The 144,179-nt window shown below is 46.0% G+C and overlaps 1 protein-coding gene across 1 annotated transcript; it reads right to left on the bottom strand.

Moving 5' to 3' along the window:
* Window positions 1-13,573: 13,573 nt before the first annotated feature.
* Window positions 13,574-78,561, bottom strand: PELI2 (pellino E3 ubiquitin protein ligase family member 2). The gene is made up of 6 exons (XM_027704038.1): window positions 78,399-78,561; window positions 53,435-53,564; window positions 22,644-22,745; window positions 17,257-17,454; window positions 16,771-16,959; window positions 13,574-14,185 (listed from the first exon to the last, which is right to left on the bottom strand). The coding sequence occupies exons 1-6, from the start codon at window positions 78,473-78,475 to the stop codon at window positions 13,619-13,621; spliced, it is 1,263 nt and encodes a 420-aa protein (XP_027559839.1). The 5' UTR covers window positions 78,476-78,561; the 3' UTR covers window positions 13,574-13,618.
* Between the last annotated feature and the right edge of the window lie 65,618 nt (window positions 78,562-144,179).

Consider the following 144,179-nt stretch of genomic DNA (forward strand, 5'->3'; position numbering starts at 1 on the left):
AGATGGCCATAAACCTGCAGGGAAAATCCTATTAAAACGCCCTTTGAGGTGACAGGGATGTCTATGGAATGAGTCAGTGCCCAGTATCCCGGGAGCTGGAAAAGGGAACGGGGCGAGTCCCCATTTCCCACAGCTGCATCCTGCACCGAGGACGAGGCAGAGGGAAAACCACTCCACTTCCTGCTCCTGCTGAAGGAATTAAAGGAAAACCCCTGACGAGCATCCCCGGGGATCACACCAGTGCCTTCCCTCCCTCCTCCCAACATCCAGCCCTGCCCACGGGCTTCTCCATCCCCAAATCCGAGCGCCGCCGCCGCCGGAGCTAATCCCAGCCGCCGTGCCAGGTGTCTGCCTCCTCCTGCCGCTGCACGGCACAAAACGCTTTGCATAATCCGATTAAATCAAATGGATGTGTTCCCTGGCACGGAGCGGGGGCCGGTGGGAGCCCCCCAGCTAATCACCAGGGAATAAAAGCCACGGGGACTTTGATCGCTGCTGCGGAATCCTCCGAGGAGCGGCTTTTACCTTGTAAATCCTGGAGTACGGTTTGATGTTATCGCTGGGGGAAACAACCAAAAAAAAAAAAAGAAAAAGAAAAAAAAAGGGAGAAGGGAAAAATAAGGAAGTGAAAAGCAAATGCCTGGGTGTGCAGAGTGAGAAACCTCCCAGAGCCAAGGGACAGCCAACACACTGCTGGTGCCTAATTAATCGTGGCTAGCAAGGAAATGCTGGAAAAATGGAAAGATTGTTTAGTGTGGATACAGGATCAAAAAAGGCAAAGGGAGGTAAGCCAGGCTGCTTCCCACCAGATGTCTGTCCCAGGTGGAAAACCCCACGTATTTGTGCAGGATTCAGCTCAAAGAATAAAGAAATGCAAAAACAACTGGTTCCACTGGGTGTTTGTGCAGGAAACAAGCATCAAACATGGGTGTTCTCGTTCCTAACGAGCTGATGCTCAGGTTTGCCAACAGCCCGGCACACTGCAGGGAATGCAGAGAGAATTCCAGGAGGATTTTGAGCAGGAAAACCCTGACTTTATAAAGCAGGACCAGAAAACTGGTTGAGCTCCATGACCTTAGAGGTCTTTTCCAGCCTTAATGATTCCATGAGGGAATGGGGCTGATGGCAGCAGGGGGGCTTTGGGATGTGGGATGAGCTTCCAGCCCCACGGCAGGGGGGCTGCAGCCAGGGGAGCCCCAATCCCACCCGGTCCAGCTCAGGAAAACCAGCAATTCCCATGACTTACCAGCTGCCCGGAGCCTTGTGGGCATGAACAGGGCAGTTGCAAGGATAGGATGTGATCTCACATCCCAGTATCCCACTGAGGAGCTCAGCGGGAAAGCCACATGCACAGGTCTAGTAAGGGGACCTGAAAAGGCACTGGAAAAGCACAAAAAATTGTCTTAAAGGCAGAAAGGACCATAAGGATCTCATCCTGCTTAAGTTCATAGGAAAGAAGATTGAGAGTGGCTCAATTACGTCCGTGCACCTGAATGGGAAGGAAAAGCTGGGAACTGAAGGGTTCGTGGCCTGTTTTGGAAGAGGATGGTTGAAACAGACTTAACCATTCACAGGGAAGGTGAGAAACAGCAGAACGGTCTCCTTGGGAGGTCAGGGACATTCTTCTCCAAATGGCTCAAAAATGAAGATGAGACACGATCTCGGCAGGGTTAGATGGGATATTGGGAAGAGATTCTTGGCTGTGAGGGTGGTGAGGCCCTGGCACAGGTTGTCCAGAGAAGCTGTGGTTGCCCCATCCCTGGAAGTTTTCCAGGCCAGGTTGGATGGGTCTTGGAGCAACCTGGGCTAGTAGAAGGTGTCCCTGCCCACACCAGGGGGTTGGAATGAGACGGGCTTTAAGGCCCCTTCCAACCCAAACCATTCCATGAATTTCCAATCCCTCATTTTCCTTCACCCTCCAGCACTAATTAATGCATTCAGTTACCCAGAGCAGCTTAATAAGACACACCAGCAAGACTCTGTCTGTGTCCTTAGCCTCACAAGCCTCTAAAAACCCCCAGCAAAAGCCTGATGACAGTGGCTTATCCCATCTGGGTTCCCATCCCTCATCCCCTCTGCCTGCAGCATCCCACTGTGCCTGGCCACCCTCACTGGGACAGTTACACCCCATTCCTTTCCATACAGCCCTTCAACACAGCCCACAGGCTGGGTTTTTTTGGGGGGAAACCAGTAGATCACCAGAAACATGTAGAGCAATTGTTTGAAGGTATTTTGGGTTTTTGCCATGGGGAGGCTCAGGACAGCTCATGAAGAAGCAGGAGGCAAATCAACATCAGTGTGTAATCCTTCAGTGATGCTTTAAGTGCCAACAGGAGCAAAAACACAGCAGAAACTGCTGATTCTAGTAAAAAATAAATAAATAAAATCGAGAGACACAAGCTGCCCCTGTTACAGCCTGATACAGCTTCACAAGCAGGTGAAGATGTGAGAGCTCAACCCTCATCACATCCCTCTTGAAAGAAGAGTTTAAACAAGCCCCGGGGCTGGAAGCTGTTAGTTAGTGCTGCTGGATGCTCTGCAGCTCAGGGTCCAAAAGGAAACCTGTGCTTCGGGCAGGGCTCCAAAGTGAACCCTGGGCTACAGCATCATCAGATGCTTTGCCTTTCCCATTGTGAATTTACTTGCTTCAAACCCAGGATGTTTGTTCTTTTCAAAGAAATCCGTCAGGGTGAGTGTGTTGTCAGGTCAGACGGGCAGGACCTGCCGCTTTGATCCTTCCTTGCAGAGCACAGGAGCTCCTTGTAGTGACAGTGATGGTGCTTTGTCCTCCCAGACTAAACACAGCCCTGCTTCACAGAACTGCCAAAACCCCAGATCTGTTCCCAGAACCTTTCCTTAAAAAAAAAAAAAAAGAGGCAGAGCCAGGGCAGCAGCTCCATCCTCCCCTGCAGCAGGGCATGGGCTCACTGGGCTGAGGTGAAGGGCCAGGGCTTTCTCTCCTCCCAGGCTCCGTGTTTATTAATTGCAGACCTCGAATACAAAATATGCCAAATCCTCCAAATCTGCAGAGTATCTGTATTCTCCTCCCAGCCAGTCTGGCACCGTAAGTCACTTGAAAAGACTTTCGAGGAAATTCCTGGTGTGTTTGCTGGCACAGCAATCAGAAGCACTGTGGAGTCATTGCCTGGAACCCCTGAATCTCTCTGGGAATGTCACCTTAAGGATGTGTTGGGTATTTTAAGTGATTTCATTGCTGGAGATAAGGTTGAAAATGCCACAGGTTGCTGCAGAAAAAAACACTCCCAACACTTGTGTTTGGAAGCTGATGGAGCAGGGATGATGCTCATTATGGGGTTTACTTACATCAAACTGGTGGAAGTTTTCTGAGTGGGGAAAACTTCATCCAGATCAGAAGTTTACAGCAATCTGCAGCAGTGGAGCTTGGCGTTTGTAAGCAAAGACCAACAAAAATCACCTTCACTGGAAGCTGGATGGGATAATTCTCAGGACGAAGACAAGCAACTTGCTCCCCTGCCTTAAATACAACACCGTGGCACTGAGGCTACAGATCCTGCCTCTTGACTGGAGGGACGTGAATTATTTAAATTTAAACAGAAACATCCTCTTCCTCTGCCTGAAAACTCCATCCAAGTGAAGGAAAAAAAAAAAAAAGAGGTTTGGAAATTTGTGTGCTTCCATATGCTGGAAATCCCACCCTTAGGTGGGACACACCAGACCGGAGCTGCTGAGCGGAGCCCCCATGGAAGGAGCAAACCTGGAGTTCCTCAGGTTCAGGTCCTTGCTGCTCCACACGTATCCAAGTGCTTTCTGCATTTGCTGGGCACAGAAATATCCCTGCCTGAGGAATGTCACCATGGGAAGGAGAGCAGGAGCCCACCTTTCCTGCTCGCTGCCCACGCAGCCCTGTGGATCACCCCAGCAATGGTGAGGATGAACATCCGCCCCACGTGTGTGCTGGGCAGGGAAGATTTCTCCTTGCACACCAGGGAACACCTGGAAAACTCGCTGTTCTCTCCACTGGAGGCTCCTGGCTGTCTAGACACACTTGGTAACATGGAATCAAATCCCTGATCCGGCTCGGAGTGACCCTCTGGCTCTGCTCCCAAGGAGGGGTCGACTCTCCCCGCCAGCACAGCTCTCCCAGCCAGGGGAAAGGCAGGAGGATCTTGATATGGAGGGCCCAGCCAGAGGACTCCAGGATTGGGGTGGTATATCCTGAGGGGAAGGGAGGGGAGGGAGAAAACAGACCTCACCAAAGCAACAACACTCTGGGGAGTCCGCGGAGGGTGAAGGAAGAATAAACACCTCAGGGAAGACACTGGTTGCTGAAGGGAATGTTCTTATTGAAAAACAGGGAAATGTTCATTATCAGCTTGCAGGGAGGGGATAAAACCCTTTAGTCAAAAGCCAGATTTCTTTCAGAAAAACCTCAAAGTGCTGTTTCAGCCCTCCAAGCAGGGCTGGGTAGCCCTGGAGTTCCTACTCTTTAAATAGGAAAGGGGAAAGGAAAAACAAGACAACCCAAGGGCAGAGCAGGGAAAAGCCACAAGTCAAACCTGGCCTCCCCACTGGCTTGTGCCTTCCCTTGGGAACTGTTTTTTTGGCTTTAGGTGCCCATCAGCCCCCATGGCATGGGGTGGCTGTGGCAGCACTTGGTGCCTTCCTGCCACTGAGAGCTGGAGAGGGACTTTGGACAAAGGCCTGGAGGGACAGGACAAGGGGGAATGGATTCCCACTGCCAGAGGGCAGGGTTAGATTGGATAATGGGAAGAAATTCTTCCCTGTGAGGGTGGTGAGGCCCTGGCACAGGTTGCCCAGAGAAGCTGTGGCTGCCCATTCCTGGAAGTGTTCAAGGCCAGGTTGGACGGGGCTTGCGGAAACCTGGGATAGTGGAAGGTGTCCCTGCCCATGGCAGGGGGTGGAATGAGGTGATCTTTAATGTCCCTTCCAACCCAAACCATTCCATGACTCCTCCTGGCCCACACACAGGTCAGGTTTGCTGAACCACATCTAATGCCAGAAGAGACTCCACCTTGTACAGACACTGCTTGGACCAAGCTCAGCCTAATCCTCATCTGCACCCTCTCATGAGGGGAATTACTCTGGCCCATTCTCCCTTCCTCCACCCCTTCCCTGGCTCCTCACCTCCTTTTAATCAGAGAGGAATAAAGAGGGGAGGCTCCACAGCCCTGAGATTTGCCAGATGTTCCTCCCTGCTCTCCCCGGAGCTGAGCTGGGTTCGTGGCCTTTGCTCAACAGGCACCTTGGCCCAAATCCTAAATCACCCTTGGGGCTGAGGCCAAGCCCTGACTCCTCTCCTTCCCAACACACCTGGCTGTGCAGCTGCTTCATGGAGCCACAGCTGGATTCCAGCAGCCTGGGAGCTGCCCCTGGCACACCTTCCTCCTGGAAGGGACACAGAGAAACCATCCCCGAGGAAACCCACAGCATCCCATTTCTGGTCCCCCTTCTGTCCTCACAGAGGACAATTCCTACCAGGATTAGCTCAGCTCAAAGGCCAGGCCCCTGCAGTCTGATTTAGCTGGAGCTTTAAGAACACAGCATTTAAGGCAACTTCTCCCCAAAATGTATTTCTTTACATATATAATTATTTACAGGCACGTCTATAATTTTAAGCACTGATGTAACTGGGGTTCTACTGAATTCCTTTCTGCTGTGAAGTGTTTTCTCATCTCCAGCCTGTCTTCAGACACGAGTTTTCAGTGAGTTGAAAAGAACAGAACTATCAGGCTCAGACTCCTCTGTCAAACTTCTGTCTGCCTTAGTTTTACATGAAAGAGATTTCTTAAGTTCCTCCTAAAAATATGCATCCATACAGCCATGCCTTGAAAGGGAAAGAAAAGCAGGAGTCACAAATGCTCTGGAAACCTCTCACAAAGATGATTTCCCAGCAGCACATGCTGCAGTAACTAAGGAGTGAAATTTTACAGCCAGGTAACAGAGAGGCAGGAGTGAAAAAAAGGGCACAGCATCTTTAATCAGGGAGCTGGAAGGATGAGGAGAAAAGCAGCAAGGGAATGGGATCATTAAGATGATGTGTGGTCCTGCTGTCTTGCATAAAATGAATGAAAAATAGGCTGAAAGCCGAAGGTTTAAATTAAAAAACAAATTTGTAACAGAATTGATACAAAAGCCACACAATTTGCATAACAGGCTCCCAGAAGGTTAATCCTGAGGGGTGCCAAGGGTTCCTTTAGGATACGAGCTGTGACACTGCTGCTGCCCTCTGCTCCAGAGTCAGGCTGGGAGAGCTGGGGCTGTTCAGCCTGGAGAAGAGAAGGCTCCAGGGAGACCTGAGAGCCCCTTCCAGTGCCTAAAGGGGCTCCAAGGGAGCTGGAAGGGACTGTGGACACAGACATGGAGTGACAGGACAAGGAGGAACTGCTTTAAGCTCCAGGGAGGGGGGATTTAAAAATCAGATATTTGAAGAAATTCTTGGCTGTGAGGGTGGTGAGGCCCTGGCACAGGTTGCCCAGAGAAGCTGTGGCTGCCCCATCCCTGGGAATGTCCAAGGCCAGGTTGGACAGGGCTTGGGGCAACCTGGTGTGGTGGAAGGTGTCCCTGCCCATGGCAGGAGGGTGGAATGAGATGGGTTTTAAAGTGCCTTCCAACCCAAACCAGTCTGTGATTCCATGACTGCTCTCCCCAGGCTGTTGGGGTACAGCACCAACCACCTCAGCTCCGGACTCCTCTTTTTCCTCCCTCTCTGTCCTTGCTCCTGCCTTAAGGCTCTCACCTCCTCTAAGGACTAGCAGAAACCTCTCCACCAACAACATTCCCAGCAGAACTACTCCTCCAAGGCTGCCTTGGAATCCTAGAATGGTTTGGGTAGGAAAGGACCTCAAAGATAATCTCATTCCAACTCCAACCCCAACCAACAGCCTCCAACTGTTTTTTTAAACCAGCCAGGTCCCTGCCTGTCTTTGCTCTGGTACAAACCTGTGCCCTGCATTTCTCCAAGCACAGAATTCCTGTTCAGGAATCCACCAGCCTGCACTGACCACATCCACACCACCCTGAGTGTCCCAAAGGAAGCTGGTCCCTAGAGAGGCAGCAATCCCAGAGAAAAGAGGGTTTACCCTTCTGTAGGGAGATGGACACAGTTACACAGAAACAACCCATTCGCCTGGGAGCATCTTCCCTGGAAAGAATTTAGCTCTCCTCAATTACATGGAAGCCTTGGAGCCAGCTGGCAGATGACCACACCTAGAAAACATTGCAGATATCCTTATTTCCCTTCCCTGCGCTCAAGCCAACATTTTTTTTTCTCCTAAGTACCAAAAAAAGGCTGATAATTCACTTCAGCTCCTTTTAAAAAATGAAGCTCGTGTGCTCACAGGGGCCGCCCACAGAAAGGGACACAGAACACAGAGGTGGAAACAAAACACTGAATTCCCACTACGGAAATTAATTTCTAAGAGTCACAAAGCATTATTATTCCTGGAAATTGCTTTTCTTTAGCAATTATGTTAACACCCCAAGAAGGCAGTTTGGCACTGAAAACAAACAGTTCAATTGAAAAAGCAGGGACATGAATTAACTGGAATTTCAGGGCACTCACACCTGAATACGCTCCACTACCTCAAATATTTAAGAATCCTCAATCAAAGGCTTCTGGTTTTGTTTGCTGAGTAGAAAGTGGATGAAAGAGTAAAGGAAACTGTTTATTTCTGAAGCTATTTATGTGGAGGTTTTTTGTTAAAACCTGACAACCAACCAGCAGGGAAAATAAACCGAAGGAGTCAGTGACAATATTGAGATAATATTTTAATTTTTTTTGTTATAATTTTTTTTTCCTGTAAAATGGCTTGTACTTCCACAGGTACAACAGCAAAGAAATTATTTCAGTCCATTTCACACGGTGTATAAAAAGACCGATTTTACAAATATACCCAGAAGTTTAATAGCTGCTAACACTGTTTGAAGGTAAACATTCCTCCTCCGTCGCACAGGGCTCACTGTGGGACGGACTTCTCCAACAAGGAGCCTTCCAGGGGCTCTCCATCACGTATCCAATCCAAGAGGAGAGTGATACCCATCCCTAACCACCCTGACACCAGCACGAGGGACTTCCAGGTGACTCAAAGGCTGGTTTGCCCACCAGGAAAGTGGAAATATGCCCCAACCAAAGGAATCTCGACAGACACCGGTTCCACCTGGAGTTTGGGTGTCCGACCAATTCCTATTTTTGTTCTGCTGCCAATAAACTCTGATCTGAGAGTGTGGAAAGCAAAGCTCCGCCTCTGCTGCCTGCCCAGGGTGACTCCACTGCCCTTCCAAGATCCAAGTGCCTGCTGCAGTCAGTGGGACGCAGTTTGCATGGGGCCCACAGAACCACTGCACCACCACATCCTAGAAACAACCCCCTCTCCACCCCCCACCCCCCAAAAACCAGCCTTACCTTCTAAGTTCGTCCTTTAAACTCACAACATCAAGTGTGCAGACTTGTGATGGGTGCTCAGAAAAACCAGAATAATGAGGGGAAAAAAAAGACACTTGCAACTCCAGTTGGTGTTTTCCTCCAAGAGCTAAGCAAGCCTGAAGGGATCTGTGTGATTCTCTTCCTTGTTTTCCTTCCAAGCTGTATTTACTTGTTTACCTGCAGCTACATGGATAAATAGGAAATGAGGAGCCAAGAACTCACAAGAGGCTGAAAACTGAGGAAAAAAGGAGGAGGAATCCTTGGCACTGGGCTCAGGCACCTGACAGGCTTCTGTTCCCACCTCCTCAATCAACAGCTCTACCTATGGATTCACTTTGCATCCAACATGGCATGTTAACAACAGTCGCAAGGAAAACAGGGAGTTCCTGTAGGAACACACAAGCCCAGCTCATTCCAGAGGTGCATTTGCAGCTCAGCTTTAAGCAGGAGGAGGAGTCCAACCAGCTCAGTTTTCCTCACCACAACCAGATCCCTACCAATGGTTCTCCAGCACCAGGGAAGTGCCAAGACTGTGAGACTGATGAACAGAATCGTGATGGTTTTGGAGAAGTTTCCTTCCACTTCCAGAAGAATGAAAGAAGGGTGAGAAGATGATCAGCTGCTGTGACAGCACTAAAGGGAGAGTTACCACAGCTGACCCCAAATCTCCTTTGAGTGCTGTGAGCACTTAAAAATCTAATTTCTGTTCAATTCTATTCCAGTTTCTCGCTATGATACACTCAGCACCTCCATTCCCTGCTCGGGCTCTGAAGCCAAACCCTTGAATTCCAGGAACTGCCATTAAAACACCAAAGAGTGTTTTGTTGGGAAGATCACAGCCTTTCCATGGCATCCCAGAGCTTCCTAACAAACTGAGGAGAGCACTTTTCAGGGCATGGATGAGGTCTGAGAGCAGGAACAGCTCCCATCACATTTCTGACTGGCTCCTGGCACGCCTTTGCCTCAAGGTGGGTCTGTCCTTACTGGAAGCAGCCCAACCATGGCTTTAATTTCTTCCCATCCCCATTCCCACCCTCACAATGGAAAGAAATAACATCCTGTCTTAATTATTCGGCCTGTACAGTACTATGACCTCTAGGAACATTCCTGTAAAACTGGACCACAATTCCCATTTAGACTTCAGTGCTTTACCAAAAAGCTGCCAGGAAAAAGGGAAAGTGTTCCAGCTCCAGTGTGCATGGATATGACAGATGTATTTCTTTAGAAAAAAGATCAGACTAGAAAAATACTTTTGAGCTCTAAGTTATGCAGCCAAAGCTGGTTTTGAAGAATTCAAATCAAATCAACAGTAACAGGTGAAAAAAAAGATCCTTATGGAATACGTTGCCAGCATTGGAAATGGGATGCAAGGAACACTGAAATCATGAAATAAACTTCTAAAACAAAGTGTGAGGGTGGTTCTCAAGTTCACTCACTCCAGTCTTATTTATCCACAACTCCTTTTTCCTGTCATTACCAGAGCAGAGGAAGGAGGTGTTTATGGAGACGAGGGAAGGTGAGGGCCAACAGTCCATCATTTCCCTGGAGCAGGACTTGTGGCAGCAGGTTTTGAGATAAATAATGCTACAAACTCTTCAGCCTCCCCAGTAAATCCAGCTCTGCAGGGCTCATCCTGGATTTGAACACTGGCTAATGGTGAAGTCCCTGGATTCTACATAAACCATGGAAAATCGCTCCCCAGACAAGAATCCTGCCCCTCTACTCAGCCCTGGTCAGGCCACATCCAGAGTGATGTGTCCAGTTCTGGACTCCTCAGAACCGGAGTGACATGGAGCTCCCAGAGCGGGTCCAGTGCAGGGAACAAAGAGGATTAAGGGACTGGAGCCTCCCTTCCAAGGAAAGGCTGAGGGAGCTGGGCTTGTTCAGCCTCGAGACACTGAGAGGGGACCTCATCCATGTGTATAAATATAAAACTGGGGGGTGCCAAGAGGATGGACCAGGCTCTGCTTGGGGATGCAGAGCAGTGGGACAAGAGGGAACAGGTAGAAACTGATGCACAGGGAGTTCCACCTGAACATGAGGAAGAACTTATTTCCCGAGCACTGGAACAGATTGCCCAGAGAGGGCTTGGAGTCTCCCCCACGGGAGATATTCCAGAACCATCTGGACACAATCCTGTGCCATGTGCTCTAGGACAGCCCTGCTTGAGCAGATAGGCAGGGCCAGATGACCCACTGTGGTTCCTTCCAACCTGAAGCACTATGGAATTCTGAAAGATTTCCTTCCTGCAGCATTCCTTGTGTTATACAGAACTGCCGACAGCAAAAGCAAAAACTCCTCTTTAAACAGTTCCAAAGAGACCCTTCCCGTGGATACAAACCATTATCCAATGCTCTGCTCCACACAAGCCAAACACACTGATGGTGTGCCAGTGCTTCCAGGGAGGATCCCTCCAACACTGTACATTCACTTCCCACAGGGCACAGCTCCATGGAGCCCTGAAGCAGCAGTTTAACTGCAACAGCAAAGGAAAGGAGGAAAGCAGCTGGATAGCAAAGGTGGGATCCTGGGAGCCAGAGTGTTTACAATCCATTCAGGCTCAGAGGGAGACAAAACACGAGCACATCCTGCTCAGCTCAGGATGCCAGGCAGACCCAGGAAGTGTTGGGAGCTCCAGACCTCTGGAGCACGCAGCTCCCAGCCTTAATCCACCCAGGAACCATTGCTGAAAGTGTGTTTCCAAAGTGTCTCTTGTGAGGAACAAGGTGAAGAATTCCCCAGTCCAGCAGGAGGAGGTGGAGATGAGGCTGCCTCTCCCAGATGAGGTATCTGCTAAACAGGGATAATGTGGGACCTGAGGAACCTGGGTTGGAGAGAACAAGGAAGAGGCACCTTCACGTCTGGGACGGAGCCACCACCAGGAATTGGAGGCCAAAGGCGTTTCTTCCCAACGCGGGTGGGCGGCTGCTCCTGGTGAAGTTCAGCCACAAGGTTGTCCTGTGGGAGCAAGGACTCGGAATATACGGAATCACAAGAGGATCTCATTGAAAAGGCACTAGGAAGAAGCAATATAGTTTTAGGTTAACAAGATTCATTCTATTTCCAATGACTGAGTGTGCTAAAAAAGCTGTACAGTTTGGGATTTCTAGGAAAAAAAATGCTGCAGAATTGTTGTGGGTTTGTTTTTTTTTTAAACAGCAAAAGCGTAAAAAGAAAAGTAAAGCTCTTTTCAAATTATTAAAATGCTGAACAGGTATACAGCAAAATTATATTAAAAACAGCAGCAGACAAAGTCCATCCCATCACCACTGGCAAGGGACATGTAAAATGTTTATAAGGTTAACTATAAAACAATTTTACAACCAAAATATGAACAGGCCAATTCAAGTATATATATACAGAATATATTAAAATCATATAAATTATATATTTATACAAAGGGCACAAATATAGCAAAAAGCTATAGCTGATTAAACAGAAGTGAGCTTGAATGATCAATTTTCATCTAGAGATGTTATAAATTTCTCCCAAATTATCTTTTTTTTTTATTTAACCTGGATAGATTGATACCTCAGATACCAAGAATACAGAAAGCATAAGAAAAAAAAAAAACAGCCAAAACTCAAAGAATTGTTATGCTGCATGAAATGAACCTAACAGTGGGCAAGGTACATCTCATATGAAATTCTGATTTAATTATTTCCATAGTAAACATTTATCAGCTCTCTTAAAAAGTCAGGAATTTCAAGTGATCCACTTCAGATGTACCACCCTCGTGCATATATTTGATTGCATTTGAATGTTTGATTTGCAAACATTTGGGGGGGAAAAAACAAAAGACACAAACACAACTCAATCTGCAAAAAAAAAAAAAAAAGGTGACAGATGGCAGCAAGTTGAAAAGTGAACAAAAATTCTCAGCTGAACTGGAAATGATGCTCCCCTTCCAGCCAAAATGCTTTACAGTGAGCTTAAAAAATAACTTATTTTAAATTGTTTTTTTTTTTTATTTTAAACGTAACAACACGTAGCCACAATGCACTAAAGCACTTGAGAAACTAAACACTCCCAGCCGTGGGTTTATATTTAAACTCAGACTAAGTGCTCTCCTGAATTCAGGTTTATGCAAATCAGTTCTGTGTAAGCTGTACCTAAACCTGGTGTTGTGCTGCGGCACCACCCCCTTCATCCCTGCAGTGAAGCCTGGCTGCATCCCTGGATACGTCAGAGAAGCTGTGGCTGCCCCATCCCTGGAACTGTTCCCAGTTGGATGAGGCTTGGAGCAACCTGGTCTAGTGGAAGGTGTCCCTGCCCACGGCAGGGGGTGGAAAGTGGGTGATTTTAAGGTTCCTTCCAACTCAAACCATTCTGTGATCCCATGACCTCCACACACCCAAGGGTCCTGGACGTGCCAAGCTAAGTTAAGCAGAAATAAAAAGGCCAGACTACGCAGACACAGAAAATACTGGCTTAAAACTTAAGTATTCAAAACAGTAAAGTGGTTTTACCAGATGCAGAAAAAAAAAAAGACAGAAAAAAATCAGCCATCTCCCACACCTAATGGCCAGTGGATATCTATTACACTGAAAGGAAATCAATACAAACAGGATTTCCTCAGTTTCAAGTAATCTTTGATGCCTTTTTGGCCAGCTGTGTTATACCATAATAGATATTTTAATAGCTTTTATCCTCTACACTTTAGGCAGCTAATTTTTCTCTTACATACCCAATTATCTCTAGTGAACATTCACCTCTGGTTGTCCACACATTCTGTATTAGCTCCTTGAGAAACTATTCAAGTTAAATTATATTGCAAATTAAAGACAAGTTACATTCCGTATGTTCCTTCTAGATTTGAAAAATAGGTTTTAAAGGCTTGTCAAAGTTTAGAAGAGAAAACCTTTCCATTAAAAAATCTTAGCTTAAAAAAATCATTTAAGACACCTTTTTCTGATCCAGGGTACTAATAAAAAGATTACAAATATACTACAATTTGACCAAGAAGACTTCATGAATATGCTGCTTTTGAGCATGCAACAACCACTGATATCTGTCGAGTTCCAGGTATCAATGTATCCCAACTCCACCCCGGCCCCTCCAGCCCCACCCCGACCGCCCCCCCCTTATTAATAACATTATAAAAAAAGGGTAAAATCTAGAAGTTAGTGGCAAAAATCTTCACAGTAAAATCATTAAAGGAAACTTTTTATTGTGGTCGCCGCCGAGCGGCGTTCAGTCGATGGGGCCCTGGAAGATGAGCTTGACGCAGTTGTGCTCCCCGGAGAGCTGCGTGGCGCAGAACGGGCAGGCGGCGTGGAACGCGTGAGTCCCGTGGGGCAGCGGGATCTGGGACCAGTACTTGGCGGACTTCTCCGAGCACACGTGTCCGCAGGGGGTGAAGGCGTGGGTGGGGGGCCCCGCGTCCACGTAAAAACCGGCCTCGCAGCCCAGCCAGAGCGGCACGTAGGGGCCCACGGTTCTGCACATGGGGCACTCGCGCTCGTTGGCCTCCGTGTCGCTGCGGTGCCCCCAGTTGTGGTAGCCGTGCACGTGGCCGCAGCTGAGGTAGGCCCAGGGCTGCTTCTCCTCCACCACATCCTTCCTGTTGATGCTGGGAAAGGCCAGAGTGTTCAAGCCCACGGGGCACTGCGGCCTGGCAGCGTTGATCTCCTGCCGCAGGGCCTCGATGTGTTTCTGCGTCGGGGTGTGCAACAGTCCGTCCGCCGTCCTCCACAGCAGGGTGGCCCCGCACAGGTCGATCAGGGAGCCGTCCTGGAGGATGTTGGTCTCATTTTCTACCTGGTGGTGGGACACAAGGGGAGGTGAAGTTCAGCCCGAGAGCTCTGAGAGACAACCAAGTTAGTTCTGCAACTGCATCGTCTTGCTCACCAAAGCATCACCATCCCTACATGTCACTTCATTTTGTCTTATTGGTGCCTTGTGGCCCCTCCTCTGCCTGAATCCACCCCAAGTCTTATTCTGTATTTAAGACTATAAGAACAGAACCACAGAATCAACCAGGTTGGAAAAGACCTCTGAGATTGTCAAGTCCAACCTTCAGCCCAACACAATCTTGTCCCCCAGACCATGGCACTGATGCCACATCCAGTCTTTTCTTAAACACCTCCAGGGACAGTGAATCCACCACTTCCCTGGGCAGCCCGTTCCAATGGCTGATCACTCCCTCTGTAAGAAATTTCTTACTGATGTCTAACCTAAATCTTCCCTGGCACAGCTTAAGACTGTGCCCTCTTGTCCTAATAAGCATTGGTTTCTTATTCTGTGCTTGTACAGGAGGTTCAGCATTTCCAACAGCAACACTAATTATTATAAAGAGTCTTCCTGCCTGCAATTCCTTGGGAAAGGATATACCCCCCCACCCCTGAGCATGCACTTTCCCTCTCTAATATTGATTTCTCTGTGTGCCTTTGTCACAGTTCAGTAACTCATGATAGACTGAAGAGGAGACTTGCCATTCCCTAAGGGCTGCATTAGCAGGTTCTCTCCTGGAATTCTTTGCCCACAGAGACTGACAGAGGCTGCTCACTCAGTAAAAAATCCTTTTTGGACTAAAAACTGCTATCCAGGACAGTTCAGGTATTCCATGCAAATACAGCCCCAGTGTGCACTGCCTAAAGGCTTCTCTTGTCTGATTAAAAGCAGTTATTTGAAACATTTTCAAGGGATTATGACAAAACCACATTGTACTTCACTGAAATATTCCTGATTTTAATGTCACAAACATATAAGCAATTTGTGCTTTTCCTATCAGTTCAGTAATGATGAATATGTATTTAAAAAGTTCTTTATGAAATAAAGAGGAAAACAGACCTACTGCCTGGCTTTATACACACAAAGTATGTAGAAAATACCACTAATGCAAAACAAACACCCAAATACAAACAAACACATTAAGTAGGTCACATGAAATCATCATGTCTGCCTCAGAATACTATGAATGACAACCAATTTGGCATTTACATTTTAATCCAGTTTAAATTCACAGCTTAACTGTGGATCATCCTTGCACAAAACACCTCAATGGCACAATGCAGACCACAGATAAGAGGTCACCAGTGCAAAATACTTCCAGCAGAACAATTCAGTGGCTCAAGTAGAGATGAGAGAAGCCTGGATTTGATGCTCTTTTCACATAATTCCTTCACAAACAGCAAAGCAAAAAGCTCCCTCATATGCAACGTGTTCAATTCATTATACAAGCCTGCATTTGGTTTTATGAACCCAATCAACGAATACTGATCACATCAATACCAGCGTGCCATGTAATTTTATTGAAATGAGAATTCGAGTCATTTTGGATGCAGGGAAGGGGAATTCATTTGTTTTGCTGTGCCTTTCTTCAGCAGCACTAAAAAGGTGTTTTGCTACCCACGTACAAAGGGTGCAATTGCCACATCATCTGTCCCAGTCCCCGGGTGACGTTCGCCTGCCACTGTTAAAAAGTGACAAAGCAATTTATGTCCTGCAGGGTGTCTGCTGAAAGCAGAACAGTCCAACTCCATTTCCATAACTCCCTGAGCAGTCAGTTTTCTGCAAAGCCAAGGGCAGAGCTGGAAAGTCAGTTCAGTGTGTGGGATCCCTCCAACACCATCGAGCTGATGGGAGCTCAGGGTAGCAACACAAAAGTAACTTTGGCATGAAGAAGAGGAGGATATTCCCCCAGTCTATATGGTGGTGTTTGACTGCTATCATTTCTTATCCCTTTTCCTTCTGCCCCCAAAGGAAAAAATAAAATGCATTCTCCTTTGTAGGCTCTACAGGTCTTGAGAAGAGGAAAGAACAAAAGCTATGGGAATTCTCTCCCATCTTGTATTGAAAAGTGCACACATGCTTTCATGGAACTGGTTATGAATGTCACAGGTCTCTGGCAGCTGAAATCTCTCACTTCTTGTAAAGGCAAAGCCCATCCTGCCTCACAGGATAAAACAGGAATATACTTTCAGGGCTTCTCTTATCCTCCTAGTGGCAAGTAAATCAAACAGAAGGTGTGTTGTCCAAACTGCTTCTGCATGCAAGTGGACCCTTCAGACAGCACAGCTCCCCGTGCAGTAACTTCCAGACAGCCCCAGATCCCAGGAGAACATTGCAGAGATGGAGATTCAAGAGCAGAGTTTATTTAGCTTTTACACTCTGTGCTGTTTCACTTGGAAAAGTGGCTTCAGCAGCAAATTTAGAGTGTTCTGTATATCAGAAACAGAAGAGCAGTGCAGAACCTGCTGTAACACACACATATTTAAATGCTTTCAGTGCCCACCACCCAGGGACAACACTGACTCTGCAGTCACCCCACAACTGCCTCCACTCAGCGCCAGGAAAACAAGCATCCCTTGTTTTGTTTTAATCCCCAGTCACTCCCAACTCACCAGTTTCCCCCTCTGCTGGGCAGACCTGGTTTCCCGGAGCGTGTACACATCCCCACAGACCGAGATCTCCCGCCACACTCCGGGCTTGGACTCCTCCGTGAACCCTCCCTTGGGATGCATCACCAGCACCCCGTTGGTTGTCAATCCATCCATGTGGCCATCGGGATTTTTCCACTTTGCTGCTTTTTCCTGCGTGGGACAGTCACAGTGACCATCAAAACACATGAAACCAACCTGAAGCAAACCCACCAGCAGTTACTAAAGTGGAGCTCCACTGCTAAAGACAATTATGACCACGAGTCTCTGCTGCTCATAACTCAGGCACATAAAACTGCAGTTCCTCCTTAACACTGCAGCTGGTACTTTGGGGTAATAAAAGCCTAATGACAGTGTAAGTTATCAAGTAGTACAAGGAGATTTTGGGGCTTGCAAATAACAGAGAATAAAACCCAGAGCTTGCTCATAACAATTATTAGTAGTACTTACACCAAGAAATATGTTTTTAGACGAGTCAAAGCCAGCTGCAAAGATCCTTGCTGTGTAAGGTGGGCTCCTGTCACAAACTATCCTGCAGGCAAAGCGGGATATGGTGCTCTGGGTGATCTGGGTTTCATCATTATTTTGACTTCCAGAAATGGTATCTGTTACTACAAAGTCTATGGGGCTTTCTGTGGACCTCCCAACCTGCAAAAAAATAAAGATAAAAATATAAATAGAAATACCCATGGAAATACGAAGCACTGAGGCCACGGTTCTGACAAGTTAATATTGATGGCATCAGTAAAGTACTGTCTCCTCAATTTTTGGATGGCAAGATGCAATCAGAGACTCACCTGTATTTGTCACAGGCAGAAACACCTCACTGACATGGAATGGCAAATTTTCACTTACCACAACTGATGTTCATGTTTGCTTGAAACAAATCAACAGAGCTGATTGCTTTGATAGAAGTATTGTCAACAAAAAAAAGTATTATCACCTTGTATTTCCTCATCCAACCACAGCAAATTACTTATATTCTGTCAGTGAAGGAAACACTGGCTTGGATTGACAAGTTTTATTCACATTTCCAGTTCCAAGGCAATTTGCCATGAAAATAAAGGACTTTTTTTAGACACATCATAACAAAAAGCTACCCACCTTCACGTTTTCAGAATTGGTAGTCCCAGAAAGAAGAGTTTTCAGGAAAAACCCACCACATGATTAACAGAATTAATAAACTTTCTCCAGCAGAAATGAAACACACTTGATCAGTAGACAAGAATATTTTTCTATTTTGCCATCTATGAGTTTTAATTCTAAAACTGGGAAAACATCCAGGCATCTGGAACACTTCATGACACATGGATAGAGGGAACCTGACTGCCAACTAAACGTACAGTGAGGCTTTATCAATATTTCTACAGGCAAATTAGTGTTACACCAATTTTGAGCATAACTGGGAAGGGGAGCTGAGGAACAAGGAGAGGAACAGAATATTAATTTTAAAGACAACTTGTGATCAAACAGAATTAGGAATATTCCTCACACGAAACCACCTTCAGTATCAGGCATCTACATTTATATAAAATAGCCTCCTTGCTGCACAGGATCTCACTGTCCCCCAGGAAGTTACATTTGCTTAGTTCCTGCTTTTCAAAGCAATATGGGGAGATGTGTGTGGTTCCACCACTAACTAATATCTCTGCAAACTAAATTTGCTGCAAAGACACATTATTCAAGAGTCAAGGAAAGTAATATTATTAATACCTAAACTCCTGCCCCAACTGAACTGACAGAAATAGCACAGGGATCTCTCCTGTACTTCTCTTCTACTTCAAGCTCTACTTTGCAGGGTTACACTCCAACACATGTCAAAATTCCCATCTGATGTGACACATCCAGTTATTTTCTCCATCTCCCAGGTCTCAGCCCAAGTAGAAAATGTGATGAGTTTGCTGCAGAGGAAACACTCAAAAAGGCCTAATCAAAAGTGTACATTTCAATTTTTCACTCCCAGAACACCCCAGAGACAGAGTTTAGAAACTGTTTAATATGGGACACTTCTGATTTATAGAACTTGACAACTTGAAGCTAAAATTCACAAAGCAATATTCTTCTTCTTTTTACAGTATTATTTCTAACAGGCTTCTATTTCCCATCCAATGCAATTCCTGTTAAGAGTCAGCACCAGGAACCTTATGAATAACTTTTGACTATTCTCTGTGTGCAGTTTCTTAAAGAACAATCAACAACAAATATGAAATTAGTTTGTTCATAACAAGTTTCTGCCTGTTGCAGGCTCTGAAATAGATCATTCCACCAAAGCTTTTAGATGCAATTAGAGAAAAACCTGCCTCATTTTTCCTTAAAGGATGACAAAACACACAAGTGCTTGCTCCCAGTCTTTCTCACATCACACTAATTGGTAACATGAAATACAAATATGTTTGGATGTAACCATTAAAATCTATAAACAAAGCTTTTATGTGGTTTTTAAAATCTCTGAAATGGCAAGTAATATTTTATATAAATACAGTAAGTACTTTACTGATCTCATTCGTGTCACAAGTATGTCTATGTGAAATCAAATAATTCAAATATTTGGTTTTCTTCCCTTTTTTTCCCTGTTGAGAAAGCCTTCTAGAGGATCAGTCATGCATTGTGCTACTTTTCAACATCAGAACTTAATTTTAAGAAGTGGCCTTCAAAACCTGGCAATTTCTTCATGCTCTGTATCAAATCAAGAATTTGGGTTTGAGATCATCTGACAAGAAACTCCGTAGGGAATAAATGAAGAACTCCATGTTATCAAAATTACCCATCAAAAACTTGAACTCATCTGCTGTTGCAGTCAGACCACAATCACTACACACCCAGTTCTATTATTCAGAGCTACCTTTTTACACACTTCATTACTCATTTTCCTTCTGCAGCACAGAAGACTTTCTTCTTCCTACCAATTTCAGGCTGTGTTTTGGGACTCTTCTTGTTAACCGTGTCATATTACATATTATTTCACAAAGCTGCTTCCAATAACAACCCATAAATCTTCCAAGTGATGCCTAAGACAGGGCCTGTTGTCTCCACTGCAGGTGATTGTTGAAGGCTGCATAGGAGCCGGGCAGTCCATCAGTTTGCTCGTGTCTACTGTCAATCACAGCAGTTCTATTAAAAACACTCCCTCCTGAGACGAGGCAGAAGCAGAAAACCTGCCAGCAGATAATTTAACAGCTGCACATCCTTGGTCTTCAACAGAATTTCACTGTGAGGAAAAGGAGAATTGGGCCGTGCATCTTCTGAAGGGCTGTTCTTCAGCAAGAAACCCACATTTCATATGGAATGTCCCTGCTCCTTGGACAAGTTACTTAGGGTAGAAGCTACATATTTTGGTTCCTGGTGTAATCAAACCATTCTCATCCCATCAAAAATATGGCCATTTTCCATTTATTACAGAAAAATGTCAAGAAAAATGGTATTTAGACAGCCTGAACACTGCTCTTCACTGTCTTCTGAATTTCCTTCCTGTCCCTTGTATAGTGTCCCATATTTTCCACATATGGTTCACTTTAGATAAGCACTTACTCATGCTTCTTCCTGGTTTTAATCTTGGAAAGCATAAAACAAGCTGTTGTGAGTTTGCAATCTTCCAAGTTTTCCTGTTTGTTTCTGGTAAAACCGCAGACTACAAGTTACCAACACAACACTTCTCACTTTTTCCTTCAAAGAAAAGAACTGACAACAGATCCCTGAAGTGGATGAAGGAAAAAAGGTGACAGTTTTTTTGTGAACTGTGAATCTCCCTCATTTTCCCAGGAAATCAGCTTTAACTCTATGGATTCAGTCCACACAGGTTAGAAATGGTGCCTGACCTTTTGGCATTCCTTTTCCCCATTTTGGATCTCCCTGACTAAAATGTTACAGCCACCATTCCAAGCTTCTCACATCCCTTCCTGGGGTTACTCTGGGGAACTCCTGCAGTGCAACCATCCCATTACACAGGGGGAAGCAGGGGAGATTTGAAAAAAGCCAAGTGATTTGCCCAAGATAATACATGTTAACAGCATCAAAGTGGGGCCTCCATGCTCAGGATAATCCTGTGGCCCAGGCATTATCCTTCCCTCTTCAACTTCTGCATCCTCAGTGTGCTACACAATCCAGGAAAACACACATTTGAAAAGAAAACAGCGAATTCCAAAGATTGACTATCCAAGTGATGCTTGATCAACATTAAAAGTTCACTCTGGATCAACAGACACGTAACTTGTCATCACATCCCACAGGGCTGCACAAAACACTCCTCGAGTAACTTCTCTCCAACTGCCCACAATCAGATTACTGGGAATAATTAAAATCTAATGGCTTGTTTTATAATGGAAACCTCTCCAAGCTGCTGTCTGGTATCACTTCAGCAGCCAGTCACTGCCACAGTCGAGCAGAGAATTCCTGTTTCCCGTCTCACCAGCCCCTCCAGGCCAATGCATGGAGTGCAATCCTCAGGGAACAGCCACAGGGAGTGGAAATATGAACCAGGGCACAGCACTTGGAAGTTACAACATGACCATCTACACATCTCAAGACTGAAGAAACAGACTGCACTGAAAAGAGGACTTATAACAATACAGAAGCCTTAACCCTTATCAATATCTGTGATTTAACCTCCTCAATAAAAGCTGCAACCACCACCAGGACAGTCTGCAATCAAGAGAAGAGCTGTCTGTATACAGTGCACCCAGAAAAGCAGCTGTTCTGCAACTCTTTATTAATTATTTTAGTGTAAAAATTCCAGCTTTCAAAAATGGCTTTTTAAAATTTACAGACAGGAAAAAATTTCATTGGAGCCACTCAAGAAATAAACAAGTATCACACAGTAACCAAAAGGATGGGGGATATTTTTCTTTTACTAGAAAACATAGAAAAAAAAAAAGCTATTTCAGTTCACCCTGAGTGTGTGATCCTTCATCCTGCAGCAAATGAACAAGACTGGGTTTTAATCAATTCCTATTTGGATCTAACAGTTCCAGTCACACTGGGAAAATTTAATATAGAGCAAAACACAGAAGCCACGAGAGGCAAAGACACCCCATCAGAGCTATTTCTTCTTCTGTCAACAGCACTCAAGGGCTGACCCTCCTAAATATGAAAGGCTGGAGGAGAAGGGATAATGATTCCTGGGGAGATGCCCTAATTAGGAGTCACAGACAAGACAGATCTGATCAGTCCAGAACAGAAAAGGCTGTGTGTGTGTGTTTGGGTTTCCCCAAGTTTGAAGTCTAAGTTTGTACAGGATTTCTGCTCCCTTATTATACATAAAAATAATTGTTGCCCAAGGAAATAACTCAGGTTACCAGATGTTAAATGCTGCAGAAAACCCTAGATGCAAAGAGGGGAGAGTGAACACGTGTTGGATAAGAGATGGTAGGTCAGAGAAACTCAGCACAGCCCCCTACATCACCTGAGACATTTGCACACTGCTCAGGAACAGTTTATCCTTCTATCACTGCTTTGTCGCCTTTAGGGCACAGCTCCCACATTCTTTTACCTTCCTACTTCCCATCCCATGCCCTTCTCCTATCCACCTCCTTTTCACTCCAGCTACTTGATTCACGGGAGGGTGGTGGGTGTATTTTTGTGCTTATTCATGAATCCAAACAAGCACACATTTCTAGGCAGTACTATTTGTCTTTGGAGGAAAAGCAGAGTACAGTGAGAGCAGTAAGTCAGTAAGGACATTAACAGATGATGGTGTGGGTTTGAGAAGAGCAGAATAAAGCAAAATTTCAAAGTGCTCCCATATTAAAGCACGTGGGTTAGACCATGGAAAACCCACAGATCACAGAGAATACCCAGAATTGTGCTTTTAAAACAACAATCCATGTATTGCAAAGTCTTACCTGGAACATGTCTGTATCCTTATCGTGAGTATATTCCACTATAACTGTCTGATTCCTGGACAATGTGAAAGAGATACTGTGCTGACCTTTGGAGCTGATTGCCTGGTGAATAAAACAACAACAACAACAAAGAGATGTCTATTACACACAAAAATACTGTAATCAAATTCATTTTGCTGCATAAACACCTTTGCTGCGATCAGGAAGAGCAGTGTATCGTGACATGTTATTACAAGGCTGGGTAAACACACACAATGGGATCTTTTGGTTTGTTTTTAATGGAAAAGCCCAAGCTCCACTTGTTTGTTTCTAGTTCAGAAGCACCCAATACTTACCATTTTTATAGTTTAAACTCCGAACACCTTCTCCCTCTGAAATTATATTCAGTTCCTAACCTTTATATCAATTTGTAACCTAGGACAGACTTGGGGTTTAGGGAGTTTTGGCTGGTTTGTTTTTAGAGCAAGTGAGCAATCCAACTGATTTCCAGTTAAAAGTGCCAGGATTTCAGGGATATCATTACCATTAAGTAAATTTCTGGTTATATGAGAAACAGCCTAACAATTTTATATAAATGGTGACAAAACCCAAGCACTTGCAAGGGGTTTTTTCCTCATTAAAGGAACATTACTACTTGTCAAAGTAAACTAGTTATAGATATGGATTTAGCATCAAAGACTAAATAGTATTTCAATATTTAAAAGAAGACTAGAACAGGACAACTCCTGTTTTCTGCTGTATCTTACCAAGATTAAGAGAAAAGAGCTGAGAAACTAAATCTATTGGCTAACAAGGGTATAGATGTAAATATAAGGTCCATATAACTGCACACAATTCTGAAAGGTAATGAGTGTTACTGCTCAGAAAACACTTTGCAGACACTTAAGCAGTGAATTAATAGGTTAATTAAGGCTTTCTCCAGCTTTCAGCTGAGGGGATAATTTCCTCCAAGAGGTTCTCACTTGCTCCATTCCTTCATACTGCTTTTCACCTAAGGAATTCACAGACAGGGATGATTAAACTAAACAACTAAATATATTCCACTCATCTGTCTGCCATCTCTCACAAAAGCCTAAATTATGCCAAAGCCACATCAATTATTGAACAAATCATTAAAAATCTTTCTGAATGTTGGAGGTATTAAAAACATCTATGTGCATACTAAAAGCCTACCAAGGGTTAGCAAGGGTAATTTGAGACAGAATTATTGAAAACACATAATGGAAGGATTGTTCTCTTGCAAACCTCCCGCATTTACAACACCAGAGATGCTTTTACAACACACCTCCTGCTGAAAGCTCTCAGCAGCTCCAACGCTTGCTAAAAGATTTGGGCTTAGGTGACAACACCTGGAGGGAAAGGATTTAACATCTTTGTGGGAGACAGGGACAGTGGGATTGATGGAGTCACAGTGAGTTTGCTGGTGAGGGAAGGGATGGCATCCAGAGGGACCTGGGACAGGCTGGAGAGGTGGAACCATGCAAACCTCATGAAGTTCAACAAGGCCAAGGGCACCTGAACCTGGATCAGGGCAATCCCAGGCACAAACACAGGCTAGGGGGAGAATGGATCGGGAGCAGCCCTGAGGAGAAGGACTGGAGGTGTTTGTTGAACAACAAGCTCAATGTGACCCAGCAATGTGCACTGGCAGCCCAGAAAGTAAAATGTGTCCTGGGCTCATCCCACAGCGTGGGCAGCAGGACAGGGAGGGGACTGTGTCCCTCTACTCCACTCTGGTCAGACCCCTCTGCAGTGCCACCTCCAGCTCTGGGTCCCCAACATCAGGAGGACATGGAGCTGCTGGAGCGAGTCCAGAGGAGGCCACAAAGATGATCAGAGGGCTGGAGCAGCTCTGCTATGGAGACAGGATGAGTGTTCAAGGCCAGCTTGGACAGGGCTTGGAGCAACCTGGTCTAGTGGAAGGTGTCCCTGCCCATGGCAGGATGTTGGAACTGCACAATATTTAAGGTTCCTTCCCACCCAAACCATTCCGTGATTAGGCAAGACAACCTTTCCCAGTCCCTTCCCAGTATTTCTTTTCTGCAATAAATCTCTTAAAACTTTCAAGACACAGCTTCCCTGATTTTGTTCCAAGATTGTAACAGCTGAAAAGTGATGCAAACACATTTGGCAACCAGTGATATGCAGATTCTGAATTTCCCAGCCTATTTATAGTGTTTTGCAGTGACCATTATGCTGGCACACACAGCGTGCTGCAAGAACAAACAGCATCAAGATGCAACTTGGATGGAGTCACAGCTGCTGTGACCTGCTGGGACACTCTGGAATGTGTATGGAAAGTTTTTATTCTCTATGCACGTCTGACAACTATCAAGGGGATCTCAAGCCCTCAGGTGTTCCTAGAATATAAAGGAAATAAAGTGATAAACAGGAGACCCTTACAACTTGTGTTTTCAGCTTAACATGGCAATAATCAATTTATATTTGTATTACCAGATATCCCCATTTCAAACGTCAGAAAGGAAGAGCTTTCACGCACAAGATTTCCTTCATTCCCACAGAAATGTGCTGCAGCTGGGATACAATGAAGGACAAAATTCCCAGGCAGGGATGTGTGCCCTAAGCTTGTCAGACAAGTTCCTGCATCAAATGGAAGCTTTGGCGAGACCCAAAACTCCAAGTTTTAAGGTCTGATGGAAATAAACACAGAGGGAAATATTAAGACATCCAGAATTCCTTAGTGAGGTCACGTCCTAAGCCTGCAGAGCTTAAAACTTAGGTATGTTAATAATACTGACCTGGGTCAGCGTGTCCTCTGAAATTCCAGGGTAGGACAATCTTTTCTGTGTGTGCTCCTTTCCCTCCTCGACTTTTTTCCCTCATCTACTTCCTCTCCTCTTTGTTTTCCACTATTTAAACCCAGTTAGTTTCAGTGAGAAATGCTACATTTAATTTCCTGGAATTGTGTAATCATTTTTAGGAAAAAAAAACCACCCCAAGAACATTATGAGAAACGTTTCAATTTGTGTGCTCTCACAGTCTGCTCAGCACCAATTCAAAGACACTTTACAGGCAGTTTAAGTGCTGGTCTCAAAGCAATTGGCCACTTATAAGTGGAAAAAAAAAATAACAGTATTTCAGGAACTACACAAAGCAGTGAAAGTTTAGTATCCTAATAAAACAATATTGAGTGGAATGCAGACACAGGCAAATCCTGAAGGATTTTTGACAGCTTGAGGTACAACAGAACCACAGTACTGTGAGTCCCAAAAGAGCCTGGAGACTGATTGCACCAAACCCCTTAAAATTGGTTTGTAGCAACCAAAATAGTGAGTTTGCCTTTTTAACTGCTTTTAGTAGTCAAATTTCCAGACTTTTTTTTTTTTTTCCTGGCAGCAGGATTTCCCTCCCCAAACTCCCTGATTTTGTCATGTAATTGCCCTGCTGTGGTCACTGAAGTCGTGAGAAGAGCCCTGACCCTTCAGGATCTGGAGCAGCATCACAAGTTTTAGGAGAAAACTTTAGAGGTCCAGGCTGGACAACACCACAACCAACTTTCTGGCAGGAATTAAGACACAAAAGAACAAACATCTGGCACTAAACTTTACCTCTGCCTTTTCACCTCCACCCCAAGGCTGCCAAAATCCACCACAGCAATAGTGAGTATTTTTAAAGCTTGTAACTCTTGGGTGTGTGGAATTGTAAAATCATTTATGTTCTAAAAGATCTTTAAAATCATCATATCCAACCATAAATCCCAGGACTGTGGTTCCACCCGAGTGGCTGTGGAGGATAACACTTCCTTCAGACACTTCCAGCATTTTGGGCTCCTTTACTCTGCCCTGTGGTTAATTTGAGATCAGTTTGCTCCTATCTTTGAGGTTCTTAAAGATTCATGAAAATTATACATTAAATTCAGGAAAAAAAAACACCAAAACTACCCTTGGTTCCTAAATTCTGGAAAAGCCTCACTAATATATATAGCCTTAGCTTGGCAAGCAAATCCAAAGCACATGTCACCTCTTGTGTTTTAGGAATGCTGGTGGGGAGATACAGGCTGGAATTATTCAGCTGCTGGATTAATTCAGCCATAAAACAACAGATTGTTTTATATGGTGAACTGTCTCAAGCTGCTGAATTCAAGCAATTCCCTTTGGAGGAAACAGATAGGAAAGTGGAGATTAACTGACAAAAACCCTGTGCAGGAACAGAGGGAAAAAAATAAAGAGATTCCTCCAGAATAATTCCACTGTTAGTGACTCCATGTCCACACTGGCACTGAGGAATTTGAAAAGTCCAAATGCCAAAGAAAAGGAACGGGGAATCCTGAGGTGCCATATTTTGAAGGGACAGATCTCCCCAGCACCATTCCAAGACAGAGCTGATGTTTGCACAGCAATCCATCCGTCTCCATGAGGTTTTCTAGCTGGGGGACAGTTAAGCCAAGCAGGAAGACTCCTCTCCTCCCCCCTGCCCAAGGCAAACCCCACACGGCTCCCCCACTGCCTCCAGATTCGTGTTCTGGTGATTTCGGGTCCAAAGACTGAAAGGAGAAGGCCCCCAGCCCACACCCCAACAACAACATGGCCTAAGCAAATATTACTCTTGATTTCTTTCACTTTTCAAGTTCACTAGTTTTCAAGTTTGCAGTTATATCCTTCCTTGCTGGCTGGAATTACACTCGGCCCTGGTTTTTCCCCTGCCTCCTTATACACACTTTTTCATTCTTGCTCCTTTCTCTGCGTTTTGAGAACAAAAACCTCGTTGTAGCCCTTTGCCCCGGCAATCAAAGCAGCAGCCAAAGGCTACGACTTACAAATCTGTCGGGTCTCGGAGGAGCCAAGATCAAACAGAGATCAAACACAACCTGCTTCCCCAGCAGCAACACTGCAAAACCCTGGAATAGCACAGCCCACCCCAAATCTGTGCTCTGCACTGGTGGGAAGGTGGGTGCCTTCATTCCAAGAAGGGAGAAAGTAGAATAACCTCACCCCAAGTATAAAAACACCTTGTAGATAAAGGAAGTAAGAATTTACAATGGTTATATCTAAAAACAGTATTTCCTAGTGGTTGGTTTGTGGGGTTTTTTAAACGTAAGTATAGAAGAAGGAGGGAACTAAAATAAAAATAATACTAAAAATAATACTAAAAATAATACTAAAAATAATACTAAAAATAATACTAAAAACAAAAAATCTTCAGCATATTGGCTGCATGACCAACTGAGTGGCACCAGTGTCCCCTCTCTCCTAACCCTGACAGCAGAGGTGGCTGTTTAATCAGAATGTCCACCTTTAGCTCCTACACAGACTTCACCTCTGCCCTCAGCCAGATGTTCCCTATCCAGGAGCATCTCCCGGTGTATCCAGCAAACTCCTGCACGCTGACAACGTGGCTCATTTCCCTGAGTCATCCCCAGCCCCAGAGTTCAAGAGCAGGTCAGGAGCTCACGGCACGATTACATCAACTTAACGCTATTAAGTCAAACCTCCCGTGGAAGGAGCGTGTCAACGAACCAGAGAAGCACATCCCAAAATTCTCACAGCCTTCGGGCTGCTGCTTACAAGACTTCCAGGGAACAAGTCTAATCCACTTCTAGAAATAGAGATTTTATTGCTTCCTTCTGGCTTGCAAACCATGTTTCCAAGGAAAGAAGAGGGGAGGGGAAAAAAAAAATCTATGCATTTGGAAATTTAAAATTAAACCATTCCCCAGTGCCAGGCAAACTCCCCAAAGATCAGGAGAGGGACTTAATGTTATTATGGCTCTCAACTCTCGTGCAGAAATAAAGGCTAAAATCCATTAAGAAAGAGGCAGATGTCTCACAGGAAGGGCTGCTCCGTCAGAATGGGAGTTTTAGTTTAGTTAATTAGGTTGGATTAGGACAATCAAGTGATTTATGGGAACACTTTAGTTCTCTTTGTTGGCAGTCGGGCTGACCCACACCACACTGACGTGTCCAAAATTAATGACAGCAGAGCCTTCATGAGTTAAATGCTCTCGGACTTGGCTGCCGGCCTTCGATTTCTTTTACAAAGAGAGAACACAAGAAACACTCAGGGATGTCAGACAAAAGATCTTGCAACTTAAAAGGGAGCTTTAGCCAGCAAGGAAGGAAGCCTTTAAAAGCAAAGAACACATCACATTCCCACTGGATTTTTGGACAGACTGGCTGCCAGAACCAGCAGACATTGAGTTACCATAAAGCAAACACAACAGAAGCTCATGATCATGAGACACTGATATTTTACCCACATCACAAAAGTGCACCCACTTGGGAAGCTTCCCAGCAAATCAAGACAAATGTCAATTCATGTAACATTAACTAAAAGACGTTTGCAGTTTTACTCTGTCTCAACTTGAACCCAACAGTAATTGTCCAGAATCACTGCATTTCACTAAATTCACATTGACCCCTGGCTGCTGCTAATACAGCTATTACATGTCATTTTCCTCTAGCCTTTTGCAACGAAAATAAGAGATTATTATGGAAACCTTACGGGTTTCGTGTTCCTCCAGGAGAGGCTGAAATATCTCTACCAACCAGAATCACTGGCCCAGCTCCTTAATTCTGCATTTGCCTCCTGTACAGCTCCATACAAGCTCATTCTTCCATGTTCTCCCTTCCTTCCCTTATAAAAACTGTCTACATTACAACTGGAAAAACATTTTGGAATATCAGTTGGAATATCAGTTAACACCTTGTCTGTCTCTAATATTTCAGATATTATTCTCATTCTCATCAATTATTGTCAATATTCTCTTGGCAACTAAATGAGTGTAAGGAAATGGTCAAAAGAGAGCAAGAGTCAGTAACTGCAGGTGAGGAAAGAAATGGGCCACCACAAAGAAATTAAATTTTGTCACTTTAAAACTGTGCACTGTCTGCAATGCCTGTCACAATAAAGGAGTTGACACATGTGACCTGCAGGGTCACCAACCTCTCTCCAACTTACTGAATGCAGAACACCCCCCAAAATTCAAGGCTCAGTGCCTACACAGAAACAAATTCAGCATAGTCTGGTTTATTTACAATCCGAGTTTTTATGGCTTTCCGAGCATTCCCAAGTTTGCTCCATGTACCCTTTGTTGCTGAGCTGGGAGTCTGGAGGGGGCAGAAGGGACAGCACATTTGTCTGGAGCACATCAGAGCCATCTGCTCTGAGTGCACACGTGGGGCTGTGCCACCACTCGAGCAATTCACCATTTATCGACTCAACAGGCAGATGTCAAACCATTGTCTGCATTTGCTGAACCTGCCTGGGTGTGCAGTTTTTGACAACCAGCCAACACCACACATGTATTCTCCAGAAGCAGCTTCAAAACAGGCCATTCTCTGGTTTGGGGACTGGAGCAAGTAAGGAGGCAAAACTCTCAGAAGTTTTTCTAGATAAGATCCTGCAAAGCCAGGTCAGGGCTGACAGACACTTTCCAGAGAAGAATGTGGAGCAGGCTACTCCTCAGACAAAAATGAGCATTCAAAACATCTTCAGAACACGTGGTGGGTGTTGGTTAAATTGCACAGACTGAAGTTTAGGGGGCCAAATCCTCATTGTTGCAGCCACAGTGCAGAGTCCTATCTCATTCATACCTAGGACTGCTGGCCAGCTCTGGTAAAACAACCCAAGTTGTTCCCCTTAATAAGTAAAAGCAGCTCACAGCAGACACCAGTTCATATAACAGGCATCACTACGTGATGCAGCAGCTCAGGAGCTGCTTTGTAAATCACAAACCTTTGGTGGTTGTGAACCAACACTTTGCCTCACCAACCTGTGAAACATTTTCCTCCCAGTATCACCTTTTTGCTTTTCTAACCCTTAAATTCTTCTCTCCTTCCATTTTCTCCTGTCCGTGTTCAGTAACATTATATTACAAGTGATCTTTTGCCCATCTTTGAAATCATCTGTATTCTTCCTCCTTCAGTCAGCTTGCTGAATGTTCTCCCCTGAGCAGACCAGAGCTACAGACAGCTCAGAGGCACAGAGTGTCAGATACACCAACTACCCAAAGCATAAATCATCTATCCCAAAATCCAGAATGCTCCTCTGGACAAAACACTTTGCTGCTACACTTTATCACAACTGCTCTGGATCTCCCCACTGTGTTACAGGTTAGATTTCCATGTACCTGTCCACACAAATTGCAACCAAATGATTAAGATACTTCTTTGGAGACCAGCGAAACCTTCCCTGACGTGTGACCTTCTGGAAAACAAAACTTCTGACCCCAGAACTCCCGGAATTATTCACTAAGGGTAAGGATTTCTCCTGGAAGACTACAAGCCTATAGATTTAAACATGAAGGCATAAACATGATTTTGTCACTGCAGCTGGATCACATCCCCCAAAACTCTCGACACACCCACAAAAATATCAGTAATTAGAGGAGGATGCAACAGTGTTTGTAACTGAACATTCTGGTGCCAACAGTCTACAATTCATTTATACACATCAGGAACAAAAGCAGCAGATGCCTGGCTACGCTTATGTATTTAGATATGCCAAGCACACAAAATACCCACAAATTAGAATCCTTAACTAAAAACCAGACAAAAAAAAAAAATACAGTGATAAAAGTCCCCTCAAGGGCTTCTATCAATCCACAGCCTGAAAGATTTGTACACTCTGCTCATCAGCAGTGAATGCTCCTGTGAATCAAAGCACCCCTGAGCACCAATCTGGGCCTGCCTGCCAAAGGAGAGCACATAAAAACACCGGGAGAGGCTGCAGATCATCCCACAGCTCCCAGGAACCATAAACTGCATCTGACACAAGTCAATTTTACATTAAGGCAGCCAGAGGCTCTCCAGACAGTTACCTTAACAGACCTGTTAAAGCAGCTGCACAAAACTCTCTCAGGAGGGAAAAAAAAGGAAACTTCCTCTTGCCAAAAAGCCATTCAGTGCTTCTAGAAAGCAGTTGCATTTTAGAAAACCCAGCAAGGGGCAGAAGCTCCTTTCTACACATCACACTATAGAATATTGTCCTGGTAGAAGGCACTCTTGGACAGAACAAACCCAGAAGCAACCAGGATCTTTTCTACTGGTCTGGGATTCCTACAGGAACTGCGCCAAGTCGCTGAAAATTGGACTTTGGAACAAATCTCCCTCATGGGGACTTCCAACAAAAATAAATAAATAAATAAAGTGCAGAATAGTTCAACTGGTACTTGAACCAAGCTGGACAAACATGACTGACAGCAGCTCTCAGGAAAAGCAAGTTAAGTCCACCTTTCAAAGAGCATCCTCACTGCAAGAGATCTGGGGGCAGAAGGCACAGCAGGGGATGTGTGTAGGATCTGTCTCCTACAAGGATGAAAGGGATAGATCTGACCTCTCAGTACCCTTAATACTCCAGTAAAAGAAATAGCATATGTTAATACCACACATCTTGCTGTGGAAAACGATCGCTTTGGGTTTCTTTACAGTCCTATGAGTATGCAATAAACAAAATATTTCTGACTTCCCAGTTCTTATTGATACAGATCACCAAGAATCTTCCCGTGTAAAGCTCAGGGCTTACTCACATTCCTTACACACAACTTAGTACATTCAAAAATACACACACACTCTGTTTGAACTGTGTTTAACTGAGGTACTTAAGTGATTTAAGTCAACATGATAATACCCTAAACAGCAGTCAAAATGCAATCCTGATTTACACTGCTGCACAGGAGCTGAAAAATCAACTTGCTAACAAGTGGGAGCTTCTCTACAAGTGCAGTTGCCAAGCTCATTTCAAAACATAAGTGACTGTAAACTCTGAATCTGTGTAGAACTGAAAACAAGGCTGGTCCCAATTCCCAACTCTTTTTTATCCCAATTATCCAAGTTACAAAATAATAAAAAAACCCTCATCTTTTCCCTCAGGAGAAGGCCTGGCTCTGGGTACACGTGGTAACCAGTACTGCAATTCCACCTTGAAAATTAAGGACAGTAAGAAAGCAACAAGTACAAATGCCACTCTCAGTCACTCACCTGAGCAAACAAAGTGTTTACAACCAAATTTAGGACTCATTTATCACAATGTTTTGTCCCTGGGTGTCACTCCAAAACTTCTGCATCCAGGTTCACAAAACACATTCGACACTAGAACAGGGAGGTTCAGCTGAAAGCTACGTATTTGACTTCTCCATCTCTGTGTATTTACCAGCTTCGGCGTGGAATAAGGGACTGGGGGAAATTTCAACATCAACAGCGCATTACAGAGCAAAGCAAGTACAAAAGAACTGTCTGAGCGCACTTGAGCCAAAATACAGGTCATGTCTGCCACTAAACTGGAATCAGAGCGGAGCCAAACAGGACTTTTAGAGCTCAGTCCAACCCAAACAGTCGCTGCTGTAAAATGTGCCACATCCTCAGCCCCCGTGCCCGGAGCGTTGCACCTCCTCATTCACACACCCGGGGAACCCTTTACTGACATTTCAAAGCCCAGGGTGTGAAAAGGGTGAGCTCGGGGCAATTACCACCCAGGAAAATCCGAGCCTGGAGACGGGCATTCGACAAGAGCAGCCACATCTGCTTCCCTCCCATCAGATAAAGCCCACCAGAGCCCATTACTATTCCGAGCTGGTAGCAAATTCCCTCCCTTTATAGCTTTGGAATGGAATAAATTTAGCTTACTCCAGATTGTACTGAGGGATATTCTGCAGCCCAATTCCCAGTGTTCAGAGAAAGTAATTAGAGGATTAGTCGCCTCTATTGGTCCCTGCTCCTGTTATTTTCATTGTGTTCTCAAATTCAAATCTTCTGTCGTTTTTCAGTCAGATTGATTCGGACAGAGGGGAGGAAGGAAAATTTATTTCCCTGAAATTTAAATCACTCGTGCCAGCTTAAAAATTCAAGCCACAAAGAACTCGTTTTAAAAAATGTATAATCCTGGAGTTTGGTCCTGGCAGGCTGTGCTGGTGCATCCACACCCAGGAGTTACCACTTATCTTTTCTGCAGTTTATTAAAATTTAAAGGCGAGCTTTACAGGCAACTTGCTTTCCATTCATATGTAATGTTAGATAAGAGAACGGGCTCACCAGAAGCTCTGCACTTCACACGTGATTTTACCACTGATAGGACGTGCTGCCCTCCCTCCCCCAAACAGGCTCTCTCAGAGCGAGAGAAAGCACAACTCCATCCCATATTAACGCATTATTTCCACATGTCCCTTTAGTAATAAGAACCAAACTGTCTGAACACACAGTCAAAGAGATTCTTTTTAAAAATAAAAATATATAGCACAAGACTAGAGTTGTAATAGCAAAAATTATGGGATATGTCACTATTTCTATGAAAAGCACAGACCAGTTCCCAGTGATGGATGGGATTTGGGGTTTTATACTGAATGAAACAAACTGAGAAACAGCATTAAACAGGGACACAATGCACTTAGCAGGCCCACAGTGTAAATAAGGCACAGTTTTAATTAGGGTTATAGAGTACCCAATGCTTCCCAGAACAAAGCAGCCCACGTTTATGGGGAGAATACAGAAGGTTTATGAAATTACACACAGCAAAAAGCGCATTAAGGTCCTTTTTTTCCCCTCAGCAGGCCTGGGTGGAAGCTCCTTACATCAAAATTACTTGTGTTTCCCAATATTAATTGATTTAAATCATGTTTTTAATTTGGTGCCTTAAACTACTTGACTTCTTAAATCAGTTGTTTAAATCGGGTTTTTAACAAGTAGGAAAATCTTTGCTGTGTTGATTCTTCTCCTGGCAGAGCTTCCAGTGTTGAACACACAGCACTGTCAGGCTGCCCATAACAGAGATGATAAATAAAGATGATAAAGATGATAAGTGTGCTCAATATTACTGCTTTTATTTAAAAAAAAATTTATTAAATATATGTTTCTGAGAGCTTTAAAAGCAACATTTGACATGTTTCAGAGACAGAGAAAAAAAGTTTCCCCTCTGCAACCCCTCTGCCAAAAAGCCCCATTTCAACTTTCAAAATATATATATATATATACACACACACATAAATATCTATCTATATGAAATTAAAAATATGGAAATCACATGGCTCTGGGTTGAATGTTAGTCAAATTCCTGCACACTTCTGGAATATCTGGATGGTATCCAAAGGAATCCCCAAGATACTGGATGTGCAAATGGCAAGTGAAGTCAACCACGGGTGAGTGAATTAAGAAGCAGCTCCAGTGACTTCTTGGAGCAAACACTGTCTACAAGTAAATTTTCAGATCATCTCATGCAGGCAGGAGAAAAATCATGAATAGGCTTTAAAAAAAAAAAATAAATAAATAAACAGCAGCGACTGTGAAGATGAAATTGCAGAAGCTCTGCCACCACTCTGCTGAGCTCAGAAAATAATTTAAGAATAGTTAATGTGGGAACCTGCACTGACACCAATTGATTCTTTCACAAGGTCTGAAAAGTAAAGCTACGAAACCCAGCAGGAAGCCTAATTAATGACAACAGATGAAAATGGCAATCCAGATCAAATGCCAGATAAAAAAAAAAATAATTAAGAGCTTACATATTTTTAGAGCAAATATAATAAATGGGAATCCAGAAAGATAATCTCCTCAAAGTCAATATAACTGAAGAGTGTATTCAAATTCACATTTAATATAATTATCACTGAAAAAACTTACCAGTCCTTGCCACAACCACCCAAGAAGCTGGTTCAGATACACTGATTAAAAACAAGAACTAAATAACAGAGCAATGCTGAAGAAATACAGAGCACAGAGTGCAGAGCCAACACAAACACTCTTTTTACTTACAGACTGTACACAAATAGTTGGCTTTACTCAGAGAATTACTTTCAGAAAACTGCAGAGGAACCTCTATTCAGTTCTATAAACATGTAAGGAACGTGTCTCAATAACTGAATGCACTCCCCACCTCCAACATCACTTCCAACCACTGTCTTTCTATGTCTTGTCCTATCAAAACATTCATTTTTGCCTTGACCCTCCAATGCTTCATTAAATCTCTGGGATAATGGCATTTACTCATTAACAAGTGAGGTAGTATGTAGAAAATACCTCACAACCGAAAGGGGTTTTTTTCAGCTACATTAACCTACCCTGCTCTATCACCCTCTACCATTATTACTAATATGGCTCTGGCACATGATATGTAATTTAGAACACCTTTTATCACAGCCACCTCATCTTGACCTTTTCACTTCTGTAGGTGGCAACTGATGTAAAATTATTCCTACTCAAGAGATTTGCCCTCTGATTGTTAAGTTGGGTCAGGGAACGTGGATAACAAAGATTTAAAATTATGGCAGAAGCTATAAACCAGAATTTGTGGCTTATTACAAACTACATTTTACACTTCACACAGTATCAATCCAAATTTACAATTCCCCAGATGAAACACAAACTTCAGTTTGAGGGGTGGTTTTTTTTGGTGTTGGATTTTGTTGCTGAGCCTCTGTAAGAACAGCAAATAATCCCTTAAATCTCTGCTCTGTTGCAGGTGGATCCGCAGCACCTGCTTTGTCTAATGAGGCACCAGGAACACAAAGCCCTGACAGCTTGAGAGGGTTTTTCCCTGGATCCAGGAAGGAAAAGGCTTCCACCTCCTTCCCTGCAACCTGAGGGCTCTGCAGGCAGAGCTGGAGCTACAAATCACACACGGGCTATAAAAGATGTTATCTTCCTTTAATCTTCCCAGACTGATGCTTCCCATGCTTTCTACCCACATACATACACAGATATTATCCTCTCACTATAAGCACTGTCATTTTCTACACCTAAAAATGAGAGACTCCATTTTGGCATTTATTCCCAAACAGCCCTAATTTGTTTTTGTAACATCCACTACCCTCCACACCCCTTTTCACTGCATTCAGTGGCTACTGCAACACAGGAAAACATTCCATCGTTCTCCAAACAGTGATTTGAAAGACAACAGTCAGCACCTGTTTCAGAATAACCACCTACTTTTGCATACTTTATTATAATATTTTCTCCAAAGGAGCACTTAGAGAAATAAAGAAGGTTTTTGAACTCTCAATTACTTCATGGGGTCAAATTTTCCCCATACCAGGGATCTCTCAAAGTCATCCCATTGTCTCCCACATGGATTTAAGTGCATCACCCTTGGCTAAGACACTTCAATCTTCTTCATGCTAATTTGATACCATCAATGTATTAAGTGTAAATATATTAAATTAAAAGCAAACTGGGCTTCTTCAAAGAGCTTCAGCTTTCATACAGCAACAAATGAGAATTTCTAGGCAGTTGCTGCAGTTCAGAAGCAAATTCCTAAGCCACTTTCTGCCACATAAATGGCAGTTTTTGACTATCTGTGGTGAGTAACTCGTGGAATAGCTCATTTAAGCTGCCAGTTTTTATTTGCTGCTCTACAAGGCAGAGTCTCTCCATTCCCTCCTTCAAATCAGTTTTGTGACTCCTGTTTGAATCCTCTCCAGCTTTTCAAAATCCTCCTGGACTCTCGACAGCAGAGCTGCAGAGTGTTGTATAATGCAGCTCATCAACACAGACTGTGCAATTCCACCATTCCCTTCTCATCCAAGCCCGGAAATCTGTAACTCTCTTACTGATTGCAGAAAACTTTGATTTCCAAGACACAGTCCCTGTTGCAATGGCTACAGACCCTACTGAATCTCTCCAACTATTTAGTTTTGCTGGTATTTTGGTTATAGTTAATTATAAATAACGTGCCTCTTTTAAAAACCCCTTATCACCAAGACAACCCCAGGCAGCTGTTGTATTTTATTTACCCTTCTGACAGTTGAACTGCTACCAAATTTCTCAAATGGAGTTTGTGGGGTTTGTTATTTGGGGTTTTCTTTGTTGTCTTTTAAAAATTTTCTTTCACTTGATGCATTTAATGCTGGAAAATTGCTTACCACTATGGAATCCCATTAGTAATCAGCTCAGGAATTCAGATTTTACAAACAATTTACTGGGATTTAAATTAATTAATAGCCAGCTGATAATGGTTAAGATAACATCACACAAAGCTCCTTTCCATTTCTCTCTTTTTGACTTCTCATACCAGGATATAATTAACTAAAAAATAAATAGTAAGGAAAATACAGTGCACAAGTTGTTATCCATCAGCTTACCATCCTCATCCACTTCCCAGCATCCCACAATACTGTGGGACACCAGCAGTTATTTGATCCCTCTCAGCTAAAACCAGGAAGATTCCTCACATTCACCATAGTAACAGCCCAGTCAGACTTATCACCGGGCAGATGAACCAGGATAAGGTGTTTAGGATTAACTGTATCCATACCCACTGCACATAATCAGACAAATTCCGTGCTGAGACCCTGGATAAATCAGCAGATTATTGACAAAAGGACATTATCCACAGAATTGTGTTCACCAGCAGCATATTCCCACCCTGCACAGGAGACACAGAAACTCAGCTCTGGTCCCTCATCATCCAGTTTGCCCCTCCAGGCTCTTGGAACTCTTCAGGAATTCCCCACTGCTCTCTCTCCAGCCATCAATTCCCAAGCCAACGTGTGCTCTCTCCCTCTCTCTTCAGCTACTCAGGATTCTTGGAAACACTCATTTAGAAAACGTTCCTCCTAGTTAGTACTCAATAAACCAGGACTCACCTTCTAACCCTGCAGTGAACAGACACACACAGTGCTCTGCTTTTCTCCCAAATCCCTGTGGAGAGGGATGAAAAGGCACTGGAGAGGTGTTGTGCAGGCTTCAGTGTGCCCACCTCCCTTTGGGAAGGGAACAGCCAGGCTCCCCTGCATTCCCAGCAAACACAAGGATGCCTCACTACTTTAACTGCAGAACAGTGGCCCAATCCAACCCAAACGGAAGAGGAACTCGTGGCTCCCAATGCCCTCCTCAGGAACGGGAGGGTGAGTAGTTCAGAATTCCACATTCCTCCTCACTGCTTCCCCCCATGTGCTTGCTCAAAGTGTCTCCTATAAACCAACATCTCATTTACACTCAGCAGGTCACAGAAGTGTCAGAGAACATTTCTTCTCAAGTGATGACTTGGAGATTCCTTACATTATTATCCAGTCAAGCAAGGAATTGCTTTGGACTAGAACCTGCTAAATGAGTTTCTCTCAACACACTCACCACAGATTGTTCCCCTCAACCCAGATGATAATCCCACATGCAAAATGTTAGGATCCTCCTTCATATATAATCCCATCTTCCACTGAAATGGAACCCAACAATGCACAACACCAGAACATTTAATTCTCATTGGTACATTTTTTTTTCCCTTCCTCCTTTCCGGGACAATATGAAAAAGTCAGGATTTACGAGGTGCCAAATCTATATATTGGCATACTCTCCTTAAAGTGAAACATTTTGAATGGACCTCTCCATATCGCCTCATTTCTAAAAATAAATATTGAACAATGGTTAAGGCTCACTTTCCAGGCACAGAGCACCAAGAATTGCAGTCAGCTACTTAAGTACATTCTTCTCAAAATATTACAGATGTTCCCTTAACAAGGAGCTCAAAATGCATTCAGCTCCCCTGACTTGAACTCAAACTCAAATGCTGGCAAAGATATCACTATATACACACAGTGGAAAAAGAACTATGCCCTACTAAAATACACAAGCAAAAGAAAGAGCATGTATTTGTTTTAAAAAAAAAAAAATCATTTAAAGGGTCTTGAAATATCAGGTGCTCAACTAAGATAACCTTATGAAGAGAAAGTATGAACCTAAGTTTTTCTGTCTGTAACCAAATGTATCTTCAGCTCAAACTTCAGATTTGAGAGCTAAAAATCGCCAAATGAAACAGGGTTTAAGTGTCAGGAAAAGACAAAGCACTACCTTGAAGAGGAAAATGTTACTACAAAGTATAACAGTCTGGAGGGTCTGAAGTACTACTTACTTGCCCTCAGGGTTGGATCAGCAAACCTAAAACTTGAGGAAAGCCCGCTTAAATCCATCATGGAATTGTTAGGGCAGAAGGCTTTAAGAGTTAAAGTATTAGGTGCCTGTCAAATGACATTAAGCAATATTAGAAACAGAGCAGTTTAAAGCCCTTTCAGAGCTGGAAGTGTCCCTGTCTTGGGCTGATAGTGGGGGAACGAGCTGATGCAGCACAAAGTCAATGCTTTTGCCACATCGCTATCAAACAAGCCGGTTTGAACACCAGAAGGTCTGTCAGAACCGCACGGATTCTCCTGTTGCTACAACAACAGCGAAAAAAAAAAAGGGGGGGGGGGCAGTTAAATGTTCCATCAGCAGGGATGAAACGGCACACACAGAGAAAATAATAATTTGTTGTGTCTGTTGAATCCTGAACTTCACCTTGCTGGGACACGGCAGCGGGGAGAGAGGAGCCGCTGTAATGAAGCCCCTGGGGAGGACAAAGCTGGAGATAATTGCAGCTTTGTCTCTCCGCACATCAACCCCGGCAACTTCTGTGAGGGAGTTCAAACGCCGCCTCACAAATTAATTCGAGATTTTTGTTTTCGGTTCAAAACAAACAAAAAACCCACACGGGCGCTTAAGGGGAGGGGAAAGGCATTGAGGGAAGAACAACCAGCTCGAGTTGTAAGAACAAAAGGCAGACATTCCTCCTGCAGGAAAAAAAAAAAGGCTGAGCTGTTACTAATGAAGCTTCTCCAGTGCAAATACTACGGGAAAAACGAGCTGAGATTCTGGAAGGATTCATTTCATCACAAATCACTGTTCAGATGCATGACTGACACCTTCAGCCCAGACAAGCTTCCAAGGAAAGTAATAATAGTTTCGAGGAAACCACAGCTCTGAAAGAACAGCTCTGAGAGAACAGCATGTATCCTACATTTTTCCTTTCAGTACCAAAAGGCCTCAGTACCAAGGAAAATAGAAAGACAGCAGAAGAGTTTGAAGAGAACTGTAACATGTAATTTTTAGTGCTTGTCTCTGTGCATCTCACTTGGCAAGGCAGATAAAGCACTGATTTTCACTAAAACGCAGGGCTAATCTACTGTAACTAATATTCTAATTACAGAATCATGTTTATTACTCCAGGATTCCCCTTTCACAGAAACGTGAACAAACACCAGTGCAACAAAACACTACAATTTCCTGCTTTACAAAGTTAAGATCTACTTATTCACGAAGATTCACAACTAGGAGACAGTGAAGACTTTAGGATTTAAGCCAGAACCATCAGGGCTCTGAACTACTTCCATGAACACAGGCATTCAAAACAAGCGATTAAGAGAACAATTTGTAGTTCTACATTTTAGATTATTAAAAACCCTTTCCAGATCTAAAGTTATATGGAATATTCTGTCAATGCAACCCCTCCCCTTCTGTTGCTGCACTGTCACAATTGGTGTTCAGAGACTAAAGAAACTTGCTATGGCAAAAACAAGTTTCTCATTTTGCCAGCTCAGGAGAGAAGAAAACAAACAAAAAAAATCAAATTACCAACATGGAGCAATGGATCAACACCAGTGCAAGTGTTATTGTTACAAGTGAAAACCGGGACACAAAACCCCTCAAAGTTCCTGTGCATCCTGGACTATTTTTACTTTATATATTCCAGCAGGAGCAAGGCTCTACACCAGCACTGAGTGCTGAGCACAGGGCATACATGGTTTATATATTAAATGCAAAATGAGAAGGAAAATTCTCTTTTAAAACCCCATGAGTACAGTTTTAACATTTTTCTTTCCAAAAGCAGAATGTTCAGCAATGTTTTCCTGAAAAGCTCAAAGGCATCTCACTGATAGGCCAACTGGAAGACAAAAAAAAAAAAAAAAATCAACTCAAGACTCCTGGTGTCCCTCACTTCCCAGTGACAAAAACAGTGGGTGGAGGAGCAGCACAAGGTGGGTCAGTGGCAGGGGATGGGAGGGGGGAGGTGTGATGGGAAGGAAAATAACAGCAAAAAGACTTTAATCCATCATTTCAAACCAATTAATTACATCAAATCCCCCCTTCTTTATGTTCTGTATTATGTCTGCATTCATAAGATCCACAGGAGATGATGCACAAGGGGAAGAAGACAAAGCACAAGCTTCTATATCAGTTTATTTCCACATTATGTATCATTTTCTCGTAAAAGGTTCATACAATACGTTCTTCCACAACTATATCACAGCCTTATCCTGTATGACAATTATTTAAGAGTTCAATGCGACCCCTTCAGCCCAAATCTTTGATGCTTTAAAGTCTTGGGGAAATTGGAACTAAGTCCCAACCCAATTTTGCAGCAATTCACCCGAACACCAAACCAAAGAGCAAATCTTCCCTCTGTCTATACACACAACTGACCAACCTGCACCTGACAAGGAGACAACCTGCCCCACACAGGTATCAATCTTAGTTTCTGCCAAAAGCACTTTGCCTTTAAAATAGGGATTGTGGTTGTATTAAAGTGTTTTCCCTCAACGTGAAGCAAAACATACAGTCAGTACAAGAAACTATGAACACAGAACTAGTACAGCAAGTCAATCATAAATTAGATTAACACAATGCCAAAACATTTAGCACATTTTTGGCCTTTCCACTTCGCACACAATTTCTTTCTGCTGACAAAGTTATCTTAGCAAATTCCATCAAAGGCAAATCTTATCCCACTCCAAGACTTCCAGTGGTCTGTATGAAAAAGCATTCCATCATCACACTAGCAATAGTCAGCAGGCACTAAATAAACAGAGTTAAAAGCAGTGAGATGCTTCTGAGGAAGGGTTGCAACTGTAACAAGAAGAATGTGGTATCTGGATCAATGCATGAAAAAAAAACCAAAATCAAAAGACAAAAAGAAAGCACAGAAGCAGCAAACCATCCTGGCAAATTAATGTGCAGACTTTGCCCAAGCTGATAAGACTGAGAACATAATATTCGAATAAGAAAGATTTCCATTTTAGAGGAAAACTACTTTTTATCTTCACTGTCCTTCAAATACACATTGATACACAACAGGAAAACAAAAATCACACGAGTGATAAAGAAGAGACATTATGTACCTGTAACAAGTGTCCTAAGTGCTCTCTCCTTCCTGTTAATCAAGCCTGAGAAACGGGAGGCTGAAACAATCCTGGAACACTGAACAGGCTGATTAGATACAGTTGAGGTATCTGTGATTTATGGACATTTACTGGTGCTAACAACAAAATTCACCAGTTGGCAAGTGAAAGCCAAGTAAGTATTGCTTTAAAGACAGCCTGTGCACAATTAACAAATGATTCTGGGCATGACATTTCCTTGAACACAACTTCCTTGACTTCAAAACAAGAAGTATCCCAATCCTGGCAGGAGTACAGAAAAAAAAATGACTCTGCAGACACTCAAGGTTTTGGCAGAAAAATTACTGAAGGACAACAAGATTCCACGAGGCTCCCAAGATGTCAAACATCCTCTGTACACAAACTTGTTAAAGGTCCTTCTGGAGCGACCTTCAGCCAGGGCTAAATCAGCAATTAAGATACCAAAATCGGAATGACCTCCTGGACACAGGCCTTGCTCTAAACCAGCATGTGCTGCTCAGCTGGAGTTGAGACTCCCCTGGCTCTGCAGAGCCCAGGCCTGCACAGCCAAGGCTTCAGCATCTTCCCACGTGGAGCAAATGTGCCAACACAGGTACCACTCTCACCTCAAACCCAGCCTTTCATGGCCCTGACGCTCCTTTCTCCACAAGGAGCTGCTGGAAGAGCCGGGCTGCCCAAGGGATGGGCTGTCTCTACCTTATCTAATTCTGAGCACTGCTGGGGGGGTTTATCCTGTACAAAGTGCCTTATTGAGAGCAATTCTAGGCAGGACTGCTACACTTAGAGCTGGGAGCAGGACTGTTTGGGTATCAGAGATCATCCAATTCCCCTTATTGCTCCACCATCAAGGTGACAAACACTCGAACAGAAATGACAACAAACAACTTCCATGGAGCAGCAGAGGCAGAACCACCCCCTCCCAGCACTTGCAGAGCCTGCAATCCTACCTGGGGCAGAAATATCCCTTGTTACATTCCAAAATCATCTTTCTAGAGATCCCTCTGAAGCCATCCAAGCCTTTGACCTAGGAGGGTGCCTCCACACTCCTGTTTCAAAGTGGTTTAGTGTTTTTTAAGACTAAATGTGGTAACTTTCACTGCCACCAAGTGAAAAATCAATTATTAGTTCAGCCTGGAAAAGCCTCAGTGCATTCACACAGTCACACGGTATGGTGGTGTTCCCTCTTGCCACCTATCTTTGCTATGCATACATAGATTTTTATTTATCATTCTGGCTAAATTTTAAATCAGAGGGTTTTCTGCACAGAATTCCTGAGCAGTTAAGAGAAAAAAAAAAAATCAGGGCCCTCCCTTTACATCTGAGCAAGAACATTTTCATCTGGAGAGAGAAAGAGATTGCAGGAAAGGGAATCCCTCCTGAAGGTGATGGAATCAAGCAGTACAATGCCACAGCTTCCCCACCACACAAACAGTGACTCTCCAAAGCACTAGGCTGTGTTCCATATAAAGAATTTATAAAATGAGGAAAACTGGAACTAAATCAACAGCAGAGAGGACAGGAGGAAATCTGCAGGTACTGGTGGAAGTGGATTAATCCTACAGCACTGAGGACTCTGCCAAAGAGTTTAAAAAATGGACTGTAGAGAACTAGTGGTTGTCCAACACCCAATATTGGAACAAAGGTATAGAACATATAACCCTGTTTAAACTCACTGAATGAACTCTGTACCTAAAGTTTATTGTGACAAGTTTCACATCTAAAGCTATAAATTCTCTCAAAAAATTTCAATATTCTTAAATAACGACTGGAATGCTTGCTTTCATTCTCCACCCACCCCCCCCCAGTTCCTAAAGTATTTCCATGGCAAAACCCATAAAACCAGTTAAGAAAAATATCTGAAAAACCTACACTGCATCATCTAAATTTGTACATTACATAAGCATCTGACAAAAACACTTCTGGCAAAGTTTTGAATTAAAGCAATGAATGGGGCTGCCTGAACTCAATGTCCTGATTGTTTCAGTCTGTGTGAGACCCTGAGTAAATTCACACACAACCCAAAGGAATTTAATAGATATGCAACTTCTTTCCTTTATAAAATCCTTTTCTATTATTTCCAGGGAAAAAAAAAGTTCCTCAGAAAGAGCCCTGTTTTTATACACATCACAGTGACACAGCAACACTCTCAACCCCAGCAGTGTCTGGGTACAGGACAAAGATACTAAGAGGCAACATTAAATAACCAAGATATTTTTAACCAAGCAAAAGAGAGTTAAACCCTCCCAGTAACACTCAAGAGCATAACAGAGTTATATTTTAAGATATTTAGCAAGGGCTGTCTCCTGCACAGAATTGCAAACACTTTGTTTTGACTTGCACAGTTTATTTATTACACTCAGGCAGCAACAGAGTCAATCTCTGTGACAAAACACCAAACAGGAAGATTTGAGAAAGCTTGGAGGGGGAGGGCTGAGCTGGGAAGAGCACTTTCTGTGCTATTACAAGTTTCACAATCCAGCTTTCCAAGGCCAGCTTCTCCTTTGCAACAGAGGAGGAGCAGCTGAGGCGAGGTCAGCTTTGTTCCTGCCTCCCACCTGGACCACCAAGGCACTGCCTCATCCCTGACCTTCAGCAGTGGCAGATCCTTTGGTGGGCTGAAGGAGAAGCACAGCACTGTGGAAAACCAAATGCTAACAGAGGGGAAGGAAAACTTGTTTCTGTAAGAAAACAGGGAGGAGGAAAAATTTCTGCTTTACACAGCAGCCCATTGTCTGAAGTTTATGATGGTAAATGTCATTACACGAAGGTCAGAAGTCAAAATGAATCCAAAGCCTCCCCGAAGTTCCTTTCAGGCCTCCTTCCAGCTTTTGTGGGTTTGCTGTCACTGTCCCATTCAGTATTTCCTCCAAACCTTTGTAGGAAATTCAAAGCTTGTAAGGTTTGTCTGTATAAAGTATAGTGTCTCAAATGTGCAAAACCAGAGAAATCAGCCCACTACTGAAGCTTCATTTGATCAATCCCACAATTTTTTTGCATTCATGAAGCACATAATAAGTTTTGCTTTAATAACACTCACCAAACACTCTAAAACCTTAAGCATAAAAAAGCATCTCTCCCTCACCTTCTCTCAACCACATGATCTCTTTAATTACCTCTTCTGGAATTTTGGATTATGTTAAACAGATGGAGAGCCAAAATACTGTGAAGGCAAGAGCTCCAAAGAGAGAGGTTGGCTGTTATCTGTGTGATCAGCTCAGGTCCACCCAAACAGAGGCACATCTTCAGGTGGCTGAACCACAGCTGAGAGAAGTTCACCAAACCTTTGGCCACTTTTTGGTAGAAATGGAGAGTTACTGGTCCTACAAATTTAGTTGTGTCAATAGGAGAAGACAACAACTCATTCAAGAATGAGCACACCTTATAAAGACAGGGAGAGAAAAGGTGGAATAACCTCATTCAGCTGAAATGAAGCTTCACAACAGCAGCTGCTGAGGAAAGCACTGCCTGGGGAAAGGAACACGCTCTAATCCTTGGAGGCTGTAACCTCCTACCCAAAGAAAACCTTCCACAGATAATTTCCCAAAGAGATGGAGAACAAACAAGCTGCTACAGGTTCAGAAATTCCTTGATCATCCAGGGTGTAAATGTGGATGCTCTGATCCCAGAAAGTCCTGGTTCTCAAAAGTCTGATCTTACAAAAGAAAGCATCTCTGCAGTTAAACTTAACTGAGATTTGAGATTAGCAATAAACCCCAGAAATCTGCCTTGCTGCAGGGCAACTGTAAAATGTCCTTTATCTCACCAGGAAAGTTCCAGGTTCTTTTCAGGTTTCCCTGCTCAAGAACAACATCCCTCAGCAAGGTGAGCAGTGCTGTTTTAGACACAAGAGCTGTCCAAGCTGCAAACAGGGGGGGCTTTGTCATCTAAGCCTTTAATCACTGCAAAATCTGGGAGGAGAAAACCTTGTGCAGCTACAGGGAGTGGAACCAAAGTTTCTTTGGTCGCATGAGATCCATGAGCGAAAACCAAACACACAGAAATCAAACCTGTACTTGCTTTCCCCCCTTTTCTTACCCTGGGTTAGGGCAAAAGAAAGAAAAGTATCCCTCAGTGTCTTAAACTTAGAAAAACAGGAGAGGTTCTCAGGAAAATCTCTGGAACCACAGAAGTGGTAGCTGTCAACATCCACAACACTTCTGGATGACCCCAGTGTGAGACAGATCACTGTAAGACACTGGTCTTTTCTCAGTGCAAATGCCAGGCCAGCATCCCCCAGAGGGAGAGTTCCAGGGAATGTGCAAACCTGACCTCAGTGCACAAAGTCCCACAGTTATTCAGCTTGACTGGGAGTGCTCCCCCTTGGTATCAAAAAGCAGAGGAGATCAATCATTCCCTGGCTGTGGTGAACTTAATGTAGGAAGATCTCAGAGCTCACAGTGAGATGGAGCTGGAAGAGGACAGAGAACCGAACAACGGAGCAAGTTGGCAGTGCTGGGCCTGTAATGAGCTTCCTGAAGTCCCAGTGATTTCATCTGCTGCTGCTGAAATTAGAAGGCCAAAGCATATATTACCACACACATTACCTCACTCCAGGTATCTGCAGAGTCTAGAACTTCCTGAAGGACTGGCAGAATCACTGTGGACAAGAGACAGGCAGAATTTAAAGGCAAGTCTGTACACAACACACACAGCCTCACGTGGGAGGTCACCTAAGTACAAGCTCTGATGAAAGCCCAGTGGCCAGATTCCTTTGTTTTCATGGAAGGACAAGTCAGGAGATGATAAAAAAAAAAATCATCTTGTAGGAGCAAACCCATAGTGCTAAAGAACTCTGAACTGCTTTATGACTGCCAGAGAATTTCTGCATGGGCAGAAGAGGTTGGAGCATTCAGCAAATGAAGCCTCACCATAAGCACTTTGCTGGGGATACATCCCTTCAAAAGGGATTATCAGGATAAAGTGCTCCCTGCTTTCTCCCAAAATATTTGTGGGGTGTTTGGTGTTGAGTAGAAGCAAACCAGCAGGATCCCAAAACAAAGTAATCCTGCCTCTAAAAGAAAGCATAAACATGTCTCAGACAAGAGACCCACAGACAGTGGGAAAAGGAATCTCCTGGTGTCACAAGAGTCCGTCACTTGGAGAACAGATAACATTACTCATTTTACAGATGCAGTCATAAAAGACTCCCAAAAAGAGAAATATTTAGATTTTCTTCTTTCCATCAACAAAATCTCAAGGCACTCTGGAAAACAAGCATTTTCCAATTTGTAAAACAGGAGCAGCAGCTGTTTGTTTCTTCGAAAAGTTACTGTTGGCCCGTGAAACTCGAATTGCTTTCTGTGTTTTCAAAATAATTGCCCTTCTCAACAAAGCCTTGGAGCAGAGGAGTCTCATCTCTTTGATTCAGTTCCAGCTCCTCTGTTCCAGCAGAGCTGCTATGACTGAGCATATGCTGCTTGACTTTTCCAAAACACAACATTCCATCCGTTTAAGACCATTTCATTTGGACATGAGTTTGAGAGAACAGGAAAAGTATATCCATCATCAGCTGCATGTTCCTCTTGCTACATTTTCTTCTGAGCATGGAACAAGCCATACACAGAAGAGGAATTCCTGTATTATAGATGTTGACAGCCCCAATAGTTGCATACAAGCCCCTATAGTCATCAGGCTGTTCCTAACTTTGCTCCAGCACAAACCCCTGGAACACCACAGCAGATCACTTTTTAATGTTCTAGGGAGAATCTCCCTTGGTAAAATCCCAACTTGCAGGGATGAGTTATCCCCAACAGCAAGTTCAAGAGGCAGTACCACCACACAGGCAGAAACAGTGTGTTCAGCTCATGTGGCTTCATTTGATCCAAAACCAGTTTTGGGTGTCTTCACCACTTTTAGGAAGCCAAGAGCAGCCCAGCTCTCAGGAGAAATGCACTTCTAAGACCAGATCCATTCCAGCCAATTATAAACCCAATTAGAATAAATATGAGACAGGACAGAGCTTCACCACTACAGTGGTGGTCGAAAATTTCCACCCCAAATTGCTGGGAACGGTGAGGAAGATGCAGGAACCAGTCAAACTGGAACAAGAGAGCTTTAAACAAGTCATGCTACCTTAAACTCAAGCTGTGAAAATTTTATGTTCCAGTGAAACCATCTCCAGTGCAAATCCTACTTGTTGCTTTTCCAGTGGCACGAACAACTGAAGACATTCCATGATGGGCAGCGAGGTTTGCAGCGTCTGACCTCACCCTACAGCACTTAAAGCTCAGCTGAGATCCAGCCCCTCCTTTCCAAGCTCTCCATTATCACGAGCCCAAACCCCCCAGGTTATTCCTGACACAGTCAAGGAAGCTGCAAACTGAGACACTGCACAGCCTGGATCCCTGGGGGAAGCCAAGTGGAAGCGCACAGGGAAATGCAACATTCCCAAGTTTAACACCAGTCCTGGTGATCCCTGCACCTTCCTCTGCTTTCAGAGGGCACCCACGTTCAAGCAGAACCAGCTCTGAAATACTGATTTAGAGCAGATGTAGTTTAAAGAGAGCTTACAAAGAAAGCATTTTTTGATCCTTTTTACCCTCTGAAGGGAGAGTGTGAAAACAAAGAGCAACATTAAGTCATAAAAAAATAATTGTTGTAGTCCTCAGCAATTTTTTAATTCCCCTTCCTTCACTAAACATCTGGGTTTTGTTAGAAAACACTATAAAATGATTTTCCAAAACCTTTGACATGCATTCTGCTCAATAGGTCCCAAAAGCTCAGGAAGGAGAGCTTCAAACCAAGTAAGGGTTGTTATTTATGAAGCCTTTCTGGTGAAATTGGTCTAATCCTTCTGTCTGACCATTCCCTGATACTGAAGGGCACAGGGACAGGGAGTCAGCACGTTAAGGTGATGCTCATTTAATAGAGAAAAGGACAGTACATCCAGGAAACTATTATTCAAGTAGACTTAGTGTGATGAGCCAAGAAAAAGCTGTTCCTGCACAGCCCAGGACTCTGGAGATACCTGTGCCATTAAGTTACTTCAGAACAAATTAGTGCTCCACAAACTGATTAGACCATAAATAAGCCCAGTAGGAAAGAGAGAAGCCACTGACAGGCACAGCAGCTGAGCTCTACAGCTCTCACTCACAATGAACACCACAAAGCTGTCAGTGCCAAAAGGATCTCTGGTCCTTTTACTCCCCATTCAAAGGATGTCAAAGCAGATGCAGCATCTGATCACAAGAACCCTATACTTTCATTTTCTCTCGTCACTCAAAGCACAAATTGCAGCTCTGTCCCCGACCTAATAATTATTGGTATGGCTGCATTTTGTTCTCTTCCAGCAGCAGCAGGAAACTTGATTGGAGCTGCAGGAACCCAGGCAGTGACTGCACAAGCTGCTGTTGTGATAGCACAAAGCAGAAGCCAACTCGGCAGGTAATTGGACTTGAAGTCGGAAAGATCTTCCCCAGGCAGCTTGAAATAGTAATTTCATAGGGGAGAAAATAGGTTGGCTTTATCCACCACAGGTTACCAAAGGAAAACTTTGATCCTAAGACAGACAGACATAATAAATACCAAGACACACCACCATAAAAAGGTAATAAAGGTGGGGTTTTTTGTAGTCTACAGCAATTCAAAAGGCATTTGCAACCTTCTGTGGGGTCAGTATTAAGAACAGAATCGCTCAGGCACCAAAGCAAAACATTCCTTGTTAGAAAGGAGTACTTCCAGTGCTTGATTCCCTTGCCCACTGACTTAATACTTTGGAAGGTCTCAAATCCCATATGCACTGTTGCAGTCATGCTTCCAGAGTAATCCTAGGGAATTCTGGAGGGCTACTGTCAACAGTTCATGCTTCCTAATGCCATACTTCCAGTAATTCAGATGCACATAAAGCTCCTTCTTCATTTCTCTAAACTCTACAACTATGGAAGTAATTCCAAAGCATTAGAAACCAATAAGGAAATCTAAATGCACACAGACCTGAAGTCATGGGGGATTATATGATTAGAGTTGTCCAATAAAACCAGTAACCTCAGTGTTAGTGCCAGCTGCCTCATATGGGACTGGGGGGTGTGTGTCTTTCTCCCACTCCAGCTAACATCATCCAACAAGGAGTTAGTGATGGCTGAGAAGAAAGAAAGAGGAGTGAAGATCCACCTGTGTAAACCTAATGGTCCACTGAATCAAAAAGATTGGATGTGTACTGGAAGATAAACACCTCTGCTTAGCAGAAATTGGAATCATGCAGTTTTCTTTAGATGGCATATTATTCACCTACTTAAGACCTGTAAGAAAGATATACTGCCCTTAAATATTATCCCACAGTGATATTAAGCTGGTTTAGCTTTCACTCACAGACACCTGTTTCCCTGTCAGACGTGTGTACCCCCAACCAAAAAAAAAACCCACTACAAACCCCCAAAATATGAAAATCCCTTAAGAAAACCTCACATATCCCTCCCAAAACCAAGTGAACTCTGGTTCAGCATCTCAGCACTCCCAGGTGACCCTGTGACGTGATGATTTTGAAACAAACTCTCTAATTCAGCGAAGGAGATCATTAAAATCTTAGATTCATACACAGTTAACAAAGACTCACAGTCCCTCACTCTCCACCCCTGACATGTACACAAAGAAACTCAGGACAGCATAAGAGTTTTAAGCTTCCTTTCTTACAGCAAATTCAATTTTGACAGTGCTGGAAAAAGTCTGTCTTAAACAGTGTGACTTCTGTGATAAAGGGGATACCAGAAAATTTCCTGACTGCTGTCTAAGCACAGAGTTAAATAAAATAGGTTTTAAAGTGAAGTGAATAATGTTGAAGAGGTGCATCCATATTTTAACAATACTCTGAAAAAACTTGAGACTCATTACCCCATGCAGTGCTTTCCCCCCAGACACACTCATATACCCAAACAATCCTAAGTTTTCTCCAGCACCTCAGAAGGCAGAATAGCAAAAAATCGAGCTTTCAGTGGAAAAAACAAAAGGCCCTGATTCATATGCAATTAGCTCAGCTAAATTTACTACTGAAGCCATTGCTACCCCAGCTGTCCTTGACACCTGCACAGCAGGGACAATGGGACATGACAAGCAGCCTCCTGTCATTTACTGCAGTTTTCAGGCTTAGAATTGGTGACAAATACAGTTCCTGAGCTGGTGCATTAACACAATTAGCACAAAACCAGCCCTGCACCTTATTCCAGTATCCACATCAGAGACAAAACCAATGGAGACAGTCAGTGCCTCACCCACCTCTGCTAAATCCCCCACCCAAGAAGCACCAGTGCTCTAAACATAACATGTGTCTTCCCACTCCAGATTCAGTTTGCAGTGACAGACAAGCAGAGCAAAACAGAAAACTGATATCTGAAAAGTGAGAAGGAAGGATATAAAGGGAGAAAACTTGTTAATATCCTGTGCAGCACAAGGTCCCACTGTTTTACCTTCCTTAAATACGAGTTAGACTGAAAGACTGAGAGCAGAACTAAACTTTTGAGATCAAGTTGTTATTTTCTAAGAACCAAGCAGCTCACTCTTTATCAGCCTGTGTTTCTGCAATCATTGACACAAGTTGTGTGAGAAACCATTCCCAGTAAAATGATTTAGGCTCTGGTGCCTAAGATGTGAGAAAAGCCTATGACAGCATCTTAAAAAACAGAAGAGTCCTCTCTGTGCATGGAAAGAGCTCTCACTGAGGTTCTCTGCACCCCTGTTCTGGCACACACCCACCAGCCTTGCCCCAGACAGCAGTATAAACATATAAAAGCTCTTTTATAAGGGTTCAGAGAAAGTGCAGAAGAATCCATTCAACTTGACATATCTACCTGAATCCAAATCCTGGGAGGACAGGCATTCATGTCCCAGCCCCTGTGCTATCTTTATAAGGGCACTAATTTGTACAGCACACATATTTTATCTGCACTGCAATAACACCACAGATGAACATTAACCAGATTCCTTGTGCTGTCTGCCAGGTGTTTAAATATTTGGCAACTCAAATACTGCAGTCCAAATGCTTCAGATTATCCAGTGAGAACATGGGTACGTTTCCAGCCACTATGTAAAACGCATTTTTTCCCCATTTGTTACATTTTAAGCAGCAGACTGGAATTACCAACACAAACATCACACTATAGGTCTATTTTGAAGGTTGAGTTTATTAACTCACAAAAGCTTTCACTGAAAAATATTCACAGAAACTTTTAATCCAAAAGACTCCCCATTTATCTGCACTAGGCAGACCCTACACAAAGGATTCTGCAAAGAAAAGAAGCTCTGATATTGTATATTTTGATAAGTTTAGGTGTATACTGAGCATTAGAAAACATAATCCCACACTATGTATTAAACAACATTCTTCTCTTGGACCAAGTTAGACAACACATTTCTGAGCAGTGTGAAGATCCATGACTTTCTGAAGCTTGAAATATATTCCACCACCAGAACTTGGACCTGGACAGCTCTATACATTAATATATTACTATGTTAAATATTTACTGCTTTTCCTCCTTCACCCACACTAAACTTCAGGTAAAAACTTCCACAGCATCATTATTAGCAACAAAAATGAAAGGTCCAGAGGGATCATGACATTTTTTATAGCGTGTCAGTTATCTTACTGAGGAGGAAAGAGATATCACTCCAGTGAGAAAGAAATTAAAATACTTTTTCTGTTTTTATCACAAAAGCAGTGACAGCTTTCTGAACAGGGGCAGAAAGGTCAGATTATCTCACACCTGAGCTTACAGACTATTTTAAACCAGTAACTGGATTAAAATTAAAGCCATATACCCTCAGAAAGAAAATCCACTGCAGTCTCTTCACTAAAACAAATGTATCCCACTACAACAGAACAAACTGGCAGCAAGGCAAATCAGCAGTAACACATGAGGAATTCTCCACTCAGGATCATCAGAAAACCAGGATTTGTCCCCCCTGTGCCATACCTTTGATGCTTGAGGAGTAGAGATGACATGAACAGTGCTGGGTTTAACTCCATTGGCCTTGGGTCGCTTATAAAGGGCAAATCTGCTTTTCCTGCGTCCTCTGTCCCCGTTCGGGAGGGATCCATTGTACCTGGAAATAAACCACAACAGCTGAGCATAAACCACCACCAGTTTGGAACACAGAAAAGGAGAGACTGGACGTGTGGCCACAGAAAAGGAGAGAGTGGTAATTCTGGTATCATCAAATGCACGGGCAAAACAAAACAAGTCCCAGCCCTGCTCAGTTTTGTTTCCTGAATTATGAGCGTTCGAACGTTCTTTACCTACCAACGGTTGAAATTTTGTTCTCATTAAAAAGGTAATTAACTACAAATGAACTACTGAGCTGTTCAGCCACAGAAATACTTCTTTGCCTCTAGAATCAAAGGAATTTGGAATAACACCCTACATCTTCACTAATTCAGAACAAGGGGAGTTTTACAATGTTGTTACCCTATCAGCCCTCTTCAGACATCTCATACAGGAATGGGGCCAATCCAGAAAAATAAAGTAATTTAGGGGCCAAGTAAAACTGTGTGAAAAGGAATTTTACACAAAAAAGCTTCTCATTGTTTCCCCCTCCTCCCTTTTTTTTTTTTAAACTCTAATCCTAAAGGCTTCATCTATTATTAAGGAAAGGGGATGCAAGTGTTTTTAATTTATGTGACTATCCGAAGCCTCACTAATGACTTCCTTTATCAGGTGTAACACAGTAGCCTTCCACAGTTCTTTCATCTCTCCCTGAGGACACAGACCCAGAGGATTAATTATTCAGAGAAGTCTTAAGCCTCAAGGGGACACAGCTCCTTCCCCAGGGAAGGGATCAACTGGAAACTTCTTTGCAATGCATAAGCGCGGAATTCACCTCCACCTCACCCCAAGATTTAGGTCAGGTTGATGCTTCCCCCCACACCACCGTCACCTGTGACATTCCTGCCAACTCCCAGCTGGTCTGGGAACAGCTCTCAGGGCAGAATATGGAGAAGAGAAGCAAAAGGCAGCAAGGCAGAAACACAGAATCTTTTCTTATCGTGACATCCTGAATATGTAACTAAGCAGTTTGTGTAACAGGAGAATGCACTTGGAGAGCTTCTATCCTTCTGCAAACAAACGGGGAACAGGGAGTGGATGAAAGCAAGGGGTGTCATTGCTGAGGCTCTGCAGAAGGCTCAGTGCTCACTCCAGGCAAGGATCACCTGCTGGCACACAGGGAAACAGCTCCCAACTTCACGTGCAGGATCCCAAACGCAGGACAGCTGAATGTTTGAGCACAAGCAAGAGTAGATGTAAGATCAAAAAAATAATCTCAAATCTAAGCAGTCCAGAACATAAAACCCGGACCTTTTAAAAATATGCATTTATTACATGATGCTAAAGGCACACAGAAAGCTGAGAGACTTTCAGCTGGGCTGAAATTGGACTTGTCCTCTCATTCCCACTTTCATAGGGAGACTACGGAATCTTTCTGGAATATTAAAGGGGATTCCCTGACACAGCAGGAAACAACAGGAGTAAATCACTATTATTTCACGCCAGACCTACGTGTACCTTGGAAACTTGTTATCAACCCTACACCAGATGAGAGTGGCACAGCAGATCCTCATCACAAGAGCCCAACCCCTACAAAGATACATCAATATGATCCACAGGCAGCTTAAATACCAGCACTTAAAATAGGAGTTATTTGATTCTCCAACTTCAATCTCCCCAGATATACACACATGTTTTCTTTCAAAGACACTGAATTACCAGGAATATGCCAGCAAGTTTTAACTTGCCTGAAGACAACATTCCTTCTACAAGTATTTTTATCTGAAAACCTGAGAAAGCAATAATTCCCTCAGAAATAATATGTAGTGACTACATATTACCACTGCTAGCTTTACATTCCGTAATTATTATTTTTTTTTAATATTTGTGTAACTGTTAAGCGATACTGAATTAAAGTAGTTCCAGTTAAAAGCAGGCAAGTGGGGGTTTTTTCCTCATGTTCACAAAACAATTTGAACTGAGAAAGGCTACTCCATTTCATTTCAGTCTCTGTGGGATTTAGTTACTTTTAGGAGAGAGAAAGAAGCTGCTCAAGGTTAAAAGACCTTTTGGAAACTTTAAATAGGAAAGAAATCCAAGCGAAGCGAAAGTTGAATTCATTCATCCTGATTAGCACCGACAAATTTTCAGGAGGGTTCTCTCCTCCTGCCAATTTCTAAATTTCCTTTCCACAAAAGGGCAAGAGGAACTGAGTGGTGGTTTTATGATTTGTTATGCTTTAATTATAGACCTGCAGGTTTTATTTTGATCTGACAGTGGCAGAAAGAGCTGGGACAATTAGTAGGCACATGTTTTAGAGGAGGGGGAAAAAAAAAGGGTGTCAGAGAACTTGCCTCTTTCCACAGCTGGCACATTCCTGCACTTTTCCTAGGCCAGGACTCTCAGCTTGTTCTCCACAAACCAACCCTCCCTGTGGCACTGGGGCCACACCTTTGCTTCCCACTTCTTCAACAACCTACATGCCCAGTGACCCGGCAGTGATGCCACGGGATCTTCCCGGCCAGGGCAGGACCTGCCCCGCTCCTGAGGCACAGCCCCATTGTCTTGGCCCATCCCTGCTTTTCCAAAAGGAGCTGTCCCACTGGATTCTGCAGGAATACAAGCATGGCTGCCCACACCTTTGCTGAGTCAGCTTTCCCAAGCACAGGCACAAGGAACTACAGCCAAAGCAGCCTCCAGTCCTCTCCTCTCCTTCACTTCCCTCAGCTCTTCTACTGAGCAGCAACAACTTCCTCCTTCAGAACACCAACAGGATGGAATGGCACAGGAAGAGAAGGGACAAGGACCGAGGCCACAAATTCCCCAGACACTGGGAGAGTCCAAGCTTCCCCACAGCCAACAGGAGCTTCCTCTCACAACTCCTCTCAACAAGCACGAGCCCATTTCCCTTCCCCCTGCACCCTTCCAATAATTCCAGAAGCAGCTTAGGGACCAGCAGACGAGCACACCGACTTTTTGCTTCACAAGAAGGCCAGTGCTGCCCCTCTTGTTCCAGAAAACCTGCAGGTGGAACTCTCCTCTGGCCCACCAAAAAGCCCAGAACAAATGTTGTTTCCAACTAATAAACCAGGAAAAAAAAAATCAAATTTCACAGAGACAGAACAACTGTTTCTGAGACCATCCCGCTCCCACGTGGGCACTGCTGAAGTTCTCCACAAGTTCATCTGACCAACACATGTGGAAGGAACAGTTCTTCTTCCAAATACCTCTCAGTGACAGCAATTCCAGGACAGCCTGCGTTATGAAACCTCCTGGGATAATCATCTCAGTTGATAGCAGCACCATTCCTTGCAAATAAGGGAGTGGTGCTGGCAGAGGCCATGGGCACCCTCATTACCAAAGCCAGTTTCCTACAGATTTACATCAAACACTTGAGGACTTTGGTACATAATGAACTGCAAACTCCAATTAAGCTTTTCCCATGGTTGGGATATGTAAGGAAAGCCTCTCCTCCGCATGGATTCATGGCTGTCTGGAAAGCAAGACCACACATGTTCTCTCCCACGGTCCACTGTGGCAAGTTCCTATTTTCCACAAGTCTTGTACTACTTGTACTACTGCTGGAAGTACTTGACTACTTCAGAGATCAAGCTTTGAACTGTTTGTCAGATGGCTTGTTACACAAGCTTTTTTGGTTTATGTTTATTTTGGGGTTCTTTTTAAAAAAAGAATCTGGCCTAGACAGTGATAAAGAGTAAACAAGACCTCTGTTATTTGGGACAAGAGCTCTAAATCTTGACCTGCAGCTTGAAAAGTTCAACTTCATCTTAGGGAAGTTACCCTAAAAATTAAGGTGAATATCTACTACCTGACATAGCATTGTTTGAAAGATAGGCTCCATGCAGCACTTTCTATCAAAATACAAACTATCTTAAAACTTAAATACTTTCCATCTATCTCCTGAAAGACTACGAGTTGAACAATTCCTAATTTTCACAGGTAATACAGCCCCTGGACAAAAAGGAGTAATTTTACTTTGCTTTCCTTGTCCACCACTAGCAGATCTACTGCACACCTTGACATTTTTAGATGAAAACCATCCCGTTTCAGACTTCACTGTAAAGAGGTGACATGCCACAGTTCAGTTCTTACCACAGCTCTGATGAGTCAAACAGCACATCTTTGCTTACTAAACAACAAAACTGCAGAAGTGAATTCAGACTTGAGGGAATTTTCCCTTTTAAGTACATTTTGATCCCATATTTGGTATAATGCTGTAGTACACACTCCACACACACCAGAATTCAGTTCATGCTTACACTGTGTTTTTACCATCCCTGACCCAGCCTGGTCCAACCCCACTGCCCAGAGCAGCAGTCTCACCTTTCATCTGTTAGTTTGTTCCTGCTACTTCTCTCCCTGCTTCACATGAAGGGGAAGCAAAACTAGATTTGTGCTTTAAATTTAGTTTTAAGCCATATAAAGCCACAGAACCACTTATATCAGCGACATGGGAAAACAGCACAGAGGGCAGGGGAGATTCCCTTGGAAGAACTGAGAGTCTCCAGCTCTCGTGGCATCTACAACATTAGAAGGTTAAAGACACATTAATCACCTTTGCAATCCCCAGCTCCAGAGCTTTTCAAGGCTGTACTCTCAAGCTCTGACTAACTGGGAAACTCTTTTCTGCTGAAGCATCCAGCCCTTCCTTCTTTGGACACACATTAAAAGGGAAAAAGCCACATGTTTATAGTTTACAGCAAAACACAGAAAGCTTAAACATATGCAACACTGACAACAAAGTGAGTGACCCTGTGTTTCCTTCTGTGCAATATCACTGCCAGTACTTCAGGCTCTTCACACACACCCTCTCCCCTTGGATCACACTGAACAATTCATTTTGTGTCCAGAACTGATGGACTATTTCAGCACAATAACTTGAATGGTTATGGATTTTCTTACTTTTTCAGAAAAAAACAAGAATTATTTCAAATACATTTTTCTGCACCAGAGCTTCAGAAAACAAGCAGGTGCTGCCTGCCAGTTATCTGAGAATTCCAGTGAGACAGAACAGTGAAGTTATTCTCAAACTTAATCTCATGGGGAAGAGCTGCCAAATAGGAAAAGCAAAGCTAAATAGTAGTTTTGTACCACCAGGATACTACTGGTTCATTGCTTCCTTTGAACTCTATTCCCTGTTCCTGTGGATCAGTGTCAGAGGCATTAACTCAGTATGAATTTCAGTCTAAGCTTGTCTCCAGCTGATTACAGGCATCAGTGTCTCTCTCAGAGGCACTTCCACCACCACCAGAGGTATTGCTAGTCCTGCTCCTGTCAGGAATTTTTGGCAGTGAACATAAGGCTGCTCCTTGAAAAATGGAGTGCTACAGATGACTACAACAGGTTATGACAAACACTCTCAACGCTGAATTTTTTTGGAGGTTGGAAGGAGGATTCTGTTATCCTTGTTGTCATTCCCTGGTACTCAACAAGCCTGGATTGCCCAAAGATTCCTTTCTCTTTTCTCAAGGTGCCCCTTCCCCACTGAACCACCTGGACCTCTGGCAAAACAGAGTTGCTTCCTGACCACAGTGTGACACAAAGCAGAGCTGGGCAGAACTTGGAGTTACCTTGTCCATCCCCAACTCAAAGGCTTGATCCAGTCCACCCATGACACTTGTGTCTCAGTCAGTCTGGAAGATCCAGGCCTCCCCATCACCTTTAGAGTCAAAACTTTCCCCCTGCACACAGCAAGGAAGACTCAGGTCAAAGCAAGTCTCCTCCACTTCCTGCCAAATCCACCTAAGAGCTTAAACAACCTGTTCCCTCCTCTTTTTCACAGCAGGCTCATGTGCTACAAGATTTAATTCCCACCTGATTTTTCTTTCCTTCTGAAGGAAAACATTTTAAGTAGCTAGAGCAGCAAACTAAAGTAGTATTAGGTAGAGTTTTTGTTACTACAATTACTACAGCAATGAGCAACTCATGGGTAAGCAAAGGGCTTCCATCCTTTGATCAGCAAAAGCCACTGATCCAAGACCTTTGGTTTCTGCAACCTTGGAGGAAGTCCTGGATGAAAGACAGTCTCACCTCAGACTCTGCTGGCTCAGACATCTCCAGAGGTACAAACACTTCCTAATCACTACCAGTTGTACAGCTTAACAAAGCCAGTCTTCCTGCAGAGCAAGAAAATCCAAACCAGCAAGTTCCAAAGTCCCAAATAATCTCATCTCTTTCCCCAATTAAGAGCAATGTTTTTGCATCTGTGAACTTGATTATCCCTGAGAAAGGTATGTTGGAGTCATTAATTGTGGCTATAATCAGTTTGGTGGTTTTTTTTTTTTTTTGCTTTTGAGGTGTTTGTTCTTAGAACTTGCATCTCTTAAGTCATTTTACTATCATAAAGCACTTCAGGAAGCATTCCCTCCTCCAGTACTTTTGGAATACTCAGGGGCATAGTGATCAGTGCTGTGTGTTCACCACAAGCCTTCTCTTCCCAAATTTTAGCACTCCCTGCCTAGTTTACTGCTACCTGTGCAGTCCAAGAACCTTCAGAGAGGCTGCAGGGGTTCAGTAAAATGCAGTCTGACCCCATAACCCCAGATTTCTCAGAGAAGGCTGAATTGCATCACTGGGTCATGATTATGGGTTATTTTTAATTAATTTTTTTTTTAGCTACCCTTCAAAAGTTGCTCTGCTCCCATCAGGAAACCAGCAGTCAGTTTGCCCAGAACCTGTTTTCTGTTCACATGCAGGTGGTGCTTTCCTGATCGGAATCACAAGTGGGATTCTAAAAGGTTATGCACACCCCGACAAAAACCAACATACAAATCTTTCAGAGGCACCTACAGAGGATCAGATAAGCTGGAACCTACTTTAGACAGGGTGTATAAATTAAGGAGAACCTTATCTACTGACAACACCACAAGCAGTCACATGTGCAGGAGAGCTGGGCTTCTCCAAGGTGACCTTAATTTCTCCCTGGTGTTCTGGGACAGAAGTGGTTGCCCTTCTGGTTTGTGGGGGAAAAAGCCTGTTTCTGGCTGCTGTGCCCTCCTCCTGTTCCCTCCACCTCCACCTGCCAAGTGATGAAAGGATCTGGTACAGATCAGGGTAATTCCCTGTGAACTGTTCCACCTCCCACATTCTCCCCACCACCAGCAGCACTACACTGCTATTGAAACAACTGTAACATAAGAGTAATTAAAAAAAAAAAATCAAGTTTGTTTCAGGGAGAATATTTCTAGAAGATACAGCTGACTGATCCTCATGCGTGTTTAGCTTATGCAGTACAGGCACTTCAAGAAAAATATGCACCTGATGTATGTTAACTTCACCCTACACAAAAAGCTAAAGGATGCTATTTGGCTTGTAAATACCAAAAGGATTGTGCAAGAACTGCTTTTAATCAGCTTTATTTTACACTACACATCCAGTTTCCTTCAAAATTCCCAAATCTCTCTGCTGTCTTGATATTCTCCCCCTCGCTGACGTGAGGGAAAAGAAATTACAGAGTAAGAAAACAGAGAAGTAGAAGGGAACAGTCTCCAAGTGAGGGGCACAGGAGTCAGGACTTTATTACTCCAACTACCTGTAACATAAGACAGAGATCCAGCCAGGAGTATAAAGTAGCTGCTATTCCTTCTGGGATGGGAGGAACTTTCTGTAGAAGCTTCATATAAATCCCTTTGATTTTTCTTAGCAAGTGGTTTGTTACTTGCCCCAGATTAATTTGTTTAAATAGTTTGTTACTTCTGCTTTTGTGAGACCAAAGGCAGCTGCATGAGCAGCACAAGAGTTTGATTAAAAGCTGGTGTTCCAGAAGAACCTAAGGAAGAGCCGGTGTTCCAGAAGAACCTACAGGACCATGCTGATGCAGACTCCCAGAGCACAGGATAAAGCTTCCATTAAAGCAGTCAAATAACATGACAGTTCCAAACAACTTAATAGCTGCAAACTATCTGTAGGCAGCCCAGTTAAGCACTACAGCCAGAGGAAGAGGTGGCTACAGTTTCACAACATAGATTTCTTAGAAGTCACCCATAACCATGGTATTAGCAAGGGAAAAGAAAGGTAGAAACTTGAACAAGAAAAAAAAAAGACATTTAAGATACTATTATACCAATTCCAATATAAGTAATATGCCAGCAGAGCACTAGAATGGAAAGAGGTTTTCCTTTTAGAAAGCAAAGGGTAAGGGAACCTGCTCTTTCACATAATGACTTCCTTAACAATCCTTATTTCCAACATTTTACTGCTCCCCCCAGCATTCATTTAACAAGGAGGCAATTTTATTCAGTGCTTTAAGCCCATCTCTAAAGCTGTCAGCTAAAACCATTCACCACTGCATAAAACCAGCAATGTTAGTGCACAGCAAAATACAGGGTATAAACTAATCAAGTTCATTTCAAAAACCTGGTTTTTATTCCAGCTGAAAGAGCACAAGAGGTGGGCAAAGCACCATGTTTAGAGAATCCTCTTTCCAGCCCTAAACCTCTCATACTAGGGAGGAAATGCTACTCATCTGAGAAGGATCTATAATCCAGCCAAATGCCACTGGAATTGTTTGATACAGCATTTGGTTAAATTAAATACAGACAGTAGAAAGTGAGATCCTGCTTTTACTGCATTCAAAACAAGTCAGATAAACACAAAATCCCTTTCAGAGGGAAGTACTGTGCACAGCTGGGTTTCCACGCACAGGAGAAAGAAGTGGAGGAGGAAGAGTGTTGATCCCAAACACCAGAGGCTCAGGAACCACACAGCTTTGTTTGGAAACAATTTACAATCTGCTCCTTAATGCCAGATCAAAAAAAGGCTGCAAGTTTCAAAATTAAGATAAATTACACTTCATAACACGCCAGGGGACAGGAGACCTCAAAACCACCTTTCCTGAAATACTAAATGTGCTCCCAACCTATTTGTGCTCCATACGTGCTGGAAGGTGCAAAAGGAAGCTGTTCCAAGTTTTAGCCTGAGGAATGAATAGCAATAACACCATGTTACATCTGAAACTTCACTACATTAAACATTATGGGAGAAACTACATTTCACTCACAGGGCCATTGAAAATAAAAGCACAATCCCAACAAGTCATTTCCTAAGCCATCAAATGCTTTCCCGAAAACCCTATCAAGGACTATTTGACAGTTCACATTTTCATAAGAAAAGGTGATGGCTTTCTTATAACTTCAGTTCTCCTTCAAATACAAGCAGTTGCAATGTCATTTTTGTGATTCCACAGACAAGAAGTTCCAGGATGTCTGTTACTTACAGCTTCTTCAAACACTCAAGCATGACAAGAATCTTCTTAGCTTGGTTTCTGTATCATTTAGCACAGAGGAAGACCTAAAATTTGCATTCATTTTGTGAATATGGGTGATCTCACCAGCAGTGTTACTGCATAGAGAGTGAGGCACAACTACTGCATCCTGACCCTCACTCAAGCCCCATCAATTTAAACATTCCTTTGAGTTTCCCAGGGAAAAGACACCCTTAGAAATTGCACAGCTCCCACTTCAACTCCAAGGGTTCATTCAACAGCATCTCAAATGTTTGCCTCAGAAAGAGAAAATAAAGAATTAGGTTTCCTTCTTTGTAGCACTTGCAAGAATTGTCGCCTCTCAAACACAGCAGCTTCCTCAATACCACAGGTGCTGCATTATTATCCGCTGCTCCGTGGCACCAGCACTCCAAGGGAAGAGAATTTCCTGCATTCCCTACTCCAAGCACAGTCAGAGTAGGTAAGCAAGGAGAAAACACAAAGAATTACCTTCCTGCCTTCTGCACTCAGCAAGATCCAGAGGTTAAAGCTTCCATGTGCAGGTTATTTTAGAGGGCTCCTGCACTACCACCCTGCTGGATCAGATGTCCCAGCCCCGCTGAGAATCCTTCTGTGGTTACATTCAGCAGGAATCACTGAGGGTGAGTTACTGTCAGAGGTTCCTGCTTTTAGCTCTTATTCTCCAAACAATATAAAGAAAAAAAGAAAAGAATGGGCATTGTCTGAGGTAGCTGCAGAAATCAAAGCAGTGAGACAAAGAGCACACACCAGCCTGGAAGAACTGCACAGCACCACGAGGTAATGCAGAATTACACCTACAAAAGCCTGCAAAGGAGACAAGCAACACCTGCTCTTGGGAACAAGAGTGTTCTGTGTCCTAAAACCCACAAAGGATAAATTATTCTTCATACCCAGTTTTAAAGAACTACCTGAAACCTCCTGGATCACTGCATGTACCATAAGCACAGAGTCATCACAGCACTGCTGAAGCTGTGAGGGTTTTTTAAAAAGTCTTAATAACCCAGAAATTAACAGTGCAGCAGTGCAGAGAACTAGACTTCAATGTATCTTCTTCAGACTAAAAACACTCTGACAGCTCCCTAATTCACAGCAACCTTGGGTGTTTGCTTTTATCATAATCCATAACAAAGTTAATCAGACATCTCTAGCCAGGAAAAGATTTTTTGCAAGGCTGTGAAGTGTTTACTGCTGATCAGCAAAATGAATTCTGATCTATACAGCTTTGTGACAGAAAGTCTTTCAGCTTCACCCTTTCACACACAGAATTCTGAGGTTTTTCTTCCCTTAAGAAGGCTTCCCAAAATGTTACATCAAGCATTGATCCTTCAGAGGCCTCAGAACACCACCACAGATATTTAAGAATTATGAGGTATCTGCATGCACATACTAAGAATGAATCAAAGTCACAGAGGTGCTGAATTCCTAATGTTTGGGGTTTTTTAATTTCTGAAAGCTCAGAGACGCTGATCTCCAGCAGAATCTCCCTACACAACTTCTTGCAGTGGTTGCTGGGACAAGAGACCTTGCACTGCTGTTGTCTGCACATCCTCAGTGATGCAGCAAAACCTGGGTTTGTGCAAGACAACGACACAGGGCTCGTGTTTACACACAGATGCCACCACTGAAGCCACACTGAAGGCTCTCCAGCAGCCGAATTTCTTGGAAAACCAAAATTTTCACTTATTTGCAGGGCTACTCCAGCCTGCCCACTCCTGGTTACGCTCTGCAAACCGGAGCTTCATTCCAACAGATGTTAAGTAACGTGCCCAAGTGGGACAACGCTTTGCAGAACAGAAAACAAGTTTAAAACCACGGTTAGTTCTCCCTCGATTTTTTTTTTCCTTTGGAAATACAGCTCTTTTTCTTTGCCAACACCCACAAAGACTGTCAGCATACTATTACTATTTTTGTTCACCAACTTTCAAAAAAAACAAACCACTCCATATGTTTCCCTCTATTTGACTGTATTCCTTTGATTTTAAAGGCAAGGATGCCCTATGGGGCAAAGCAGACCAAGAAAACAGAGGATCTGTTTAAAGCAATGTTTCCCAAAGTACAGGCTGTAATTTCAAACAGCATTGCAGGACTTAGAAGTAGCATTTGCAAGCCAAATGGAAATTCAGCTGTAGAAATAAAGCTCATGAGCCTGAGACTGAAATTGGAAGTGCACTGCCCAGCAACCCATAACTGGAGGAGCCAGTTCAGAGGCACAGAAATCAAGTAATTTATTGCAGCTGCCTGGCTCCAGAGATTCCCTTCTGCCCTCAAGTTTTTATATCTGACATCACTCTCCATAAGGGCACCTTGGCCATGCTGCACTGTTTCCAGCAGTAGTAGGATGCTAAGGAATTTTGCATCTCACTGCAGTGCAGGAGGTTGTGCAAGTACAGACATAACGTCTCCTTTTTCTGTGGGTTTTGCAGATACCCAAATTCTTACCTATCTTCCCTCTCCCAGCTAAAGGTTCTGGACATGCATTTCAGAATATGAACAGCACATTCCCTTGCTACTCTGTCAATACTTTGGCATTATATCCATAAGAATATCTCTAAGGGTCTCCCACAAGTGTTTTACCTTCCTCCTACAGCTCTATCAAAAGCAGAGGAAAGAGCTGCAGCATTTGTTTCTGGTATGTAGAAATCTCTCAGGCTCTACCACCTTGAGGGGGAGCAGAAGATAAGAATGAAGTCCAGAAACACTCACACCTCATCAGTTTGTTTCAGTACCTTTGTCTGTAAAACTCACACTAAATCTTCTGGAACTGTCCTTTGTAAAGGAACAAGCCTGAAGTCCATGGGAGAGAGGCATTCATGTCTGGAGAAATCCCAAACTTCTCCTTTTGGCCAAGGACAAAAAATCCTCCACCAGGCTATTTTACAACCACTTGGAAAGGCAGACTTTCCACATCCAGAAAGTTTAATTTTGAGTAGCACAGAACACTAGCCCTAGTTCTGCAGCGAGCTCATTCATGAGGCAAAAGTATGAGGCTGCTGAACTACACAGGACATTGTTTGCAACTCCCAATAAAAAGTTTCAGGTTGTGTTCAGAATGACTCCAAAAAGCCGGTTTTCCAAGAAAAACAGACACTTGGAGCTATTCTCCAGGGATATCTTTTTCCACTGAAAAGGCAGAGAGGAACTGATCCAAAGCAAAAGTACAGATCACCACCAGACCCTTGCTTTGCCTAGTTCATGAAGGCCACTTAGGGCTTCTCCAGGACCCCAGTCCCAAGCACAGCAGTTCTCATCCCGAGGCACTGCACTGACTTGTACACACAACACAATATTGAAGTTTTCAGCTTCACAAACACCTGTGACAGACCTTATGGTGTGGCCCAGGCTGCTGCTGGGCATTACAACACTCTTCTACATCCACCCCTGAGCTATTTGGGGTGGCAGAATGGTTGTGTCTGTTCCCACTCACTCAAAGCTGACATCCCACCGTTGTTATTACTCCTGCAGGCAGTGGAGGGGAAGCAACAGCAGTGACAAGGAGAACAATCAAAAAAACAAGGAGTTTCATAAGCCAGAGAACCAGCAAAGCATGATTTCCTCTGGGTACGTGTCTTACAGTTGGATTCCTTCTTTGTCTACTTCGGTGACAGCTCCAAGTGAAGCTTTTTCTCCGAGGTGAGAATCACAGTCCCAGGGATTCCCCGATGCCTAAGGAGGAGGGGGCTCATTCATCTTACAGCCTCTCCTCAGCTGAGCTCAAGCAGCATTGGGAGGCTCTGGAATAAAATCAGCTCAGTGACACTTCGTTCCCAGGTACGGAGAACAACTTCACCTGTCACCGCATCTCCCAGGAAATCACGGCATGTTCTTCAGAGGCAGATGGAAAACGTCTGGGATAGGGAGCCAAGAGTGCCAGGAGGGGTGAGGATGGGGTGTCCTCCTACAGGACAACTGCCCAGACAGCCAGGAGGAGCAACTACCTCACACCTGCCTCCACTCCAGCTGTTTGGGTCCTCACCCCAAAACTGACCACCGTGTTCTGCCCCAACATCTGCTCTCTGCAGCCTCAAAGAGGCATCGGATCCTCAAACAGATTATCCCACACCAGTTAATCCCAGCAGTCCCACAGGCTACCAGCAGTTGCCATGACCAGTTTGAAACAGGCACTTGTTTAGACCTTCTCTAGATTTTCATTCTCTAATTTTTTTTTTGTTATTTATGCCACGACAAACTGCCCATCTGAATATTCTTATCCAGACTTTTGTTCTTCCAAAGCAAATGAGGATAATACAAACAGAAAAATAACAGGAAGCTAAAAGGTCCTGTCAAATTCTGCTCGATATATCACTTTTTTTTAAAATTGTGACAACAGCTGTCATGCTCTGAATAGGTCTGTACATCAAATAAACCTCATCTTTCTCCAAAAAACAGGCAACAGAATATGTAAAGCCTAGGAGGAGGAGGAAGAAGAAAAGGAAAAATATGCATTATCCCCAGCCAGGTCTTTAGACTTAATAATGACTAGAGGTGGGAAGTTACCTTTATTTAAGCAAACCAAAGGGTGTTTACAATCACTTACAGAGGCTCCACTTAATTCATGCACAAGTAATGGCAGCAGGAGGGTGGAGAAAATCCCTTTGTACATCTGGTTTCAATGAATGAGTTGTTGTTTTTACAAATGGATACACTTATTTTCTGGCTATTAAAGAGCATCATACATTCTTATCTCTTAGTTCAACCCAACTAAGAGTTTTGCTCTCTTGACTTATCCATGACAAACTGATCTCTAATGCATTTCTCAACCTCTGCACAGCACAAAGCACCCCACTTTCATGAACTGATTTCATCACTTTGCAAAACTGAGACAGCTGGTTTTTCTCAACTGTCATCTCTGCCCAAAACTTACAAATCAGCCCATCCTCCTTCTGGCTTGGGTCTGAATAGAGCCTGCAACTGGAACCCAGCCAACCCCCAAATCCAGTTCCTTCCTTCCTGCCTTCATGCCCAGAGGTGAAAGAGCAAATCACTTTTGCCTCAGAGATCTGCCTACCCTTTAGCAAAGTATTATTTTACAACTGTTCTCTCTGTGCTGAGAGATTTCCAGTAGGCAAAGCCATAACATAAACCAGGCTCCTCCAAGGAGTTTAAGGTGCAAACCAGCAATATCTGACCAGAGGCCAATTCCTGATTTGAAAGTCACATTGCACATAATAAACTAGGAGGGTGCACTGAGCTTGACTTAGATCCTGCTAATCACTTAAACCCCAGCTTTGCTTACAGAGGGAACTGTATTTTTTGTAGTCTTCCTGCATCTTTACATGGAAAGGATTTCTTTGCTGTATTACACCAGTCTCTGCACGCTGGAAACTCGAAACTTGCCATAAAACTCAATACATGGCACTCCAGTACTGCAGCTGGAAGTGGGATTGTGCAACCCAAGAGATAAGGCACAGCTGAGCCAGCAATGGAACTGCAGCATTTTGTGCTCAAACACTGAAAGTAAGGCACAAAACACAAGTCAAAAGTTAAAGCTCTTCTGCTCTGACAGCAAGCAGCCCATGAAAATACTGAAAATACAGCTTATTTATCTTTCATAGGCAAAAGGAGGAACATACCCAGAGCTTTTGGGAAAGCTCTATCACAGCCTTTAAATGGGTGCAGGAATTCACTACCAAAAAAGGTTAGTTAAGAAAGTACTTGTGAAAATTATGAAAATTGTTCCATTTGCTTCATTTGCTGGTCGTTTTTTGGCAAAGTCCACCAAGGTATTGACAGCACATTTAATTAAATCTTCTGGCAGAGTCAGATGAGGGAATACTCTTAGGAGGGAAGAAATCCTCTGTTTCCACTGCAGTCCTGCAGCAAAGCACTGCAACCTCTCCCAGCACACACTGGTGGTTCTGGGATGGGACTTTGTGTCCACAGCCCAGGACAGAAGGCCACACACTAAAATCTAAAATCATGAATCAAAACTCACTTCCTGACGCACTTGGGAAACTACTCCAGCAAATTTTAAGATTCAGAAAGCAATTCCAAGTGGGTATTACACATCTGTTAGCAGAAAGGTTAGGACAAGCACAAGGTAATGAATCCCATCTAGTCTGAGAGATTTCTCTCCAACATCAAAATGATTTTTAATCCAAGTATTGAGCTGCACAGTATTTGCTCTCAGAGGTCAAACATGGACTAGGAGGAAGGCAAGTTGGAAGTACAGTAACACTTTGGTTTATTAATCAGCGTTCCATAAAAACCCACGGTCACTCTGTGAGGTACTGAAGCTGCCACAGGATGTGCCTGGAAGCAGGAACCATGGAGCTCCTGGTATCTGTCAACAGCTCAGCCTTTCCTGTGAAAGGAGGACATACACACACTGCTCCTGTTTCAAAGGCTGTGGCTCCACCATCCCTAAATCAGACACCAACAATCAAACTAAAGTCATGCTGCTGCACGTGAAGAAATACAGCTGTGCTTATATCAGAGTTTCAGCCCATTAACTTCTGTGTCCAGACTAAACACTGCTTTCACTCTTCCTCAGAGCACGTGCTGGAGGGTTTGCACATTTGGTCTCCAGTTTATTTGTAATACCCAAGCAGAGATTTAAGTTTTTACAGCTTCAATTTGTTCACTTTCATACAGTGACTAATTGTCTTCACAGTCGGTACCACTTTGCCTTCATCCATGACATTCCCAAGTCCTAAGAGGATACACCTCCTAAGTTTGAAGCCTACCTGTTGGCATGACTAAAGCCATCCACTTTGAAGAATAAAATCGTTTCATGACAGTTTATGAACTTACCGGATTCTAAAAGACAGCGCATGTTTGTTTGTGGGTGAAGAGTAATTTGAAAGCCTACTAAGCACATCACTACAGTTCAATAAGTGTTTCAAAAAGTTTAAAAAAAAATTATCAGAAAGAAGGACTCTGCCAACACTACTCTGTCCTCAATTCCCTGAATGTAAAGAGGGTAAAAAGAGAATTTTGCAACAGCAGGGATCAGTTAATATTACAATACTCAAGGAGACAACCATAATGCTTCTTGGCTTTCTCCTTTTAACCTACTATGGGCCAGCTGTTTCTAATTTTTTCCTGCCTGTCTCCATTCCTTGGGACAATTTGTAGCATAGCAAACGAACATTTTACATCAGTATTTGTCTCACTGACTGCTTGCACCTCTGTTAAATACAATTAGTTGCTGCACAGCAATGTAGCTATATCACAGTTAATATAAGCAATAAATATGACACAACAACATTAGGTCTTTATTGACAAACACTTAGTGAGGGCACATTCCTCATTCCCTAGCACAGGAAGCCTTCTTATACATAAGATTAGGAACAGTCCACATCTACTTCACCCTCCTTGAAGCACCCAAGTTGTACCTACAGTGGGGTCACTGTGCCTAAGCCCAATATTAAAAATTATACTGTTAAATGAGGAAAAAACCCACCTAAAGCAAATTACCCCCAGAAGCACAAACCAGAGCCTGCCTGCTTTCCCTTCCTGCAGGAAGAACAAACTGCTATTGAGAGAGCAGCAATGCCTGATAGGTCCTTCAGCCATCAGCACCTTCCTATCACACCTCATCAAACAGAGCTCATCTCCAAATCACTTTGTTTCTAATACAAGGAACTCTTCAGCATTGGAGGTGTTGTCTGTATCCATTTGCACAACTGCTGTTCATAATACGTTTCAGCCAGGTGACATTTCTGTTGTGGAACAGAGGAAAGCTTTTAGCTGAATTATTCTTTCTGCACCATGAGCCAATAGCTGCTGTACCACTCAGCTGCACACGTGCTTCCCAGTGACCTCCCAGGGCTTCCAACGCTGGGATATGAAGAACTGCACAAAACTTCCTTGCAAGACAGCTGATACTTGCTATTTTCAGGAACAGAGGTTACACTAGTCAGAAAATGTAATTGCAGAAGCATTGTCTAAGCGTGTAGACAATGCAAGTCCAGTGGCACCTTGTTCACACACCACTCACAACCCAATCACACTAAAACCCCGAGTCCTCCTGCCCCACAGCCCCTCAGGAAAACATCTCCAAAGACTGAATATTTATATTGCAACTGCTGTAGCTTCACTTGTCTCCTGCAAGGACTGTCTTCTTGTATTCTGAGCTCTGTTAGCTCTAGACAACAAGTGCTGTTCGTGTTTCTTAGTCAAACCTAAAGAAGGTTTAGTCTGAGTGCTGAACTCCCAGCACCACGATGCCTACTCAGACATCAAGAAAACCCTACAAACAGTTTACTCCCTGCTGTCCTTCCCTGGTCTGTCTTTGGTTTTCAATCCCATAACCAGCCATCAACACCACAGAGACCCAGCCAGAGAGTTATCTGCAAAGAGGTCACATGACAAGGTTAAATGCACATCTGGCCATCCAGGAAGGATGCAGGATGCTGCACCACAGCTGAAGGGCTGGGGCAGCGCTGCCCCAGCTCCTGCCCTGCCCTCAGAGCACACTAATCTGCTGCCTTGGAACCCCTGCTGCTCCTCACTGTACTCCTTGCTTAACATGAGGACCGAGACTATTCCAGGCGACCGAGTAATAGGATTTAAACAGTCTAATCCCAGCTGTTACTTACAGTTTGTCACACAAGTCACGAACTGGTCCCCCAAAGTACGTGAATGTCGCTATGAACTCAAGCCCCAGGACTGACCTGCATAAAGCTACACCAGGAGACGGCTAAAAAAAAAAATGATGCCACAATAAGAGGCATAAAACTCTGAACTGCATCTTGTCAAGAAGGAAAAAAGGCACCTAAAGAAAAAGCAAGGCCCCTTCAACATGGTATTAGAATATGCAGGTGACGAGTGAAAAACGCGAGGGGACCACTTAGGATGTCTTTATAAAACAAACAAAATGAGCAGCTTTGCCTTTAGAAGTCTCTGGAAGCAGGCATGTTCTCCATGCCAGCATTCCCATCCCTGTCCCTCAAGGTTCAAACACAAGTCACATGCAAGGTTTTCAGTGGCGACCTTGGGACAGAGCGAGAATAAACACAAGGATTTCTGTTGATAAAAGGAAAAGCATCCTCAACACAAATGAGATTTAGGGTATCAAACAGTACAAGTGAAAAAGGATTTGACAGCACAAAGTACATTGGAAACCAGCTAGAGATCCTGCTGGGAGCTCAGACCAAATCCTCCTCTGCTTTACTTGCCTTGCTGACCACAGGACAAATAAGCCACAAGTATGACAGTGCAGAATAACCAGACACAGCTCTAGATCACATCATGAGAAGCATTTCTACTAAACAAAAAGTAGAACTGCAACTCAAAACCTAGAAGAGTCGTCTTTGGAAGGTTTCATAGCCGCACCAGCCACAGCCACCCAGGACAAACTCGGAGCCAAAGCATGTGCAGACAACACCAACAGGAGATAGAACACGAGACAAGCCTCCCTAAACAGCAGGTGACTACAGGCACCTCTGTAGTATTTTGCAAACAGCTGTAAAACTTCTCTGCTGGCACCTTGAACTTGTGAACAAACCCTACACACCTTCAGAAAGGCACCGAGGCTCAGGGCTGTACCACACTCACACATCTCCCCGTTAGCTGAGGGTACAGAAGGTTGTAACCTCCTCAAAACTGCACTGACACCTGTTATCACCACCGAGCAAGTTAGAGAGCAGCATTAGCTCCATAATAAATGGGAATAAACCAGCCATAACTTGGTTTGAACTGGATAATAAAAAGTTCCTGAATTCTTAGGGAAAATCTGTTCCCAAGCAACCTTGTAATCACAGTTGTAAAACAGCTTGTTGTTAAGAAGGAGCGTGAAATAGCTTAAGGAAGATACTGCTTTCAGCAACAAAAAACAAATCTTAGCAGCCTAGAAAGTCATTTCTAGGTTTATACGCATATTTTAAAGTAGAGCCAAGTGGACTTCCCACAGTATTTACCCACTTTTAAATTTCAGCTGAAAACAGAAAACTATGAATCCCTGATTCTGCCACGATGGGAAAGGAGCAGCTACTTGGTTCTACACAACAACTGCATCAAAGGCAACAAAGTCTTACATTTCTCAGGCTTGTTTACTCTGAGTAAACTGTCTGTTTTCCATATATTAAGAAAAAAATCCCCTTAGTCTTCCATTTCCACATGTATGACCTCCTGCCTGTACACACCAAGGGGATTAGTTTAACTTCCAGAAGGCACTCAGTTTCCTTTTATAACAAACACTAAACATGCAGATGTTTGATGCTCTGATTTGCTTCAACAAATATAGATTTTAGCTTGTGGAGTCTGCCGTTTCTGCTCTCTTGATTTTACATGGGTACTGAGATGCTGTGAATAAAGCCTACAGCTGGATACAAATCTGCACTCAGAGAAAGTCAAAAGTACTCCAAGGAATAGGAGAGTTGCAGAAAACCAACTTGAGTATGTTTTCTTTCTCAGCTTAAATGAAGTAAAACCTTTGCTCCATCCAGCCATGCACAAGCTTTCACTGAAAAATTCACAAATCTTTCCTCAAATATAATCCTTTCTACTATGTTTTCCTACACTGCAGTTAATGTTCTGTTCAGACAATACTTCTGGTGTTTGATTAATCTACTTGCAAGTTCTGAACTGACCCTGACCACATAGTCTCAATGTGCAGCATGTAAGACCCACCATAAACTGAGCACAAGGCTTTAAGATCTCCAAGAAGCCATTGCCAATATCAAATTAAAAAAAAAATAAAATCCATTTCTCCAGAACAGCAGCAACTGCTGGAGCCAGTGATTCTCCAAGAGAATCTTGACCTTGAAGGTATTTAATGGGTGCCTCCGGTTATCTCTACAGTTGCTCCTTTAAATGAAACTAAAGTACATTTTTAAATAAGGCTTAAAAGCAGAACCTGAGTCACCCAAGCAGTTTCACCAATATACCTACACCATTTAGTGCAGAAAATTACAGAATTGTTAAACACAGCTTCAGCCTGATATCAGGCAACAAATCCCGTCATGTGCCAAGTAAGACCCCAATTTAATTCCATGGCCAGGATCCCTCTGCCTTCAGTCCATAAGAAGCAGCAAAGAGCTGTCAAGGACAAGCAAAGACACCACGTTATGTCTGCATTTGTCAACACCACTGCAAAGCTGCATCAGCTTCCTCCTGAACTGCACAGCAAAAGATCAACAACAGTTACCTGAAAAGCCAAACAGGTAGGTTAAAAAAAAATGGAAATGTGCTTATGAACACAAAACTCTTCAGAAACTTTATTTACCCTATCAGGGAGGTAACAGTGAAGGAGCAACTTTGATCAGTAAGAAAAAGTCACTATGAGAAACAGGAATTTAGTAATGCAGGTCCTTTCAGGTTAACACGGAATGACTGTTTCTAATCTAAAATTGCTTCAAGTATAAAGTGGCCCATCCATCAGAACAGCTTCCCAAAAATTACCACAGAATTTATCACCGTAAACACAGGTAAGAATGTTCATAGAATCCCTTAATGGGTTGGGTTGGAAGGGACCTTAAAGAGCATCCCATTCCAACTCCCCTGCCATGGGCAGGGACACCTTCCACTAGACCAGATGGCTCCAAGCCCCAACCTTTTATTTTGCTTTTCTCAAAAGGTTAAATTTAAGCAGAACTACAGCCTGTTTATTTGAGGTTGTTCAACAGTCCACATTAAACAAAACTCACATAATTCACAGTAGTTCCTTTGGGCCTGAAGGCTCCCAGTTGACCAATTCATTTATTTTAATGGTTGACAATGGAAAATTTACATACAAAATGTTGACAGCAATCCCAAAGTGACCACTGTAACAACACTAAGGGACAGCCCTTAGAATTTTGTCTAGTTAGATAAAAAAATGTATTAGATATTGCAAAACCCACTAAGCCTGTAAGACAGAGGACTCCTCAGCTGAGGATGCATCAGGCTACAACTCCTTGCTAATGAGTAGCAAACAGAAATCTATGATTAGTAAGGAATATTCCATTTATGTGCACACAGCTACTAGAAACCCCATCCAAACCCCTCAGAACTGGCTGCAAGACAACAGTCAAAATATCCAATGTCAGGTACAAAATCTTTCCCTGCTGGAAAACTCAGCCATTGGCAAACTCATGTCTTTGGTGTTCCTCCTTCAACTTACATCTTTTTAAAACGTGAGTTTTCTGCGAGGCCACAGCTGCCCATGGACACCACCCAGTCCCAAAGGAAGGGGGGTTTAAGGGCACCAGGCCACTGACACCTGCCTTCAGTGACAGCACCTTCTGCACCAGGGACCAGCTCCCACATGCGAACAAAGCCAGGCCTGAAGGACACGTGGAACAAAGTCATCAGAGCACAGTTCAGGGCTGGGGACAAAGGGGCACCGGGAGGAAGGGGACAGGACACACCTCAAGATGTCAACAAGATACCAGACAAGTCAAACAAAAGCTACTGACAAACAATGCGCTGACACCGAGACACTGTTCAGGTACTTGTTACCGCATTCAGCATCTCCTCAGCTCCCTCCAGCCACGCGTTCCAATAAATACATAATGAGCCATTACTTTGACGGGACTTCAAACAAAGCTGCCTTTTTTTTTTCCCCCCTCAAAAAAAATTAGAATATGAATGCTTCTGCTTCACCAAGAAATCCAGAGCCTTTTGTGAGCAGATGATGCCACGAGCAGATGTACTACAAGCAGACTCACAATCGAGCAGATGATCTCTTCTTCACCAGCCATCTTGACCTGTCTGGTTCGATTTACATAAACTGTGTCTATTCACTACAACATTGATTATGTAAAACTCGGCAAAATCTTGACCAAACACGCGGTGCCACATCACCGGCAGGGCAGACACGTAACGCGCTGCTGGGAGAAGGTTGTTGGAAATGTGTTTGCAGCAGCGACCGACGTGGAAAGCCCTGGGCTTCACTTGGGCTCACGTTAAGGTGCAGACGAGCAATCACAACTATTGCGAGACAACACAGCAACGTGTTCAGGTGGGAGAACCACCTACTGCCAAAAAAAAAAACAAAAAACGCCTCCCCCCCTTGATTTAAAGGTCAACAACCTCGCTTTAGTACTGCTGAGGCAGAGTAAGAGCAAAAGATAAAGGGAAAGTTTTGTCATCTTAAAAACAGGACTCTCAGCAGCTTGCCAGGTGTGCCAATTCCTTTGTTCATCACCCTTTTCACCACCTAATTTAAAAGTCTCGCAGCTCAAGACACAAGTTATTCATCAACATCACAATCAAGGCTTTTTTCAGAAAAACAACAACCCACACAGTGTCTCAAAACAGCTTCCCCCCCCCCCCCTTTTCGAATCTAGCTGCGAGGCTGCGCTATCAATTTTAATCAGGCAGTTGTAACAGGAGCTGCTTCGCTTCTGCCAGTCCCCAGGTCTCGGTTTCACTACAGAGAGGAGAGCAGACTTACATTGTCTTATTTAAATCAAGCTCCAGATTACAAGATTTTAATACAAAACAGGTATTAAGAGGGGTTTTTTAGCGCGCTGAACAGATGCTTAAGCCGTTCCAAGAGTTCCTAGTCACAAATGTTGAGTCACCAAAGAAAGAGAGAGATGTTTGCATTATTTATGGCACTACAGACAACATTTAAGACATCTCCGATAGGACATGCACTAATCAACTCCTGAAGTGGCAAATGGCTCTTAAATCCCCAGTCTTCGGTTCAAAAATGAAAAAGCACAGTTCCTGAAGTCATGGAATTTCCTGGACTGCTTCCATCATGTCTCCCTATTCCCACATCCCAGCTCCCAAGCACATTGTGTGAGCAGTGACAGCAAATGCCCCATTGTTTCAGCGCAGTGACCAGAGAGACTCAGCTCCCCGTTCACAGACTTCTTGTTCCCGACTGCACTGCAGGGACAGGAGGGTCTGTTTGCTTTCCCAGTACATGTTACACCTCAGGAGATGTAACCTCAGCAGTTCCACAGAACAGCTGAAACTCAAACACGACCTAAACTCAGCCATATGAAGTTTATTTAAATTTCACTGGCATGTTTCAACACACACAGCGAAGATCAAGACCCCGGCAGAACCGATAAGCAGAGATCAATGGGTTCCCATATTAAAGGCAGAGCACACCAGACTTTGCCAGGTTAAGATCAGAGCCAAAACATTTCATACTTCTGTACTTTCAACTGCTGCTAAAAATAGTAGAGCAACAGAAAGGAAAATGCTTCCAGCTGTGCACAAAGAGCCTCTGCAGCACAACATCAATTTATGCACTCTAATTTAATTAAAGATTCAGCATTATACTATGACTTTATTGTCAGAGACAGTGTTGCACAGCTGAGCTCACCCTCCATTTCCACAGCTGAAACAGTGAGAACATTTCTTTATTAAATTTAGTGTGATATGGTTATTTCTCACGAATCAAGTGACTTCAATTCAAGGATTTCAAGTACCAGCTACGCCACGTTCGTGGGAGCAGCTGTATTTTATTCCCCGGTAACTGCATCTTGACCCAGTCTCGTGACAGGAAACATTTAGCATCCCTTAAGGAAAAAAGGTGCACTGTCGGATACGGGCACCCATCCTGGGCTGCTCTTTTCCAAACAGTTGTTCTGCAGAGGTGAACGCAGCTCTTTTTGAAACGACTCGACCAAAACAAAACAAAACAAAAATCCCTAAGAAGCCAGAACAGGGTTTCCCACGACCTTGCAGCAAACGCGTACCAGATTCTGGGGGGGGGGGGGGGGGGGGGGGGGGGTTTTTGTTTTCCCCGGCTGGCTCGAAACCTCTCTGCCGTGTTTATGAATAAAAATTATTCCATTAACCATACGTCTCCACGCGTTAAAGTATCAGAATTAAGCATCTCTTCTAAGGGTTCAGAAGGGCTCTCAGCAAGCGCGGCTTAGACGCTTCTCCCTCATCTGCTTCCGCGGCGCTCAGCGAGCTCTAACAGCAGGGCAACGGCGTAATGCCAAGCGGATTACTTTAAGATCCATATCAAGCCGAGAAAATAAACATTTCCACTACGAATCTGAATATAAGCACTTCACCCTCCTCCTCCCCGTTCCAAAGTCATCTCCCCCCTGCCATCTGCAAGGAGGACGCCGCCGTCTCCCGGAGCCGGGCGGGCTCACACGGCGGCAGCGCCGCCGGAGGGACGGGGAGAGGGGGGTGTCTGTGTGTCATAATAACGCGGAGCCCCGCACCAAGTTTCTTCTTCTTCTTCTTCTCCTTCTCCCCGGACCCGCCGCGACATCCCCCCCCACCTCCCCTCCTCCCCGGGAGCCGCCGGTCCCCGCTCCGCCCGTTCCGCCCTCGGGCACCGGGACCGGCAACGGCCGCGCCGCGCGCTCCCCCCGGGCACCGGGACACCCCCTTCTCTCCTCGGGCACCGGGAGTCCCCCCTCAATCCCTCCCCGCTCCCCTCAGGAGCCTGGACACCCCCCTCCCTTCATCCCTCCCCGATCCCCCCAGGCACCGGGACCCCCCCCCTTTGATCGCTCCCCGCACACTCCGGGACCCCCCTCGGCCCCCAACGGCGGCTCCGCGCGCTCGGGCGGTGGGAAGGCGGGAATCACCCCCTCGTTCTTCCCCCCCCCACCACCCTTCCACCTCCGAGCGCTCGCTCACAGCGCCGAGACACCCCAGGGGAAAGAGCAGGGGGGAGACACTGGGATGAAAGAGGAGGGGGAAGCCCCCGCCGCTCCCCCCGCCCCGGGACCGCCGCGCCCCCCCCCCCCCGCAACCCCGGCTCCCCTGCCCAGCGCTCACCCCAGCACCACCAGCTCCCCGTACTTGACGGGCTCCTTGTTCAGCGCGCACAGCTCCTCCTGGCTGGGCGAAAACATGGGGCCGCCGCCGCTGCGGTCGCACCGACGGCCGCCCCCCCACCGCGCGTCGCGTCGCGTCCCGTCCAGGCAGCCGCCGCCGCCGCCGCGGGGCCGCGTCCCGAGCGGGCTCCGCTCCGCTCTGCGCCCGCGGCCGCCGGCAACGGCCACTACACCGCGGGGGGGGACGGGGGCGGGGCCAGCGCGGGCACGGACCAACCCGCCGCGCCGCGGGAGGCGGGGGGGAGCACTGAGAGTGGCCCCGCCCTCCCCACGCCTATTAATGGCCGGTGGAGGGGGCGGAGCGAACCACGCGGAGCACCGCCCCCTTCCCGCGCGCCTCCCCCCCCCCCCTCGGCACGGCGAGCAGTGGTACGGCCCGGCCGTGTTATGTAAACATAGAGTAAAGGGGACCCGGCCGCTCTTAAAGGGGCCGCGCACCCGCGGGACCGGCGGGACGGGGGGCTCTGATCACAGACGGAGGATGGAGGGGGTTCTAGGTCACCGCACGATGTGTTCCAGATCATCTGTGACGTTCCACATCACCTGGGGGTGTCCAGATCCCAGCGGTGTCTCCAGCCCCCCCACCTGACCCAGGTTTAGGTCACCTGCGGGGCTGGGTCTCTTCTTGTCTCTGCCGCGGGTTCTACATCACCTCCCCGCGCCTCTGGAGATCTGCGGTGCTCTGGGTTCCCCCGGAGAGCTCCTGGGTCACCTCTTGCCCCAGCGGGAGGGGGCTCGGACCACCCCCACCTCCTGCGCCTTCCATATGGTCTCCAGCAATGGGGCACCATCAGCTCCTGCACTTGTGGCTGGAGAAGGGCCGCTCGCCTGTCTCCCATCCCTGGAGGTGGCAGGAGCCACAGAGCCCACCTTCCAACCCCTTCTGTCCGCTGTCTCCTTCTGGGGGTACAGAAATTCCCCCACCCCCTTTGTTCTTCAGTAGTCTTAAAGGTCCTTTCCAACCCAAACCGTTCTATGATGTCCAAGGATTTCCCCCCCCAGTGTCTCCCCCAGCACTCCCTTCTCTCCTCCTTTGTCCTCTGTACCAGACTAAAGCCCCAAACCAACAAAGATTGGCTTGACATTGATCAAAGTCGAGGATAGAAATCCTCATTAGCCAATATTGGGGGGCTCCAAGCCACTAACAAAGACAAAAGTAATCTCAGCATCCACCACGCTGCTCCTGGCCTTTCCCAAGGAGCATCCTCTGGGCTGGCACAGTCAGACCCAGGATCAAGTCCCATTCCTCCTGCTGAAAGCTTTCCCTCCGCCAGAAATTGTATTTAGCTATTAATTTTCCCCAGTAATGTTATTTTTCTGTCGTTCTGGTGAAGAGGTGAAATGGAAAAACCCAACCAATCTCGCAGGGCCACACAATGGAGATCTTCCCAGGGGCTGTGTGAAGAAGACAAGATTTTATTAAAGACAGGGAGCTGAATTATTGCAGATTTATCTTCTTTATTGCTCTAACAAAATAGAAAAGAAAGCCGGGCTGTAAGTCACTGTCAGAGAACACAAATACATCCCCAAAAACAGTGTGAAAAACAAACCTCCTGGCTGCATCCTCTTCGACTTCTCCATTTCTCCCCTGAAAGCAAGACCTTCAGAGCAGCTTAGCCTTCTCATGGCAGAAACAAACTTCAATACTCTTCCAAAAACTGCTCCCAAACAGCTCAGCTGGGCTTCCATAAGTCAAACGTGGCTGGACTTGGAGCATCTTCTGCTGCTCCCCCAGCCCCGAGTGGGGATGGAGGGATGAGGAGGGACCTGGAAGATCTGATTTTGCTTCTTTCTCCCACTTTTTCATTTTTTAACATTGAGCTTTTTGTAGAACAGGGGAAAGTTGCACAAAATTTTACCCACAAAGTTCATAACAAAAAAGTTCTGCACTCTTTGGCCAAACCTATTTTTTTCTGCACACAAACCAGTACATTTGCTGTCATTAAACACAGAAATGCAGAAATTATTAAATACAGCAAATGCACTGGTTTGCATTGCTGAAAAAAACCTGATAAATTCAGAAAATGTGCTCCTTTGCAATGCTGAGGAAAAAAATTAAATACAGAAGATGCTCTTCTTTGCATTGCTGAAAAATAAATGTGCAGGGGAAAGAGCCCAGTGGGATTCACAGGGGAATATTTGCATCTGATTTATTCATAGAAGGTGGATGAGCTGTGCTGGGATAAGGAGTCACACACCTGCCATGTACCTGTGGTGGGAGACTGTGAAATAACCCTGAGCCTGGGCTGATCCATTAATTTTTTCCTTGGAAATGTGCTTCATTTGTTCATGCCCAATCCCTTCATTCTGCACCTCTCCACGGGGTGTTTTAGGCTGGCAAGTGAAGAGGGAAGATGAGCCCCACAAGGTGTTTTAAGGACTGCTGGTCTTTTCCTCCCAAATTGTAGCTTTCCTCATTTCAATTCCAACAGGACCAATTGCTCCCAGCGCTGGAAACACGCTTTTAATTGTTTGATTTTAAAATTTTTTAAATTTTTGGCTGATGAAGCAGAGCCAGGAGGAGGGAGCAGCTTTGCTGAACGTTGCACAGCTCCCTGACCCACACAGACCACAGCCCCAAATCCCAGCACTGCTATTCCCTCCAGCTCCAAACATTCCTTTTGCAACTGGTGCGAGCAACACTTGGCTGGCATTTTTTCCCCAAACCCATTGAAATAATTGAGAAATATCCCCACAGCTGCATTCTGCTGTTTTTCAGCTCAAAATATCTTGTGTTTTCGGATACAGGATGGCTCAGCGTGGCTTTTGAGGGCTGTGAAGGGAGGTTTGGTAGTTTTCCACTGGAAGTGAGAATCACAGATAACTTGGATCACCTTCCCAGCAGCATCAGTGCTGTGAGAGGGAGTTTGGTCCCAGGTTTAGCAGGAGCAGTTGCCTGGATGGATGGAGGGCTATCCAGCCAAGCCAGACGAGCAGTAAAATCAATGTTTGGAAAAAAATCCCAAACATGAAGAAACAGTGCATGCCCATTTATTTTTAAAATGTAATAAAAAGTTATTTTAAATTGCAGGAAGATTAATAAGGCTCTAATTCAGCAAAGTACTTCCAGATGTGCTGGACTCCGGGTGTACTTCAGTGCTTTTATGAATCAGGGCTTAAGGAAGGGGCTTTAAATGCAGAGAATGTATTCAAAGAGGTTTTTAAACTAAAAGAAGGCAGGTCGAGATTGGATATTGGGAAGAGGGTGGTGAGGACTTGACACAGGTTACCCAGAGAAGCTGTGGATGCCCCATCCCTGGAAGTGTCCAAGGCCAGGTTGGATGGGGCTTGGAGCCACTTGGGCTAGTGGAAGGTGTCCCTGCCCATGGCAGGGGGTTGGAATGGGATGATCTTTAAGGTCCCTTCCAACCCAAACCATTCTGGGATTCTATGAGTCTAAATAGCCCCTGAATCACACCTGCAGCTTCCACTGCACGTGGAACTCGTGTGGATCAGCACAGAAATAGGGATAAAGGTTTCCATTCCCAGCCCTGTATTATTGCTGGTCATAGAAAGGTTTCCAGGAGTGGGATCAAGTCTGTGTTCAGCCATCGGTGTGGATGGTTGGAAAGTTGATCTCTGGGGTTGCAGCAGCCTGGATTTGGTGCTCCAGGAGGGGAATAAACCCCAGGAAAGGAGAAAAACTGTCTCAGCTCCAAGGTTAGGATTAAGGGGGTATGACCTGGGTGGGTGCAAACCTTTCTGGCTGGAAAGTCTCCAGCTGGCAGGTGAGTGAGGCTCTTGAGGAGTCACCGAGTGGAAACAGCAGAAGAAAGAGCTGTGTTTTTTTTAAAAAAAAGCTGTTTTAAAATTAGATTTGATAAATAAACTACAGGAAAAATAAGATGTGATTGCTCATAATAATATGTGTGGGGATGCTCTCAGTCCTGTGTTTCAGAGGTTCAGTTCCTGAAGTAGATCAGACTGAAAGAGATTTGCTTTTTCTTACACCATTTGGGAATCATTTGAACCTCCTATTGTCTAATTTTCCACCGTGGCATATAACTGTCTTGATTCCCAGTAACAGCTAAAATTTAGAAAGGAGAATTGCATTAAAAAGTAAGTGTAAGAGCTAAAAGGATAAAATACTTCTGAATACCCCAGTAGCAGCTTAAAGTTATGGTACAGGCTCCAGCTTAACATGTAACACTCCTTAATAAAGACCCTAAAGGATTTTTTTAAAAACAAAGAAGTTAAGCAGCAGAGTGAGGAAGGGTATTAGGAACAAAAAAGATAGCTGTCAAAAATGAGGAAAATAGAATATAGCATAAACACCAGCAAGTATAAAACCACAATAAGGCAAGTGGAAAGGATATTACAGAGCAGTTTGCCAGAGGCATAAAAATGCACATAAAAACACAGAAGAGACAAAAAGTCAACCAGGGACTCACTGGGACCAGCAAAGAGTGAAAGTGAGGAAGAAGTTTTGGGTGAAATAAAATGTTGGTGGCTTAAGTAAATGAGCTCCACATGTGTCTGCACCAGGAGCTGGAGGTGGAGATTCCCACAGCAAAACCCTCATTATCTGCAATGAGTCTGATAAGCTTCTTAAATACAAGTGTCACCAAGAAAGATTTTGGAATAAACAGATAAATTGAGAGAGGAGCAAATTTCCAAGGTGAGATGTCACTGGCCTAAGCCTTGGAAAGAGATTCAGATATAATTATATTAATAATTGTATCTGTATAATTATATTTTACAAAACATTGTATTTGTATAAATATATTATTATTTGTATAATTATATAAAGGACTGTATTTGTCTACAGGATGAGAAATAACAAACTTGCCACTGAAGAAACAAGTCTAAGAGTTTAAACTTTAAGAGTTTAAGTTTGAGTGTAAAATACAATCAAGTTCAGGTAAATATGGATACCTGGGATGCGCTGGGAAGATCTGATACAGCAGGGAAAGGGCAATAGGAGGCTTTTGCAGAAAGAAGCCAAAGTTTATAACACATTCACACCCCCTGAAGCAGTCAATGAATATGTTGGAGAAGGTGATTGCATGTGTATCACATTCCTGGGGTTCGGGAAAGCTTTGCCACTGCAAGAGCTGTCAAAGAGATAAAAGTAGCATGAGATAAAGAAAGGCCTTCGTGGATTAGCAGCTGAGTGCAACAGAAAGCAAAGGCTAGAGGTAAGTTCTCATTTTCACAGCGGGGAGAGGCTGTTGCTGGGGGTTTGTGGTGTCGTGGAGCCCTGGCCAGGCTGCTGAATTCTAATGGGAAAGTTTGCTGATGAGCCAAAAATTTTAAGCTGACTGCAAGGACCCAGCAAGAAAATGTCCAAGTACATACAAGATGACCTTAGCCATATCTGTCTAATGGCTGGCTCTAATTGAGCCATTATCCTTCCAGAAAGGCATCCTGAGGTTTCACAGGCACTATAGGTCCTTCTCTTCAAAGAGCAGCTCAGAGAACAATCTAAGTGAAAAACACAAGTAAAATGTGCCGAGATGTTTCTGTGTGTCTTTTCCAGCAACGCGGGTTATCCCTGATGGATGGTCTTGTATCCCTTTTTCTATGCCCCATATCTCACCCACCTTCTTTGGAACACCAGCACTGTGCACTCACTTCACAGCTTGATTCCTGAAGGACTTGTGATAACTAAGGGGGAATAAACACCTTTTGTACGTGTCTGCCAAAATCAGAAGCACTGGCATCCCAAATCCCAGTGTTGCCTTTATTGCACTCTTCCCAGGAGAATCCAGGTCCATCCACAATTCCAACCCCTGCCAGGGTCCTGCAGCCCAGAGCCAAGTCCCCTCTCAAATCATCATATCCCTCTTTGCAGGTTCCTCTCTTATGCCCCAATTGCTCACCTGGGAATGGAGTTTCTCTCCCCAAGGCTCATCCCTTTTTCCTAATAAATTTTGTCTCCATTTGAAAGTTAACACTAACACAGTGGTGGGAAGCAGAGGATGGGGACAATTTCAATAATTTACTTACACCTAATTTAGGTGAAATCCTGTTAGTCTGACCTTTATTCCAGCAGACAAAGCTGATGAGACTGATTCCCTGGGCTTGGACCACATTATCCCACTACAGGAACTATCCTTGACAGTGATGGTCCCCATCCCCCAGGAGAGCAGCTCCGAGAGCAGATGGCTGGGTCCCCATCCACAAAGAGACATCCAGCCATCCCATAAATCAACCAGACTTCCCCCAGTCAAACATAATGAAAACACCCAAAACACTGCAGGATGTGAAAGGAGCTCTGATTTCCAAGCATTGAAGCTCTGGAAAAGCCCAGGTCCACGGTCTCAGCCTGGCTCTGGTGTGAAAGGCTCCAATGGCAAGGGCTTGTCACTTAATTGCACTGATCCCTGAAAGCCTCCTCTAGCTGCTGGTATCACACAACCAATATTTATTAACAAAGAAATCCACTTTTCAGGGAATGCTCGAGGAATTTCAGGATGATGGGAGTCCCACTGTTTGAGCGGCGTGAACCTCAGTCCCAAAACATCCCCAATTTTCGGGCGCCAAAATATTTCACCCACCAGCAAAGCGTGAACACCCACAAAGCCACTTAAATTCAAACATCACTTTCACATCTTTCCACTACAGAGAATGAAATGCATTTTAGAAATTATTGCATAATAGAAATGAGAGATGGTCCCCTGGCTCCCATTCAGGCAGCAGATAATCAGCAGGTTACAGAAACCTCCTTCACATCTCCAGCGTGATCCAGCCTGTGCTGTTCCCAAGCAGGATTCAGCTCCATGGCCAAAAGTCAGTGGAGGCCCATCACCTTGTCTCCCCAAATTCCTCATCACTGCCCTTTGCAATCTTTGCAGGACTGATACATATGATTTTGTAAGAGAAGGAAAACACTGTTTTGCCAAGGGCTGTGGGATTTCGGTGTGACCTTGTGTTCTTTTAGGAGGTTTTTTACAGTGAGGGTGGTGGAACACTGAACAGGTTGACCAGAGAGGTGGTAGATGACCCATCACTGGAAACATTCAAGGCCAGGTTGGACAGGGCTCTGAGCAACCTGATCTAATTGAAAATATCCATGCTTATTGCAGGGGGGTTGGATAGATGACCTTTAAACCTCCCTCCAAACCCAAACTACTCTATGATTCTATTCTGTGATTCTGGTCTGTGGTTAATAACAACTTGGGAGTTCAGACTTTAGGGGCAGCAGGACCTGGCAATTCATCAGTTTGTTCCTCTTCTTAGGGTAAGAAGGTGCCAGGTCATATCTGGATAAGTTAAAAGCACCATTTGGCCTCCAAAGTATATACACACCAGTATAAAGCCTTATAACCACCTCCTAGCATTTGACATTCTTTTCACTGCTATAATTTACTAAATGCATTGCCAGGTGCTCCTGGCAGCTTTCCAGGCTGCCTTCAGCCAGAATATGGATAAACTCAGGAAAAAAAAAATGAAAAAAAAAAAAAGGCTGTTGCTGCCCCTGAAACCTTGAAATCTGAGCAAGAGGAAAAAAAACGAGGGGGGAGGGGGGGAAAGCCACAACAAAAACCAGCGACCACCATCCGTGCACAGATGTCAGCAGGATGCAGCAAAAGGAACAACATCCTGTGACATCCTGTTAAACGAACGTGCAACGGGCAGCTCCCGAAATCCCGAAATCCCGAGCGCTGCTTTCCTGCCGGCCTTGGGAGCATTTGCTTTATAGATGGTTTCAGATGGTCACTTCTCCTCCGCCTGCTCGCTCCGGGTAATTAGTAAGTCGTTATCTCTGCGAGCTGAAAGGCTCTCTATTGTTGGGATAGGCTGAGATTCCCGTCCCGTTGTCATTCTTATGGGCTCTTTAGCAGATGGACGGCTCAAAACTGTATTTCACAGCAATAAGGTAATGGCTGAGAAACGCAGTTCTGGTGGGCCCCTCATTGCTGCTGGAATCGTTAGGAGATGGAGAAGGCTTGTACCTCATCAGATAATGTCTTTCCTTAACAAAGGAGCCGAGTTATCTTGGAAGAGGTTGAGAGCTCTCTGCTTTTTTGGACAGGGAAAAGGCACTCATGCTGCTGAGTTATGTTAAAGGAGGCAAGATTTTTTCGTGGAAACACGAGAAGAATCTATGAAAAGATTGTGAGGCATTTTTTTCAACAAAAAGAGCACGCACATACCTGCTGTTGCCATTAAGAGAGAGAAGATGAATGAGGAAAGCCTTTGAGCTGAAAGAAAATCAACATGAATTCATTGCTAAGGGTTAGGTGTCATATATATAGTGTACATCCAACTCCAGCAACAGAAAATGCATTATTGAAGGAATAGAAAGGACAGGAAACCACTTGCTGATAAAAATCATCATCTGCCTTCTGGAATGAAGGACTCCTCGGTTCAGATGTTTTAGTCAAATCAAAGCATCCAGGAAAGCAAAAGCAACCTTATAAATCCACATCTGGAACTGTAGAGCTGGTGGCAAAATCACAGGATCACAGAATGGTTTGGGTTGGAAGGGACCACAAAGATCACCCAGTGCCACCCCCTGCCATGGGCAGGGACACCTTCCACTAGACCAGGTTGCTCCAAGCCCCGTCCAGCCTGGCCTTGAACACTTCCAGGGATTTAGGGCAGCCACAGCTTTTCTGGGCAACCTGTGCCAATGTCTTACCACCCTCATTGACTCCATAGGTGAGGTTTAGGGTCTTACAACTCCAGTTCTCCACAGAGTGAAAGCAGAGCGAGGTGGTCCAGTGACCCCATTCACACCCCCCTGCCAAGATAGATTGTACAACAAACATCCCAAAGAGACCCATCCCATGTTCTTCTCTGTGGGCTGTTAAACCCACTGGTGTCCAGGCACATGATGAAGCCCATGGTAGGAACACACTGACATCTTTATGAGGAAGAACAGGCTGTGACAGCCCTGCGCGAGAGCAGGAAGTTATCCTGCGTTTTGTTCACCTGGTTTTCAGGAACAGATGGGAACGGAGCCATAGGAAGCCTCCTCGTTCAAGAACTGGCCCAACTTGCAGCTCATTAGCGAGGCCCTACACAGCTAAACCCTCTGCTTGTCCCATCTGCAGCAGCCAAGGCCTCGGTGACCTCAAACCCCCCACCCGGGACCCCTAACCCTGCCATGGCCACTTATAAATCTTTACATTTGAGGCGCCCGCAGCCGATCGATGATTTCAGGATGCAAATGGAGCATATGGAGGCTACAGCAAGCAACACAAAGGCAGAAGCCACGGGCCATTTCCATGATCAGAAAGAGAAAGAGTTGCTAATTATGCAAAGGTCACTGACTGAGCGTGGTGCTACATTTAAATATTTCAGCGTGTCCTTGCCTGGATCCCCTCAGAAATGTTGTGTAAATGCTCCTCTGTTTTGGGGGAGATAAGGGAACACAGAAAAAGTGCAGATGTCTCTGTTTCGTGCCACATGAGAACTTTAAAGCAGGCTCAAGCATCTTGGGGGCTTTGGGTTTCTCTTTTTTTTTTTCCTCCCTGTAGTTATTTTTTCATGCTCTGACTCCTGGTTACTCCACACAGTTTCCAGTTTCTACCTCCCAAAATTCGCATCGTCCCTGTGCCTCACTGATGGATGCAGCAATGGCAGCTTGGTGCTGCAGGGTGTCACCTCCACCCCAGCCACCCTGTCACCTCTTCTGTGCCCACAGGGCTCGGCTGACACGGTCAAGGAGACAAAGTTGGACTCTTGTTTTTTTCCCCTCCTCCTCTTTGCAAATGTGTAACAGTGAGAAGGGACATTGTCCTCAGGTCCGTGGGAAGCACAAAGCGATGGCTGTGCTGACCTCCTTATAAAAATTCAAGCCTGTCCTCATTTTCCCTGGAGGTTCTGGTGGTTTGCACACACGTACCTTTGTCCTCCTCCCCTCAACCCCAGTGCTGGCCAGCCCAACAGCCCAGCCCTGCTGCCCACACCAGCAAATCCTGACATACCCAGTCAAAAATTTGACAATTAAGGACAAATTTTGAAAGTTCTTTCTTGGAAGAAAACCTTGCTTTTATTTCCAGGGATGCTGCCAGTTCAGTTCAACGAAGCTCAGTTGCCAGCACTGACAACTCAGCTTTTCCCAAAATCAAGCCCTTGGAGCCTCTCTGGCCAGTCCCTCACCACTGCAGGTGAAGGGAAGGGTGGGATGCTGGATGTGTAATTTAGAGATTTTCACTTAAATATATTCTCTGTGACCACTGAGGTCCCTGGCTGGAGTCTGTGATTTTTAAAAAGGATTAGTGCTGTGGGAACCTTCATCCAGATGCCCCCCAAAGAGGTTCTGACCTGGTTGTGTGCTGAGTACTTTGCCCTCCTAAACCTACTGCTTCAAATCCCTATTGCTTTTCTATTTCCAACCCTATTGGTTTGGGTTTTTTAACCCATTTCAGACATTTAAATACTGAGTTCACTACTGGTATTAAAAAGTTTTTAAAGAGCTCTTGGTCTAGCAACCTGACACATAATTTTTTACATATTATATTTATATAGATATAAAATATTATATATTTTTATATTTATTGTAACGCTTATATATTATTTTTTATTGAGAGGATGGATTCCCATAGTCACACAGGGTATTCATGTTCAAGAGAAAGATTGATCTTCATGATAGGATGTGTATTCACCTCTTCCTATCTCCCAGAGCATTTTTGTATTGATGCAGGGTCGTTCTGCTCTGCTCCTCTCTGAAAATTTGGGAGTGAAAAGTTACAACGTGGGTAAATACATGGGATGCTCTGGGCTTCTTCCCTTAGCCACAAGCAGGATTAAGGCCAAAGAGCTCCTTCCTGCCAAAAACAGGGAGAATAATCCTGTCATAAGCCATTAATATGGAGCTGCATTGGCCCTTGGCAGCAAACCACCAAACCCACAACGTTGTGTTTAATTTGCTGTTAGAGGACAGACTGAGTCGTCTTCACTCCATTATACCGAGATGATATTTCAGCACCAAGCCCTGGAAAGAAGCCGCTGCTCAGCTCTCCATGACTCCACATCTCCATCCCATCCACTGCTGCTCTAAAGGAATTTTCAGGAGCTCCTGTTTGCTAGGATGGCCCACGTGCAATAAATCCCAGGGGTTTCCATTTGCACCAGCACTGCCATGGGAAGCAGAAGGTGTTTCACCCCCCACCTCCACCCCACCAACCCCAAGAGCCAGTCAAGCCCTGGCACCCATTTTGGTCCCATGTGCACGCCAAAATAGCAAGAACAAGCAGGAACAACCCCATTTTCACCCCAGAACAAGAGCCAGATTGGATTTTTGACTTTCCACAAGGTTTCTTCCTTCCTTTCCCTTCCCTTCCCACCCCAGCCCACATGTCCTTATGCAAGCTGGGCTCCCTGACAGTGCTGGGCTTTGACTGGTGACTTCCTGCCTTCCCTGGCTTCCCACTGGACACAAAGCCTTTCCCCATCATCCAGGATGTTGTTTTCTATTTTTACTCAAATCCCTTTAACTTTTTGACATTTTTATGGCAGCAGCCTGAAGGAAGCAGATTATCCCACCAGTGGTACTCTGTGGCTCCAGTCCTTGGTTAAGAAGATAAAACTACTTCTTTTCAGGGTTCATCACATTCCTAAACTGCCTGTAACTTCTAACTCACAAAATAGGGAATAAAATGCCTGTAAGTTTTGTTCCATAAAATTTTATGATTAGTCATCATATTCTTCATGTAGATGGGGAACAATGAGCAAGGAACATCCCTCGTTTTAATACAGACAGCCTGGGAGACAACTTTTATCTTAGCTCCTTGAATATTTGTTGGCTTCCTCAAGTCCCATCAGAGCTTGGAAGCTGTTGGGGACATGAAAACTGGGGCACAAGGATGCACTGAGGTCTTTTACAAACTGCAGTCACTGACGCAGGGACCACTGCTGGTATTTTGTCATAGAATCCTAGAATGGTTTGGCTGGGAAGGGACCTTAAGGACCATCTCATTCCAAACCCCCGCCATGGGCAGGGACACTTTCCACTAGACCAGGTCACTCCAATCCCCATCTAAGCTGGCCTTGAACACTTCCAGGGATGGGGCAGCCACAGCTTCTCTGGGTGACCTGTTCCAACCTCGTCCTCACTCGTGCAGAATCTGAGCTTGATATTTATTTCTTTTGGTTCTGTAACAGCAGAGCCTAATCCTGCTTTTATTTTTTGCCTATATTTTCTGCCAAACACACTTGCTGTAAGGTCCCACTTTTCCTTTGTTTCCAGCACCTGGAGATGTGCAGAACAACCACTGCCTTAGGAACATTTTGAAGCAACAAGAGGAGAAACTCCAGAGCGGCTCCAGGGAGAACGCTCCCACGTTCCTGAGATTCCTCTTCCAACGCTCCACAGACAGACTCACGGTTTTATTTGCAAAAACTGGGAAAGCTTCCAAATCCCAGCCTGTAAAGCCTTTCACGAAAAAGAAATAACAAAGCAACAGAGGAAAATCACGTTTTTCCCCGCTGTGGAGCGAGAAACCTTCGCAAGCAGCGAAGCCCCTGGAGCTGTGCCCCCGTGAAGGACAACGTGCTGCGAGTGTTCACTGTCGATGTGATGCCCAGGAAGCGTGTGGGGCCCAAGATTTCAACTTGCAAGCACAGCTCTGGGTTGTGTCTCCAAGGATAACGTGCTCTTTGTCCGCAGGAAAATTCAAGGCAGGAATAAACAAGGTTTGCTGGGAGCCCTTACAAAGCAGGGTCCCTCAGTAGAGTTTTTTTGCACTGTTTTTCTTGTGGTGGAGCCTCTCCAGTGTGGAGCAGTTGCTCAATCCCATATACCTGGATGACAGTCTCTTGGAGTTTCCCCCATTTTCCAGCAAGTAGGAAAAATAAAAGAGGAAAAAAAGAAGTGTTTCTACTGGACAAGGGTAGGACACAGGTAAGCCCTCACACCTGCAACCAAGCCAATGTGGGCAAGCACATCCACGCAGGGCTTGATGCCATGATGCCAACACTGACTGATGTAAGCAGCAGTGGAGGAACCCCTGTTAGTGGCATAAATTTGCTGCATGGGCTCAGGGTTTTGTAGCAGAGATTTGACTTTTGCTCCCTATTATCCTGCTGGAGCTCAGAAAAACCACTGACCTTGAGAGCAGTTACTCTTCTCTCCGAGTTCTCCACTTGGTCTTGGTCGGTTCCTGTCAGTGACACCAACAGAAGAGGGGGAAAAAAGCTGAACCGATGGATATTACATTGTTTTAACCTAATTTTGCACATCCTGAGTGCTCATTCTGCTGGTCAGGGAGGCAAATGAGCTCTGCCTTTCCAGGTCTGATCTCCATCTTGCTGCAACCTTTCCTCAGACTCAGGGGTGACAACTCCCCATCCAAAGTAAAAGAGGTGGGTGGCACTGATGGACAACCTGCCTTTCAAACAGTGGATGGTCACAGAGGGGCTGAGACAGGTCTGTCTGTTGGGCTGTGCAGCCTCACCACATATAAGCAATTAGTGTTTGTGCAGAGAGGGCTGACAGCCCCTGTTTTGCAAATGCTGAAGTGTTGACACTTCACAGCAAGGTGCATCTCGTGTTATTGGCAAAGAAGGAACTGCTCTGGTAAATTCACAGGGTTTCCCCTCCCATTGCTCTAACCCAAAATCACAGGATGGTTTGGCTTGGAAGAGACCATAAAGATCATCCAGTTCCACCCCCTGCCATGGGCGGGGACACTTTCCACTATCCCAGGTTGCTCCAAGCCCTGTCCAACCTGGCCTGGAACACTTTCAGGGGTGGGGCAGCCACAGCTTCTCTGGGCAAACTTTACCATTGTCCCACCACCCTCACAGAGAATAATCTGGGTCTGGAGCTGGTCCCCTGTCACCATCCTGCCAAGCACCAAAACACTCCCATCACCTCTTGGTTGTCATCTTTGCTGTTTGAACACAGATAGAAAGAATAAAGGCTGGTGCTTACAGGTCCCCCAGCCACCCATGTGCCTGTCTCCCGTGGGAAAACTTCAGTGCCTTGGACAGCTTCCCCTCCTGGGTGTATCTATTGCTTTTGCTTTGAATTTGAGCCGCCTGACAAGCAGCACACTGGATCCCCCCCACCTTCAGAGCGAAACCCTTGCCGTGGCAGCCAAGCCCTGCTGAAGATGTTATCAGGAAAGGGAATTATTTGCTACTGGAGAATGTACTTGTGCCTCACAGCTATTGGGCTGCACAAATATGTGGAGTGTTGCCCATAACTCACCAAGGGAAGTCTGGAAAATGGATTCTGCAACGAAATAATTCCGCTTGTAGACTCTTATTTTATGTGTTTCTGTTTCCTTCCTCCTTCTCCTTCCCCCAGTTCCTTTTCCATTTACATCTAAAAGGGGTCTTTGTTTTTTCTGAGTTAATATTTAGTCACTTGTTCCTGGTTCAAGCCTCCTAGCTCAGTTTCTCAGAGCAGAGACATTCCCAGGGGAGAGCAGGGCCCGAGCAGGACGTGGATCCGGTGCCACGCAGCTCCTCCAGGTATTCACGGTCCACACTGGAAATGGCTTTTACATATGGATTTGTAATTGAGTGATGCAAGCTTGCTAATTACAAGCACCCAGAAATAAATACCTCATCCTGTATCACAGAACCACAGAATCACTGAGGTTGGAAAAGACCTCCAACATCATCGAGCCCACCCTGTGGCCGATCACCACCGTGTCAACCAGACCAGAGCACTGAGTGCCACATCCAGTCTTTTCCTGAACACCTCCAGGGGTGGTGACTCCACCACCTCCGTTGGCAACCCATTCCAGTGTTTAACAACCCTTTCCATGAAGAAATTCCTCCATATTTGGTATAACAAAAGTCCAGGACTGAGTCCACTTCAGAGGTGATTTCTCCGATGTCACCATCAGACTGGTTAAAGAGGCCCCTCCCAAAGACACTGCTCAAACAAGGATGTATTTCCAGCTAATCGTTTTAGATCCTCTCAGAGACCTGCATTAACTCCAGGAACAGACACGGGAACCTGTCCATTAATGGATTGATTTTCACTGAGGTATCAGCCCCTCTTTGTTCAACTGCTGTCAGAGCAGCCAATGGTGCTCAGTTGATTAACAAGGCTCCAGCACTCCTTGTCATTGCTTTTTCTTGCCTTTTGCCTTGAAGCTACAAGTATATATGTCTCTGCTTCTAGGCTTGTCTATATGCAAAAGCATTATGGTCTTATCTGCCAGCTGAGCTACACCAGCTGGAACCCAGAGCTTGTCGTTATTCCAATGCAAGACCCTGTTACATCATATCCTCTAAACTGGATTTAATTTCTGTTTGTAAATAAGCAGATACTTTAAGCAGGGGGAAAAAAATGTATTTATAGGCTTACATAAAGCATCTGCTCAGACTGACGCTGAAATATATACAGGTTGGGTTACAACCTACAAACATGATAGTTTTTATAACCAGAGACGGAATCGTAGTTTTTTAGTTCCACCACATGGAGAAGCCTGTAAGGTGAGACCTCAGACTGATTCTACCAGACCTCCTTCACACAGCTGCATGGACTTTGGGGGTTTGTTTTGTTTGCTCCAAGCATTTCCTGATTTTGCTCAAGTCAGCTGAGAATGGGACTTGGCTGTACGGCAGGATCCAACTTCCCAAGGAGCTCAATGGCTGAAAATCCAGGGATGCAGAGTTGGGTGCAGTTCCTCTGGAAGACAAGAAGGTATCAGTCACCATCCGATTGCCTGGCCTGCGTTTCTTGGCAGAAGTGTCTGCAGCTTATGAATTGCCAAGAAAATAGAAATACTGGAGAGGTTGTGCAGAAAAATAGATTTGTCTTTGGTGTGAGACCACCAAGAGTTTTCCTTGACACAGATGGTCCCAAATTATCAGCCCACTTGACCACCAGGCTGGAGGTGGGCTTCACTTTGGCCAGAAAATAAGCAGGGGAGAGCTTGTGGGGAGAAAAGAGAGGAATTGCTGCCAGACGCACACAGGGAGCCATGGGGTGCAGGCCACGTGCAATGGTGGCCAAGGAGCTCAGGAGGATTTGTGAGGGTTTAGAATCAAGGATGGTTTGAGTTGCGAGGGACCTTTAAAGATCATGTAGTTCCAGTCAGTCCCAACGTTGTCCCTTGAGGACACCACCAAATGATCTCCATTTGGACACTGAGCCACTGACTGCAACACTTTGGATATGGTCGGCTGGGCAATTCCTTCTCCTAGGGAACAGCTGAGTTTGTGATGGTAGATGACTTAAAGGGACTTATGAGTCCCTTTGAGAAGGGACCCATGTCCTGAGACATCTGATTTAAGTAGCTGGTGGAAAGAGGATTTTCCAGACATGTGCTGCACTGGTGTGCCAGCCCCTTCACCAGCCTGAGAGTGGAAGGGGCTCAGAGGCACAGACACCCACCCTGCCCTGCTTCCCTCTGTGGGCCCCCTCCCTGATGGCCAGTGTGAGTAAAGCAATGCCCTCTTCTCCCTCTTTTCAGCATGGCCACATTTCTTTGGCACATCGGCATTTTTCAGAGTGAAATACAAGAAAAACCCACCCCTACACCCCCTTCCCATGGGGAGATTTACAGCAGACAAGAGTGAGGTGAACCCATGTCCTTCAGCTGAGCTCTGCCAAGCACACACACAAAGCTTTCCAGACCCATGTATTTAATTCTCACCAAAGGAAAGCTGAACTCGAGCGACGTGATTTAAGAACATTAGGTTGGCACTTGGCTCCAAACCCCTTCTGCCTCCTCAGCCGTTGACCACAGCAGGATGATTTTGCAGTGTAATTATTCTGCCTGCTGTCCTGAAACCACGCAGAGATCGAATTATATAACAATACTGTTTAAGCACTTGCAAAATGCACAATTTGATTAATCTCAGCAACGCGCCGGCTCCGAGATCTAAAAAGACAGCCGTGTGCATTTTAACAAAGTTAAAGCCCAAAGCTTTTTATTTCATCCTAATGGATAGCAAAGGTCATTCTCCATTTGATAGATGATGATAGCGCTGCTGCATTTGTCTTCTGGCTGGCAGGGCCGGATCCCTCTGAAGTTCGTGTTAATGAGATTCCTCCCACCACAGAAACAAAATTCTCCAGTGAGGCACTGGCGCTGGATTTATCGTGAAGACACCCGTTCTGCACCCTCACAACAGGATGAATGCAACTTCCTATCACGCTGATGAGGTGCCCACAGCAGCTATGTCCTGATGGAATGATGTTTTCCATGACATAAATCCCAAGTGGCAGGAACTGACTCTGCAACTGGACGTATTTCTTCTCCCCGTGACTCAGCTGAACGACATTTTTCAGAAGGAACAGGTACCAGCAAAGAATTAAAGGGTAGATTCTGCATTTTCCCCTTGGGAAAAATGGTTAAAATAAAGCTATTGGCCCGAATCCTGGAGGGATGGTATTTATTTCCCTTGTAAAACCACTCAGCAACATCCAGAAGTCAGGGAGTTCCCAAGCTGGGCCATAAATTAGCAGAGGTGTTCATGTGCTTAACGGTGTTCTTGTGTCTTGCACGGTGAGAGGTGGATGAATTAAAGCTGTGGGAGATGTAGGGCCTCTCTTCCAAGAGTGAGGTGGGAGCCAAGGGGGTAAAAATGAGGCTGGACAGCAGCAGGGAGCACGAGATCCTTCTGCAGAGGAGAAGGGCATTGTAGGAAGATCAGGGAGCAGACAAAGGTGCTGTGAAATCCCCAGAAGAGCAAGCCCTCTGTGCCACAGCCTTCCTCCTTCTCCTCCTCCTCCTCCTCCTCCTCCTCCTTCTGCTGCTAAAGGAGCCCAGCAGACCATTAGGGAGGCATGGAGGGAAAAGCCCAGGAGATGAGATCTTCAGGGAAGAAATCCTGCCTGGATCATCAGCTGCTGAACTAGGCATGACTAACTTGATCCCCTGTCCCAGCAATTTACCCCAACACTGTGGGTTTTGAGGGCTGTTCCAGAAAGAAGATGGACCTTCCCAAAGACTTGCCATGTCTTCTTAGAATCCCAGAGTGGTTTGGGTTGGAAGACACTTTAAAACTCATCTAGTTCCACCCCCTTGCCGTGGGCAGGGACACCTTCCACTAGACCAGGTTGCTCTAAGCCCCGTCCAAGCTGTCCTTGAACACTTCCAGGGATGGTGCAAGAACAGCCCCCTGATATCTTGGACACTCAAATGTACACATACATAACCCTTTCACTGAGGTGGAGATATCCACTTACAGTTTGCCTCTGCAGATCCCTGTGTTTTCCAGCTGCCTCATTCTGCAAAGGCAGGAAAGTCCTGAGTGCTGATGAGTGACTTGAAGTGATTGGAAATGCTTCAAACACAGGGGTTTGTCCTTAAATTACACGGCCCATTAGCAAGGCTAAATTAAAACAACACTATTAACAGGAGATCTGAGGGGGAAGGTGGCTTCAATTTTCATACAAATGACACATAACTGAATACCAGAGATTTAATATACCGATAACAGCCCTTCAAATCCAGTCTTAACAACTGCAATTGTTCAAGTGTAGGCCACGGCCCCCAAAATCTTGAGACAGACACTGGAAAAATCAGCACAGCGTTGTACAAACACTTCTTGAGCTCTGCCAGGCTTGGGACCACAATCATTTCCCTGGGAAGCCTGTTCCAGTGCTCAACCACCCTCTGGATGAAGGACCTTTCCCTCATATCCAACCTAAACCTCCCCTGCCCTGGGAATGCACTGTCTTGAGCGATCACACTCTTCTGCAAAACCCCATGACTTCAAAGCCCGAAGCATCCCTGGGCTGTTTGATGGGCTGAGCGTTTCCCCAGGGGATGAAACCCCTCAATCCCAAAATCAGAGGGCAGCAACTGTGCTCAGAGCTGACACATGATGAGCCCTGCCGACCACCAAGCCCTTCCCACGCCAGGCAGCAGACATGCACTCACAATGGCCCCTTTCATCCTGACCTCCAAAATCCATGTCATTTTGGGAGGCCACACAGCCCTCTCAGTCCTCGTGACTTTGCTGCCTGTCTCTGCCTCAGGACAGGCAAAGAAATCGCTGCAGTAAAGTTTAAAGAGCTGCCACCACACAAAATTCCTACTTATTAGCCATAATCATAATCCTATAATGACAATATAGTACATTATAATTTGCAAGCGGAGGGAAATCTTGACATAAATTGCTTGTCTCTGATTCACCGACCCAAGTGCAATTATGGCACCTCAGTTATGGGAAGTAGATTCTTTATCACAGAATCACAGAATCCTCAAATGCCCCGAGATGGAAGAGACCCTCAAGGATCATCAGGTCCAACTCCTGGCTCTGCACAGGACCCCCCCCAAAAATCACACCATGTGATTTATGTGCAAGCCTGAGAGGGCTTGGTATGAGTGACATTACCCTCAACACCCACCAGACTCAGCCCATTATTGAGGTCATGAGTTGCCCCTCAGAAGAAAAAACTGTCCCACTCATGGGCCAGGACTCACCTCTCCAAACCATTTTGCAAATAAATGGAGCCAGAAACGTGGCATTTGGGGTCATGGGTGAGTGGTGGGGTTGGCAATGCTGAGTTAACAGCTGACTTGATGATCTTGAGGGTCTTTTCCAACCTAAATGATTCTATGGCTGTGTGCAAGCAACCTGTCCTGAAAAGTACCCACAGCCTGAGAAAAGCGAGGGGCCAGTTATGAGTCAGAAAGCTGCATTTTGGTCCCCACTCTGACTGAATTTCTGCTGCCTTTGGGTCGCTCCAGGGCCAGGCTGCAGCCAGACCCCCTTCACCTTCCAGGCACAGCCTTGGCACCGCAAGGATCAGGATCAGCTGGGCAGAGCCTTTGCTCCAGGTGCTGCAATGCTGCGGCAGCGGCTCCCGGAGCTGCTGGAGCCTTTGAGTGTTCAAACACAAATAAGATTTACTGGGAGCTGCTGCAATTTCAGCAAGGCTGAGTTTCTGGGCTCCCTCCCCACGGAATGCAGATGCTGCTGTAGGAACTGGAAGCGTTTCTTGGGGGGGGGTCTCTTCAGAACCCCCAGCAGGCGCCTCCACCTTTCACGCACCGGCACTTTTACTCCGTCCTGGTCTGTGCTAATAAAACACGAGGATGCATTTAAATAAGGAGCTGGGAGAGTCCCCAGGACTCGTTAAAGGTTATCACGGCTCCGTTACTCATCCTGGAGGGGAAGGCAGAGGGAAGCAGCTGACTCACATCACGGCAACACGGAGAAGGGCTGGCAGGACCAGAGCCCTGATTTTCCCCCGGCACGGGGCTGCTCTATGAGCACAGGCTGTGATTTTCCCCCATAACTGCTCTTTTTTCCCGACTTTTTCTCCTCCAATTAAACTCTGACAAGCACGAGAGAACCTTAATTTCCCACCTTCGTGTGTGTGCATGTATCTGTAAGGGAATCCTCCTTCTTTTCCACCTGGATATCAACATCCCTGGCAGTCTCCACATGCCTCACGTAGCCCGGAGGTCCAAGCCTCTTTCCAAAACTTCCCCCACACGCTGCACATCCCATCCTTACCCCAGCTCATTTCCTGCTCTTTTCTAAGGGAAAAGCCAGCTGTCAAGCATGTACATAAATTGCCCCAAAGCCATGAAGGCTCTTATCACAGATAGAAAACCCCAGGCACCCTAAAGGACGTGCCAGAGCTCTCTCCCTTCCTCGGGCAGGCTCAGCCCTGCTCCCAGCATGGTCCAGGGGAGCCTTGGCTCTGCAACACAGTGGGGAAGGCAGGTTGCAGGCAGGAGTGTTGGAAGAAAGGTCATTTCTTGGTTTGGCACTGAGTCAGAGCTGTATTTTCTGCCTTCTGACAGCATTAACCAGAACACCCAGATGCCCAAGGTATCTCTGGAGGAAGAAATCCATAAAGTTGGTCGGTTCTTTCTTGGTTTAGGGCATGGCCAGGGTGTAAAAACAGGCTCCTGGGGGCTGTTTATACCCAAGCCTGACCTTTTAACCTTAATTACTTTATAGCAGCCATTTATAAACATCCACCATGTCCATGCAAACACCATGGGGAGCACCTCCTGGGAATGCTGTGGCTAATGGAGAGCTGGGAGAGGGCTGCAGAAAAGATGTTTCTTGCTTTCCCTGTGAAACCCAGCAAAATCCTCTCCCATCAGAGCAGCCTTTCCTTCTTTTTCCAGCCGTCTGTGTTATTTTTGTGTCGTGTTGCTGGTTAAAAATACCCCTTGCCAGCAAGAACGGAGTTATTTGGAGCGCCCTTGTTTATCTTTGTTTGGGAAGAGCACACGGCACCATCAGCTGCCTCCTTCCTCCTTAAAAATCATCTTCTGCAAGAAAACATTGATCCTGTGCCTGGTCCATGGCCATGATGGGCTTTCAGCCAGGCCTGATGTCTCCAACACCAAGGGGAAAGGGACACAAGTGCCTGTCACATGTGGGGTGTGGGGGAGACCTCTCCAGTCTCTTCCCTGGATATCAGAGCTTGTGGATTTTGAAGGAGATCCTGCAATCACAGGAAAAAAAGAAAAACAATATGGGTCTGGACATCAAGATGAGCACACTGGGAGGTTTCTTCTTGCTAAGCATTTCCATGACACCAGATGCCCTGAAGACACCAGGAATGAGAAGCCATTAATGACCGTAAATAATTTGTGAGTGAAGCTGATCATGGAGACAACCCCAAAGCACTCCTGCAGCTGCCACTTCAGAGGGACAAACAGGATGGGAAGGGTCCTAACGACCCCCCCTCCATGGGCATGTGGGGAAGGGAATGTCCAGAAACACAAAGTCTCTTCAGGATCCTGAACAAAAGCAATTTGATGGTGCCAAAAGCCCGGGTTGTTCATTAGTAACCACAACTCTTAATAGTGTCCATGGAGCATCCCCCAAATGTCACTCTCCCAAAAAGCATCCTATAGGTCCAGCAAAATTATCTTCCCCACTCCTTGGCAGTCTTTGGTTGTTTTTGTTTGCTGCAGGGCATTTTAAGTCCTGAAAGAATTCCCGGGGAAGCTGTAGCACCCTGTGCTCAACAGCGCTGTGCCCTCATCAGTGAATCAGACCTTTCTTTCCTCCCTCCAATGTACAGCTTTTTTTCCCAGGCTAAAGTAGTCAGGGAGTAAAAGTCTGGAATCTAACCACAGGGAGCATGGAAATATTTAAACAAGCTGGTTTAAACCAAGGTTTTGACTTGCTTTGGTAATGGCCCCTTCGGTCAAGGCTTGAACATGCCGTTGCATTTTGGAGTGGGAAGCAGAGGACGGGTTTGCTCCACCCGCTCTCAAGGTGAGCGTGGAGGCAGAGGCACGGCCTGTGGTCTCCAGTATTCCAGAGAAAGAAAGGAATGTCTTTAATCCTCCTTTTTTATTATTTTTTTTAATTAATCTGAGCAGGGGTGGTTTTGATCCAGCCTGTGGTCAACCAGACTCTTACCGCTCATCCCCCTCCATCCTGCAGCTGCCACTGCACATGGGACAGTGTGGAAGAAACCCCAGAGCACCAGAGGTGACACTGACCCTCTCCATGGGTCCTATTTTCCTAATTTCTTGGGTTTTTTCATGCCTCCCTGCACTCAGAGGAACTGTGTGACTCCGCTTCCCACTCATCCTCCCTTGTCATCCCTAGAAAACACATCAAAGCCAACCCCTGCACTCAGCAAGGGCTGGAGCAGCCCAGTCTCCTGCTTTCCAAGGTAAATAATGACTTTGATTAGGAACTATGCCTAATTAACCATGAGGAGCTGATGACTCAGCTGTCTGTCAAAAGCTTTTTGGCTCTGGTTTCCCATTTCCTTCATCTGCCCCCTGGAAGCTCGGGGAAATCCCAGTTACACCAACCAGGTCGTCCAGGTTGGCCTCAAGCTGTGACACCTTTTTTAGAGAGGCTGGTAAAACCCCTCCTGCAGGGGACAGCCAGGCTCCAGAAAAGGAGATTATTTCTGTCCTCACTTGGATTTTAAGAAGCAAACAGGCTCTGTTGATTCAGACATTGCTCTTAGACTCGGGCTGGTAAATAGTGCAAGGTTTGCTCTTTTTATCAGCTTGCTCTGCAAATCAATAGGAGGACTCAAAAACGTATTGTCATCATAAACCAAGGAATTCATTAATGCCCCTTGTTTGCCTCCGTGTTTTAATGGAATGCAAAGCAAATACATCTGAGGAGTGTTCATCAGCATGAGTCAGGCTGGACCAGGATCTCCTGCCACTTTCAATTTACCTGGGAGAAAGAGGAGATGAAGAGGCGGCAGGACCTCGGTGAAGACGACTGGAGGCTTGGGACTTGCATCTCCCCTCCTGTGTGTATCCTGAGGGAAAGAAATTCATCTTTTGGACGTGCTCTCTGACACCTCTACTCCATGGGAAGCATTGCAGGAGTGGAGGGATGTGTCTGGGTGAACTCCCATCCCTGCAGAGCCTCTTATCTCACCGGGGGGGAGAGATTTCATCTCGTTTAACGCCTCTGGACAAAACACAACACGTGAAAACTGTATTTCTTTAAATATTCTCTGCACCCTCTGACAGCCGTATTCCCTCTCCGTGAATCACCAAGAGCAGATGTCCTGGAGGTTATATATGTTCAGTAAATAGACTTTTTGGCACCGAGCTGAGCAGTTTCCTTGCAGCACTTTTGAAGTACAAAAGGGGAAAGATGCAAAGCGTCAGCTCCGCTGCCGTCACACGGATTCAGGAGCAAGAACCCACGATCCCATCCAGTCCCATGAGCATGTGTGGGCAGCTGAGGGGGATCTGGGCATGCCAAGGGGTTCACGTGTCTCCCTTCTTGAGCAAACCCTCCTTCCAGGCACTGGCTAACAAGGTCAGATCCAGATACAATGCAAAATCCAGCTCTGTGCCCTTGCCCGTGTCCCTCAGGTCATCTTAGGACTAGGCAGCAGGAACAAGGGAAATCCCTGGGATTTCCCCAACACCTAGGTACCTGCAACCATGGCTGGCTGGAGGGCATTGTGAATATCTTAACAGATTTTAAATCTTTTGAAGTTGTTTTCTCCCCACTTGCTCAGCAGCGACCAAGCGTAAGGTTCTGCACCTGCTCTGGGGCAACCCCAATTTTGGTACAAGTTGGGGGATGAAGGGATCGAGGACCCAAGAAGGACTTGGGGTTGCTGGTGGATCAGAGGCTGGACCTGACCTGGCAATGTGCACGGGCAGCCCAGAAAGCAAATCACATCCTGGGCTGCATCAAACGCAGCGTGGGCAGCAAGTCAAGAGAGAGAATGTCCCCCTGTACTCAGCTCTGGTGAGATCCCAGCTGCAAGTGCTGCATCCAGCTCTTGGGCCCATAAGGTAAGAAGGATATGGACCTGTTGGAAAGCATCCAGAGGAGGCCACAGAGATGCTCAGAAGGCTGGAGCACTTCTGCTGTGGAGACAGGCTGAGAGAGCTGAGGTTGTTCAGCCTGGAGAAGAGAAGGCTCCGAGGAGACCTTAGAGCCCCTTCCAGTGCCTATAGGGGCTCAAAAAGAGCTGGAGAGGGACTTGGGACAAGGGCCTGGAGGGATAGGACACAGGGAATGGCTTCCCACTGACAGAGGGCAGGGTTAGATGGGATATTGGGAAGAAATTCTTCCCTGTGAGGCTGGTGAGGCCCTGGCACAGGTTGCCCACAGAAGCTGTGGCTGCCCCTGGATCCCTGGAAGTGTCCAAGGCCAGGTTGGACAGGGCTTGGAGCAACCTGGTCTAGTGGAAGGTGTTTCTGGTAGTTGCAGTGGTTTTGGACTAGATGACCTTTACCCAAACAGTTCCATGATTCCATGACCCTTCTGCTGTCCCCGTGGGTAAGTCATCTTGGCACGGCCCCTGCACACTCACACAGGGACTAATCTGGCCCCATACAGTGCCTGTCTCGAATGGAGCTGCCGCCAAAAACGAGCTCATTTGCACATATTTATCATCAGAAAAAAATAGCCGCTCACTGATCCAGAACATTCATCTCTAAATATTTACAAAGCATTATTTATCCGAATGAAAGAGACATTTTTCACTCAACAGACGAGGCATATGGTAGCGGCGTGCGAGAGGAGATGAATTGCACCGAGTAATTCTAAACAGATTTAATGCCAGCAATAATTATTTTTAATAAGACAGAAAGTTCCCTGGGTGATAACTGAACATGTAGCATTTGAAAGGGATTGTGCCGGCCCACATTGTTGAATATTGTTTGTTCAAATACGCTTGTTGTGCCTTTTGGTACCTCGGTGCAACTTCAACCTGCCTTTCTGTCTCCCTTGGGGAAGGAAAAAAGAGGAGGGAAAAAAAACACAAACCCCAAACCCCAAGTCCTCTGTCATTTATTTCAAGCATGTCTTTTAATTACAGAGCTGCATTTAGATAGTGTACAAAATATTCCGGGCTGGATGCCTATTTAACAGACTCCCCAGTTGCTGCTTGAAGCTGCTCGGCGGAACACAGTGTGAATCATTATAAAATCTCTCACTTCAGTACATACCCAGGAAAATGGAGAACCAAATGTACTGACAGCAAACATTTAAGAAAGAATGACACAGGAGGGGGGATTTTGCCAGGCTTTGGTTTTTCGGAGGAGTTTGATGGATGCTACAGATGAACCCAGCGGGTCCCCAGCCCTAAATCCGCTCTCCGCTGTGCTGCAGGTCGAGGTGTTTTGTGTCACCCACCTGTCCTCGTGTCAACACTCCATGAACTCACAAATACCACCCCCCCCCCCGGGGGCTCTGAGCTCCCAGTTGTTTTTGTAATGCTGGGGGAGTGCACCTGGAGAAGGTGCAGAAACCTTTGGCACCTCTTGCAGTCAAATCACAGGATGGTTTGGGTTGGAAGGGACCTTAAAGCTCATCTCATTCCACCCCTCTGCCATGGGCAAGGACACCTTCGAATAGACCAGGTTGCTCCAAGCCCCGTCCAACCTGCCCTTGAATGTTTCTAGGGACAAGGCATGCAACACATCTCTGGGCAACGTAGTCAATTCATTTTTAATGATGGTTTTACGCTCTCTCCTTGTCACCTGCTGATTTCAGCTGTGGGGGAAGCAAGAAAGAGGTGATTGTGCCTAGATCCTGTGCCCCTGCTGGTGCAGAGTCTCTCTTCCTCCATGGCATATCACTGGAACTGCTCGTGCAGGGAGGGGGACAGCAGAGCCATGGCCTTGCACTGGGATAACTGCAAGAATCAAGAACCATGGAATCACAGAATAGTTTGGGTTGGAAGGGCCCTTCAAGACAATCTTGTTCCAACCCCCCTGCCATGGGCAGGGACATCTTCCACTAGACCGGGTTGCTCCAAGCCCTGTCCAACCTGGCCTTGAACACTTCCAGGGATGGGGCATTATTTCCCCATGGCCTTGGGACCGTGACCCAGTGCCACATTCAAGACCCCTGTCTACCCCCAGGCAGGCTGGCAGGGCCATATCCAGGTGATCTGAGCTCCCTCACTGCTTATTTTCAGCTGGGAAGGTGAGGAGTGACGGGAAAGGGATGCCAAGGGCAGGCTGGGCTGGAAACACAATCTCTGTGCCAGACAATGACACAGCCAGAGGTGAGCAGGGCACACAAACGAGGCCAATGGCATATTAATGAACAACCAGATCTACCTGGGAACAGCTCGTCCGTCTGCTGAATAAGCCCCTGTAACGAGCTTATGTGCTGCCCTTACCTGGGCTCTTTGTTATGCACCGGGGAGGGTGCAGCACCACCCAGACCCTCCCTGCCCGTGCTGAGCTCAGGGCTGATCCCCTGCCACCACGAGGAGAGCAAATCCCCACGCTCAGCCCTCAAAAGCAACAGCTCAGAAAAGATTTAGTTATGTTCCTGGCAGGGCTCAGGGTTTCAAAGTCCCCTACAATTACAGTGACAATTCCAGGGCTGCCGGCGGCTGCAGTCGGAGTCGGGGAAGCAGCGTGGGGGCTGCTGCAATTTAAGGGTGGATTTGTGGAGTTTCCAGCGTAAGGGAATGTCAATTCCTGCTGAGGGGTGTAACAAACACCAGGATCTCGTTGCCTAAACCCACCCTGACACACTGTGAGGGGTAATCCTGGCCCTGACAAACCCCTAGGTAAAGGTGCAGGAGGGATGAGGAAAAGCGGCATGGAGAGAGCATGGGGCAGCTTTCACTTCTGGTCCAGGAGAATATGAGCCCCAAAGGAAAATTCTTGGAGTCTGATGCACTCACAGATGCTCAGAGTACCAGTCTCCTTGTCTCTGAGAAAACTCACCCAGGAGAACCATGAACATCTACATCACCTGGGGATATTTGGCTGGAGATGCGTCTCAGAACATAACACCTCCTCCAGGAGAGCTGAGGAGTTCAGAAACCCTTTGTAGCCTCACTTGGGGGAACCCAGCACAGATTCCATAAAGACAGGTCCACTCCATCAACCTCCTTTCCCCATGTCTGTTACTGTATTGCAAATAAACCAAAGGAGGTGATCACCAAATTCAGGAAGGCAGCCGACGAGAAGCAAGATTTTCATCTTCAATTGCAAGAGTGGTAACAAAAACTATCTTATTCAGCAAAATCTGTCCCCTGCACATGAAAATTGCTCTAACCTGCTTCTAAGTGGGATGGACATCTCTAATCCTCCAACTGTCCTCATTCAGGAAAGATAAATGGGATTTTGTTTACGTCCCTGGAGCCTTTGCACTCAGCTGGGCTGGAGCACACAACCAGCACACACAGGCTGAGCTGAAACGCAGGTTGTTTCAGCAAGTAGAAAGCTCAGGGGGAATTATCTCGTGCCTGTGAAGTGCTATTGTCAGGCTGAGAAGGCCTGGGACTTGAGGTTTAATAGTCAACATTATTTTAGGCAGGTAAAACCCACTACTGCTTCATCCTGAGGACTTGTCCAAGAGCAGAACACGACTCTTGACTTGTTCTCTGCCATGGTTTGTGGCAGTCCCACGTGCTGGGATGCTTCTGGGGAGAATTTTGGGAGATCTTGAGAAGAAGTTCACATGCAACCTTGGGCTTGACCATAAATACTCACCTGCCCATGCCAGCCCCAGCAGGACACCAGACATGAGTCCTGCCAAAAACCTCCATCATCATTGACGTTGACATCAAACAAACCTCACCCCCATGTGCCTGATGGTGGTTTTGGGGTGTTCCTGAGCAGCTAAACTTTGTGATAATGCTCAGATTTCCTGGTGCTGGGCTCAGACATAATCACTCTTTGTTTCCAGCATCAAAGCCGTGCTCTTCCAGTGCACAGCGTTATCAGCAGTTCATTATCCCTCCCACCCACCCACCCAACCTCCTCGTCCTGCCATAATAAAGCAAGTGGCAGAAGTCAAAGGCATCGTTCTGGGGAAAGCTCTCAGGAACTGTTCATCAAACTTGCCCTTTTATAATGAGAGCCATCTAATTTACATGCTCATTTAACGCTTTACTCCACATCTGACAGCACATTCCAGCTCCCTCCTTCCTTTGCCCAGACCCCAGTCCCTTTACAAAAACACCATTTCCCCTAAATCCTAATTAGGTCACTGTGACCCCACATAAGCTCCCTCAAACCCCTTTGTGTCCCAAACAGCACAGCCTCCCAAATGCTTTATCCAGACACCCTCATCACGAGGTTAAGCATATTCCAGTCCAACGAATTAACAGATCTGTGAGCTCCTTCTGATTAATAAAACTGAAATGCCTAGGGAAAAAAAAAAGATAGGGAAATCATTCCTAGGTCTGTTCCTGCTGCAGAACAAACACCCTTCCCCTGCAGAGAAGCCTCTCCTGCTTCCCTCTTGTGACCCTTGCCAAAATCTCAAGCGTGGCTGGCAGCCCACAGACCTCCCTGTGGGGGCCTATCCCAAAAAAACACCAGGAGGGCTTTATGATGCATCTCTCAGCTTGCAGGAAATATTCAAACTAAGTGAGAAAAAAAGGTAAATTTTGCCTATTTCTGGGCTGCTACCATGAAGCACTCCTGCAATATTAAACAAGGCAATGCTGTGGTGCAGGAGTAGCACACGGCAGCTCAGAGTGGCTTTGCGGTGCCCACACTCCCTTCTCTGAGCATCCCTCACCACGAGCATCCTTCATCCTGGTCCCTCCAAGCTCCTGCTGCCTCCCTTTTCCCTGCATCACTACTTGCCCCACTTTTGCTCTGTCCAGACCCCACCAGTCCGTGCTGCCTCACCAGCTGAAGCTGTGCTGGTTTTAACACCCCTCTACACACTCCTAAAACCAGGCCTGGGACCTCCCAGAGTTGCTAGGCACAACTTATCTCCCCAGCCCTGCTGAAAGGGCTGGCTGAGGCACAACACTCAACCTATGCACAGGCTCCTTAACTCCCTTGAGCACTCAGGGACTATTAACAGCACTTCTGCTGCTCAGCACAGGACCCTCACGAGCTCATTTAGGGGGGCTTTGCACTTCTGCCCCTCCTTTGTACTTATAGCACAGACCTTGCTGGAAGACCCCGTGCTAATCCTGCTAACCCACCTCTCCAATTCTAGGAGGCATTTTCAGATATTCCAATATTAATTTCAAATATTCCTTTATTATTATTATTATTATTTTTTGCAAATATCACGGGACAGGCACGGAAAATAAAAATAAAGAATCGTGTGGCGCTATTAATAGTCACTACTCCTATTACCATAAGCTCAGGGTCACCGGGATGTTGTGGATGCAAGTCAGGGAGCTCACAGTAATGCTCCCCCAAAGGGATTTCCCAGCTCAGCTCCCAGTTTGCTGCCGGCAGAAACGGCCCTGTCAGCTCTTTCATCAGTTTAACAAGCTCTGCCTCAAAATTAGTTTTGAGGTCTTTCCCCTCCAACAATCCTATTACCCCAGCCATCCCAGGATCCTGCAGCCGTGTGCTGATCTCTCAGATTTGTCCCTGCCCAGCTCGCAGCGATTTGTTTTTCTGCTGACACGGCCCTTCCAGTCAAATCAGTTTGCTTCCCTCCCTGGTGTTTACATTCCTGCTGTATTTATAGACAGGCATCACGTCCTCTCCCAACCTCCTTGGCCAAACAGAGATGATATTTTTCAGCTCCTGGCCTAAAATAGGCCCTTTTCCCTGGCCCTACCCAGTGACCCTTTGCTGCACCTGCTGCGATTTAAACTTTTGGGGGCAAAGAACAGAGCTCTGTGGCACATTCCCAAAGAGATTTCACAGGGTGCTTAAATATTTCCTCATCTTTATTTTGCTTATTACACTTTAGGGGCGCATTTTCCTTTTCCCCCAGCAACATCACGTATAAATGGCACACAGGGAATGCACCGAGGTCTTTCTCCTCCTTTTAGTTTCCACTCGTGAGCCCACAGTTCAGTGGAAAATCTGCTTCGTTTTCCAAATTCATGAGCTCACCCTCTGCAGTACAGCATTTTGCCCTGATTTTATATCACCTCTAACCCCTGCCCTTGCCTTCACAGCCCTTCCCCAGGCCACAAGAGCCACCCTGACCCTCAAACTCCCGTTGTAATCTCCTGTCAGCACACGGCTGATGCTTAAGGGGAGGCAGACAGACAGCAGTTCCTGTATTTTCCTGGCCTAGAAAGTCTGCTCCTTTCACAAAGAAAGAAACTGGGTGACAGCAGGTTGGCCTGGCATCCTCTATGGCAAAATCCATGCCGCCCTGCATCCCATTTTCTAGTACCTGCTGGCAGCCAGCAGGAAAAAAACCCAGGGGAAGGCATCTCCATGCTGGGTTCTTGTGCCAGGGATTTAATTTTCATATAGCTCATTAACTCACCCAGCAGCAAGCTTGCTGCCCACACTTCATAACTCCAATTATTCCCTCCATCCCTCTTTCATCCCACAGCCTCCCAAGCCTTGCAAGCTCAAGAAAATAAAATCATCTCAATGACTAGGTCTTTTTATCCCCCTTTTTCAAGTCTTTTCTGTTCTCCAGTCAGATGATGCCACCTCTGACTTCTCTGTCCAACAAAGGGCTACCTTAAGTATTTCATGTGAATGCTGCAGGGAGAAATACTCACTCCATTTCGGGTTATTATCTCACCAGAATGCCATATATTATCCAGCAATCTCCAGCCAAGCAGGGGGTCTGCTGTATCTCCACATTATCTTTTTTGGAGCACACAGATTGCTCACTATTTGGTTCTCACCCCAGAGAATACACTAAAAAGATAGAAAGCATCCACTTAGGCTGCTGATATTATCCTAGGGAAAAAAAAATAAAGGAGCAATTGCTAATGGCTCAGGATTCCTCCCAAACACAGAGTGTCCCAAAGTCTTGAACTGTAACACTTGGTGCCTGTAAGAAGAAGAGGAGCTGTGGTCACCCCATCCCTGGAAGTGTTCCAGGCCAGCTTGGACAGGGCTTGGAGCAACCTGGTCCAATGGAAGGTGTCCCTGCCCATGACAGAGGGGGTTGGAATGAGATGACTTCTAAAGATCCTTTCCAACCCAAACGATTCCATGATTCTAAGTATCTCAGTGCTTCCAGCATGTTTAGGATTGGCAAGTTCCATGTGCTCCAGGCCAGTGGGTAGTGGTGAAGCAAGGATGAACAGCACTGGTGAACAGAGATGCACCAGCATCAGCCCCAGCCCAGCAAATGGAAAGCTGCCTGCATGGTCTCCATCGCTATGGCCAAGGGAAAATCCTGCTGATTGGAGAAACATGGAGCCAGTTGAGGCACAAATCACAGCTTCCTGCTGGAGAGGCATCAGGAGATGGGGCATGGCTCCTTGGATTTCATGTTTCTCAAGGGAAGGGACCCCACGAGTGCTTGTGCTCCCTGGCAGAACACACCTCAGGGGCTTCACAGGGACTTTGTAACTCCATCAGCACGAGTCGTTTACGGACTTAAACAGATAAGACATTTTTCATGCCCGTGGTAATCAATTCCTCCGCTCAATTAGCCTTGCAGATCTAAGAAAAGATGGATCTTATTTCTAGACCATAAAAAAAAAATTCAGCATCTCCACAGCACGTCTGTGCTCGTGGAAGCTCAACAACCAGCCCTTCACCCTGCAAAGAGGGATCCAGGTGCCAAGGAGGGCCATAAAGGGAGAGCAAGGGCAGACAAGATCCTGCCCTGAGGCTGGGAAGGGGTGGAAATTATCCAAGGCAGGAGCACATATTGCAGACAGTGCCTGTCCTCAGCTGCCCACTCCTGGACTTCACCCGTCATTTGCCTTTGCTGGAGGGAACGGCTCGGAAAAATCCATGTCCGTGTCCTCTGAGACCGTGGCCGGGGACAGAGCTGGTGTCGCAGCTCTGCCTCCAGCAGGATTAGTGCTGGGAGAAAGAGGGAAAGGGATTTAACCTTCTGAGGATGAGCTGACAGGGGACAGGGAGAACCTCAAATACAAAATAAAGACAGCGAAATGCTTCCACCCCTTGCCTCGCTCCCTTCCCTGAGCTGGCTGGACTTTCTAAGTTTGTGTCTATGCTCCTGGACAAGAGGTTGGGGCACAGTGGTGTCACCAGGAGTGAGCAGTACAGCCCAGAGCACAGCCCAGGCAGCTGTGTCCCCACCATGTCCCTGGTCTCGTGGGTCACATTGTGACCTCGGCCACCAGCCACAGCCGCAGCATCTTCTGCCAGTTGCAACTCAAAACCAAAAAGAAATAAAGAAATCCTCCAGCACACAGAGCCCACCCCTCAGCCCAGAGCACGGCACCCACCACAGTCCCCTCTGCATGGCAGAGAGGCAGAGGTGGGAAAACATTGGGGTGGGGGGTGTCTGACTGCTTCCAGACTTCTTACACCTTCCCCAGAAACGTCTGGCGATGTCCAGTATCAGTGCCAGACACCGAAGGAGACAGACAGGGCTTAATCCTGCACGGCGGCGCTCAGCATTCCCACCCGGGGCTGATCTGATCCCTGTGGACATATGTGCTCTGATTTGATTAATCAGAGACGATTCCTTGCTGCTTTCCCTCTCTCTCCAGCTCCAACAGCAGCTCTCCAGGAGGACAGAACCGGTCTTGTGGCACAGCATCCATGTTGGGTGTTCCTGCAGGAGTGGAGCATCTGTCCCCACTGCCCTGATCCTCTGCATGAGCTGCACAGAGGTCAGGGATTAGCAAAGGTCCTGCAGCCTGGAGGCTTCCATCCCTATCCCACAACCTGCCTTTGTGCAGTCCTGATACCCTACAACAGCTCAGAACAGTGTTTCCCCAGGACCAAGCACATTTTTCTGCATCTCCTCTGCAGCTTCCACTCTTCCATGCCCACCTGGAGAGGTGCTGGCAACCCAAATCCTTCCCCCACCCTCAGGATATTTTGGTTTTCCTATATGCATCAGTGGCTTTATCATTTGCATCCTTTGGTCCCAACTCAGGAAGGGAAGAGAGAGATCCCAAATGTTGCTGGGTTGACTGGGCAGGTTGGGATGGGAAAATTCCCTGTTGCTTTAAGTGGTGGAAACTGGCAACCCACAGGTGTTCTGTCCTTCCTGAGAGGATTCATCCTGGTGTCTAATAGTGAGAGATTAATTAAGCTTAATCTAAAATTAACTCCATGGCTCTAAACATAAGAAGGATGTGGACCTGCTGGAATGAGTCCAAAGGAGGCCATGAAGATGCTCTGAGGGATGGAGCACCTCTGCTCTGGAGACAGGCTGGGACAGCTGGTTTTATTGAGCCTGGAGAAGAGAAAGCTCCAGGGAAATCTTAGAGGCCCTTCCAGTGCCTTAAGAGGCTCCAAGAGAGCTGGAGAGGGACTTTGGACAAGGGCCTGGAGAAACAGAAAAAGGGGGAATGGCTTCAAACTGTCAGAAGGCAGGGTTAGATGGGATGTTGGGAGGAAAATCTTGGCTGTGAGGGTGGTGAGGCCCTGGCACAGGGTGCTCAGAGAAGCTGTGACTGCTCCTGGGTCCCTGGAAGTGTCCAAGGCCAGGTTGGACAGGGCTCGGAGCAACCTGGGATAGTGGAAGGTGTCCCTGCCTATGGCAGGGGGTGGAACCGGATAATCTTGAAGGTCCCTTCCAATCCAAACCATTCCATGATTCTATGATTCTATGAAAGTAGGAAGATTATATCCCCACCAGCTCTTCTGTTGCCTATGACCATTGCAATTCCAGGCTCCCTCATTTTCCATGACAGACTCACACAGGTTTGAACAGGTTATATCTCAGCCTCGGGAAACCCTGACATTGGCTGGATGCTGCAGTGGGTCACCTTTTATCAGATCTGACACCTCCTCATCCGCCAAAATCCTACCCGAAAAGCAGTGGATGTCCTGCCCATGTCCCTCTCCCAGATAATTATCACCACCCCTGTGCCCCTATAGCCATGCCATTGGGGCATCCCCATCCCCCTGTACCACCAGCTTCAAAATCCAGCCTCAGATTGAATAATCCTGCATTTGGTAGGGAAATAATTGGTGCCACTCTGCGACCTACTGCTTTTGGTAATGAAAGCCTCTGTTCCAACCCAATTAGCACGATACTCCAAAAAGGCAAAGGACAGAGCTATGATAGCTCAGGGATAAAAACAGTCGGTGGATTTGGATTGGATGGGGGAAAAAGGTCACACAGGCATCACAACCTTACAGCAAACCCTGTCCCAGCTGTACTTCTGGATTGAGTGGAGGGAGGATTCATCAAGGACCTGAGGGTGCTGTGAAAAGGCATCGCACCCCGCGGCGGGGATGCATCCCCCATCCACCCGCACTGGGATGTGCCTCAGGAGCGGAAAGACCACAAATGCCTTCTCCAGTGTTATGGACACCCCTTGCTGAGGGGTGTCCCCAGGGAGGGAATGCTGGAGGCTCGGTTCCTCCCGTTGCTTGAAGCGGAAGCTTGATCCCGAGGCATGTGAGCGGCCCCACATCGGCAAGTCCCGCTCCAGGGCTGCTAAAGACGGCGTCGGATCCGCAAAGCCCGGCGCTTACACGGAGTTATCGGGCTGTAATCCCGGCTGCGTTGCATAATGGGTTGCATTACATGTAATCCATACACTAATACGCTCTGAGCGGGAGCCAGCGCGGATATCGGGCTGTTTACCTCGGAAAAAACAACTCACCCCTCCGCAGGCGGGAGGTTGGGGCGTCCCAAAGGACCTGCTGAGGGAGCTGCCTCTGTAAAATAAAGCAAACTGGGGTGTTCTGGGCAAAAACTGCTGGTGCATCCCTGGAACTGTTCCAGGCCAGGTTGGATGGGGCTGGGAGCAACCTGGTCCTGGGGAAGGTGTCCCTGCCCACGGCAGGGGGTGGGAACGAGATGGTCTTTGAATTCCCTTCCAACCCAAACCATTCTGGGATTCTATATAACAGTTATGGTATGTAAATGTATTTGGGATGCTAATATATAGCTATACAGCACGTAGATCATATATAGCAGGCAGACTATTCATAACACACAGGCCATATAGAGCACACAAACAATATATAGCACATAAACAATATATAGCACATTTCTGTGGCTGCGTGGAAGGATTTACACAGGGAAGGAGTATGAAGGCAGGAGGGAGAGGGCAGATGTTCCCCAGGGCAAACCCTGACCACAGGTCCAAGAGGATTGAGAGCAGAGAGCCCAGGGAGAAAAAAAAAAAAAAAGCAAAAGAGCAAATAGAGCTAAAAAAAATCTGTGGCAAAATAAAGCTGACTTGATTTATGGATAGCATTTTAAATTATAGGCTTTGCAAAATGCACAGGGTTTGTGTTTTATTAGATTTGCAGCCAGAAACAGGAGAAAGTCGTGGCAAGAGGGAAGGAGGGGAGGACACAGCTCAACTTCCCCGGCCCTGCCCACCTCCCATCCAGGGTGGGAACGGGAGCCACACCATCGCAGTGGGAAACAAATGGGCTCTAGATAATAAGGTAATGGAGAGCAGGAGATTTAACCTGCTTTGAAAGACATGTTACAGCTGTGACAGCTTCGTGTCTGTGCCTGGGGGGCAAAGAGCTTATTCCCACCCCGCCTCCTCCACAGGCACAACCTCGGCAGCCAGCCTGGTTTCCCCCAGGGCTGAATGCAGTTGTGTGTCCTCATAGTAAAGGTATTTGCAGCCAACAAATGGTCTGGCAATCCCAGTAGCTAATTAGCATTTTACAACCTAAATTATCTCTTACACCCTCCCCCCACCCAGTTTTCCAATACTCCCGTGGCATCCTGCTAAGATTGGCCGTGTTGGTTTCTTTTGCTGTTCCAGAACCAAGTGAAACTTTAAGACTAAAGGAAAAAAAAAACCTCTTAATTAAAGAGTTCATTTGAAAATAACATCCCCCATGATTTTTACGGAGGGAACGTGTTTCACGTGGTGCTTCACACACCATTAAAACTGAAGAATTTTTGACCAGCCCATGGTTTCTGTTGGGAGTGCTGATGTTTTGCTCGTATCTGTGTGTACTCCCATGTGCCAGCTATTGCCATCTGGGAACAGCCTTTTACTACAGTGGATTTATCACACAGAGAAATAAGCTCAGTTGTCAACTTCTCTAATAAAGATGAGAGGTGCAGCACAGATCTAAAAGCAAAATACTGTCCCATATTCCCTATTAAGCTGAATCCTGTCAGGTTTCTCCCGTGTCTCTATTTATGTTCCTTTCTCCCAAGACGTAATGAAAGAGAAACTGTGAGGCTGAAGAAAAAGCAACAATGTTCTTTAATCTAGAAAGAAAAGCGATTTTTCCTTGCAAGGAAGTGCACTTGGTGAGTAGTTCAAATAAATTAGATGTTAGGAAGAAATTCTTGGCTGTGAGGGTGGTGAGGCCCTGGCACAGGTTGCCCAGAGAAGCTGTGGCTGTCCCTGGATCCCTGGAAGTGTCCAAGGCCAGGTTGGACAGGGCTTGGAGCAACCTGGGCTGGTGGAAGGTGTCCCTGCCCACAGCAGGGGGTTGAAATGAGATGGTCTGAAAGGTTCCTTCCAACCCAGACCATCCTGGGATTCTATTTTTCAGAGATACCAGACCTCAGCCCACATGGGGCTGTACAACATCATGTCATCAGCAGAAGATGGATTTCGGGTCCAGAAGAGCATTTCCAGGCTGTTTCTGAATAGCTGAGTGTGCTTCTGGGCTCCTGATTCCCACCTGACCACACTCCCAGTTGGTTTGTAAGGTCAAATGAGCCCTAAGGCTTTGGGTCTGATCACCAGCATCACCATCTCCTCTCATATCTGACAACCAACCATGAAAGCAGCATCGTGCAAAAGGGTATGGTTTACCATCATTCTTCCTTTTTCTTCTTCTTTTTCTTTTACTGTTACTTCTTCTTCTTCTTTCTTTTTCTCTTTCTTCTTTTACTTTCACCTTTACTTTTTCTTCTACTTTTTTTTATCTTTCCCTTCCCCTTTCTCTTTCGCTTTTTCTTCTTTTCTTCACCCTTTGTTAGAAGCTGATCAGCATCTCATTCCCCTCTGCAGAGCACTGTGAAATCCTGGTGAGAAAAGCCCTTTGCCAGGTGCTGATGTGACCAGCCAAGTCTTAGGCTGGAAAATGCCAAACCTTAAACATATATTTAAGGCAGACCTGTTCAGCAAAGCCCTCAAGCACAGAAATCTCTGGAACTTCAGTGTGTGCTCCAGTCCATGCTCTGGAGCCGGGGCTTGCACTGCCACAGAGCTGGAGAGTCCCTGAGTATTTCATAGCCCCGGGATGAAGAAGGGAGGGCACCTGTGTTTAAAGAAAACATCTTTAACACAGGCAGGTTTGTAGCTAAAGGCAAAAGCAGTGGGAATGCTGCCTGTGTCGCCTCCCAGCCTTCCCTAAACCTCCTGCCCAATTTCAGGCTGCTCAGAAAATGCCAATGTCACAGAAAATAATAATAACAGGAATAACCTCCCTCTCACACTGCACTTTGCAAGGCTGTGACTGTATGTTCAACGGCCATCATATATTTAAAAGGCTTCCAGGGGGCAGCTGTGTGTCTTCTGGTTTGCTGCATGAAAGTGTTATTCTTTCAACAGTGCTTGCCCTTTGTATTCCCAAAGCCACGGAATCCTCTTCTCCCGCTTCCCTCCACTCTGTGCAAACAGGAGGACAGCCACAAATATCGCAGTCATCGGGGCACTTAGCTCTGCTGCCAGCTCCTAAAGCTGGTGGAAAAGTGCTTTGCAGGCACTTTCCCCCTCTGCTGGGCTACAGCAAGCCAGGGGGAGAGCCAAGGGTGAGCCACAAACCCAGGAAGCTGTGGATGACCCATTCCTGGAAGAGCTTAAGACCAGGTTGGACGGGGCTTGGAGCAACCTCCAAGTGGAAGGTGTCCCTGCCCGTGGCAGGGAGGCTGGAACGAGATGGGCTTTAAGAGCACATGGCCAGAGGTACAGCTATTTTCTTTATTTATTTTGAAGCCCTATTTTAATGGTCCATTAGTCACACACTGATAAAACAGGCAGTTTTCTTGTGACTGGTTAGCAGAACGGACAGCAAATTGTCTGTCCTTGGCCAGCAGCAGCAGCTCTTTCTGCCCAAATTTATGCCAAATTGGCAAATCTCCCTGTGATTATTTCATTTGTTGAGCTTCTGTGGCTGAAAACACAAGAAATTCTGTGAAACATAAGCTTTTGGGGCCAGGCCAGGTAGGATGGGGCTTGGAGTAGCCTCACCTAGTGGAACATGTCCCTGCCCATGGCAGGGGGTTGGAACGAGATGGGGTGTAAGGTCCCTTCCAACCCAAACCATTCTGGGATTCTATGATGCAGCTCTGGAAGGACTAAAAGGATGGGCCACTGTTGGATTTCAGCTTGGCTTCTCTCCAGGTTTGCTTGGAAACCTCACCAGAGGCTCCAGGAGAAACCCTAAACCCAGAGATGTGGTCATCCCTCAGTAGGGCTGGGATGTCATCCCATATCCCTTAAAGATGTTCCAACCTCTTCCCAAATCCTATATTAGCTTGATTTGAGATTCCCTTTGACGGCCCCAAACCTACTATGGAAATACAATGGCAGCTTTTCCAAGGGTGAGGCATCCCATTTGGGATGAGCTTTCCAAAGGGCTCTGATACCTGAGGAAATGCACCTTCAGCAGCGATGCTGAGCTCAGCCCTGGATATTTGGGGGTGGTTGGAAAACATCTCACCTCCACTAAAGCTTGGAAAGGCCAGAATCAGGCTGCTGGGGCTGAATTTGGAGCTGATTCACCAGGCATGGGAGGGAAAAAGCCAAACGTTCAGTGGTGTGTGTGCCCAGCTTTCCAAACGAGCTCGTGTGTGGCAGGGAACGGACAGAGATTTGCAGTAATTGAATGGAATAATATACTGGATGGAAATACTAAATATATTTCATTCAGAGATAAATGAGGCTGTAATTAAATGGTGTCATTTAATGTACTGCCCAATGGACACAGTAATTGCTTTTTTTTTTAAGAGGCAGCAGGGTAATATCCACTCAGTCATAAAGGGGTGATGATGCTGATTTAACCCAGTGGGGGGACAAACAGCACCCTGTGTGTCACACCCCAGTGCAACAAACCTAAAAGTTCACTTTGATCACAAAACTGCATTTCGTGCATCCTCTAATCCCCCTCCTGCTCCCACCCAAAGCAGACAGGAATTAGAACTGGTTTCATAGGACAGACATGGATCTTGCTCCTTTCCTACCCCAAAAGCTGAGGATACCTTCTTAACAGGAGTTTGACTTCAAGGATGCAAAAGGGAAAGGGAACACCTTATCCTTATCTGCCTGCTCTGTGTCTGTACAAGACCACCAGATTAACCAGTATAACTGCTGGAAATTTAGTGCCAGAGTTGGTGAAGAGCTTGAAAGAAATCCATTGGGATTTGTGGCTTGTGTGGCACGAAGCTTATCCCAAATTACTCTCAGGTATCCCCCATCCCACCCCCTCTACCCCCACCAAAAAATCTTGCTGCCTGGGTAGAAAAAGCGTCTCCCAAAATTTGAAGGGCTAGCAGTAAATGTCTCATACCAACCAGCTCCTGGTGTTGGATTTTACATCCCCCTTCATCTCCATCCCCTGCCTTGCTCCCTGCTGAGTTAATTCCCCTCCCTCTGAGCTGCCCTCTCCTTTCATCCCTGTTTTAATGAGCTAAGTCATAGTTAACAATTCTCCTCTTTAAAGCAGCAGTGGCAGGAACCAGGTTAAAATTCAGGACTACTCTCTTGGGCTCCCTGTAAGCTCAGTCTAAATCAACAGAGTGAATTTGCCACGAGTCCTGCAGGTGATTCATGACACGACTTGTACCTGTACCAGCAAAGGGAGCCCTGAAATCATATTGATTTTACAGGCAGCACCACTCCACTCCAAACAACTCGAGGTTTACTCAATGTTGATTTTTCTGCTTTCCTTTTTTAGTTAGACTGAAACTTTATTTTGCAAACAGAGCAGCTAAGGACTTGTAAATATGTATATACATACATATATTTTTATATATGTGGATACACACACACACACACGTATATATATATTTATATATGTGTATGCACACACACAAATATAGATATGTACATCACACCAGGCTGGATATCTGGGGACATTTTTAGATTTTTTGCAGCTTGCAGCACCCAGTGCCTCCAACACCAGGGTGGAAGCTCACAGGGTGATCCCAAAAATAAGCTCCTGTTTGGAGAGGAGCCGTGGTGTTTACTCCTCGGCCGAGGAGGAAGGATGGAGAACAGCCCTCACCAGTTAATTTTAACAAAGCACACATTTTTCTGGCTCTGTCATGGGCTTGCATATTTTAACTCCTATCTTCTGTTCAGCAGCTAAAAAGAGACTTTCATTCCCGTTTTGGCTGCTGTGCCTCGTTCCCCATTCCCGGGCTGTTACACAGGCTCTATTCTTACATCCACCCTCCTGCTGATAACAGGGAAAGACAGGGGTTCACGGGGCACCCCGGAGCTGCTCCCTCAAACAGGTGGGGGTTTTCTGCAAACACCGACTTCCACAAGCCCATCACTGTTATGTCTGTGGCAAGGAGAGAATATGAATCAGTGCCGAGGCTAAATTAGCTTTCTGCCCACAGTCCTTCCCAAGGAATTCTCACAGAGATATGTTTGTATTAAAGAAAAGAGATTAGAGGAAACCATATAAATGCAATCCATCATCCACAATTAGAAACAAGTGAGGGCAGGAGGAAGAGAAACTTTCTCTCTTTGAGTCTTTTTGCAGGGTGAGTATGTGTGTTTATATATACACATATATATATACATACATACATATATATATATATTTATACATACATACATATATATATTTATATGTGTGTTTTTATATATGTAATATATATAAATATAATTTCTATTTATAAAATCATGTATATATGTTATTATGCATATTACATATACAAGTTAAAAATATATATACATATATAAAGAGAGACACGCACATGTACATATATATATATACAGGAAAACATAAATATATATATTCATATAGTCAAGAATTTTTGTTAAAATTAAAGCTTTACAATATTCATATACGTTTACATATTTAGCATGTATAAATACATATTTTAGATGCAGATATAGATTATATAGATATAGATATATCCACACTGTACACGCACACAAGCAGCCAAAAGAATCAGAGAACCTACTTGCCTTGCCCAAGACCAGACACATCATCACCCAAAGGAAATTTTATCCCAGGATTTCACCTCTTTTTTTTTTTCCCCTTAAAGACCCAGCTCTGGGAGCCAAATGAACCTTTTGTAACCACAGTTTTCTTCAAAAAAGCAACCAGAAAAAGCTGTTTAATCAAAAATGTTGTTCTTATTATCACCATTTCATCGTCCACCTCTCGCCATCAACACCCCGGTGCCACGCTGGGCTCCTACCAGGGCTCAGGACTCGGGGGCAAGAGGATTTTCAGAGACCTCCCACTACTGAAGGCACTTTCAGGAGCACTGAACTTAACAAAACCATGTTATAAAGCCCTTATTTGTTTGGGAAGTGTGGAAGGTGAAAGGTCCCTTTAAGTAGACTTAAAGTGAAAACCATTAGCAGTGCATTGTTCATTCAGTTCCTTTATCCATGACATGAGAACAAAACGATCTGATCTAAGCAAAACCTCTGGTTTCATAGCAACAACGGACATATTTTTTTTTCTTTTGGTGGGGAAATATAATGCAAATCAGTGCTTAAGTGCATAACTTGTGACTACTTTATTTCCTGTACTAAAGTCTGTTGAAACGCTATTAAAATATAATTTAACTAAACGGCTTCCTGGAAAATAATAAAAAAACCCCAACATTTCTAGTATGAAAGTCGAAAAATGTCAGAAGTGAGGTCATTTGTGAAAAATAATGATGCTGTTCAGCTCTTATATTACTCTTTCCATGAAATCTCAAAATATTTTTGAAGAAAGTAGTGTGGATTGCCCTTCTGTAGTGCTGGGAATCAAGAGCCAGATGTGAGGAAATTGTCCTGCCCTGGCCCCAGGGTTTGGAAGACACAGCAGAATTACAGCCCAGGTTTCCTCAGCTCGATGGGGATCTTCTGGCATCTCTCAAGGAGAGACACAGTGGGTAAGGAAGCCGTGAGAAAAACTTCTAGAAGTGCTCAAACAGCTGTTTCAAGTGTCATCTGGGTGTCTTGGTAATTTGGTTGTCATTGGAGCCACGTCCTTCCCTGTGGTCTGTAAACGTGCTAAAAGTTCTCTACTCTTGTCAGGTACCTCTGCTGGGACAAGGGGGCTGAGAAATGCATCTTTTCTGCTTTTATACCCAAAATTTCCATGACATACAGCCTGTGACACGACCCCCTACTCCGCAGACACTGTCACCACCCTGTCCTTCCCTTGCCATCGCTACCTAATGGCCACTGCCCTTCGGAAAGCAAAAATGAAGTTCCTGCAGGATCCAAAGCATCTTTAACGCTGAAGACTTGACATCTCCGCTGAGTTTACTAGAACCAGGTTATCATGTAACAGAGGAATCCCAGCAGGTCTTTCTGACCTCCAAATTTGGGGTGAAAATGGCCACAGCTCCCATGCAGTGCCTGAGTTGGGTGTTCCCGGCACGGAGCAGATCTGAGGGACAGAGGCCAAATTTACAAGTGAAAAAGACAAACAGTTTCTTAGATGGAGGTTTTCAGCCTTGATCTTGAGGCACATGCCTCCCTCCAGCTCTGGAAATGTGAACTTCAGTCCTGCCAAGGAGTGATGGCTTAATTTTAGGTGACTCTGGGAGAAGGAGAAACTGGACCATGTTTTTATGGGCAGTTCATTTATAAGATACTTCAATGACCCCAATGCTCCAATCAAAGCAAAATTTAGCCAGTCCAGATCTTGCCTTTAATTCTCTTTTTTTTCTGCAAAATAAAGTTCTTTTAGGACAACAAACTCTGTGAGTTTTCAGGGCTGTTTTATCAGAGCTCCCTGCCACAGGCTGACACTACTGGAATTTCCCTTCCCCATGGGGAAAATTAGGATAAAAAGGACTTGGGTTTTGGTCTGGTGCAGCATCACTGGTTGGAGACAACCAACTTGTGAGACAACTGGGGTCACACCAGTTTCTCACCAGCCCCAAAAATGGGCTTGAGTGCTTCACTGCCCTTCCCCTAAGAAAAAGTGCTCCTGATGTTTAATCCAAACTCCCTGGTTGCTGTTTAAAGCCTTCATTGCTTTTCATGTCCCTGATGAGAAATAACAGAGAAACATTATCACATAATATAAAATATTAAACACCTGTTGTAAATATTAAATTATATACAAATACAACCTGGCACAGATAAGACTCGATGCATTGTTTACATTGCTGCTGATTAATATTGGAGATTAAAATTAATACTCCCATAACATAAACATCAACATGCTTTTAGCATGCAATTAAGCTGAACAATTTCATCAGCACAAAATGTTCTCGTCCTTTCAGAACGAGACACAATAAAAACAAAGCAGCCCTGAAAATATCACTGAAATCAAACTCCAAATGCAAAACATTTAGATCATTAAAGATTTTTTTCTTCCCCACTGTGGAACTGCTGTTTTCCAAACTAGAAGGCCATGGCTGCAAGCAGTCAGAAATTAAGGAGAGTGGGTTTAGATTAGACATCAGGAAGAAATTCTTGGCTGTGAGAGTGGTGAGGCCCTGACACAGGTTGCCCAGAGAAGCTGTGGCTGCCCCATCCCTGGAAGTGTCCAAGGCCAGGTTGGACGGGGCTTGGAGCAACCTGGGATAGTGGAAGGTGTCCCTGTCCATGGCAGGGGGGTGGACTAGATGATCTTTAAGGTCCCTTCCAACTCAAACCACTCTGTGATTCCGTGATTCTATGATGGGGTGGATCCTCTTGTCTTCTCCACCACAGCCAGAGTCTGTCCCCCTCTTCACTGCTACGATGGGGTCATGAGAGCCATTGATATTTTCTTTCCTGAAAAAGCCATTAAAAATGGGATGAATTAACACAACTGTTGGATTTAAGGCATATGGAGTCTTCCTTTGGCATGGCTCACCACTGGCGAGATCTCAGGTGGGAGACCATCACAAGAGGATGCAAACAAACTGGGCAAACAGAGGGGTGAGACAAAGGAGATCAGAGGCTAAGAGGACTTAAAGCCTGAAGGAAATAGGGAAAAAAGACTGAGGAAAGAGCTCCCAACAGTCCTCAGAGTTACAAAAGTCCTTCTGAGACTGTTCTCCATGCCCACTCCAGGCAGGACAAGAAGGGGTGAATTAAAGTGCAGGACATTCTGGGAAGATTCAAGGAAATCTTTCCGATTACAAGGTTAATTAAGCAGAGGTATAGATTAGCTGGGGAAGCACAGGAGCCCACATCACTGGAAATCTTTAGGAACAAGTTAGACAGGCATGTAGGAATGATGTGGAACGGAGTGTCACCTTGGAACCGGCGACATGTTAAACAGACATCCATTTCCCCTGATTGCTCTTATCCTCTGCGTTTTATCTCCCCAGGAGTCTGTCCAGCTGGATTTTAGCCACATGGGAGCTAAGAGGTTGCATTAGCTCTTCAGCAAGCTCTCAGACATCCACCAGAATGAGCGGAGACTAAACCCAGGAGATGCCTGCAGGGAAACCTCTTCCCGCTGTCCTCGCCCGGGACGTCCCGCAGCTCAGTGCTCCATCTGAAAATCCCATGGCTGCAGGGAACAAGGCAGGATGTAAAGCAAAGAAGAGAAAATGTGGGTGTGCAATTAGGTGACAGCACATGTCCTGGCAGATGATTGCAGTGATAAAGCATTCCATATGCTCCGGCTCCTATGTAAATCCTCCTCGGCTGACATCATTATGGAGCATTTGAGAACATACGCCAGCCCCTTATGTTTTCCCTGTCCTTCGTAAGTGTTGCCAAGCACGGAATACCTAAACACAATTAACCTCTGACATCGTGTTGAGAGGCTCTGCTGCATCCTCAGGGAGCTTCTCCCAAATATCCTTGGAGGCAGGGACATTGCCCTCCAGGGCTGGAACGAATCCGTAGGGGTTGCAGCAGCCTGCATGGGGAGCAGACAACTCTTGTCCCATCCACCAAAGAACTGGTGAACCAAAGGTGCCAAACTGGGGCCAGTTTGGGATTAGAAATACAAGGCTCACACGAAATGGTGCATCCTGGCAGTGCCCAGGGCATCCCAGCCCAGATCCACAACCCGGATCTCGGCATCCAGAAAGCCACCGGTACAAATTGCTGAGCAATTTAGCAGTATTAGATCAGAGGGAAAGCATGGGAAGAGAAATTGCCAACAGGGACTTTTCCAGAGCAAATTCCTGTCAATCTTTCCCACTCTTTGACAAGAAAACCAACCCGGCTGAAGGAGGGAAGACAGAGCTGTGACAGATCCTCACCCCGGGGAGGCTCCCGGCGCCCTCTCTGCTGACAGTTTTGCAAACAAACAAGGGGAACCTGATCCAGGTGAGGTTACAAAGGGGGGGCACAACACAGGGGAGGAAACCTGAGCTCAGCAAGCTGTTATCAGGCACTTGAGGCACCCAGTCCCCACATATTCCACATTTGCATTAGCAACCCAGATGATAAACTCAGGAAGGTGTTGGAAAGAAAGTGTGTGGATAACTCTGGGCTGTGAGGGCTGCCAGGTTTTTGGAAGGCACATAATTAGAAACAATCTTAATAAATTCATGGCATTTATTTCGAGGGAGCTGCACACAGAATTCAGTGGGAACGGAGAAGTAAAGGGCTGTGTTTCAAATGGATAACTAACATCAAAATCCAGGTTGGGGAATAGCATCTGGAGAGGTCTAAAACACGATGAAAATAGCTGAGGAGGTGGTGATGGGATCCAGCTTGGGATGATACTCAGGAAGGAAAGGGCAGGCACAAGGGCCACCCTTGGGTGCATCGATGGGAGGTGACACCTCTCCCTGGGCACAACGTGATGCTCCACAGTTTAAGGATAATGCAGATGAGCTGGAGCTGGTCCAGGAAAGAGCAACCTGACATGGTCTGGCAACAACAGCCAACGCAGAAAGGATTAAAGAATTGGGGGCTGCAGACTTTTTCACCATCTGCTGTTAAAAAAAAAAGAAAAAAAAAAAAAGGAAAACAAGCTCAGGTTTTGTCTGCTTTACCCAGAGACAGAGTGATAATTGGATACGTTCAGCTACATGTTTCACAATAAGCAGCTTCACGTCAGTGGTTGGATCCCCAAAGCAGGTTCTCTGCCCTGCAACGGCTCCTGGGATGAGGTTTCCCAGGCAGCACCTTCCCTTTGCAGCAGTGCAACACAGCACAGAAAGCTTGGGCATGATTTTCCTCTGCTGTGATGGTCACCCTTGGCTGCTTCTCAACTCCTGAAGCTCACAGTGATGAGATGCTTTCATTCCTATTAATTTTACAGGAGTTGCACTATGGATACCCATGTGTGTTTTACTGGACCTGTCCTGGAACAGCCACCATTTTTTTGCAAAGCTGGTCTCCAAACCCCTTCTTTGGAGTATCACTGGTTTTTTTGTTCCCTCAAGTGGATTGTCTGAATTTTTTCATTCCCAGAGGAGGCCTGGGCATCCTAAGGAAGCAGGATAACAGTCCCTGTGGGTCCCACGGGGTGGGCAGAGCAGGCAGGGTACCTATTGTTCTCTGCATCCGCTGCGGCTACAGGAGGAGGAAATCAGCTGTATCTGAAGCAAAGAAAGACACCAATTAGGAAAATTATAAGGAAAAACTTCCTGGCAATAGCGTAGCAGTGCATGGGAACAGACACCTCAGGCAACTGTGGAAAGATAAATAAAAAATAAATATTTTTAAGAAACTGCCCTATGGGAGATGCTTTTCCACACACAGGGAGAGGGATGTTGTCACCTCATCCTCTGTGGTTGACACTGATCCTCTCCCACATTAATTTACAGGGTTGCCCTCTCTCCCTATCCCATCCAGGTCCCTGGATCCCTCTTCCACTGACAGCACAGTGCTCCAGGGCCCCACCCTCACCCTGGACATCCACCACACTGAGCATCCCTTTAAAGGTTAAGAAGATTCCACACCTTTCAAAAGGGCTGGGAGAAGGGAAGATGTTTTTACCAGGCACCAAAGTGGATGGAGGACGAGGGTGGGTGTTTTACCTCTCCTCACAAGCATCTGACAGAGGAAGGTTCATGGGGTGTCCACTGCAAAGCCCCTGCCACTGGCACTGCAGAGGAATGTGCTGCAGGGTCTGCTCTGGAGCCCACCCAAGCATCATCCACATGCAGGGGGTCCCATCTAGTGGGAAAGCCACCTGTTATTCCCTTACAAGGAGAAAAAAAAAATCTATTTATCTTCTGCCAGCCATAGCAAAGCAACCAAAACCCCTCAAAAATCTCTAAGCTCCCTTTTAACTAAGTTATTCCCTGTGAACAATATTCTAGGGAAGAAAATAAAGCACAGCCAGCCCAAATATCCAAAGGCAACTCCCAAAAAGGGGATTGCAGAAGGGCCACCGTGGCTTGGCACATAGCAGCAGCCAACAAGGAGAGCAGGGCAAGCTGCTGGCACACGGGTGGCTCATAAATCCTGTGTCTGCTGGGCTTTGTTTGTCTTTTTATCTGTTGGGGGAGAGCAGAAAAATCACACAACGAAATACATTGTTCCCTTGGCGCTTCTCAGGTGTCTCTCTGCCCCATGTGGCCCCTAATGAGGGACAAAACCGTGGTGCTGAGCTGCAGGACACATCTGAGCGTGGAAATGCGCGTTGGGATGGGCATCTCAGGAGGTTCTGCCTCTCACCATCCTGCCCGCAATGGACACAAATTTCCTAAAAAGCCGGAGAATAGAAAAAAAAAAACAACAAAAAAAGCCCTTCCCTTCCACCTATGTCCTTGCTAATCATCTCAGCGGATCTCTGAGCCCATCAGGCAGGAGGGAGGGAACCCCTCCTGGTCCCAGCAGGTCACCAAAGCCGTTCGGATGCCCATGGCATGGCACAGAGCCGAAGGGATCCGAGCCAGAGACCAGCCTGGCAGACCTGCAGGCAGGAGGGGGCCACCAGGACTCTGCCAACAAGCTGCTCCTGGAGTCCCTGCCCTCCCCTTTCTCCTTCAGTATGTCCAGCTATTTGGTAGCAAACACGTAGCTGCGCTTTGCTGTCACAAATGCAACGTTTAGGTTTGGATCTCTCCCTTGAGTTAATCCCTGTCGGTGCCTGATATTCCCAACTTTCCCTCCGCGTCTCTCCATTTCCAGATAATAAAATTATAACTGCTCGATTCCAACTGGCAAAAAGACATTCCAGCCCCAGGCTGAGGCTCCCTGGGGTCCGGCAGGGCTGGAGCTGCTCATGTCAGGGAAAAGTCACGACCCGCAGGGGGAAGGAAGCTCCAGTTCAGACGTGTATTTTTTGTGGCTGTGCTTGAAGTTTCTATAGCTACCAAAAATGAGTTGTCAGGAAATACTGCTGCACCCTTCTCCACAGGCTGCTTTGGAGTGGGAAAGCAGGAAATGGGGCCCAATTGGAAATGGTTTTAACTTCCCATATTTGAGTATCTCTCCTCCCCTTGCCTCCATACCCCCTTTCTGGGATGGAAGAGCACATTTGGCCCTGTGCTGGCGATGCTTCACCAAGCTCAGTGATCAGATTGCAAGGCCAGATGCAGCACAGTTTTCCTGCAGAGCTGGGAGTGACAGTGGCCAAGGACCCCGAAATCAGCTGGGAAGCAGCGTGCCAGGACTAGCAGGGGCTGCTGCAGGAGGGGTTGGTTCCCAGCACTGGGGTCTCCAGGTCCTGGGCACTGTTGTTTGTGCTGCTGAGCCCTGCAAGGATCCTGCAGAAATGCAAACCCAGCTCCATTTTCCCTCCCTTTCCCTGTTTCCATCAATCCTTTGTCTTCTGCATACACATATAAATGCACACAGCGTGCAACAGATAACCTTTAAATAATCTGTAATGCTGCTTTCTGATTTCTTTAGGGAGTCACAACCTCTCAAAAGCCAGAATCAACCCTTGGGGACCACGCTGAACCCCGAGGCCACCTTTGCATTCCGGTGCTTGCATCCACTGCTACAGTGATAAAATCCACCTTCCCTCTTCAGTGAGCCAGACTTCCACGTGCTTTTGGAAATAATGCACATGCTGTTGCACACAGTGCCTAGATTGCTCCAGGGGGACACAGGGGTACTCAGACACAAGACAATAAATAGGGTGTAAAGATCATTTCCTCAAAGGGGTTGAGGTATTTGAGTCCTAGAAGTAACAAACCTCACTTTGCTCAGAGATGAACATGTTTCTGGAGGCATTATCTAGATCCAAGGTGTTTCTCCTCCTTCTGCCAAAGTGTTGGGACACAACAGTGCAGGGAAATGCACTCACATCCCTGATAGTTTATGTTCTCTAGCAATTTGAGTGTCTTTCCACAACGCACACGTACATAGATGGAGTTGTCCCTCTGGACTTATGCATTAGTAAGATGTGAGGCTTGGGAGGTCAGAGGTTGGGTTCACACAAACATCCCGAAGCTCAAATGTTTTCCCAAAGCTTGTCTCAACTTTAGGTGACCTTCTTCAGTCTGGAAACGTGAGGCAGCTGGTGTTCCCCATGAGATCACCAACACATCGTGAATCCAGCAAAGTCTGCTGCATCAACAGCAAAAAAAAGCCACTTTTCCTGGAGTATTCATTTGATCCTTGTCTTCAGCTGCTGGCCAGGGCCAGGAGGGCTCTCGCTCATAATGATGACCTTGGTCAAACATGAGATAATGCTCTGGACAGCGTCCAGGTGCTCTCCAATGGTGTGGACGTGGCCTTCAGGTGTTCCTCCCTCTGTCCTTCGTGCAACCCTCTAGACCCAACACCCCGAAATTGGTCAAAGAGGTTTCCTTATTAAGCAAAAGCTTAATGAGCTCTGATTCACCAACATCAGGGCAGGGGTGGCCATCACCCAGACACTGCAGGGAGGCCCGAAGATGACAGATGCACACCATTACCTGTAACACTGGTATTCCTCAATTCCTGTGAATGTCCTGCCCTGATTTAGGGTCCAACTTGCTAAACACTGGACACACACCTATCAAAGGACAGCAGCACATCCTTATCCTCATTCTGAAATCTGCCTCCTTCCCACAGCAGGGAGGTGACTCGGATGCTGAGCCTGGACACAGCATCTTGTAGATACTCGCAGAGTAACAAACTACCCAGAAGTGTTAATAAACCCCAGGATGCTGGTGGACATTTTGCTGCCTGCTCATTGAGACTACAAGATCTTTCACAACATTAAAATCACTAATCTTTAGCAGAGCTCACAAACAAAACAAAGCCACCCCAGGTCAGTGCTTTAGTTATGAGCTGCTTAACAACGAGCAATATTTCTGCCGGTTTTTCTAACACGGATTCTGCTACATTTTGCTGTTGTCTGAATTGCCAGGAGATGAACAACCTCTCTCCTGGGTCTGAAAAATCTCCTTTTGCCACTGAAACTAATTATGCTGCTAACCACTAATGCTGCCCAAGAAGAGCTAATGAGTTTCTAGACAGTGGGTGTTTTATCTCCCATGCACAGAGAGCTACAGCCATACAAGATCCAGCACCAACACAAAACTTCTGTGGCAGCCACAATCTTCCTGGCTAAAGGGAGAACCTCAGACACAACTGCTCCAAAACACCAGCCCCTGTCTCCACCACCTGCAGTGCTCCGGAAACCAGCGGTGGAGATGTAAATGAAAGGATGCCCCGTTGCTTTTACACCCCCAGGACGTTGTCAGCCTTAATGAGTTAATATTGTTAAACCCTCCTGTGCTCATCAGCTGGGAAACAGTGTAGGAAAGGCACTTTCCAAGGTGGCCCTCCCAAGGCAGTGTTTGTACACTCCCATCTCCTCCCAAGATGATGTTTTTTATATTCCCATCTCCTCCAGCCATCTGCTGCCTTTCCATGTGCCCCCAGGAGACATGTCCTGTTGTTGTTGCAAGGTTTTATTGTTATCATCATCATTAGTTCTTAGGATTAATATCATAGAAGCAGCTTGGAGCACTAATCAGTCCCTTTTATGTTTCAATAGGGTCTATAGGAAAAGGACAAGGGGCGGTGGTTTTAAAATAAAAAAGGTAAATTTGGACTAGATATAAAGAAGACATTTTCCATGATGAGGGTGGTGGAACACTGGCACAGGTTCACCAAAGAGGTGGTGGATGCCCCATCCCTGAGAACATTCAAGGCCGGGTCAGACAGAGCTCTGAGCAACCTGATGTGTCTGACAATGTCCCTGCTCATTGCAGGGGGTTGGACTAGATCACCTTTAAAGGTCCTTTCAAGCCCAAACCATTCTATGATTCTACGATTCATGTCATACAAACACTGTTGGAGATATGCCACACTTGTCCTAGTCACCTTCCAGTGCAAACTAAGTAAATTAAGGGTTCCACTGGGCATTATCTTACCTAAAAAAACCTCCACATCCATCTCTAGCAGGCTCATGGGCTGCACAGCCACAGTCACAGCAGACCAGACCACAGGAAGAGTCTGGAAGGAGACGAGTCACCTCCTCCATGAAGCTGAGACAGTGGATATCCAGGGAAAACACTCATGTATTTGGTTCTTGAGTGGGTACCCTTAGTAGGACAGGTTATTTCTCCCCATCACATCATTAGACACCTCCGGTGGGGTGGGAAGACTCCTACGTGTGCTGGAGCAGCACTGAGCAGTTCCCCAGAGTTTGTTTTTCCTGAATTGTGATGTCTGATCCTTGATATTACCCAGTGGGACGCCATCCAAAACTCCCAGGTTGTTTTTCTTCCCCCAGCACTAACCCACTCCTCAACTCCTTATTCACCAGTTTGTCCATAGAGTTGCCGATGCTTTCCATTGTTCCCAGAATGCCACAGGAATTAAAGTAACACTGTACAGAGCTCAGAGGTGAGAAATGACCACAGATACTGGTGATACCACAAATTTTACCTTTGACCCTCCTCCCGAAGCAACCAGTCCAGATCCTTCCTTTTCCCCACATCACAACATTTGGACTCAATGACCTTGGAGGTCCTTTCCAGCCTCAGTGATTCCTTGATTGTATGACCAGCACTGGTGAGGAGGCACTCCTGGGAGCAGACCCAGAGCTGGGGTGCCTCTGCAAGGCACCCAGCCCAAATACTGGCAGTGATGGACACCTCAAACTCTGCGACCCACTCTGTGTTCACTGCAGACATCCATGCCTATTGCTGGTCATGCCATGGATCCTGTTTAGTGAATCCAATAGAAACAAATTCTCCTTGACCTCAGCAAAGGTCCTGGGAGCAGAAGGAGACACACTGCTTGCTGACCCCACGGTGGGCAGCCCCCAGGCTAGGAGTGGGAGACTAGGATGCCCAAATGTGCCTGCAAGATTTCCAGCTCTCTTTCCAGCTCTCTTTCCAGCTCTCTTTCCATCCTCAACCATGCTAAATCTGCATCCACACCTACACTTTATCGAGCATCTCACCTCTCCGCACAGCAGGTGATTTCCCTGCATGTCACCAGTTTTTGACCTGCGTATTCATGGTGTTAATTATGCTCAGCAAAAGCAGCAGCGTCTCTGTCTCCACATTTCTCTGCCTTCCTTCCCGATTCACAGAGCTCCTCCGAGTCCTCTGTGACCAACTTTCTATGCTGTGCAGCCTTTCCCAGCTCCCCCGGTTTTAAGCATAAGAGTATTTTTATATTGCATTCTTTGATGGATCATTCAAAGGCTTCAATAACCACATCTCAGGTTTTGTAGCCTTCCCTGAGCGCTGCCTGCTGCTGTTGTTTACATCTGGGACTTCCAATTGCACAACGGTTCCTTCATGAAAACCTTACTTCCTCGCACTTGGGTTGAACTTGTGGCTTGAAATTGTCTCTTTCTGTGTGTTTGTGTGCATTTTCTGCGTCTGCTGTGGCCAGACAGCAGCTCTCTGCTTCCTGAGAAGAAATTGCTGCTGTAAAAACATCCCCTGCATAGATAGGATGAGTTCTGAAGGAAGAGAATAAAGCATACGATGCCATCAAGGTAGGAAAACGGAGGTCAAAGAGCCTCAGGGACTCTGTCAAGCCTGAGAAACTTCTGGAAGTGGAGCTGAGAGTGAGCAGAACTTGCAAGGAGGGAGAAAGTTGCTTTCCCTTATTTTTGCCTTTTCCATTGCCTTCCCTGTGATCACCATGGAACTACAGGGTGTTTCTACCCAGGAAAGGGGACCGGTCCCATCACAGGGAGTCGGAGGTCAGGGAATGCAGAGCCCTGGAGGGCTGGAGCCCAGAGGTGAACTCGAGTTACACATTTGGGAGCCACTTTCATGCACAAGGCAAATTGATCATTTTGGGGAGTTCAGGAATAAGGAGCATTACCAATGTAGACCAACCCACCCACAGACACACCCTTGGGGTTTCACACCAGCGAGCTGGGGCCTTGGCTTGTGTCCTCTACCACTGCAAGGGCCTCTTGGGGCTCCTCAGCTTTCAAGGTGCTTCATCCCATCCAGGGCAGCCATCCCATAGGAGGTGATCTGGAATCTCTGGAGTTTCTTCTTCTCCACAGAGTGGGTGGACAGTGAGGGACTTTCCCTCACTCAGGGCTCAACATCTGGTGGAATCACCATCCCTGGCAGTGTTGAAAAAGCTTGTGGATGTGGCACTTGGGAATATGGTTTAGTGGTGAACACAGTGGTGCTGGGTTAGTGGTTGGACTCGTGATGTTGGAGGTATTTTCCAACCTTAGTGATTCTATGATCGGCATATTCTGAGTGAGATTTTAACTTGGGTCTGGTCCTTTAACCCACTTGTTGGAGCCACACATCTCAAGAAAGGAGCAGCTGAGAGACCCTCAGGTGCTGAAGGAAAGGAGTAAAAGATGGAGGAGACCAGGGGTTAAATGCTCAGACACTTCATCTCCAACATGAAATCCCGCTTAGGAAAAGATGCCAAAAAGAAAAATCCTTTCAAACCAGCAGCTGTAAAGGTCACGAGGGAAACTGCAGGGTTGAAATGATGTCTTAGGCAGAGCAGAGGAGCACACCCAGAGGAGCAGCTTGGCCAGCACTCCTTATGCCCCTGGCCAACCCAACACCACAGCTGAGGATGGGCCACCAGTGGTGATGACTTTGCCCCTTGGATGGCCCCAGGTTGTCACTGGGAACAAACTGAACACTCTCAAAAGCAGGTGTTGCACAGCCAGAGATGCTGGAGTGGGAGCTGCCTCCCCAGCCAAGCATTCCCACAGGCAGTGGGCTCTGATGGCTCCATATAAACATCCATCTGTTCGAGGAACATCACGGGAAAACAGGCATTAAGCCCAGGAGCAACTGCTGGGCCTCCTTAGGCCTGGGCCTGAGACATATCTTGTTCTCTTTTCCCCCCAGCTTAACTTTTAGAGTCCAAATTCATCTCCCATGACATAATGCTGTGCACTGAAGGAGAGCAGTGCACGCAGTGACAGAGGAGGGACCAACAGGTAAACGCTGATCCCTGACATCTCATCCCCCCAGCACACATCCAAGCCATTTTCTCCAACCCACCTCAGCCATTCCTCTCCTCAGTCCTCCTTTTTTGCTTCCCTAGGTCCGAGAGTTTTGACTCCTGGATTGGGTTCCTCCTTCCTTTCAGGAAGCTCCTCTTTATTGAGTTTCCCATCGTGTGTGTCCTTCAGTATATTCATCCCAACTCCCGTGGCAGCCTCGCCTGCAAGATGTTGTATTTTTCATATTTCAGCCATTACAGTGAACATTGGGTGGCCACACAATTCCTCTGACCCAGCCAGAGAGCATCAACTTCCCTGGGTCTGGATAAATCATGGGGGAGGGAGTTGTGTTTTATTTTCCTTGGAATTTATTTAACCAAACAAAACCCGCCCTGGGGTCGGCAGGGACCCGAGTGCCACCCCGGGAGAGCCCCCCTGCAGCTGAATGAGGCCTCTGTTGCAGCTCACACTGGCATCTCTGTGTGAGAGGCCCCAGGGTCTCTATTGTACAGGCACCCCTGGCCCGGGGTGGCACGGCCATCCCACCCTGTCCATCTGAATCCCCTTTGGATGCACAGAGCCCCCGGAGCAGACGTGCACTGCTGCGTGCAAGCCAGCAGGGTTGAAGCCCCCGTGGGGTTGGGAGGGTAGTAATGCCTGATTTCTGCAAAGTCTGGGGCCAAAACAGCGAGCCAGGGAAGTCATGGACACTGAAACTGCCTATTTAAGAAATAATTCAGGTCATCAGTCGCTGGTCCTGCCTGGTTCTTCTCCCAAATTAACACTCCGGGGCTTGTAGCTGGATATTGATGAGAGTAGCTCAGCTGATTTAGCATGGTGCTAATAACACCAAGGTTGTGAGTTTGATCTCTGTGTGGGCCATTTGTTTAAGAGTTGGACTCAATGATCCTTGTGGGGCCCTTCCAACTCAGGATATTCTGTGAAATTTCTGTGAAAAGTGGCTCTGTCTGTTAACAACACTGTCCTTTCTAATCCACATCCTAAAGCAGCAAAATATCCAATTTTCCCAGAACCCACCAATCTTTTTTCAGTCAATCCATCAGTCTGGTTTTCAGGGGCACAGCACAGGACACCCACAGTGCTGGGAAAAGGTGCAGGGCCCTGGGCAGGAGCACAGCACAGGGAAGCCCCACACTGGTGGGCTCGAAATGGGCAATGAGGTGTTTGGCCATCACCATCACAAGGTCTCTGACTCCTCTGGAAACTCATCCTGGAGCCACAGGGGAAGGCATTATGGATGCTCCCCCGGATGGAGAGGCTCGTGGTGCCCTGGGCTATCAGACACAGGTGGACACATCCTGATGGACAAGGAAATCAAACCCAGCCCTGCAAGTGATGCAGTCCCATGGCTTCTGCTGTGGACATTTTTAAACCAGCTGGTTTGTCGATGTGCTGAATAAACAAAGTGGTGAAAAGGCAATTACAGAGGAGACCAGCATCGTATTAGCAATCACTGCTGCTGCTGCTATTAGTGTTATTGCCCTCTTCCCTCCAAGCCTTATTAGGTTCTTATACAAGAGATGGACTTTCCTGAAATGTCAGTGAGCACCAAACACTCGAAACTCCAGCCCTGCAGTGCTCTGGAAAACTTTTTGATTACTTCAGATATTGTATGAACCTGGGAAAACACAGCAAGCCTGCCCCCAGGTGAGTCCCAGCCATGTACATCAGTGAGAAACAGGGAGCAGAGGCAGGCAGGGTGGAGGGGAAACACTCTTTTCAGACCTCTCCCACTGAACCAACCATGCTGGGAACATTGCACAGCAATTCTTGGTTTGCCAGTGGACAAATCCTACCACTCACATTCATAGAATCAGAGAAAGGCTTGGATTGGAAGGGACTTTAAGGATTATCTAGGTTCAACCCCCTTTCATGGGCAGAGGCACCTTCCACTACACCACATCCAACCTGGCCTTGAACACTTGCAGGGATGAGACATTCACAGCTTCTCTGGGCAACCTCTACCAGGGCCTCACCGCCCTGAATTTCTTCCTAATATCTAATCTGTTCTCCATTTCAAGTGGGGGAAAGGGCCTCCATGCATCCTCACCCATATCCAGAGTTGTCCATCAGCCTTATTAAAAATGAAAAAAGCAATGACCTGATTCCAAAGAAAACACAGATTTTACCCACTTTTCTACAAACGCCAAGTGATTGCAACTGTAGGAACATCCCCCAAAACTCTGGAGGGGAGCAGGAGCTTTCCCAGCACTGGGTCACTTTACAGCAGGCAGAAATGGCTGGACCTGGGGCTTATATTTTAAGTGTGTGGAGGTACGTTCAGAGACCCAGAGCCAGCCCAGGAGGGCTTTTGGTTCAAAAAACATGAAGAGCAGGACGGGGAGCTGACATGCTGGAAGGGAACCGGGTCTGTTCCCAATCACCCCGTGGCTCTGCTCAGCCAGGACTGGAGAAGAAGTGTCAGACCTCCTGGTTCCCATTCCAGAGACCTGTTCATGGTTAATGTTTGGTTTGAGCTTTCCCTCCTTGCAGACCATGGCCATGGGTAGTTGTCGACTTCTCCCCTCGGCAGGACATTGGTGGGTTGAGTTTTACAGACATCCATGACACAAGTCCTCACTGAGGCAGGCACAGTGGGCTTGCTGTCTCCTGGGCAGTTATATTTACTCTGCCTTTCCTTGCTGTTTTCTTTAACCTAAAATAAGATGGCCCAGACCGAAAGGGGAAAAAAAAAAGTGAGAATGTTTTGCTCGCAGTGTCTGGATAAACACATCACTTCCCAACCCTCAAACAGAGTTCATGGGATGAGCCATGGGGAGCCCACTGAGATGCAGCAGCTTCAGAGGTTGGAGAGAATTGTAGAGGTGATGGGGTCCTGTTCCATTTCCTTATCTGCTGACAAGAGAGGTCTGCTTGGTCACGCTCCACACAACAAGGCTTGAGAAATCAAACCCCTTCCTCCTTGAACTGGTTCTCCCGTGGTGCTTCTCCTTAGGAGGACGTGGCTGTAATTAGCACAGCCCATGCCCTCCCAGAGCTCCTCCTCAGGGACAGCTGCTGGCTGGAACCATCTATTTTTTTCCACCACAAAAGAGCATAATTGTGTGAACATGTTGTTTGCTGGGAGTTGAGCTCCATCACAGCGAGAGGGCTCCGTGCTCCCCCTCCTTGGGAGCTGGAATGGCACCCAGGAAGGCTGGGTTTGCCTCAGAGGAAAAGCAATTATCTGTTTCAGCCCTTTAACAGTGCAGGAGTGAGTATTTCTGTGCTTGGATGGGCTTTTTTGTACCTCAGACCACCTCTCCCTGAGTTAAATGAAATGTTTAAATGTTATCAAGCGCAGATAGGGCTGAAATTACATCCTCCATCAGCTACAGACAGGGTTGGCTGATTGGCCTTTCACATTTTGTATCAGTTCAAGAGCCAAAGGTAGTGAGACCAGGCTTAATATCTCTCATAGACTCTTTCAGAAACACCCAGAGGATGAGCTCGGAGGAGATGAACCTGCATCAGCTCTCAGAGGAGCAGTCTCAGCACCCCAAAGAAGACCAAGAAGAACCTCAAGATGAGCCAACTGCACCATCCTCTGCTGGACACTCTTGGGGTGCAGGCAAACCCCACACCCTGGATCCTCCTGTGCATCACCAGCCCTTTTCCCTGGTTTTGGAGAATGCTAGGAAAAGCACATTTCACTCTGTCAGGAGAACATGGCACATAAAGAGTCTGCTGAAGTTTTGGCACGAGTCTTTCCTCAGCAGTGGGCATCTCTCAAGGTATCCAAGGAGCAAGGGGGCCTGTGCTCACAACACTTGTTCTCATCTGAGGAGGGCAGGAAAGATGCCCTCTGTGGGTCACAGCCATGGCAGGTTTCTGTGTAAACCTGAGTCCAGGTTTGACATTCATTTCTTCTCTCACCTTCAAAAATGATCATGAAGTAATTTAGGTTGGAAAAGACCTTTAAGATCATTGAGTCCAACCACTAACCCAGCACTGCCAAGCCCACCACTGACCCATCTCCCCAAGTGCCACATCCACACGTCTTTTAAATCCCTCCAGGGATGGAGACTCCACCACTGCTCTTGTTGCAATGCCTGACGACCCTTTCTGTGAAGAATTCTTTCCTTATATCCAATTTAAAACTCCCCTGGTGCAACCTGAGGCCGTTTCCTCTCATCCTGTCACTTGTTAAGTGGGAAATGACTCCTTGTCCTCCACTGCAATGGTCTGGACGTAGGGACTTGGCTTTACAATCTTGGTTCTGCCATTAAAGATTCCTATTAAGGAATCACAGATCCATCACCACAAGTGACACAGGGGCAGAGCAGAAGGAAACTCTCTTCTGAGCATCAGCATTCAGCCATTAAACCAGCCCTGCAACGTCTCTCTGCTCTTTCTGGGTGACTTTATTTTGGTTGCCTTCTTATATTTTTCTTGACTGGCCCTAACAAAAATAACCTTGCCTCTGGAAAGAGAGCCCATCATCTTCTGCCCTTGTGAGCCTGACTTGCACCCTGCCTGGGAGGTCATCCCAGCCACAGGGGACCTCTGGCTGCTCCACCTCCAGGCTTCCCGCTGACCCTGAGCCAAATTCCTGGAGATGTTGCAGAGAAAAGCACGTTCAGCCCTTTGAAACTCTCAGAAACCAGATGACACCAGAGGCTGCCAGCACGAAACGCCGCAGTTGACAACCAAAAGATGTTTATGCTGCTGATGGGAAATGACCCAGTGAGTGAAGGGAGCTCGGCAAGGGGAGGAGTTCAGCAAACACAACATGAGTCAGCAGCCGAAACGGGAAGTGATGGGTGAGGATGGTGGGCAGGGAGAGAGCTGGTGGATGGGGAGGCACAAACAGCTGATCAAGAAGCACCTCCAGACCAGAGAGCAGCTTCAGGGACGCGGGAGCCACTCCCAGAGCTGCTGCCCTGCAGCAGTGGGGCAGTCACAAGCTGTGCTCTGTCCGGCTGGAGAGGAGAGGATTTTCTCTCCAACAAAATGATGGAAAAAAAAAATGGCGTGGATGGAACGGGGCATGGGTTAAGCAGCCTACCACAGTGCTTCTGATTTACCATTTATTTACCACTGGGATTTAAATAACCTGCTCAGGGCTGAATGTAAAATATGACTGAACCAGACAGACTCAGCTCAGCGGGTGAAAGCCTGAGAAGAACAAGCATCATTTCCTACAGCTCCAGGGTAAGAGTTATTTAAGGACAAGGACTTATCCAAGGAGAGCCCCACAGTGATCTCCAAACTGTCCTCACAGCCAGCTGGCTGGAAAAGAAACCATCTCATGCATTACTGAGGACTGGGAGCCTTTGGTCCCTGGTCCACTCTATTTTTCAAGGCAGAAGCCCCAGGGTTATCTACCTCCATTCCCTCCCCTCCCTTCCATACATTTTTCTGCTGGTGGAGCTGAGAAAATTTGTGAAATCCAAAGCCCTCACTACATCCATTGCAAAAACATCTGCAGCACAACATCTGCAATGTCTGCACTAGGTGCTAAACCAGATATCTGAGCTGTTCCTTGCACGTTTTCACGCCACACAAAAGTATCTAGAGGCCCAGAAATTGGTGTCCAGCCATGCTGGACAAGACTGGCCCCTGCACTGAAGACCTTGCTGCAGACAAGGAGGAAAGAAGGACTATAACCTTCAATTTCCAGAGGGAAATCAGAGGGACCACAAAAGATAGGTGACCTCAGTTACTTTATAGCACAGCCCTCTTCATTTGGTAAAGTTTCATGATGTTGTCTTAAAATAAAGTGGTATTTTATTAGACATTTTGTTAGTGCACCAGCAGACTGAAACTCCTGTCATTGCACAGTTTAAAAGCCAGGCTGTAAAAGCAAAATGATACAACCCTGATCATTAATGCATTTCCAAAAGGGGTTCTCACTTCTTTGCTTTGCCTTTCACAGCCCGGACGAGAAAAAAAGCTTATGTGAGCAAATCTAAAATTAATCACCTGAATGTCTTACACATTCCCAGCTAACAAGGGCAATCGTGAATCATTGTCTTTGCAAGATGCACAGACCTCAAAGGCAGCACATCTCCTCTCTCCTCCTGCTTTTTCCCTGGATTTGTTGCTCCAGGAACTGAACAAACCTCTCATCCTTACATGCAGGCGTTAGAGGCAGAAATCAGGCAGCCTCACGTGGGTGGGCAGAGACTTGCAAATAAATAGGATTCTGCCTCTGAAGCAGGTTGTAGATGGCAGATCCCTTCCCATCACTCTGCCCCATCCTCAGCCCTCCTTGCCTGCTGCATTATCAGGAAGTAATGATCCTTCCTGAGCAGGCAGGATGCCGCAGAAATGTTTCCAGAGCCAATGTGATAAACAGGATCTGACAGCTTAGATTACCACCAGCACTACTAATATCATTTCTGCAGCCAAGTGAGATATTTAGACAAGGCAGGCCTTGGTTTTAAGTCAACAATTTCACCTATGGAAAAGCAACATCCCCGGTGAGATGTTTCCATGGTGGAAAATATTCTTGGTGAGAGAGACCTGCCTTAGATCCAGCTGAAACAGAATTACCATCGACATACACTTCACCACTGATCACTTTGGGAATCAGTGAGGGATAAAAGGGTGTTTATTGTGTGAGCATGAGCACTGGGGGGGGCTTGATCCACATCCGTTGGAGTCCAGAGGATTTTCCATTGACTCCAAGCAGAACCCAGGCCAGCTACAGCCCTCAAAAATCCTTAGGGCTATGGGGCAATCTCTGAGCTGAGAGGAAAGGCTTTCCAAGCAGGGATTAATTTGTAAGGAGAACTGAGAGCCGCAGTTGTCCCTCAGGGCCCTGGCCCAGCGTGGCAGGTTTGTTTTGTTCAATATTTATTTGAGCAATGGCTGAGTTTCACCCAGACACTGCCTTGAAAACAGGGGGAGAACTTGATCTACAGCTTGGCAAAGGGTGAGCCTGCTGCCCACCTGCACAAAGGCAGCCCCTGCCTGCCAAGAGCACAGCCTGCATTCCCTGGGATTCGGGCTGGAATTCACAATATCCTGCCTGCCAACCTGCCGAGCACATATCCAGCTTTTATCAAAGGGAGGGAGGAGTTCCCTTAACCACATCCAATGTCTTTTGTTGCCCTGAGAACACCCTTTCTGCAGGGTTTGTCTCCCATTTTGTTCAGTCTCTTCATCCTGGTGCTGTCATTTTCCACCCCTCTGGTTTTCCCAGAGGTGTAAGCCCGTGCAGGGGGTGAGCAGATCTCCCAGATCCATTGGGCCCACTTTCTCCCTGGGAGTTCATCCTTTTCAGCCCATTCAAAGGAATCTTTGGAGGGTAAGGGTAACCACCTCACCACACCTGGAGCTTTTCCCACCCATCCTGGAGGCACTGCAGAGTGTTCAGCCTACTTTGCAAACTTTTCCTTGCCTTTCTTGTTCCCTTACCACAAAATAGGAAAATCAGTGTTGCTCCAACCTCTCACAGCAACTCAGCTTCAGGTTGAGAGAAACATCAGTCAAATCTGAGCCCAGAAATGAAGAGGCTGGTGGAGTTTTAAGCAAAAGGGGAGTATTTCTCCAAGGTCAGGGATGTGCATTAGACCACGCTCTGCATGGTGTGCGTGGTGCACAAGGGATTGGCTGCACAACAGCCATGAAGGAAGGCAGGAATAAAGATAATCCAAGTGGATGGGGAGAAGAAAGCCTGATTTCCAAGAAAAGGGACTTTGTGGGCAACAAGGAGACAGGATGGGAACAGCTTATCCTACAAAAATTTGCAGCCTCTCTGGCCCTGGGACCACTCAGTGGATATCTCTGCTCTCCATCCACCAGCCTCTGGGAGTGGTGATGTTGGGTTTTAACACAAAATCCAGGGCTTCCTTGCACACAGAGTGCTGCAAACAGCATGGATTCAGGGCCAGAACAGGCAGCTATTCCTTGCATTTGGTGCTTTTGCTGTTCCCCTTTTTGCAGAGCTGAACAGAGATCAGCTTTCAATCAGTGCCTTGAGCATCTTCATTAGAGGCTACTTGAAGGCCCCAGGCTGGCACTGCACAGCCTGGCCAACTCCACAGGGGAGGTTTGCCAGGAAGAGCCCTCCAGGCTCCGTTTGTTTTGTCTGAACTGGTAAGTTTGGGAAGTCAGCTTAAAGCATTCCAGTTTGGAGACCCATTTCTCGAAAACTCCTAAAGCCCCTTTTCTTCCAGCCCAACCCAAATCCCACACATTTGTTTCTAGGCTAAGATCCAGCAAAGAGTTTTCTTTCGAATGCCAGCAGCAGGTTTTTACGACCACAAAATAAACCTTGAAATACGATATGTTTAGATAAGCGGTGGGAATGCCAGAGAGGCTCTTAGTGATTTGAATCCAGAGGTGTGAACTGCTCTGCTTAAAGGACACTCAAAAATAATGGCACTGGGGCTGCTGCTGTAACTTCCAGGAGGAATCATGCTGGAGGCAACACTAGGATCATACTAATGCTGGTTTGAATTATGGCTCTGCAAAGACAAGCTGCTCAGGAGCAAGAGGAGGCACATTATGATCAGCCCTGAAGCAACAGCAGGACCCAGGAAGTTCAGACCCTGGAGACATGCCCCAAACCTGCCTCCCAAGAGCTTCTTTCACAGCTCCAGAGCAGCACAACTGGTTGCATCGTGCTCCTGTCAAGCAGGAAGAGAAATCTTCTCCCCCCGCCACATCCATGTCTAAGTGGTTTTACATGTCCCGGTGCATTTTTTTCCAAGCATTGTGCTGAAGGGATTCCCGTGCTTCCAGAAATGCTCAGCCTCCTCCAGTGCTTGCCCTGCTCACATCGCTACCACCAAGGTGCCCAGTTTGGACAAGACCATCTCCTGTGTAAAGAACATTTGTCTGAAAGTGAAACTGAGGAGCAGAGATCATTTCTACCACTCCCTGAAAGGAGGTTTTAGCCCAGGGGGGGTCAGTCTCTTTTCCCAGGGAAAAGTGACAGGATGAGAGGAAATGGCCCCGAGCTGTGCCAGGGGAGGTTTAGATTGGATATTAGGCAGGATTTCTTAACTGAGAGGGTGGTCAGATACTGGAACAGGCTGCCCAGGGCAGAGGTGGAATCACCATGCCTTGAAATGTTCAGAAGATGTGTAGATGTGGCACGTGGGGACATGGTTTAGTGGTGAACATGGCAGTGCTGGGTTAAGGGTTTCAGAGCTATTGTGGGTTCTCACCACTAATGCAAAACTCCACAAACACTTAAGATTGTGGCTGAATATTAGAAATGCTCAGGATCTGCCCAGAAGGTAAGTGCTGGTGGAAATGGAAAACATTTGCACCCTGTAGCCCTAGATGGAGCAATTCCTGGGGATGAAGAGCCTGCAGCCTTTTGCACAGTCAGGATATCACAGGCTCCTGATTTCCCATCCACGATGAACTCAGCCACCCTGGCAGCACCCTGTGATGGTTCCCATCATCCCCATGAGCAACCACCCTGCCCAGGCAGCCAGACACTGTCAGACAATTCAGCTCAGGGCAGAACTGCAGCTGTGGCACAGAGCCAAGCCCAAGCCATCACCAATTTGGAAACCTCAGGGAACCAGGGATGTTTGAACTCATGCCCTCAATCCTCCCCTGGGGATTCGGGATAACTCTTTGAAGCACCCCGTGGTCGGGCTCCAGACCAGCTGAGCAAACCAGTAACAAGCTAAATGGTGTTGCTGGGAGAAGGGCAGTGGTCAGCTGTGCTTTAGTGGTGTTTTCCCAGGGGAATCGTTGGCGGTGCGGGTGAACCCCCGCAGGAGCCATCACACGCCTTCCCCATCGCGTGCAAAGGGCATTTTGCTTAACTCAGCAAGGCACAACAACACAGCCTCAAATTAGCAGAGACAAAACAACACAAGTGGCTGCTCATCCCGCTCCCAGAGGAGGGGATAACACGACAAGCACTCGGCAGATGTCGGCCACCTGGCTCCGGGCGCCGCGCGGAGACGCACCAGCCTGAGAAACAAAACCAGCAAAACCTGGGCTCTGACAGCCCAGAGCTGTCCCTGAACGTTACCAGAGGTGGCGTGGGAACAAAACTCAGCGTTGCCCACCCTCAAACTGAGGTGCAAGTCCCGTCATGGTTAATATTTTAATTAAAGCCCCACGTTCTGAAGTCGATGTGGTGCTGGAGGTGGCTCCACTCTTTATATTTCAGCCAAGTTTAGCCCCCTGATGTCTGCACTGGAGCTGGAGACACAGCTTCTTAAATATTTTAACAAATCTATATTTTGAAGACAGGCCCAAGGGCAAGCTGAAAGCCACCCTAATGAGCTGTACTCAATCACCCAGACCCCATGGACAACTCCAAGACCTATCAGGTATCCTGCTCTGGCACTGAGACCCTGCCTGGGTTCCCTGAGCCTTTTGCTGTGAATTTTTCAGAAGAATGAACCCAAGTCCCAGAGTTCTCTCTATTTTTATCATGTTCCATCACTCCCTGCAAGAACCAGACAAACAACCCCAAGAAATGCCTTGGAAAGTCTGGAGGACAAAAATAAATGCCCAGACTGTGGTTAGAGGGGCTGAGCTTGGCTGAGCCAGCTTGGGCTGGAAAACAAGAAAGCTGTTTTATTTTAAAATAACACTGGTGCCCAGAGAGCCAGAAATGCCATCCCACAAGGCCAGGACAGCATGGATCCAGAAGGTGGGAAAGAAGGACAGGTTTGGACAACCCTGGCCTCAACATGCCCAGAAAAGTGTAATCCCAGTGTTACATTAAACAGCTTCTTCCTCTCCCTTTCTGCTGCCTCCTTTCTCTCTGCCTCTCAGCCAAGCCTACATCTGGATGCACCAAAAATAACCTTGGAAATCCTGTTTTCACCCAACTCCAGCCACCCACAGGCAGGGCTGGGGAGCAGATGTGGGGCACGGTGGCTTTACAGTAACATAACCCAGAGAAGATGTGGGTTTAGCCTCCTGCAACCCTGGACAGCTGAGTGTGACACGTCACCCCTTGGAGCATCTCTTCCCTCTCACAGAGATGGCAGCATCGTCTCTTTGTCCCCCTTGTCACACCAGTTCCTGAAAATTTGGAGGTTGAAATAAATAAAATGGATACTCTGCTCCAGTGACACCCCACCTGCAAGTGCTGCATCCAGCTCTGGGACCCCAAGGGTCAGAAGGACGTGGAGGTGCTGGAGCGAGACCAGAGGAGGCCACAGAGATGCTCCGAGGGCTGGAGCCCCTCTGCTCTGGAGCCAGGCTGGGAGAGCTGGGGGTGTTCACCTGGAGAAGAGAAGGCTCCAGGGAGACCTGAGAGCCCCTTCCAGAGCCTAAAGGTGCTCCAAGAGAATGGGAGAGGGACTTTGGAAAAGGGCCTGGAGTGACAGGACAAAGGGGGA

Source organism: Neopelma chrysocephalum, unplaced genomic scaffold (genome assembly GCF_003984885.1).
Source record: "Neopelma chrysocephalum unplaced genomic scaffold, ASM398488v2 Primary Assembly neopelma1_253, whole genome shotgun sequence".
Classification (NCBI taxonomy): Eukaryota; Metazoa; Chordata; class Aves; order Passeriformes; family Pipridae; genus Neopelma; species Neopelma chrysocephalum.

Bases quoted from the DNA above. Each gene is read 5' to 3' on its own strand.
- PELI2 (XM_027704038.1), bottom strand. From the start codon at position 78,475: ATGTTTTCGCCCAGCCAGGAGGAGCTGTGCGCGCTGAACAAGGAGCCC. The intron at 16,960-17,256 runs GTAAGTACTACT...TGTCCCACGCAG, and splicing joins CTAAAAACATATTTCTTGGT to GAAAAAGCAGCAAAGTGGAA. The intron at 14,186-16,770 runs GTGAGTTGGGAG...TCCCACCACCAG, and splicing joins CCCAGCAGAGGGGGAAACTG to GTAGAAAATGAGACCAACAT.